This window comes from Agelaius phoeniceus, chromosome 2 (assembly GCF_051311805.1).
Source record: "Agelaius phoeniceus isolate bAgePho1 chromosome 2, bAgePho1.hap1, whole genome shotgun sequence".
Classification (NCBI taxonomy): Eukaryota; Metazoa; Chordata; class Aves; order Passeriformes; family Icteridae; genus Agelaius; species Agelaius phoeniceus.
In genome coordinates this window covers 48,528,048-48,672,226 of record NC_135266.1, presented here as the reverse complement: position 1 = coordinate 48,672,226, position 144,179 = coordinate 48,528,048, and the positions used below count along the sequence as shown (strand labels likewise).

At 38.3% G+C, this 144,179-nt stretch overlaps 1 protein-coding gene and 1 long non-coding RNA gene across 2 annotated transcripts; one reads left to right on the top strand and one right to left on the bottom strand.

Moving 5' to 3' along the window:
- Positions 1-11,981: 11,981 nt before the first annotated feature.
- On the bottom strand, positions 11,982-18,532 carry SPRY2 (sprouty RTK signaling antagonist 2). Its single transcript, XM_054655118.2, has 2 exons — positions 17,735-18,532; positions 11,982-13,757 (listed from the first exon to the last, which is right to left on the bottom strand). Exon 2 carries the CDS (start codon positions 13,704-13,706, stop codon positions 12,771-12,773), a length of 936 nt encoding a protein of 311 aa, XP_054511093.1. The 5' UTR covers positions 13,707-13,757; positions 17,735-18,532; the 3' UTR covers positions 11,982-12,770.
- Positions 18,533-25,836: 7,304 nt separating this feature from the next.
- On the top strand, positions 25,837-138,735 carry LOC143693460 (uncharacterized). Its single transcript, XR_013181155.1, has 3 exons — positions 25,837-25,919; positions 99,224-99,311; positions 138,623-138,735. It is a non-coding gene; the product is annotated as an uncharacterized LOC143693460 (long non-coding RNA).
- Positions 138,736-144,179: the final 5,444 nt, after the last annotated feature.

Here is a 144,179-nt window from a genome sequence, read left to right as displayed (position 1 = left end):
ATCTGTTGTTATAGTTCCTGTAAATTGGTAGGAGTTAAATCCAGGTTTTAACCTTGGTCAAGATTCCATTCTGTGCAGGGCAAACAGGAATCTGAAAGCAAAGATGGCTCTTTCACAATCACACTAAAAAGTAAGGGGAAAAAAAAGTAATTACCAAAAATATTTACGGTCCTGTGGTAAGACTGCTTGCTTACCAAAAGGATGTTTACTCGTCACATCATTTAGGATGCACAGTGATATATGCTCCCACTATTTCTTCCTCTCTGCCACCTGGAGGGGGAATCTCTGGAAATGCTATGCCTGTCTTTTCTGCTTCTAGACAAAAATTGAACAGATCCTGCTTGGGCAATGAAGTGGTAAGTACCTGTAAAAACTCCCTGCAGCTGGTCAGGAGGAGAAGAAATATTTAGATTTATAAAAGCAAGGTCTCTTGCATTTTGAGAGAAATGCAAGGTGGTTAGTAACATCTTTGAAGGTGTTAACCAGAAGCTCAGGTCTTATCTTCTCTAGAGAAAATTGGTTGGGCAATGGTACTTAGTTGCTCATGTTTTTTAAACAAACATTTTCTACTTATCAAATGTTAAAATCACAGTGCTAAGAGCATGACTGTAGCTTTTGACATGTATTGCTAGAGATGGTAAACATTTTCTTGGTAGCATGAATGACCAAACCACATGCACTGAAATTCCAGCAGCTGTAACCACATGAACATTTTATCTTGTGCTAATGATCATGTGTGAGCAAGCAGTAAAAAACATACACTTTTTTTTTCCTTACAAGTGTGGACACAAAGACAACAGCTTTTTTCACCTAAGATAAATGAATTGAGTTGACAGAATTAAATTATGGACTACTTCTTTCTTTTGACCTCTTAAGAAAGTGAAGAAAATGAAAACTTCAGAGGCATCACAAATATGAAGGAAGAACTAATTTCCCTCCATCAAAGAAGTCCACAAATTATTTTGAAATATTTTTAAAGCTGTGGGAATATGGTGACAATCTAAGCAGGGAAGGTCAGTAGCTTCTCTGACTGAAACAGCAAAAACTTGGTGGTGAACAGCAACCAAAGCCCATCAATTACCTAAAAGCCCTATATTCTATGGAAGCCAGGCTCTCAGTCAAGTCTCAGGAGCTATTTCTTGCCCTTTAGCTTTGGGTATGAGCTACAAACTCTTCTGGTTTTTAAACTGTGTTATATTCTTGTATATAATTTATTTTATATATTTATTTTATATAATTTATATTCTTGCTTTTAACTGCACTCTAGATTAGGCTTGTTTGCAAAATTATAAATGAAGTAAAAAGGAACTTGGATATTGATTGTTGCTTCTTCATCAAATCTCTAATGTAATTCAAATGTTTTACATAAAAAATTGGGAAGTTTGTGTATAGGCCAATGGCTTTACATGGGTCTCAGGTTCTCATTTTTCTGCAATGTAGTCCATGGTGGGTGAAGTAGCCCACCCACTGTTATACTTAATAATAACTTTCATAACTCCACATAAAACTACAGGTTTCACTCAAAAGCTGTAGGTAGCTTTCTAGCACAATTAACTCATTGGCTCTTACCAATCAGAGCTGATATTGCCCGAAATTACAGATCATTTCTGATTCTGAACTCACAGAAATGGCAGAATTATCCCCAAATAGCCCAGCCCAACAAACAAGCGAAGACACATCACACCAAAATGAAAGTTTCCATATCAGCAGGGCAGTCACAGTGGTTGTGTAGTTGTTAAGTCAGAGTCTGCAGAGACGCTGGCTCTCACGGATCACAGCTATGTGAGCCTGCCCACTAACCTCCTTCCAAGGGCCCAGGTTTTTCTGCCTCCTTATTTTTCATTTTGCATTTGTCAACATCCCACTATCCCTATCTAGGAGGTAGAGGAGCTCCCTTTTGTTTGATGTGAACTGAACGCCTGGGGGCACTGAAGGGGTTAAGTGGAGGAAATTCTTGTCAACTTCAATAGAGAATAAGGCATTTTAAAGGATTTTCTGTAAGAAGAACCCAGTATGTCTGACATCAGAGCAACAGCACATTACAGTGAAGGAGTAAAATTTCTACTTAAAGGGTTTTTTATATTTTCAGAGTGGAAAATATTCATATTGTGGTTTCACACTAAAAATAAATTCTTCCATTCACAGCCAGCAACAGGTAGCTGAGGTTAGATCAAACCACTAGCTTGCTAATGACTATGAATTGCAGTATCTATAGAAATGACCAGAATTCAAGGCAGTCTCTAAAATAACCCAGATGAATCATTCTTGAAAAATATTATTCACTCCATAATAAATAGACCCAGCATAAATGCCCACCACACAAAGCATGCTTTAAGTAATTTTTAAAAACTTAAAACACTGTTGCATGTAAATTAAGATGATCGGTTTTCTACCTTTTGCAGTTCTGCTTTTTCCACAACAAGTCTGGGAACACTGAAGTGATCCCAGATCCTATAAAGTTAAGTGACTGAATTGAAAGCATTTGTTCTGTGCAAGCATCTTGAATGTAATAAAAAAATAGCTCTTCAAGTATTATAAATAAGGAATCTGAACTGTCTTGAGTTATAGTGAAAACTATTGTTCAACAATGATGCAAAAAGAAACAAAAGCTGATAAAATCTTAAGATTATTATTCTACTGTACACCATGGGGTTTTTTTGGAAGTAAGTTATTGGCCAACACTCTGCTTGTGGAAATCAGCAGGCCATTGCTGTCAGTAGTGGTGCCAGGTTGACTTACCCAACTTGTGAATCTGGGCCCCAGTTAAAACCAAATTAAAAACTATTTTAAAATATTAAAATAGTTTAATATTTTAATATTAAACTATTTTAATATTTTAAAATAGTGTAATATTAAAATATTAATATTAAAAATATTAAAAACCAAAACTATTAAAAACCAAAACCTAAGAATCACAAACTTCCCACAATGCCAGCAACCACTGTCCTTCAATGCTGTTACATAGTTTTAGACAGGGTTATGTTTTCACATTTCATAACCAATGCTTTCTCATTAAGGCAAATGCGTGATCTATGATCATAGGACTGGCACACCCTAAGAGGCCTGAAGAAGACAAGGAGTGTTAGCAAAGAAAGACTAAAACAAACAGTGGATAAAAATCACTACAACCACGACAACTTACCGATCTTGCCAAGTAAGTAAATACCAGAACAGCACAAAACTTTAACTTCAACATTCTTTTGGTCTGTGGCATTTCCTTCTCCCAGTAAACCTCATTGTACCTCTCTGAAATTGTTACCAAGGATGACAGGTTGGTTGTTTTTTTTTCCTTGCCATGAATGCTGTATCCTAATTCCATATACTAACCAGGAAAAAAAAAAAAAAAGACCAAACCAAAACCAACAAAAAACCATTGAAGAAAACTATACCTTTCATGCCCTCAACATGAGATGTCTAAATCACACGTGGACAACAGGGATAATTAGGGCTTAAGTCCCTAAATTTAGAAATTTAGAAATGAATGTTCTTTGTATCTACTTATTTTCTATACTACTGTGGGACTGAATCTCTCAGTTAAGCCCCACCAACAGTAAACCCTTCAGTCATTATTTCATGGCCGCTGCTGTTCATGATTGGTTTCCATAGCACATCATATCTGTGCACTCATCCTTCTCTTTATCACTCATCCTGTGATATCTCCTCCCAAAGTAGTAGTTTTGCATATCTGTGCATCTGCACAAGAGCTGCCTATCAGCTGCTTCAGGAATTGATGAAGGCTTTGAAAGTTGCCATATTTGTATGCTTAGCAATAAGAAAACCTGTATTTTTACCACTCATTTGTCACTGAAAGTACAAAGTGGAAAAAAGCTGTTCTGTTTACTGGACCATCACGCCACACCTGGGAGATTCAATATACAGAGTACAGGGTAGGTGCACTCCACTCTGCAGATGCTCTCTCTCAGGGGTGGGAGAAAGGAGCACCTTTCATGGTATTGTTTAAAAACCATGGGAAAATGTTACAGCAAAAGCTGATACTCTGGAAGAGGAATATTGGTAACAGTGAAATATGGTAATTCCTCATTCCCCCTAAGAAAGATTTAATTGTGATGTGCATGTATCTATTTATCTATCTCTCTACATAGCTATATCTACAGGTGATATAATGCACAATGTAGATATGTAACTGTGACAATATTTTGCCCATCTTAATGGGCATCTCAGATGAAAGCAATGCTAGTACACAGACACTTCTGTCTGACAGCAGCTCACTGTACTTCACTTGAAGCATGTTTTCACTCATGTAACTTTAGGTAGGGTTTAGAGCTGCTTTAGTAACAGTCACAAAACACTGTGCAGATACTATTAGTATGAATGAGCCTATTCCAATTAACCAGACTGTCAGCTAAACCAAATAAATACTCTCCCTAGACTCTTTTGCAAGAGCTGAGCTAAACTGAATTAAAACTGTTGCAGTTTCAGTATACAAGAATTGTTTGATAACAGTAAGCTGAAATAAAGGGAGAAAGTCTACACACAAGCTTTTTTCTGCACAAGTCTGTCAACAAAAAGCCTAACAGGAGTTTACAGCACCCTTAATGGAATTATCCCTTAAAACAGAATCTCTCAGCAAAATATAAAAGATTGATGCCTAAAGGAAGCAACTACAAAAATCCTACAGCAGTGGTAGGAATAAATTATCTTAGTAGTAGAGTAAGTTAAGTAGGATCAGAACGAAGGTTAAAAATCCTAAACTAAGATAGCTACTCCTTCATTCAAAAGTGTGTGTCATGCAATTATAAACTTTTTTTATTCCCCTAGGCAGCTGGGATTTTCCCAGGATATCCATTCAAGTGTATGTTCAATCAGTACATATTCAGGAATTCACCTCTTGTCTATACAAAGTTTCAAGGAGGTCAAGGAGAATTTTGTCATTGCCTCCAGTGAGGCCAGGCATTTCACCCACCAATCTTGCAGCTGAAGTGAGGTCTTTGGATAAAAACTATGTGAAATGTAAACAGCAGAAATCTTGGACACATTTAATAAACTGAACAAGATATCTTTTCGTCTAATATTTTACTTAGCTTAATTTATCAACTTTTTTTTTTTTTTAAAGAAGTTGATATTGATTCCTTTTTCTAAAGCAGAGACCTTAAGGGGTGAATTGTGACATTTCTCTCCAACCACATCCCTCAGACTGCATGTATGCAGAAATACATTTTGCACACACTTGAAATATTTTAGTAAGATCTGTCCTCTCAGAGGCTAAGCTCAAGTGCAATACTTTACACCAGTTTTTCTCCATGAAAGTCTGCTCAATCACTCAGCAATTGCAAGGTTCCATAAGCCACCCATTCTGTAATCTGAGGGCTAAGTGAGCACAGGGCTGAAAGCAATAAAGAGAGAACACTTTCCATATCTTGGGAAAAGATGAAGTTGTAATGATTACCATGAAAGGAAACAATCTTTTGTGACTGTTTTCTTCAGAGATATATGTAATTTCCAAAAGCAAGAAACACCATCTCAATTCATTCTGAAAAATCAAGTGCTGTGACATACTAAATCATACCTTTTAGTGAAAGAAAATATCTGAAAAAGTCTGTTTTTATGACTTGTCAGTTCATACTTAAGAAACAATTAAAAGAAAAAAAAAAAAAGCATGCCATTCTCCCAAACAAACAAAAAAATTACTAGTTCAGGTTAGATACAAAATATCAATATATAATTTTATGTAACTACACTGGAGCAAGCTTTACAAAATTCTAAAAAGTTACCTTGACAATTGAGATTTAAAAAATTAAATAAATTGCTTGTGTGTGCAATTAAGTTTCTACTTGAGGATTAGATTGTGTCATCTGAACTCATGAGAATGTCTTTGTGAGTGAATTTCTCTTGAGATGACACTTGTGGGAGGGATCTCTTTCCTCCTGGATGGCAAATGAATCTGTCCAAGAATGTTCCTGGGCACTGTGTTCCAGCTGGCCCCAAAAGGACAGTGTCCATGCTGGGCAACTCCTTTAACCTCTAAAAGAAGGAGCTGCTGGCAAGCTGACTTTTGGGAATGGCTCCTGAAATGTGGTAGGGAATAGCTTGGGAGAGTACTTTTTGGCACATAACATAAATTAAAGTCTTAATGCTTCAGTAGCGTGAGCAATTGCAGCCCATTGTCCAGGAACATTTCCACCTACTGTCTGATTTAGAGTACAGAGGTGGCCAGAAACACTCCTGCACACTTTCAGACTTTGTACTGCAGTTGTGTGTGTGCAGGAGAGAATAGGTCAGGCACAGCCCTGATGGAAAGTTCACCTTTTATACCATAACCCATGCCTCCTTCCAACCACACTTATTTCAGAATAACATATACAGTCTTTTTTTCCCACTTGGGATGAAGGGATCTGAGGAGAGCCTTCATACCCAAGAACAGTATTGAGAGTAGTAGGCAGTGGACAGTTAAGATAACCTTCACATGTGGCTAGTTTGTTGGGTTTTTTTTAAGTAATGGTATTATGGGATCCTCATGCACTAGTTTTAAAGAATGAACACAATGCTTCTCCAAAAAAGAAAAGACACTGAGGCACAAAAACATATACATGATAAACAACTGCATAATCTCTATCTGCAGAGCAGCACAGGTAGAAGAGAGTAAATCTACTGGTGAAAGGTACGATGCATTCAATGAGTTCTGCAAGAAGGCAAGGATGCTCCTACTTCACTTTACTATTCAATGCAGCTGCACTTAAAGATTAAGTTCACAAAGTGAATTCTTGGTCCCTTAACTGCTGTACTTATATATTTCATACTGCCATATACTTTGGGGGAGTGACTGTCAGGGGGATGGGGAGAGAGGGAAGGGAATCACAAAACAGCAATCCTTCGAATAAGCACTCTGTCTTCAATAATTAAACAAAATTCATAAATAAAATGACCCAAAGCAAATAAAACTATTTCACAATTTCCTCCTCTTTGCAATGCTTTATGAAAAGGAAATGAGAGGGAAGAAAAACTGTTCACTTCGTGCATTTGACAGTTTGTGATAGACCAACTTTTATATGTGTCTTACAAGAAACAACACTTTAAGTAAATCAGTAATTAATGAAACTGCATTACAGAGGAAGCTGACAAAGGTTTGAGTTGATTTTGAGACCTAAAGCGGAACTGTGTCTAATTATAGTAACAGTTTTAGCATAACCAATTAGTGCATTTTACTTACAGTGCAACTAATTTCGAAACACAGCTTGCTATAGCCCTGATGTTTGCATTCATTTCTGTGGTAAGTTTGGTCATTTAAAGATTTTCCATTCTGGTGTGGTTTTTTGAAGCACACTTTGAGAGCATCAACACATTCTTTCATCATTAAACAGAAGAACAACAACACGATTTATGACTCATTCATATACACCACTTCTAGATCAAAATAAAGTGACGGTAAAAAAGAAAAAGTAAAAACTCCCCTTGCTCAAGGGGCTCTCTATATCTGTAAGTTGGTGATTCTTCCTAATACACCCTTGTGTACTGGCTCAGACTCTCCAAATGAAACTTGTGCAACTCCTAAATGGCACCAAGTGCTATCTCTTGTAACATATCTTAGGCGCACCAAGTGGTTTGGTAATTACACAGCACTCTTTCAGGAAAGCAGAGCTCCTCTGATTATACAGTTCCTTACCTTTTAGAAACAGATTATCTCCCTTGGCAAGACTATTTTAAAATGTAACTTAAACCCCCAAGTATTAAAATATCCATAAATAATCCTACATAATAGCAGACTACATTGTCAAAGCTTCTGATTATTCTTAACTTCTACTGAAATGGGAACCAACCCATTTTAGTCTAGCAATTTGAACATTTTAGCCCTAAGCTTCTGTAATCAGCATTCACATTGAAGTCAGAGAAAAAAAAAAAAACACTTCTTACACCACACATAAAGAGAAACTTGAGATATGTAGCACAGCCTCTGTTGCTTTCTCCCAAGGCTGAAAACACTGAACTCCCACTCTGTTTCAAACAAAATCATTGCTACTCCTGTCCAAAAGCAACTACATTGGCTCTCTACTGAACAATCCCTATGGCAGAGGAACAGCAGCAGTTCATGCTTTTATGGTAGTAACACCTCTTCCTCTTTAACCTGAAACACAGTGCCTGTGAGTTAAAACAAAGACACATAAAGCCTTCTTGAGTAATAAAATTCATACCAAAACAATGAAAATAAGATTTTTCTGAAATAGTGGATTCAGATGTCACGTGAATGGAAAAAAACCTTTTATATAACTGAAAATGCAGGAAAAATTACTTGCAGCAAGGTAATCAGTTTTTTGACCTTGTCCTAAACTTTCAGGTACAGAATACTAATGAGAATAGCATGTTTCATCCTCCTCTTTCCCCTTTTGTTCTAAGTGGCAATAATGTATTATGTATTATGATTAGGAAAGGTCAAGGAAAGAGATAGGGACCAGAAAGAATAAATGTGAAGAGAAATAACACATAGAGGTTTCCACAGATTGAAACATGAAATATTTTTGAATTGAAAAGTACTATACATATCTGCACTTTATATGCATGTGTTTTTTGAGTCAAACTGTCCTGACTTCAATGAGACATTATTTTTTATTTCTAAGATTCCAGTTTAAAATCAGATTGCATAAAGAGGAAAACACCCAAGTATTTTCATTGGTAAGGATTTGGTGCACTTTGTCACCTGCAATCCTACATCTGTTGTGCTGTCTACCTGCAATCCCAGTATGTAACTGATTTATTTAAGATGACCCAACAAGACAAATGCTGACATTTTCAGCAAGACATCTATTCAATACTAATCTTACAGACACTACTCAATCGAGCGTGCTCTCACATTCAGCCAATTTCTTTCTGGCACTCTGCTCCAGTGACTGATTGAGAAATTAGTCTCAGCAGATGAAATCATTATTACTTGCTGTACCTGCACCCATCTAGGAACATCTGAGACAAGACAGACTGTTCAAATCCATCTTTTCCAAACCTTAATTCCTAAAAATGTTCCACTGTAGAACAGAAATGCATTCTGCTCTCTTCCTGCCACCTGAGAACAAGACCTAAGATTTCACTCATTACAAAAATTAATTATTTTGCATTTTACCAAAAGTGAAAATGGTAATACAGGTAATATTGTATCTTTAAATGCTGGGAGTTTAGTGAGAAAGTGTAAAAAATCTATTATGTTAATCATCACAGCAACTTAACTACTTCACTTCTGCTCTTGGAGAATTTTTGGCTTATGAAGACTGATTTGGTAAATCTGTTGAATGTAAATACTCACCTGAATATGATCTCAAATCCTTTAGGAACACATTTTATTTCCATCCAAAGCACTTTTTATTCTCTACTTAAATCTGAGTCTCTTTTCCTTTTTTCCCCCTATTTTATACTGCTATGATCCCTATCTGAAAAAAGAAATTATAATCAAGTTTCAAACCAATAAAGAGCAAAGAAAAGAAGCCCGAGGATATTAATAGAGGAATTTCTAAATGTCTCTAAATTTGATGTATTTATTTGTAGCTTACATCATACAGAAAAATAATTTGAAAAAATGCTATTTGTTTCCATTGTTACTAGTGTCAACTCTCAGTTCAATCCTTCAAATCTCTATACCTTAAACAAACCTTAAGGCATCTGTAAGTTAACAGATCAAAACTCTGAAGCAGCAACACAACAAATGGAGCAATAATAAGGGTTTTGCTCTCTCTCACGACTTCCTAGCAGTCTAAAATTAAAGTCCTATATGATGTATATCAAACCTGACTTTCATGGTTATCCCCAAAACCTGTGTATGGAAAATTTTCCTTACTTGGACCTCCACTTTCCTATCTCAAAGGATAAAGTAGGCATGCCCTAATAACATTATCTCAATCCACTTGAAAAGCCCTCTTAATTCTTATTAAAACAATCTAATCTGCTTGAGGCAAGATTTTGGTTTTATTTAGAATACTAAACCTTATCTAATTAAGTGCAATATTAGGATGTTAACTAATATACACAAGCCAGCTTTTAAGAGTCCAGTGGGCACAAACATCAATCCATACTAACTGAAGCCTAGACCCCAGTGCCGTAGTTAGCCCAACAGACCACACTTCCCTACATCCCTGCTCCCAAGAGTCATACATCCTGCCCAGTTTCTGGTAATGGGCTTACCTGGGGTGGGTGGGACTCCCTATTTTATCCTCATAAGAACCAAGAATGGTCACAACCATTGCTCAGTGTTTAAACCAGCTTCAAATTTCACTGCCAACAAGAAGATGGTTTTTCTTTTCCCTTAGAACCTAACTAGGCAGACAGAGGAGTTACTATACTGCAAAAAGAAAACACATGCACAATTTTAGTATTGGACTTTAGCTTGTAGGACTTTTGAGTTGCACCCACTTTGACTGCTGTGCTGCTCAGCCATCCTAGTTTCCCAGTTTTACTTTCAGCTTTCTGTGGAGTTATCTTCAACTGAAACATAAATCACTGAAAAGACTGGGCTTGCCTTCAGTTTTATCAAGTTCATCAGTCCAGTGAAAACACTGTATTTACTGAAATCAGTGGGACTTGGGGCTTCCAAGACAGAGCCTAAAGATTCTCCTAATGTTTGTTTTAATCAGCAAGACTAGCCCACAACAGTTTAAGCATAAGCACATAACCTAATTCAAGAACTACATTCAGTGAATGGAAACACATGATGGTTATTAACCCCTTCAAGAACAAAATTGCTAAAAACCCCATAATTAAATAATAAAAATCTCTGTTTATCAGCCAAGCACAGTCTCATATATACAGTCCACTACTCAGTTACAGTATACTGATGTGCTTTAAATATGGACAAACTACTCATGTCAGGTAACATAAGCTACCCTCTTTCTAGCAAATTCCACTCAGAAAGCAAAATATATACTGTTCGTCTTTGTATACCAAAGTATCCAGCCAGCTGGTGCAGAAAGTAAACCAGCTTACATTTTTCACCAGAGAGGTAAGGAAAAAAAAAAAAAGAGTAAGAGAACAAGCACTTTTTAATTTCACTTGATGATTGATAACCAATATGCACAAACACACAGTGTAAGATTTCTGAGTCCTACAGACCTATGTAAAATCATCCAAACACCAGACCTGAGATGAAAATTAAGGGGCAAAAAGACAGAACATTTACTCAAAGCTCTGGTTTTCAACTTTTAGTGAGTTCTTATTTTATTAGTAATAACTTGTTTATCTTGGAGGGGCTTCAGAAAAGGCTGGGAGACTTTTTTTAAGCATCAGCTTAAAAATACTTACAACTATTCTTAAATGCCAGCTTAAGAAATGTATAAATAAAATTGAACATTAAGACCTCTAAACTTGGAGAGACATGCTCAGAACAGGAAATGATAGTTTGTTAATAAAGAAAGGTAAATCATTCTCTAGGCTTCCGGTGGGAAACTTGGCAGGGAAAGGATTTTGACCTCAGTGGAAGGTAACTGCCACAAATGACAAATCAAGCAACTTTCTTCTTACAAGTGAGGCAAATGTTTGACATAAGGCTGGACTGCATTCAGATCTATCATTCCCTGTGGCATACTCTACTAACTTTAACAAATAATCCTGCAAGCTTTTTTGCATTGACGGTATTAATTATATTTTTTTCCTCCTCTCTCTCATCACTGAGTAAAGCCGTGCAAGCCTAACATTTTTTGTGAATGATTACTTATTTCCTATTTGAAGCACAAAAGTTCATCACTTATAGAATAGGTCAAGCTTTCAGTGCCTATTAGTCCTAGTCTGGAATGAATTAATGCATTTTCCTATGTTCATTTTCCTTTTCTCTTGTAGGAACAGTATATGGGACATTTGTGGAAAGGAAGGGAGCAAAAAGCCTGCACTGTTTTCAGGTGAAGAAGTAAATAAGAACAAAAGAAGACACTTAAAAATCTCTTTTTGGTTTCACATTAGGCTCACTGTGACTATAGCACTGTGAAGTTTGCAATTATAAGTATCAATTCTCCCAACTCAGAACAGTAAATGGGAAAAAATGACAAGTAGCCCAGTTTAATTTCAAACGTTAATATATTTTCTATTTTATAGTGAACATATGCATCATTCACCCCTTATTTGCAGCAACTATGACGTCCTCATAAAAAGGGGTGACATTTGTAAGATGCCTCTTAAAATAAATATTTCTTTTTATAAAATAATAAAACTTCAAATAAATATTCTTTACACTAAACAATATGTTGAAAAAATTAGAAAATAAAGGCTGAATTTTACTGTAACTGTACAATATACATGAAGTCCAAAGGGAAATCAAAGTCTTGTAATAGAAGGTTTCCGTAAGACAAAATACAATCTAAAAACATACTGATTGATTCACATTCTTCCGAATGTACAACATATTAGTATAATATTTTGTGACTGTGCCATGTCTTATGACAGCACTTATTTTTCACAGTTGAAAATATTATTGTATATACAAAAATATAGCACATTATCTCTGGCAGAAAACAATGAAAAAAAAAGGAGTCATTTGCTAATTTACAAATTTTGCAAGTACTATTCACAAACAATAGAGTTGCCTAGGAGTGTCTGTGTTGCTTTAGCTTATGCAATATGTGGGTCACAATGTACTGCATCCCTTTTTTTTCCCCTGTATGCCACTAGCTGGATTCTAACAAGCGTATCAGTTAAGATGGGACACACACAGAAAAGCATTTCACTGCAAACAGCAAAGTACATCCCCAACCCTTCTACTACAGTGCCAAGACCATAGATGCTTAGTTGGTTGCATATGTACGTTAAAATAATAATCCTTGTTACTTTAGTATTTCTGGCTAGCGATGCTATGTTGGCTTTTCAAAGTTCCTGGGGGGTACGCTGGGAACTTTGCAGCAAACGGTGTTGGAGTGTTTGCAGCGGCACCCAGGCCGATTTACCCGGTCGTAACAGCCCTGGCACAACTTAAGGCAACCCTTGGCTGGTAGGTAACACCACAAGCAAGGCAGAAAGAGGGACACTACACCCATGGCAGACCACCTAGTGCAGCAATGTGACTGACTGCAGGAGCAGGGGTTGTCAGCACAGTTGTCCTCGTCATCATTAGAGCAGTGATAGAAGAGGCCCTTCACACAGCAAACACAAGTCCCGTAATCAACCACGTTCTGGGCTGAGCAAAGACACTGCTTGTCACAGATCCAACATGAGGGCAGGGTCCTTGGATAAGTGCACTCCTTACACTTACACTTTCCACAGTCCTCACACCTGTAGCTGTGTGCTCCCAAGTCTTCTTTGCTCAGTGGCTTCAGCTCACTCGGCTTGAGCTCAGACTTGGGCTGCATTCGGACTATCCCATCAGCAACTGGCCCCGAAGATGATCCCAGAAGTCTTTGTTCTGACGAATTACTGCTCGTACTTGTCCTCGTACTGCTCCGTGAGCCCGTGCTGACTGTGCTGATGGACCGCGACAGAGGCGCTCGAGGAGATGCATGTGTTTGCGTGTGCTGGATCCGGCTAAAATGACGATGCTCAGGCAACCCATGGGGCCTTTCATTTTTGGGTTGGGTTGTTACCCGAGGAGAAGCCTTGACCCCCGGCCGTGGAGCCACCGTAGGTCCCTCTGTGTATTCATTAGTGTTTCGGATGGCTCTGATCTGGTCCAAGGACAAGACGTGGACCTGCTGCATCAGGACATCCCGCAGGTCAGGCTCCCCGTGCGGCCTCCCGCTGTCACGCCGAGCCTGTAGTAAGGGCTGCGACCCACTGCCGTGCTGAGTCTCCATCAGTGCCCAGAAGCTTGCTCACTCCGCCAGGCTTAGAACACATCTGAAATCCTGGAGCAAAAAAGAGAGGATTCACTATTGAAACACATCTCATGCTCTCTCCAGCAGCTTTTCAAACCTGCAGGACCCCACAGCACCACAGACAATCAAGTAATGCATCAGCCATTAAAAAAAGGAGTCACGTCTGGGACAAGCACTGGCACCGGTCAGCTGAGTGACCAAATTCCCTTGGCCTGTTCTGCCTACTGCTGTGGAGAGCTTAAGGACCTTTAAGAATCCATAGGAGTCTTTCCTAGGACCATGCAACTTAACTTGTGGCTCTGGAAAGTCTAGGTATTACTCCTGCTGACTGAGGCTTCTCAGGCTATCTTCTGGTTAGACCATGGCCTTTAAAGTGATTACATTTCAGCCACTTGAAGTGACACTTCTTTTCACATCAGGCTACTGAAAACCTTATACTCAAAAAAAGCCAACAAACTATCCTGCAAGTATTTAGCAAGTGTAATGTGACCTGCTGATGACAGACATATAATTCTCCAATTTTGTTCAAAACTGGATAATATTTTGGTAGGCTAGTCTCTTTACACATTAAACTTTACATGATGTAAATAGGAAATTTTAGTTTAATACCAATGGTCCCAAGAAAAACACTAAATAGCAATAAAATGTTTGAGGTTAGACATTAAATGAGTTAGTGCTACCAAAAACTTCAACAGCACAAGTAAAAATACCTCTCTCCAGTATTTTAGTGTGTGTCATACTGGGGCACACCACTGTGATTGTCATTTTAAGGCTCAAAACTACAAAAGCAATGTTACCACAGTTGTTTGGTTGTTGTTTTTTTTTATGTGTAAAAAATTCCATAGACTACATTTCAAATTGTAAATATTATCAAGAGTGGCTTGTGGGATAGAGGCATGCATAACATAATCAAATAATGCCAGCATCCAAGACGTCTACTTGATTGTGAATATTACTTGAAAGGATCATTAACTACAAAGTAGAAATGCAGACTTTAGAATTTAAATGAAAAGCCAGTAAAAGACACAGAAGATGAGAACTTGTAAATAACTTCCACACTCAAATATGCACAAGTTTCAAGTACTGCCCTTTAAATTAGTTAATATTTGTTTTGCCTTCATCATATCTTAAAGTGGCTCCAAAATCCAATTACCTATACAAAAATCCAGAACAATATTCTACAATTAAAACCCAAGCAGGAACCAAACTTCTTACAAGGACCACACAATGTCTTCAATTATACCTAGAAAGAGCACCATAGTGTTACTCTGTACACATCAGTTACCAACAATAATACTGTACTGCAGAATAGTAAAATATAGCCAAACAGTTTAACAAAGAGTACCTCAAGACACAGTCTTTATTCTAACACCAATGCAAAACATTTAACCTTTTAACTCCTGGCTCCCCTCCTTCCAGTGTTTTTTTCTTAAAAAAATTAAAATAAATACATATAGACAAATCTCTAACTTTTAAGAATGACCACTTATTTTAAATATTGCTAAATCCTGGTTTTGGACACAGGATGTATGTTACAGTGCTCCTTTCCCCCCCCCGCCCATACTCCCCCCAAAAGTCTTGCAAGCTTGGCTTGAAGCGTTGCTTATCCTTTTTTTTCTTTCAAATTAAAACCTCTGCCATACCAAAAGTTTCAACCAACAGCCTAAGTAGATGTTCACCTCCTCTGAAACTATCTGGAGATAGGAAATAATAGAAAATAAAATGCTTTCCCCCGCTCTTCAGAGGAATTGGCAGCCCTGTGTCTCCTCCGCGTCCAGGTTTCCACCAGCCCCGGGCAGCCTGGAGGGTAGCCCGGATCAGCCCCTGCCTCTCCAGAAATGACAACCCACTGCAAAAGCAAAGCTGACCCTGACCTGAAGGCGCTTCAGACGACCCCAGGATCGGTGGCGGAGCCCCCCTCAGACGCCAAGGTGGGAGCTGGAAAAGCAGCCTCCGCTCTCCGCTTCCCTCCCCGCCTCCAGCTCCGTCTCGGGCGGGGGGCGCGCAGCAGGTGGGAGGCGACAGCCCCTCGCCCGCCGGAGAGTGCAGACAACCTGGAGATAACCAGGAGACATCCTCCGGGCCGGGAGGTGGGAGGGGGCAGCTTCAGCCGCCTTATCAGAAAGTCAAACCCATGTTTCCTTTTAACTCTTCCCCCCTGCCCTCCCCCAGGAGATGCTAAAGGAGCTTCCCCTCCCGGGAAGTGCCAGGCGCCCTGCAGACGGTTCAGACAACACCTCCGGGACAGCTGGGCAAAAGGCAGATTACCCCCTCTCGCCTTGCCCTAAACACCCATTCAACTTCACAAAGCCAGCCGCTGGAAAAGCTCCTCTTATTTTACGCATATTCTGCAAATTGCCTGACCTTCAGCCCGCCCCGCTCCGCCCCAGCCCGGAGGGACCCGGGAGGCATTTCCAGTGGGGCATCGGGCCGAGCCGGGTGCTCCCCGTTTTTTCTCCCCGTCATAGATCCGCTAACAGGACAGGATGCAAAGAACCAGCACACTTATTTGCAAACCTACATTTGCCTGAAAATCCTGACGGGAGGGCACACCTCTCCCTCCTCTGACCCAGTACTTCTCCCCTTTGCATCCGCCAAGAGCGAGAGAAGCAGATTTGCCTTTCTGTGTGTGCATGTGTGTGATAACACTATTCCCCACTTCTAAGAGCCAAAGTCCACTCTCACCGAGCTCAAGTGCCAGGATTGCTAACTTTTCTTTTCTTTCAAACTGGGCTTGGCAAAAGGGTGAGCGAGGGGGACGGGTTTCGCGCTCGGCACATTTGGGGAGGTTTAAAACTCGAGGGGCTTCTTGCCTGCTGTGGAAAAATCCCGTGTACAGCTGGCCGGGGAAGGGCGAAGCCTAAGGGAGAGAAGTCCTCTGCCCGTGAATTTCTGTTTGTGGCCGGAGCCTGTGCAAGGCACCCCCACCCCCATTCCCACCGCACACACACCAACCACCTCCTCTTCTTTCAAAGTGCTTTGAAACCCCCATTAAGGGCCGAGTGTGTGATCAGACTATGGATTAGGGCAAAAGGGACTTTACCATCGGGGTGGGGCAAAGTGACACACAAACAGCTTGCTGAAAACACCAGCAGCTTTTTTTTTCTTTTTTTCTTTTTTTCTTTTTTTTTTTTTCCTCTTTTTTTAATGGGGGAAGGGGGCTGTCACGAAGTAAACCCACAAAAGCAAAAAAAAAAAAAGTAAAAATTATGGCTTATCCTTCCCCTCCACACATGCTCTCTGCATAGAAGAACCTAGGGAAGGACTTTCCTCGTCTTACAGATCGAATTAATTTCATCACAGGAGAAGTATCTAAGCTTACACACACGCACGCACACACACGTATATATTTGTACCAGACGTGCACTCACTTCCGAATCGCACGGATCTCCTGACGCCACTAGAGACAGGCGTAAATCACGCACTGCAAGGCGGGTTGCTCCTTCTCCCCCAGGAGCGGGGCACCAACAGCCCCGGCGCTCGCCAGCCCCGCTGCGCCCTCCCTTCACCTCCCCCGGGGCTTGTCGGAAACCCACGCGTGCCCGGCGAGGCAGGAGCGCGCAGGACCTCCCGTGCCCGGCCCCCCGCAGCAGCAGCAGCAGCAGCAGCAGCACGGAGAACACGCCGGAGCTGTGGCTCCTAGGAGCGCACCCCCGGCCCGCTGGCAGCCCCCGCAGGCATTCCGGGGCGCCCGCGCAGCCCTCCGCCCCCCGCGCAGCCTTCCGCACCCCCGGGGCACCGCGGCGGGGCACGAACGCGGCGCAGCCCGCAAAGCCCGCGGAGGTCCCCCCACCCCTCCCCGGAGAGAAACCGCTCCGAAATCCCACCTCCAGCTCCTCTCTGAGAAAGGAAGGAGAAGGGAAGGGGGGGAGAGGGAGAACCTGTACGAATGGAAAAGGGATCGGCCTCAAACATTTCCACGAGTTTTCTTGGAGCAACCAAAGGAGGGAGGGGGGGGGAGGAGGTTACTGAAAAGCTTGTTTTGCAAAGAAGGAAAAGGCTCTCACCGTGATCGCGGCGCTGCACCAAACCCCTCTCTCTTGTATTTTCTTCTTCCTGCGGTTTGCAAATAAATCCAGCCCTAAAGCAAAAAAAAATTCTTTTCCAAACTCTGCTTTAGTCCAACTTGCAAATTAGAGTAAGAATGATCACCATGTAAAAAAAAAAAAAAAGTCCACAGCAAAGTTAGGTGCCTCTCCCCAGATCGATTATAAATTCGTGTGTGCGTGTATATACTATAATAATAATCAAAACACCTCTCCGGATCGGGGTGGGTTTTCTTTGCTACTAAAAATCACTCAGTCTTACACACACACTTTCCTTTTTTTTCCTCAATGAACAGGAGGCCGGATCGCCAACACCAAGTCACTTTTTTTTTTGTTGCTGTTGCAAATTGATCAAGAGGAAAGGGAAAAGCCAAAGAAAACAAAACAAAGTGGATCTAAAATAAAATCCCAGAGCTTTCTTCCACTGAGCTCCTCCAAGAAAGCAGCTTGTGCAATGTAGCCGTTCTGCTGAGAAGCTGCTTGCTGCAGGCTCCTCTCCCCTCTCTCCCTCTTAGCTTTCTCGCTCCCTCTGCGAGCGTGTGTGTTGCAGGCAGTTCTGTGGTTTGCAATCGGGGGGGTGTTTTGGGAGCGCAGCGGATTTGTGGTGGTGGTTGTTGTTGTGTGTTTGGAGGAGGTGGAGGAGGAGGAGGAGGAAGATTTGAGATCTGAGCTGTAGGGGCTCGGCGTTTTTCTGCTCGCTCGCTCTCTCCCTCTCTCTCTTTTTCTTTCCGGAGGAGGTAGGGTGATCTCTCTGCAAAAGCAGCAGTAAATGGCGTCATGTGGATCTGAGGAGGAACAGAGCAGTTGTTGTCCCAGAGGATATATCGCATCCGGTCCCAGCTCATTGGCTCTGCGGGGCTACATTCACTGGCGCTCCCAGCGCCCTGCCAGCACTCAGAGCTGCGGGAGGCATTCAAAAGGGCAGCGCTGCCGCCGCCGAGCCAGCCCGGCTGCCCCGGCCCCGGCCCCGGCCCCGGCCCGGGCCCGTCCGCGGCGCTCCCCGCGCTGTGCGGGGCGAGCGGCAGCCGCGCTCCCGGGGCCTGGCCGCAGCCTGTGCTCACGGGAGGCTGCTCCGTGCGCGGTCTCACGCCGCTCGGGGTTGCTTTTGTGCTCGTGTATTTACTCAGAGGCAGGCGGCGATAGGTTTGCAGGGAAACCGAGGGAAACTCGCTTCTCGCGGGGAGGAAGGCGCGCTCTCCCCGCCGCGGCGGGCGTTCGGGAGACCCGTGTCCGGGTGCTCCCCGTTGCCTCCCACCCGTTTTTCTTAACCGAGTGGAATAAAAGTTTACACTTTCTGCCTCTCCCCTCCCCCGCTTCGCCCTTTCCAGCCGCCGGTCGCCGGCAGCGCAGGGAGCAGGAAGGGTGATTACTTGGGGCATTGTCCCGCGGATTAATGCGATTAGGCGGCGCGGAGGGCGCCCCCGTGCCCGGGCGGGAGCGCGGAGCGGGGCGCGGAGCGGGCGGCAGCTCCCCGCGCCTCGGGCGCTGCCCGCGGGGTGCGCCGCGTCCCTGGCACCAGCAGGGACCCCTCGCCTGTGCTGAGGGGGGCTGGATGTGTGGGGGTTTTTCTTATAAGTTAAAAAAGCGCTGCAAACTCCCCCCCCCCCCCCCCCCAACTTTATTTTAGTCCGTTGCCATCCGTGCGGGGGACACGGTCTGCGAGCAGCTCGCGAACGTGACTGTTTGTCTTCTGGGCGTTTCCTGACACGGCCACAGCTCGGTCCCTTTGGTACGGGCTGGAAGCACTGGCGGGGCCACTGCGGCTGGTTGGACGCGGGCATCTTGCGCCGGCACGTATCTGTACGCGCAGCCCTGTCCCCAGGCAGGCGCGCACCGAGCACCAATGTTCCCGTGTCACGTGTGGCACTGCTTAAAATACACACCGTGTGTAAGGCAGGAATCGCTGCACTATTCACATGGACAGCCCGCGGTGCAAAGCCCCAGCCAGCCCTCTACTACTCGAGGCGATTTCGCAGGCACTTCCTCTCCTACACCTGCTGGTCACCGCTCTGTGGAGGGGGTGGTCATTCCCCATAAAAACGTGTAAATAACGAGGGCTGTGTCTCACATGGGCGGCCTTCGGGTTTTCGTGGTTTTATGCTCAAGTATCCGTTCTTCCACAGTAATATTCTGAACCTGCAAACTATTTTCCGTACTCGGGTGACAATAAGGTCAGGCGGAGTTAAACGGGGCTCGTTTCTTTCCTTTCAAGCGGCTTCCATCGCTCCCTAGCCCGCACAGAACTGCTGCTGCCCGGCCGTCCGTCCCCTCCCCACCCTGTTCGACCCGCGGCCCGCAGACGGAGCGCTCTCCCAGGCGGGGGCTGCCCCGGGGCTGGAGCCGCAGCCCGGTGTGGCTGGGTTACCGCCGGGGCTCGGGGAGCGGCGGCGGCGCGGCCGCTGTCCCCGGCAGAGGGAGCGCGGCGCCGGGGCGGGGGGCAGCGGGTCAGGGCGGCTCCGCGGGGGCACCAACCCCGGCGCCGGGCAGCGCCGGAGGGAGCCGCAGGCCTGCCCTGAGCCTCCCCGCGGGACGGGACACCAGCGGCCTGGCGTCTCCAGGAGGATGCGCCGGGCAGCGACATGAGCATCCTCGGAGATGTGCCCTGTGTGTAGGCTGCGCGCTCTGTGTCAGCAAGGCAATCCACGGTATTCCGCTGTGGGAGACAAATACGGGTTAAAATATCCGGGAAACAGTAAACACAATATTCCCCTCACTGCAGAAAGACAAAAATTTACTTCCTCCCACATAGCAAAGTCAAAAATAGGTTAAGAACTTTTTGTGCAAACCTATACACATGGGAAAGGTCTGTTAAATTATTTATCATCATTTATATTGAGTACATAAATAGTGTTTTAAGCTGGAAAGTTCATAACACCATTTTAAAATCCTTTGGTCAGTAGTGCAATCATCAATTCCCACACCAGTTTTCAACTACAGGTGTATACACTTAATACAGAGAGTAGTCTCAAAGGCAGAGATAAAAACAGTGAAGCTATTTTTATTTGCACTGCCAGTCATGCGTGCAAAATGGTGAAGCTTCAATGTGTTATAGCTCAAAAAAAAAAAAGAAAAAAACCAGCCAAAAATAAAGCCAGAAAAACCCCCAAGAATACAGCATCCTGGTACTGATGAGTTTGAAAGAGAAGATTTGTGTGCAAAGATTTGTGTGCTAACTGGCACAAAGGTAAACAATCAATAGTGCACAAATCTGCAAAAAATTAAGTGTGGTCTTTTGTGTGTGTGCTTGTGTTGTTCATGTTGGAGCTTCAATGCTGATTTCTCAGAGTTTTAATCTGATGGTACCTTGGAACCAGCTTTTGGAGGATTTAATGTATCACTCACATTTCTTGTCGTGGAGAATGGCTTAATGCATGTGATTATGTTTCCCCTAGTGGTTTGCTCTAACCACTGCATGATTTTGTTGTGGTTTTTGTTTTTTGGTTTGGTTTTTTTTGGAGGGGGGTTTTGTTGGTTTTTTTTTTGCTTTTAAGCCAAGTAGGCCTTATTTTTGAGACGAGGTTCTTGAGTTTATTCTCAGCAGAGAAATGTAACTGTTGTGTATATATATATATTTGTGTACATACCAACATACACGTGTATTTATGTGTATACGTGTTGTATGTTCATGATATATGTGAATAGTAGCAATTCCAGTGGCTTGAGGTGAAAAATGGGGAATATACATTTGAAAAGTGTATGACATGACAGACACCCATATGAAATAGCTGAAACTTTTCTGCTTCATCATTAAATTGTCCCACAGGTTTTTGCTTGATTCAATTTTTGGACCAGGACTAGAAAACAAGTGGTTTTCCCCTTTACTTTGAAAAGGGAGGGCAGCTCATTCATAAGGAATTCTTCCTGCAAGGGAATGAAAGTGCAGTACTTTGCTGACTTTGAGAACATTTCATGCATTATCTCATGAGTTAATGCAATGATATGGGAATATTGATTCTTCACATCCTAAAAGGACTAAGTTTGGCTGCACATTGCTTCTAATGCCCAGAAGTTCCATCAAAACTTAAACCTTTAATTGATTATCTTCCATGTTTGTGACTCTGAATAAGCTAAAGTACATAAAGGAATGACAGAGCTTTTTAAAAGTGTAAAGCTTTTTTTGTCTACTGATATTTCATTGAGGTTCTCAGGGCAGATAAGGCCATTTAGATAAATTGTAGAGAGAAACAGAGAAGTCAAACACACTGCACTGTAAACAGGTGGATGTACTTATAAAGAAAATTAGGTCCTTGACTCAGTACTGTTAGTTTTGCTTTTGCAATTTTTGTTGTAGTTTACCTGAAGGAAATCCTGGAATTCTCTTTCCCTGAGAAAAGGGGGGAAATGAACACTGAGTTCTAGGAACACAGTCTGGTGGGACAAGGATCAGCACTGTTACATGTGAAAGAACTGATACCTGCCACTCTGGTTGCACAAGCTCTGCAGCTGCTTGGAGATTTAGTCTCCTGCTTTTAGTGATGCTCAGATCTTCTCTGATTGAACTACTATTTTCAGATCTAGCTCATGATAGACACCTTTCTTAAAGATGATATAGGCCAGATCCTGTGTTACTTTATCCCATCTGGCGATTGCCCCAGTATATAGAGGGACAGTTGCCAGTATTTGTTGAATACCAAATATACTTATGTAAACTTAAAGAATAAACAAAGCTCTTTCCTGTACCTTCTGAAATTATACTGAAGTATACATACATTTAGTACTGGTAATATAATGTGGAGCTTTTGCATGTAAATTGTTCTAATAAAGCTAGTATGTTCTTTGATGTGTCATTCAATGTTATTTGGTTATATTTGTGTCCTTGATAAAATCAGCATTGTTTTTCTTTTTTTTTTAATTCAACTTTATAAACCTTTCTAGCTTATACAATGCATTTTATAATTTCTCAAATACCAAATTTTCTTGAGACCAAATTTTCATAAGTTGGACAATTTGGCCATGTATTGGGACTAAGTGAAGTTTATTTGCTAAGCTGGTATTGTAGCAGGCTTTTTATGGTGTATATGGTGTATTTGTTTTTGGTAGGGTATTCCTTCTAATATTTTTGATTTCTATGGTAGAAGTAATCATAAGAATGACAGCATAGACAGGCCTTGTCTGTTAGTGTTTGAAACTCTGCAAACACTCTGCAATTTTCTAGATTCATTCAGTTAGAGGCTTGATAACACTGGGCTTGACTCTACTAGAATTTTATGCAAAATCAACTGATTGTCTATTAAAATGTTAATAAGCACTGGTTTGGGAATTCCCAAAATATTTTATAGCAGGATGCAGACATTTATGTGTTGACCTGGGATTAAAGTGACTCAGAAGAAATGGAAGAGGTCAATGTTAGAAGTTATGGGAAATTTGAAAGGTGGTTTTATGAAGAGACTTATCACATCTCTGCTGTGGTTTGCAACAGTAGTTTTCAAATTTCTTCCGTCTGTAGACTTTTTCTGCACTTTAGAAGAGAAAAAAAACCATAAGGGAAGCATAGACTTTTTTAGAAAATTGTAAATTACGAGACCTCCCATTTAGAAGTGGTCCATAGGAATTCACAGATCACAGTTAGAAAACCACTGATATAGAGATACCCGAACTAGCTCTAAACTGCAATAAGTAGCAGAAAGGTAAATTAATATCTTGGGTACTGTGAGCAGTGAAGTTGGAAGAAGCTTGCTCTTCTCTGAAGTGCAAGGTAGCCTGGATGGACCTCCATGGTGTGATTGCCACTCTGCTCCCAGAACATAAGGTATTTTTCTGTATTGGAGGCTGGAGTTAAAAAAATACTCCTAGAGAAACTCCTAGAGATTAGCAACTGGTAACATAAATCTTGAGTGTTAGTCAAGGCATATGTACAAGTCAGACTTACAGATTTTGCTGGAAACAAAAGGAAGCAGATTGAGCAAATGTTTTTTTTTAAAAAGTGTAATGTTTATCCTTTTACTGAGATTATTTTTGTTTTCCTCAGTTGTGAAAGACTTGTGTTCATCTGAATACAAGCATACAAGTACATCCTGAAAGCAGAGGTGTTGTATGCAGGACAGAATAATTTCCTGGAGATTAATGAATTTTGCACAAAAAGGAAAATAAAACCTTCTGTTTCCCTATCACTTGTCTGAAAATCAGAACACAATCAAAATAAAATACTGTTTACATGGTTACATCAATTAGAAAAAATTAAAATTGCAAAATACCCTGATTCTGCTGTCAGATCTGTGCTTTTTTCCCCCTGATTATAAAAGCAGTATCAATGACAATAATTAAACTGCTAGATATTCTATCACAGTTGTCTCCACAGATTTCAAACTAATTTTCAGGAGATGTTACTGGCCATTTTAGAGGTGAGAAAAAATAAGGAAGAAAGAAAGAGGTAACTTATCTCAAAATAAAGGACTAGGACTCTCAGGTCCCAGTTCAGTCTCTGTGCTGTGTACATGCTGCTTCCCATGAAGGCCCAAGGTGTTAATTTCCTTCATGACCTCCAGTCTTTCTGCTCAAACAAAATTTCAGAATCTGTGTCTGATAGAATCAGAACACTTTAAAAAATTATGAACTGTTAGACAATTATCTTACTTTGAGAGGGAAGAGGACAAAGTGTTTGGTTATCTAAACAAGGTTGTCTCTGCAGGAGCATCCACTCCCACCCCTTGATTAAAGAGTTCCTCTAAACTTCCATCTCTGCATCTGATGTAGTTACTCCTATCTCATTTGTGGTTTTGTAATCATCTTTTCCTGTATTTTAAGCAAGTCTGTTACTTTCATAAGTCCCACAGATACAAAGGCAGAAATTAATAGAGAAGCTGAATCTTGGAGCTGTTCCTCCTAAATAAGCCCCTGACTCCTTCTGGAGCCTGAGTGAAAGTCTTATGTGCTCCAGGCCAGGGAGGGAATCCAGCTGTCCAGTGCAGCTCCTAGGATGGTGTTCTAATTAATGAAAGCTAAAGGAAGCATTGGAAATTGCATTACAAACTTAGACAATAAATCCACTGCATCTGACAGAACAAGCTTGCAAAATAAGCCCACTGGAAAACTTCCTTCATTCTTGAGGTTAAGTGTTTAAACCGTTTAACATATTTTAAGTTTTCTTATTGTTGCTTACTCACAACACAATTCAAATTGGCATAAATTATATCCAGTCTGATGGTTTACGTTGTGTCAAAGCAGTTGTGTTTTCGAAAGTATGTGCTGTTCAATTTCCATTTTCTTTCTTAGCTCCGTAGATTTGTTTTCTCCACAGGGACACAAATCATGGCTCTATAAAATCCATTTCAGCTAAGGAAATTTCTCTTAATGCCTTATTCAAAATCCCAATGTAGACAATAGAAATAAAGACAAAAACCTTTATTTAGTTGAATAGCTTTTGCATCAGGTAAAGTTTGACTTCTGTGAGGATCAATTATTTGCAGAGTTAGAGAATATATGTAAATGTATGTCAAAATTAGATGGTCATTATGTCAAATTATAAGTGCAGATGGTAGATGCTGGGCCCACAGCCCGGGCTAGTAGTTGTACTTTCAGGTTTGGTTGAAGCTGGAGCTTAAGCTGCAAAGGCAAAATCTTCATTCAGCCCAACTTCAAACCAAAGGATTTTTTCTGCGGTAAAAAGGACTAGGAGAGGGAAAGCGTTTTCTCTGTGGTGAGAGGAAGGCAGGAGGGAAGAGCCTTTTGCTGAGACCCTCTCGGATTTAGCATTGCAGAGGCTGGTTTTGAAGGCAAGTCAATGAAATAGAAACGGGAATTTCCTCCGCTCTCCTTCCTGCTTCTGTCTTTGCCTGTCTCACCTTTTGAGAACCTGATTTGTATTTGTATACATGCGTGTGATCCCGATTTCATTGTTTGCCTTTTCACACAAGCACTTTCACCTACATCCCCCTTCCCTCCCCTCCCTTCCTCTCATTTGGCAGCCAGTTGGGCTTCTTCCTGCCTTGAATACCGCATTCCCTGGTTATTCAAGCTCAGTCATTAGCACCCTGTCCCCCCACTGAAATTATGAATGAAAAGCCTTGTTGTTCTTTACAAATAACTCGGGCTTCCTCAGTCAGTCAAATTCAAATGGCAGTGACTGCCAGACAAAGCGCCTGTATGATGGACAGTCCTCTCAGCAAGCCATCAAGGCACACAGGAAGTTTTTAAAGGCACAATCTAGGTAGCGCAGCCTGGGCGTTCCCCCGCGGGCGCGGGATGGGGAGCGGGATGGGGACGGCGAGCGGGGATGGGGATGGGGAATGGGGATGAGGACAGGGATGGGGAGCGGGGACGGGGATGGGGAGCGGGGATGGGGATGGTGATGGGGAGCGGGGATGGAGAGCGGGGATGGGGATGGTGATGGGGAGCGGGGATGGGGACGGGGAAGGGGATGAGGCTGTGGGGCGGCCGCTGCCCTCCAGCGCCGGGGGCGGCGGCGGCAGCTCGGGGCTGGCCGTGCGGCACCTCCGGCACCCTGTCCCGGCGGGGGCGGCGGGCTCGGAGCGGCGGCAGAGCCCCCCGCCGCCCGCACATTGTTCGCCGGCCCCTTTCACAACGGGGGAAAAGGTAATTGACAGCCCCATTGTCCGCCCCGGCCCCCCGCGGCTTTAAAACACTCCGGGGCCCCAGTCACACGTTGTCAATGGGAGCTGTCGGAGGTGACGAGTGAAGAAGGGCTGCTCAGGAAACAGTTTGAGCCCTTCAAGTGGACAGGCCTCAGTGACTTCTCCGGCACTCCGGCTGCCACAGGCAGCCCCTTCAAAAATAACCTTAAAGCAATAAATCATACATGTTTCCTGCACTATACAAGGAACAGCTGGTTATTTTTCTGCACTTCCCCTCCCTTTCCCCCCCCCCCCCCCCTTCCCCCCGCCCTTTTTTTTAAAGCCTAAAAATTATTTAAGCACAGGAAATCAAGCATGTCAAAGTTTGGCAAAGCGGTTTGGTTGATTTAGCAATTACAACACTTCTTTCTCTATTAGCCAATCCTTGGGCTTTGACTTTTTATCTCCACGTTTCCACTGGTTTCTGCATCTGCTCCAGTGACTGGGGTAGCTCATCCCTTGTCTTCCACACAACAAGGGAAGTGATCTGCGTGGTTTGCAAGGAAAAGCTGTTCGCTCTGATTCTTCTCTTTCACAGGAACTCTGTGTCCTGGAGTTCAGAAAGATGTCGTGGACTTAGCCCATCGATTATATTTGGGGAATGAAAACCCCGAATTAATGATGTGTCTCATTGTAGGCAGGTCTGTACCTCTGTACTTTACTTAGTGCCCTTAACTGTCTGATACAGGCAGTATCGATGTGTTACCATGTGTAATGCTTCATATATGATGTGTGTGCATAATAATGTGTTGGATGCATTAAATTTTAAACACAACTACAGCTTTTTCTCCTAAGGCCTCTGCAACCTAAGGCTCTGTTGCTGCAGCTGGATACACACGGGCCAACATTTTGTTTGCACCAACCCCCTTTAGGAGCCCACCTGCCTGGATCTTATTTCAGCCTTGGAGCTGTCATTTCCTGCCATCACATGAGGTAGTTAGTGCATGCTAACTAACTACAATCCAGATCTGTTAGACTTAGTGTTGCCATTTAGCAATGCCCAATTCTGCCAATATATTCAGTGCTTGGAACTGATGCTACACTTAGGAAATAAAAAGCAGAGGTCAAATATTCTTTGCAATGTTCTGCAACGTCCGTGCATTGTGACTAAAATGTTGTATTCTAGCCAGAAATGCAACTCTTAAAAAAAAACTGACAGAAAAGCCAGAGGATGAAGTAGAAAATCAAACTTTTGTGAAGGTTTGGGGTTTCTGAAAATCAAGGCAAAAAAGGAAGAACTAACTAATGTGCAGCTGCATTAAATTCTCCTTACTCACAAAACAGAGGATATATGTTCTTATTTCTTTATCGTGACACCTATTAACAAGATACAAAGAATATCACTGTTGGCGTAAGAGTGGTCAGAGGGTATTCAATTGAAAAAAATGGTCATGAGAAAGGAGGTGTGTGGCGGCAGGTTTAAGTGTGTGATCTGCACAGTTCATGACATTAACCTATCAATTTAACACCATTGCACTGGTAGGTCAGGCCATGGGAAGAAGGATTTACTTTTTTTTTTTTTTTTGAGTATTATTACTGTCTTTCACTTGCACTATGATATGTCTGTGTGTGTGTTAATATAATTTCATCTCCTTGTGGGTGTAATTTCAGTTCATCTATCCACAGCACATCTCTGCTGTAGTTTAAAGGCTAGGGTAACATAGACTTGCTAAGTGCCTGAGACTAGTTTACAGGCAATTTTAGCCAAACCTTACAGCATGCTGTAAGACATAGCCCTCCTAACTATCTTTTGAAATCTTATGGGAGTAAAAGCTGTTCAAAACCTCAGACCAGATGCTTTGGTAGGATCCAGCCTTTAGCTTGCAAATTACTCCAGGCAAGGATCTCCTTCCTGTTTGGCAACTTCCTAGAACACTTTTGCAGCCGGATACATAAACTGCTTATTATGTTGAGGAGATACTCATCTGGGGTGATTTACCATTGCTCACTTTCATCCTCTGAGAATCCAGCACCATATGGAAGTCAGAGGTTATCCATGTCCTGCAAAGGGAACCCATGATGGAAAGTTTTTGCTGTAAAAACCTGTTTTCTTGCTTTTCTTTACTGTGACCAAGACTTACACATTCTCATATGTCACATTATACCAACTAACCTAAAGTCTGCTCACATAGTGAATATAGCAATATCTTGCTGTTAAAATGAATGACATTTTAGAACCTGCCACCTTGGGGGCTTTGAGGTGTGTCTCTTGTGCTGGGGAGCAGTATAAAAATGCCCAGTTAATAAATTTGCAATTGCCTTTGCCCAGAAGTGCAAAATGATTGCTTAGCCACCATTAGATCAGTGGAGAAAAAGAATCCCACAACCAAACAATAACTAGGATGAAAACCTCTGCTGTTCACTGACCTACATGTAAAAGAGCACTTGAAAGCCATTATAGCATATGTATGCTTATTGCCTAGCAGAGCTGAATCCTTCACTTCTCAATTCTTCTCATCTCTTTGGGAAGGCAGAAGAAAAAATCCAATGTTTTGGAACACTGCTGGCAGAGAAACTCAATGTCAGTACTTTCCTGACAGGCTTTTCCTACTCAGCTAAGCTCTTTTTTAATGGGGGATGGGAAGCAAGTATGACAAATATTTTTCTTCCAATGTCCAAACAGGTCTGTGAGCTAAGGCTGTGAATCCTGCCATATGAAAATGTGACATCAAGATGGCAGGAAAGCTGACATCATGTGCTGAAAGAGTAGTGACAGCAAGGCTGACAGAGAAGCTTAACTGGGCAGTCAAGTGTGAAGAAAGTTCAGCTGGACAGGTGTCTGTAGATTACAAGATGAGAGAAAAAAATGCCAAGAACTAGTAACTGTCAGAAGAGGGGATCCATTTAATTTATTTATATATTTATTTATATTTTTATTGTTTGCCTTATTGCCCTGGAGAACCATGCATTTTCTCTGGATTGCAGTGAAGAAACTGTTCTTGCTTTTACTTTGCCTTTGCCTCAGTCTTGCAGTCGCACTCCCTTAACACTTGTTGTGAAATCTAGGCTCTAATAAAGTCAAAGGGAGTTTTGCCATCAAGTTTAGTGTGGCCAGGATTTTACTCAGTTCATGAGTCTGGCAGTGTCAGCAATGTTGGAATTGCGGAGACCAAGGTTCAATTTGACAACAGGAAGGGAATTTTTCCCACATTTCCCCCCCACTCTCTTCCCACAAGAAAGATGTAAGCCATTGTTGAAAGACAGTTAATGGTCCTTAGTTAGATTGGTGTAAACAGTGTGAACTTGGAAGAAAAACACCCATTCTGCAAAGTATAGGCTAAATACAGCCTGCAAACTCAATTTGTCCAGCTTGTAAGCTACTCCCAGGAGTAGCAGCTTGGGAATGAATTACATAGCAAATTCATGGTTTCTGGGAAACATGGGGCTAGTTTGCATGCCAGCCCAATGGAGAATTCCATGAACATGCTAGTTTGGGCTATGTGAGTTGTAAGTGCTGGGGTAGAAAGCTCCCACTGGTTCTCAAAAGGAGGTATTTGCCCAGACAGCCAGAAAAATTGGGAACTACTGGGAATACTGATTTAGATCACAGTAAAATTTTCTTTTGAGATTCTTGTCAGTGCTTCCACCATTCAACCAGGAAGAAGTTGGGCTGCCAAATGAATTGAGGTTGAAACCTGTTTCTGAGCATATCTCTGGGTTCAGTAGGACATAAATGCAACAGATGAAGTTTTGACTCTTTTGAAGTCTATAGGAAAACTACCCTTGACTTTGATGAGGTCTGAATTTCATCTTTTTCCCATCACCTTCTTCTTCCCCCTTCATTTAATTCACCTCATAAAACAAAAACTGAGACCCATGTGTGTTTTTGTATAGCTGTCTAGATTCCTTTGAGCCATGCACTAGTGTACAGGCTCCATTTGTATGTACAAAAGCCAGCTATGCATATGCAATTGTAACTGTGCATGAGAAGATCCTCTACAACCTTAGGCTTCAACTTATGAAAATCTGATTCTGGAAGCTTTATGGTTCCAGACTCTTTTAGGGAGAGTCAGGGAGCCAAGGGATGTGTCTGTCTGCTACATTTTGCAATGAGATTTTTACTTGGGAAAAAAACCTGCAAGATGGTGAGTGCTGCTGTTTGCTTTAACAAGAGTCCCTTTGAAGGCATGGCAAAGTGGGATCCAATTTTGTGAGAATCCAATAATGAGAATCATGAGGAAAAGAAAAGGCCTTAATTGACTCTGTCCTTAAGTTTTCTGGAGTCCTTTGTGTGGATCTTCTAATGCATAGAAGGGCTTAACACACATTTTCCCTCTGTCTGGAGTCAGGGGGTGAGTAGGCCCCGCTGTTGTCAGCCGCGCAAGCAGCGCAGACATCACGTCTTTCATCCTCAGAAGCTCTGCAGCTGCTTGGCTTCAGACACGTGGAAGTTTTAGTGGAAGTTTTACCTGAGTAACGCCAGGGAGATAAGGCTCATTAGCTAATTGATTCCCACAACGCCCAGGTCACACCCCTTCCGTGGCTGGGCCCAGGAGTGTTGGGCACGCAGCTGTGCACAAACACGCCCTGTGCAGAGCAGCATCTCCCCCCCGTGCAGCGGCTGCTGGGCCTGAGCACGTGTTCTGCCCCTAAGTGGGGATGATTTGAAAACACGTTTTTGTTACACAATACAGCCACCGTGCCCTGGGAAGTTTTAGGTCTCATCTTGGTGAAATTCCCTACCTGTGTGTACCTTGGTGCTCCAGATGCTAGAAGTTAATTATCCTACAGCAATCTGACACCTGTGTTACCTCACAGCCGTATTTGTGATGCATAAAAAGGTGCTTTTAGCACAGACTGTGCGATCATTAAGTTTTAAAAACATTTTACTGGGGGGGGAAATTGGAACAAGAAGGGACAAAGCTCCCCTCGCAGGTTTGAAGCCCACAAAAAGCAATGCTCTATGCTCCCTCTGCTGGCACCGGGGCAGCCAGTCCTTCCTCTCCTAGATAGACACTATTTCAGCACGAAAAAACTTATACATTTAGTGGCGCTGCTTTTGTTAAGTGTCATAAATAATAAGCCATTTAAGGCTTTTTTTCCCCTCAGTCTGTTTTTCAGAAACAAGGGTTTGAGAAAGAAACAGAAAGCATAGCTAGGCTGCATGATTCTGCATTTATGCTTATGCCTAGCCTGAATACACTGCTTCTTGTTATATAAGCTACAGACAAATAGGGAAAAAGGCATACCTGGGGTATCACTGATAAACAACAGAGAAATAGCACTATATTATTCCTATTTTCAGGTTTTTTGTTTGTTTGTTTTTTCCCATGAGAATCATACCTAGGCTGAGTGTTGCTGTTCTATGACTTCTGTTTTTCATTCTAGCTGTTTTGGAGGTTCTTATGTTATTAATATAGGTAACCTATTAATTTAATTATTTAATGAATATTAAGTAAGTCTTTGATTTTTCTTTAACAAATGGTAATACACGGTAATATTTTACTTTAGTAAATGACCATTTGAACTGGTTTAGTGAGCTGCAATTTATCACAGGCAATTTATTTTTTTTAGCTATTGTGACTTTTAAAATCACTCATTTGTGAAATTATATTTATCAATTTTAACTGCCAAATTGCAGAGAAGAATTTTTTTCAAACTAGTTTTTTTATACAATGCTTTTTGATGATTTTGACAAAAATAATGCCAACACACTATTATTTTATTTATTACTTCTCTTACCTGGATATGCTTTTGTTTGCAGTGGAAATGTTGGTGTAAGTGAACAAGAACTATGTTTTTTTCTAACTGTAGCATGGGTTGGTGTAAGTGAACACGAACTATGTTTTTTTCTAACTGTAGCATGGAAACAGTGCAAAACCTTTGGTTGAACAACTCAACCACCACTGGTCAGGTACTCTTGAGGAAGATGTGCAAAGCTCCCCTTGAGGAGTGGATCAGAAGTGAGAGGAATGAGCAGACATTGGCTCTATAATGACACTTTTGTGCTGTCTTTACTGGAGAGAAGTGATGAAGATGCTGCCCATCAACTGCAGTCCATTGTTCCTATTTTCTGCCTCTTTTTAATCCACTTTGCTTCCTGCAAAGGAAGGATATAGCTGGGAGAAGAGCTGTATTGTCAGAGGGGAGATCTTTAACAGCTTTGCTTCAGAAGAAAAAAAAATACAGTAGGGGTTACTTTGGTGTAATATAGAGGCTTTGGTGTGGTGCAGATGGGGAAAGCACATCTTATGCAGACAGGCATGGCTGAAGCCAACCTCAAGATTGGCCAAGGTCAAAATATCAATGTGCACATACAGTACAGATCAAATAACTCTTGGAAAAATTTGGGACACTCTCAGCTTCAAACAATGTTCTCAGCCACAGTCCCAGAATACTATGGCTAATTTTGAAGGTTGTCTTACTCTTCTCTCTCCACAATCAATGACAATGGTTGACACTACGACCAAATAAATTTCTGGAAACAGAATCTTTATTTAGTACAGAGACATTTCAAAGAAAACACATTTGAAACCAATTAAAGAAATATATGCATATCTAGCTTTTCCCTGAGGCTTATCTATCCTTAGATCTGAAGGGCCTAACAAATTTCAGCACTCTCCACAATCGTATTCTCTCTTTCTCTTTCTTTTTCTCTTTCTCTTTCTCTTTCTCTTTCTCTTTCTCTTTCTCTTTCTCTTTCTCTTTCTCTTTCTCTTTCTCTTCCTCTTTCTCTTTCTCTATTTCCTAAACAGCTTCTGATAAGTAACTACAGCGTGATAAGGAATGTTTTTCCTGTTCCGCAGTGGGATGAGACATTTAAACTTATATTCACAATTCAAACAAAAATACCCCTCCCCCTTCTCAAAGATAATTGCTGAATAAATTAAGATTTTACACTCAAAAGATGTAGTAATTTATACCAAGCAAAATATTTTCAATAGGCAAGCACATAGTGCTGGGATTCTTCAAAATGCTGCTCCAGTAGCTCACAAATCAGCCCTGGTATTGCTCTGGCAGCTTCCCCATTGCTGTCTGCTCAGGGGATTAGCTATTACCTAGAAGGACTGAAGGGAAGAACTGCACATCAGTTAAGCAGAGGAAGACAAGGGAAGAGAACATGGGTGGAAGACCTTTTTTGAAGTTATGCAGTTAAAGAATAGTAAAATGAAGAAAAGTGCAGTCTGAACTAAGATTGAGGCTGGTAGAGTATATAACCTAAAGAAAAACCTCATAGTATGAGCTTCTATTTAATTTGGAGGATGCAGGCTGATGAAGAAATCAGAACTGGGGTCCTATAAAAGTTTGTCTGCATTTAAGCCAAATAATGGACCAAAAAACACAATTTCCTTCAGTAACCACAGGTGTAAAGCAATGTGATTGAGGGCCCTGTTCTGAATGCAAAATGCAAAGGGAAAAGCTTTGTGAGAGTTCTCTGTTGATAAAGCCTATTGCACAGTCTCAGAGAAGACTGTAGTTCAGCTCTGATGTGTTGAGCTGGGATGTGACAGCTGTTCACAGCAGTGGTTCGAGTTAAGTGAGGTGAGTGGGTGTTTGTGCTTCACTTTCCCATGTACTGGGAGACTGTTGTCTCTCTAGGCAAGAAGCAGCTGATGTTTATTTCTTTCACTTAAATGCAAGTAGATTTTATTTAAAGCTGAGAAAATTCCTTGTGAATAATTTGATCAGAAGTGTTACAATCCCACAAAATGTTTTCTGATAGGAAAAAGCTCCTTCCCCATTTCTGTCTAGCTTTAACAATATGACCCATGATTATATTTTCTCTCCCCTGTCCAGTTGTGGAGGGGAGTGATAGAGCTGCTTTGGTGGGTTCCTGGCATCCAGCCCATTGCATATGGTAACTTCATTTCAACGACTAAATTGCAAACATAACTCCCCAAATTATTATTCCCATAATTTTATTTAGCAGCCTGATCAGTTGTACAACTGCCACAGGTACCATTCTGCTGGATCAAATATCAGTCTGTCTCAAAGGTTTGTGCCAAATTTTGGAGGAAACATGATCATACACAGGTTTCAAAGTCAGATAGTATTACATCTCACAAAATTAGACCGAAACCAAAAAATTACTTTTGTACATGCACATTCAGAAGGCAAATCTTCCTCTTCTGGTAACTGGATTTTGGAGTCATTCTGCAGTTTGCTGTAGCTGCTCAAGCATAATCTCAAATAACATGTTTTGCATTCATTGAGCCCAAAGGATCACGAAAATGAATTTTATAGACAATACATTATTTTGTTATGATACTTAATTTAGCATTATTTTTGTGTGCTCATTAGTAGCACCGACTTAATGGAACAAAGCCATCCAACTGATTACCTAAGGGATATTATGGCCCATGAGCCAGTTCTAGTCCTCAGGACAACTACCACATCAGATAAGAATTATTTTCCTTGAGAAAACATCTGTGATATAACCCATCCCACAGTAGTCAGGAAGTTGGGTAGCATGAAGGTGAATCAGCATTAGGAATCTGAACAGCTCAAATAATATGCATTGGATGTGCACACTGGAAAAAATAATGGGTTTATCATGGGTAGAATGGATGAAGGATGACTCCAATCCTGCTGAAAATTATCCTGCTAGCTATATCTATGAGAACCCTTGTACAAACATTTACCCAAGTACTGGATTTACACAGTGGTATGCCCAAAACCGAGATTTAAATGCTTGCACAACTAAGAAGGAAGTCACTGCTGTGCTAAGGGAGATGGACTGTGACAGCACTTTTGCCTTTCCAAGAACAAGCCTAATATTAGTGATGATGGAGGAATCAGAGAAAGGCTAATGGGTTAAATGAATGTTTAGAATTCTGCATAGTGCAAAGAATTTTTCTATCTTCCTGTCTTTTTTCCATTTTTTCTCCAATTTCAATAGCATAAATAATCTCCCAGACACTTAACCTTACCTGTACCTACACTGGAAAGGTGGAATTTATCTTCAGAAACTTATGATTATTGTTAATGGAGAATATGATTAATGGACAGAAGCATGCCCTTTTAGAGTATTTTAAATGGCTGCTACAGGTTAAGATGAGAGACATCACGCAAGTGCTCTCCAGTAGCTATAAAAGAAACCAGGATGACTAATTTGGGAGTAGATATCTTTAAGTACTGTGATAGCTGCATCACAGAGCTCTCTTTATTAGTTCAGATGTAAATCTTTGTAATCCAGCTCCTATCTCTAAGTTTCTTTGTAGCCTTGGATTGGGAGAGCACAGGTGATAAACTGGAATTTCATATAAACACATTGGATTGCTGTATGTATGCAGCAATCCAATTCTGCATAAGACAGAAAAGACAAAAGGTTTTTCTTTAAGTTAGTTCCATACCAGGGATACATACTGGAGCAATTAATGTAATCTAGAATAATATTAGAGGGAATAATAATGCAACTGGGGTCATTAACCTCTTCTTTACACCTGCAGATGGAGAAACTGATTATTCCTTTGGATACTTTTGCTAGATTTAACCTCTGTTCTGCAGGGAGGTTTATCCTTCCTGTATGAGAAACAATATTGACTTGTGTCGCAGCGTGCTGGCTGCTGGATCAGCTGTCCCCAGTTAACAATGTATAATTGCATACTGCCTACATGAGAACATCCTGTCGCCTGGTCTCCAAGAATAACTTTACTGCAGAGCTCATTGTTCTGCAGGGTCACTGCCAGTGAAGTCATGTGCTGCAGACCTCCAAGAAGAGGAACAGTTACACTGGTCCAAAAATCCACATTTAAAATTAAAAAAAAAAAAAAAACAAACAAAAAGCAAAAACCACAACAACAACAAAACAAACAAAAGGAAAAAAAAGTTCCCCCTAACCTCTCCTTCCCTCTCAAACCCAACCAAAAATACCCATGCCAACAAAGCTCAGCAAAAGAGCCCCAGTGGTGAAAATTGCAAGGAGCAAAAATTAAGCTGCTAAAGTAAAGGAATTTTCTTTTCTTGACAACCTTAACACTCCCTTTATACTACAACTTGTAATCATATGATTACATGCATCTTTTTTTACTCTGGGGCCTCTGACACATTTAATATGCAGCATAGATTATATTCTTTGATTTTCTTCTTGCTTGACATTTCCTAGGAGTTATTTCACACTGCTGATTATGAATTGTTTGCAAATGGTGGCAGTTGTAGGTGTCACAGCTGTAGTGATTAAGGTCTTGCCTGACTGTAAAGAAATTCAGTATATATTTATGGGTGGGAAGACACTATCATTCATTTTTCTTTCCTGTCTTTTGGGAGGTCTTCCTTCTTACCCACAGTGCTGTAACACTGAGACAGTTACTGCCTTAAATATTCTTTTAGAGTTGTTGTAACTAGAAAAATAAGGAGCAAAGAAATAAAAGGGCACTTTCTGTGTATAAGAAAAGAAGTGTTCTATTTGTAATCGAAAGCACAGATATAAAATATAAAAGCTCAGAAATCTATTTTCTCATAATGGTAATTAATTTTAATTTTTCTCTATGTTTTTCATGGGCTCACATTGCTAATGAAATATATTATTGCCACAGTACTATTTTATAAACATAGGCACATAGAAATGGACTTTTATCCTTTTTCTGAGTCCATAGTGAAATGGTTAGGGTTGCTAGTCAATAGTGCTCATCATGAAGGTGTTACCTGAGTTGCAAGATGAATACTGTATGGTTTATATTATAAGTTATCTAGCAAAATAGTATTTTCCTTAAGAAATAGAGTTTTATAAAGCTTAGATTTTTTTAAACAGTTATAGTGCTGAGTAATGCAGTGTTCTAATAAGTTCATTTCAAATTGAGCAAAATGCATGAAATGAAAATTTGTGAATTTAGACTGGGTTTCCAAAAGTTGGATGTTACCAATTTTTCTGTCAGATCTGCTGGTAAATGGATTATGTTATCCTTTTCATTAGAAGAGAATGATTGCTGGGAAGAGAAAGCAGTTTGCTGTGGCATCAGAAAAAAGCATGGCGCGCACACACACACACACACGTGCATGCACACACACAACACAGCCTCAGTCAGCCTGAGACACATCTCCTGCACGTTTCTTCCTGCAGCTTCTACCCAGTAGGTTTGCTCCATTTTGGAGATAACAGGGCTCACCATGGTGACAGTGAGTTGGCAGCAATTATATCTTCCAGTAAAATTGCACCACGTTTTCATTTATATTGATGGCTCCCTTGTGTTCCTATGGTGGTGCCATTAAAGGTGTTAAATCATTTATTTTCTTCCTGCTATACAATACTTCTCAAAATGTATAGCAGGAAGAAAAACTCTTTCAGTAGTTCACATCACTGTGGCACATACAATCCAAAACTTCTGAGAGCAAGGATTGTTTTCCTATTTCATCCCCTCTGATTGAAGAGATTAGACAATGACAATACCTCCTAAGTATTTTATTTTCTTACTTTGCCAATATTAACTTTTTCTACCAATATTGCTATTTTTTCTGTTGTCATAACCAGTCAACATTAGGCATTTCTGGTAAGATATTTATTTCACTTAGATTTCAGAGGGTATTAAAACTCAGTATTTTATGTTTTCCTAATAGTGGACCTCACATTCATCTTTGTTAATATTGTCCTTAAAGAGGATATGCTATTTTTACCATTCACAAAAAACAGACCTAAAATATTGTCATATGAATTTTTGAATTTTCTATTTTGGAATCAACTTCATGTATCACATGCATGCATTAATTCATCCTTCTAGATTTTGTAATATTTAGAAAGGAAGGGTGACATTTGTCTCATATGACTTGAAGCATGCCCAAGTTAGATCTCTAAATCTAAATTAGGATGTTTTTTTATACCCCCAGGAGAAAAGTAGGTATCTCTGGATGTGATGTGTCTGATGTTATTCCAGAAGCTAACATTATTATGCAGAGTTTATGTCATGGTTTAACCCCAGCAGGAATTGAAGCCTCACAGAGCCTCTCACTCACACAGCATTCCAGTGGGATGGGGCACAGAGTTGGAAGGGTAAAAGGGAAAACTCATGTGCAGAGATAGGAAAAGCAAAAGTTTCACACACAAGCAAAGCAAAACAAAGAATTCATTCATCACTTCCCATGGGCAGGCAGGTGTTCAACCATCTCCAGGAAAACAGGGCTCCCTCGTGTGTAACAGTGGCTTGGTGTTGTGGTTTAACCCCAGCCAGAAACTGATTGCCTGCAGTGACAGGCAGCTGCTCTGTCACTCACCCACCATTGGGTAAGCAAGAGAATCAGAAGAGTAAAAGATAGAAAACTTGTTGATTGGGATAAAGACAGTTTAACAGGTAAAGCAAAAGCCATGCATGCAAGCAAAACAAAACAAGGAATTAATTCACTGTTTCCCATGGACAGGTTTTCAGTCTTCTCCAGGAGAACAGTGCCCCATCACACATAACAGTGACTTGGGAAGGCAAACACCATCACTCCAAACATCCCCCCTTCCTTCTTCTTACACTCTCACTTTTTATACTGAGCATGATTCCATATGGTCTGGAATATTCCTTTGGTCATTTGGGGTCACCTGTCCCAGTTGTGTCTCCTCCCAACCTCCCAGGCACCCCCAACTCCCTCACCAGTGTGGCAGTATGAAAAGCAGAAAAGGCCTTGACTCTGTGTAAGCCCTGCTCAGGAATAACAAAAACATCTCTATATTATCAGCCCTGTGTTCAGCACAGGTTCAAAGCATAGCCACAGACAGCCATTGTGGGGAAAATTAACTCTACTCCAGCCAAAACCAGCACACTTGGGAAGACAAAAGCCATCAGTCTGAACATTCTCCTTTTCTTTCTCCTTACCCTAGCTTTTTATGCTGAGCATGACAGCATATGCTATGGGATATCCCTGTGATCATTTGGGGTCAACTGTCTTGGCTCTGTCCCCTGGAAACTGCTTGTGCACCCCTAGACTACATGCTGGTGGAGCAGTGTCAGTAGCAGAACAGATCTTGAGTCTGTGTAAGTCCTGCTCAGCAATGATGAAAGCATGTATGTATTATTAACATTATTTACAGCACAAATCCAAATCACAGCCTTGTACCAGCTACTGTGGAAAAAACACCCCAAAAAAAACAACAAAAGGCAAACCTCCATGCCAGCTAAAATCAGGACAGGTAATTTCCTGTTTGTCTACTGTGAAAAACCTAGAGGGACTGGCTCAGAGATATTGGTGCCTTTATTGCCCAAGATAGAACCTGTAAACCACACCCGAAATTTCCTACATTCTATGCCAAAGATAGGTCTCTTGATTACTTGAATACTTCAAAAGTACATAAGGGGTCTCCACATAGTCCTTTTTGGGACCCGTTCCAAACAGTTGAGGATGAGTTTGGAGGAGTTGGCTCTATATTGCATGTAGTATTTCTTTTCATGCAAAAAAAATACACAGTTCAAGGTTGTATCTTCTTTTATTTTTCAACTTTAAATTTCATTTTCTTTCATTTTCCTTTCATTGGTAGAGTCTCTTTTGATCTTTGTACTTCTTTTTCCCCTTTGGTAGCTATATAAGTCCTTTTATTCTCCTTTTCCCTTTTTGGCCTATTCAGATTTAAGAGTCCTTGGATTCCTTTCCTACCACTCCTTCCTGTATATGTACTTTGAACTCTGAATAGCCCTTTTGAAGACACTGACCATTGCTTTGCCTTGTATCTCCTTCTCCTTTTTTTCCCCCCACAGACGAGTTTAATTTCTTTTGCAGTTTCCCCAGAAGTCCCAAATGTTTTTCTCTTTTTTTCATTTTCTTTTTAAACATAAGCATTTATTCATATCCCATATTCAATATTTTATGTTCCCTAAAATGTTTCTGAAAGTGGAGTTGATTCCCTTACACCATTTTTCTCACTGAATTAATTTCTTCCTGTATTGGGTTCAAGTGCTTTGATTTCATAGTTTCAATGCCCCACCTCCCAACAGCTGAAACTTTAACCCCACTCTTCATCTTTAATTTTTGGAATTCACTCTATTTGTTTGACAATTTTGCATCTGTATGCACTATCTAGAGACTTGATCAACTAAAATGCAATCAGAGGTTTGCACCTTCCCTGGCTCTGTTCCAGAGTACTAGCCTAAGGGGTATGCATGAAATTATTGCTGTAGGAGTTTTTTGGGTTTTGTTTTGTTTGGTTTGGTTTGGTTTTTTTTTTGGTTTTTTTTTTTGTTTGTTTTTCTTTTTGTTGTTGTATTTTTGTAATTTTTTGTATGCTTACCTGAGATTTTTACCATTTAATATTGTCACTCTCAAAATGATAAAATATGTGCTTTAAAAGCATTGTATAACATATTTTACACCTCGTGATTTTCTCTACTCTGCCTTTCCCATGCATACTGCATCCTGTCTTTTCAACACAAGGGAATTATCCCACTAAGTTTCAGTTAGACTTTCCAGATCGTAATCTCCTTTATTTAGTACAGCACCTTCCAGTTGTTGCTTGTTTCCCCACACATTTGAGGAGGCATTATATTCATGTTATCCTTCATCTTTTGCTTCAGAACAATTTTAGTTTCTCGCCTAATTTGTATGTTGGAAGTACAAGCCGGATTATCCAAATTAAGTGAAAGCTTTCCCTTTCCCTCCTTCTCCTGAAGGTTTGCAGCCTGCCTAACAGGCTCTGCCAGTTCTGAGCCCAAGAGGCTGGCAACCGGTCTGCATAAGGGGAGACAGTGAAATCCAAACGCTTGGCTGTGGCAGCAGGAGGCATTCCAGTGATCTGTGCACTCAAACCCCTCTAACCTACCCCATCGGATCTTTCCTTGGTTGGTGTCCAGCATTTTACTTTCTTCACCCGTGCTTCACACAGGGAAGTCTTCTGCAAGTTTCTTATCTGCACAGTTCCTCACTGTGCAGATAAGATTTTCTTTTCCTTACTGTCTGAAGAAACAGTTTCTTGTATTTTATATAAATATACTTTATTGGTGTCATTTGTTTCTTTAGGGAATATGATGATTAGAACTTCTGGAGCATTACTCAATAAATCTAGCAACACCTTTGTTATGACAGTCCTTTTCATCCTGGCTCTCTATCATATTTTGCTTATGTAATATTTTGAACTACTTTCCTTGTATGCAAATTAATCGGTTGGGACTGCTTATCCTTTCTGTCTTTCTGACAGGTCTCTTTCAGTGCTTGTGCTGCAGTCATACGTGGTTGGAACTCTTTCTTCATATTGAAAAAATAACACACCTGTTGTAGGTGTTAGCACTGTTTCCACACATATTTCCCATCTGCTTTTCCTGTGGGCTTTCTCAGGATTTTTGGCACAAAGCTTTGCTTTTCTCCTCTACTATATGTGGGGTCTTAATTGCTTCTTCTTTTTTTTTTTTTTTTTTTTTTCCCCTGGTAATTTCTTCTCTTGGTCTTTGTCCAGTCCCTGTTTCAGTCTGTCTTTCCCATTTGCACTTCATTTGGCTGTTCCCTTATCATTCATAGAATACATCTATTCCCCACTGGGTTTTACCATGGAAAGGTCATGGACATAGTTTTGAGCAGCTGTTTCTTCCTGTTCTTCAGGCTGGTTTGCAATGTCACAGCCTTTTGCAAATCTTTCTACATGAGCTGCACCCATCCTATAGCTGATTCCTGACACTGTCCAGTTTTCTGCCTTGGTTTGCCATGCCACCCTTTGCCTGAGGTGATCCTAGCTACATACATGCATATGGCTGAAAACATGAGAGGGGGAAAAGTGGGGGAAAACTATACCCGTGTTTTCCTGAGGATGCAGCACAGTGGGAGACTCATCTTCCTGCTGCAGCCGTCTGGGAGCCTGGTCACAGCTTTCTCTTAGCTTGGGCAGATTTTGCTGCCAAATGATGGGAGATTTGTTATAGCCATGGGTAATCAAAGAAAAGGAAAATATAAAGATCCTTTAGCTATGTGTGTATAATCCATACAGTCATCATAATACTTTGCTTTTGAATACTGTTTTCTGGACAGAAATCACGGTCTTGTGGAAGAGGTACAGCCATTTGATTTGAGGACAGACCACCCCATGCAATGTCATAGTTACAGAATCATAGGATGGCTGGAGTTGAAAGGAGCCTTTAAAGGTTATTTAGTCCAACCCCTCTGCAATGAGCATGGTTCCCCCATGCACCTGTGAAGAAACAGTATGTTTTCTTGGGTCAGTAATGAAAAAGTAAGGAAAAAGCCCCAGGCAATATTATTCCAGAGCCAGCAGGTTCCTTCTCTATATCATGCCCTGAGACATACCTCAACTGCTTTGTACCCCTGAAAGTGTTCAGGTGAGAGGGAAGAGCTGCTGCCTGCCTCCCTCTGGAACAGGTCCAGTCCTCTCTGCATTGACTGTCATCCTTCTTGTACTCTTCTTGTACCATTTATAAATTACCTTGCTTAGGTAATATTCTCCATATGGCCATACTACTGCCACATGTAGCAGAAAATGGTAAAAATATAAGGAACTTCTCCCAGGTTCAAGGCTAATTAGGCTTGAGCAAGCTTTATGGGAAGCAGTTTTGGGGTTCCTGGGGTAGCTCTTTACATAGGTGGGTTATGGGGCCTTCCATAGAAAGTGCATATAGGTCACAGAGGCTCTGAATTCTGCTTTTTGCCCTCCAGATTCTTTGATGTGAACTTGCTGGCATTGACCCCCTTCAGGCATGAATTCCTCACCAGAAGTCATGACATGGGTTAAAAGCACTTTGTTTAAGGGAGATCTGAGCCCATTTCCATGCAAAGCAAGTTCCCTAAGGAGACAAAGGTGTTTAGCCTTGTTCTTTGTATAGGGTGTTAATCAGAATATAATTTTCAAAAAACGCTATCTAATTTTGCTATCTTGTATTGTTGGCTTCTGTTGATACTCTGCTCTGTGGATGATATGCATTTTTATTTCATCATGTATTTTCCTCATCTTATGGAATGGCTATGTATATTTTACAGGCCTCTCTAAGATCAGGTTGCTGAGTAAGAGTTACTAAAAAGAATATAGCAAACATTGTAGAAGATATTTTTGTCATTTTGTCAAAATGAGCCACAATCAAACATATTTATATTAGGTCAAAAATAACATTAAAATTGGGGAGAGGGTAATTTTGCAGTCTGCTAGTAATTTTCCATTCTGAAGAAGCAGACTAAGTTTTGTTCAAAACAACTCAATCTCTACTCTCCTCACTAATGTCCATAGAGTGTTTGATATTGCATTTCATTATGTAAACTTTGCTTTAACGCTTCTCATTACTTCTGCTCAAGTAACCCAGAATAAATGTAGTGTCTGGCACAAGATGCTGTTCCTATGGCATTGTTTCAAAACTAGTGCCTTTGTGTTGCTCAAGATGGATCTCTCAGTGACATGGCAGAGCCTCCACTTTAAATCTTCAATTTAGGAAAGCTGTTCCATCTAACAAAAGCCCAACATCCTACATGAACTTCTAGATCCGTACCGCAGGGCATCAAGCCAGCAATGAAGGATTAAGACCTTGTTATGAAAAGGTCTTGAACTGGACAGGAACAAGAAAGTTTTGGTTTAGGGACTATATATGGAGAGCATTAGGAAAAGGTCTTTAGTCCTGTCTGTTTGCAATCTAAAATCATTGTGAAAATGCTTTCTTTACTTTGCTGGCATGGGCAATCAGAGAAGCAGGAGAGAAGGAAGGAAATGAGAGACTATCTAATTATGCTTCTATAAATGTCCTCCAATACCTTGCTAATGTGGCTGGTGGAACTTTTTCAAAACTGAAGTAGACAAATGTGGCGCTTGTCCAGCTGAAATGAGAAACTAACATGCACAAGGTTTGGCCAGAAGGCTCCAGGAGATCTTGACTTTAAGTGCATAGCCATCCTGCATCATTTGCTGCATCAACAGCAACCAACAGAAATGACAGCTGAAGCTGTCTATAACATAGCACTGTCCTCTAGGCTCTAGAATCTCAAAGAAATCCTTCATTAGACTCCATTGTATCTATATACTAGGGATGATATATTATAACCCCTTCCCACCATTAGCAATATTTGGGTAGATGGTACAAATTGCCATTGTGTACTAAATAAAGGAAGGGAGGGAAGTAGAGTTTTGGGTACTTTATTGTAGACACTGCTTAACTATTGGCTCAGTCCCAGGCTCTTGGAGGATCTCTCCAAACAACTGTTTCTGAGTCAATATGTGGCAGATTTCTGGGTCTAATTTGTTCCAGGGACTACCTCCAAAAACAGTCGCATTTTGTTTTTGTCTCTGGCCCTGTTTTATTTATCAGTATAGACATAGACACTGGGTTTGGGTTAGCATGTGATATTATGAGACTTATCATGACAATTCTGTTTCTCAGTGACTTCACCTCATCAAATGTCAGCTTCAAAATCTAGCCTGTCCAAATTTCCATCTGCCCTGTTATATTTCCTCCATCCGGCACATCCAAAGCTCCAAATGTCTGTGATCTTCTGTTTTATAGAAATAATAAATTCTGTTCTTGGTTTTTTGGATTTGTGGGGGTTTTAGTATTAGCTATACTTTGATTTTGTTTGTTTTTGTCATTGTTTGAAATTTTGATCTGAATTAAAAAAAAACCCCAACAGAGTTAAGTTCCTTTTCATACTTCTTGTTCATGTCTGTATGATTTTTTCACTAGCATGGCTTAGCCAGCACAAGTGTGTGCAGAAGAAAAAGTTTCAAATATATTTCAATACCTTGCCTTATACTAATTTCTATTAGAAACGTAAAATGCAACAATTAAGTTTTCAACTTAAGATGTAGGAATTTTACAGCATCCAGTTATTTTTAATCAAGCAAATTTGATTTAGAGGCAGATCATACATCTCAAAGTTTAAAATTATTTTATTTCCTTTTAAAGAAAGTTGAGAAACACATCTTTGATGGATGTAATTGTGCTTTGTGAACGTCGGGAAAGTGGCCTAGTAAGCTCTTGCAATCAGTGATCTTAAAATTATGCATTGGCATAAGAAAACTATGTATTATTGTGAGAAACATAAATATTGATATGGGGTCTATGTAATGGACAGGATAGTTTCCATAGTTCTTTTGGGAAAGGAAAAGTACACATGGTAGCATTACCTGTCCTCAGCAATTTCCTGTTTGTGTAGTCATTCATGGCACTGGGATATACAATGGAAAGCATTCACAGGTATTACCACCCTTACAATGTTTTAGGAAAATGTCTTTCTCCAGAATCTCAGAATTTCTTTGCTTGAAATTACACATATTTTCCTTCAGAGAGGGGGGAATGTTTATCCACTACAGAGGGGATAAGGCTACTCAGTCCATTCAAACCAGGCTTTGAGCAGCATCTGTTTATTTTTGGTATCCTATGGCTGTAGGACTTAACCTGTCTCTTACAGTCATACTTAGTCTAAGGTTCAGCTGCTTTTTTTTTGAAGTTTACCATTCTTTGTATTTTCTACTGACCTTTTCAAATGTTATGTTATCTAATGTGCATAGTTCCTTTTCATTTTTGTACTTAGATGGTAATCAAGAATTAATTTGTACCTGTGATAGCAGAAAAGGTTTTCTTACTGACACTTATGAGCACATGCTGGGCAGTAAATATTATGAGGAACATTTTTGAGCTGCAAGTGCTCTTCAGTAGCAAGCACACAGCAATCACAAATATATTCACCAACAATCCACCAAAGGTCTTTTGAACATCATGGCAAATCTCTTACTTTAGTGTAAATGGGAGGAGTGATCTATTCTTTTGTGCAAAAGAGTTACACTTTGGCCAAATTATATATTATTTTGGTTTTGAGTTTTTTATTTCAGAAAATATTTAGGGAATGTTGAGAAATAAACCCTTTTTGACAAAGGTGCTGCGCAGCAAATCATATCCTTCAGGATTTCACACTCAAGAATTTTTTTTTGTATCTGTATATTACTGAATTAATCATCTGTGTCAAACAATTACCTATCTAAGGAGAAGTATGTGGAAGGATGTGATAGGTTCAAAAGTATTTAATTAAAATATATAAGAATATCTCAAAATCATAGCTCTGGGATTAATAATTGATAGAAATTAATGTATTTCACACATTTATATTCATGGTACTTCCAACCCCAGAATCAGTGTTTCTGCAAGCCATCAACCTTATAAAGTAATGTAAAGGTTGCAATTCAGGTGATATCACTAGCTATCAATTGATCCAAAAGTCAGAACTTTTTTCTGCATAAAGTTTGTATTTTAAAAAGGGCTGGCATTGTGCAGTGTTGACAGCACAACATGGAAAGTCCTGCTGAGCTTGTCTATACCCGTTTTGCTATGGCTGAGCATAAAATTCTTTGCTATGCAACTAAATGAATATAAAAGAGAATATGAATACATGTAGCAGACAAATGAAGTGGTTTTGAAAGGACTTTCCTCTGATTGAAAGAAAAACAAAGCAAGATTGCCTAAGAATCCACAAGCTCGTTATATTTTTTCCTACCTTGGGTGGCTCCGAGGTTTGACTGGGTGCCAGTTAACAAATTAGCTCATTGATATGTTACTTCTGCATATGGAATAATTCTTGATAACTGTATGGTCTGTCCACACGTGTGAGACTATCTTTATTTCCATCATCCTTCTTTTTCATTTGGGGAAAGAGTTTTTGCTGTCAAAACAAAATCTACTGATGCAGATTTCACCCCCCCCAACTCCCTCACCCTCACCAAATAAGAACAAATGAAAAGGAAAGAGCTTGTCAGAAGTTATTTCATTTCAAACCACCTCTCATCAAAAAGAATAATAAATAAACCTGAAAACTGACTCTCAATCCTCTTAGGCCTGTTATGTTTCAGTTAGAGGAAAAGGACACAGTGTAATTTTCAGTGACAGGTAGGTAAAAAACTTTTCAGAAATTTTAAGAGCTAACCACAATGTATTAAAGTAAATGTATATATATTATTATAAGAATATGCTTATTTCATGGGCCTGGGTTCTCTTGGAGTATGGAGAACTAAATGCAAAGCTCCAAAATGCTACTGTTAGGATCAGGTAGTGATTTAGAATCAGGCGGTGATTGACACATATTTTGCACAAGATGACTTAGCAGGAACTTAGCTTCCTCCCCCTGCTTTTCAATTTTTAGCATCTACGAGTTTGCCAAATGGTGTGCACTGATGATGTCTACATTTGGCCCCCTTCTTGATCTCCTCCTTTCTCGAGTGTTCCCAGCTTCTCATGTGTTCAGCAGATTTCCAGCCCCCACCGCCGGCACCACACAGCCCCGTGCCTCCACACGGCCACCTGGCAGGGAGACAGGCTGTCTCCCATTTTCATCTCCTGCTCCTCCTCTCTCACCCAGATTGACCAGCAAAAGAGGCAGAGAAGGAGAGCGAAGGGGAAGTGGTGGCTGGCAACAGTTCCTATAGGAAGGTCAATTAAAGGCTGAGAGTTGGGAAAGAAGGGATTAAAGAGCTGACTGGGCTGTGATGGTGTGTAGGGAGGAGGGAGTTTGGGATGTCTTGGAGAAGTGCAAGAGAAGGGGGGGAAGTGAATTTGGCCCCAGGAAGACTGAGTGTGCAGTAGGGAGGATGAACCACAGGAATGGGGACTTTGGAAGCATAGTGAAGGCAAGATGATTGATGATAATAACTGATAATTTAAGGAGAAGGAGGCACAGGAATAGGAGAGCAGAATAAGACAAGATACTAGGATTTTTTATAACCTGTCATATGAGACAGCCCCTGCCATGCTAATCAAGAATTTTGATATAGTAATTCTTGTTTGAATGTCACGTAAGATATTGATAAGTATGTTTTCTGTAAATTATAAGTTAAGTATGTCAAATGGGAAGAGAAGGTACCTTGCAATGGAAAAACTCAAATAAGATGTACACTGCAATACACATTATAGTCTGTACAAACAGCATATTTCCATATGCTCTTTTTAAGAAAATTGCCCTTTCAAATCTTTTTCTCATGTAGATGTTGTCAGTTTTTGTACCATACTTTATCTTTAGCATGTACTTTCAGAAGAACAAACATTACTTCTTTCCAGCCAAACAAAGGATTGCCAAAATTGAAGAACTGAATGCTTTGTTGCAAGTCAATACATGTATCTATATATTTATGTATAAATATTTATATTTCAGGGAATTATAGGCTTCTGTGAGAGGGTTGTATAGAAGACTGATAAATCAGGCTTGTTTTAGCCTTTGAAACATGACTTTATTGGATTGGTATTTATAGACAAAGCACACATCAAATGATTAGTTCCTTTTTTGTTTATAATCATTATTATTACATATTCAGAGCAGTTATTCCTTAACAATCCTATCTCAAATTAACCCCTGATTGTCTGCACTAGTTCTTTGGCTCTGTCCCTAACTATGCAAACCTTTCCAAGATACATGTGCTATAGCAAGGATGACACTCTACCAATCTGGGTGCAAGTTAGTGCCAATAAAACCAGAGATCTCTCCTTATTTTGACACAGTAGACAGAGCATGGGTGACCTTGGAGAAACAACTGAACAAACAGTGAGTTTTTCTGGTTTGGCTGTACTGTGTTGGATTAAGAAACTGCCACCCCTAAGAGCTCATTTCTAGCCTCCCTATTGTATTTATTTGTCTAGAGAATTTGAGATTTATTGATCTAGAACAAAAAAAAAATTGCATGATGATTTAGTGTACTCACCAGAGGATGGGTGTGCTCACATCCTGTCTCTCTTTAAGGCTTGTTTATACAAAGAGTAAAAAAATGTATACTCACAGCAATAGCAATTTCCGCTTCTACATATTGGGGCTAGACTGCAGTTTATTCTCAGAAATAGTAATGGTTTTGTCATCCGGTTTAGTTTCACTTATCTTCCCATTTTTGGAAAATTAGGAAAAGATACTCATCAGCCTTGCTATTTTTGGTTTATTTATTGTTGTTTTGTCCTATAAGAACATTCTTTAATGCAGTCGTAGATGTTTTTTGAAGGGATTGCAAATTACTCAGAATTTATCGTCCAGTGTATCTGCATGAAAAAGCATTCTTACCTTCATTAACGAAGTCACAATGCAAGCTTGTGGTGTTAATGTACAAGGAAACGAAGCATTTCTTCTGACAATGAAAAAATACATTTTGGCCAAAAGATCTGTTCTGGGAATCCATACAAAATTATAGACATTCTGTGCAGGGTTTTTATAAATGAACAGTGAAGGTATTTTTTGCCATGACATTTGTGCAAATGGAACTGAACGAACCATGGAGACGCTTCATCCTCCACGTACGCTGTCTCAGAAGGGTGTCTTACTCTTCTCACTACAGCTCTGCATTGTCTCATCCCTCCAGGGACACAGCTGATACCAATCTCTCACCTTGTGCTGCAGTCAGACAGAAGCTTTATTAATAATGACAATGGCACATCCTTTGCAGCGTCTTCCTGCTTCACTTGGAGCCTTCTCAGATTTTATCTTCATTGTTTCATAATAGCTATAAATACAAAACTATTTACAATGAATTGTTTCCAAACAATTAATTACTGAACTATGAACTAAGTTTATATTGGCTTTGTTACTCCCAAACTCAACTCTGAGAGCTGAATCAGTTAGATAAATGCAATTCTTCATATTTAGGACATGAAATATATCTGATCTATCATCATGGAGTCATTTTCATGTGCAAAATATGAGATCCCATCTTGGACAAATGTGGCCCTGGATAATTTCAGGTTGGAATACAAGCACTAACTAGAAAAACCAAAATACTTGAATTTTTCTGTTGGTGATTCTATTTATAAATCTAAATCTATAATAACTAACATACATGCTACACCTTTTGTTGTTTGTAAGTCTCAAAGGAGTCTAGAAGTAGATAACACTAAACATGTCAGAAAATGGAGGTGCCAGAGATTAGTTTACATGCCCAAGTCACATTGCTCTTCAGAAATGGACTGTCAAAATTAGGTCTTTAACTGCTGAGACAGGAAATTTTGACTCTTTTGCTGTTTTCAGGTGATGCTGCTGGGGTTTTTTGGTCATAGGCCTCAACAAAAAGACTAAGTATCTTACTAACAGATATGAATGAATACCATTAGGTAAAAGATATGTTTAACTTAATAAGGTCTTCTCTTTAATTTTCACACAGAACTAGAAGCACAAGCTCTCTGAAGATTTGGAAAGTATCAAGTTTAATGTATTGATTTTTAAGTCTGTGTCCCAGAGTTTATAAATTTGACTAGCACTTAACTAACTATCAAAATTGTCACTGATATATTCCTTTCTGTAGCTCAGCTAGCAATTAGAAACCTTGTTCTGCGAAAATTCTGGACTGTACATACTCTGTAATTGTTCCTTTTTATACAAAAAAATGTGAGAAATGTGAGATCATGTGAGAATATTCTAGAAAATACGGTATTCTGCAAAACATGGTATACTACAAAGTAATAACTCAGGATTTTCAGATTAATTTGAACAGCAAAAGGGTTTACTGGAAAGGATATTTGTGTGTAAAATCATGTGCAAGGGGTGATAGTCCTAGTATTCTACCAAAGTGTGTTTTCATGTGACGCTCAGTCCATGTAAAAAAAGGGGCTTTTTCGTTATGTGACGTAATAGAGACTGAAGTGATGTTTCTTCTTCTGTCATGGTTGTGCTGCTGATCTACTTTGGTTACTCTGAGAGGCATTTTATTCACCATTAAAATGGGAATGCAAACATGGGGAGGAAAAAACTGAAGTTGGGTACTATAGCAGAGTCAGACTGGCACACAAAATGAAGCGTTGAGGCAATGGTGATCCCTGCCACTATGTGCAAGCCTAGAAGCCTTTCCTTGCTAGTCATCATGGGATTTTTTCCCTCCTTAATTCCTGTGTAGCACATTCATATAAACAGGAGGTTGAGGAGGAAGGAGATTCAGGAGATGGAGCCATCCCAGAGGAGCTATCAGGAGGACAAAAGAGATGATGGAATTCCCCAGAACTCCACCTCTCACTCTTTCCACAGACACGCAGTTTTCTGCTCTCTTTTCTTTTGGGAGGCAGGTTGCCAGGGGTAAGGCAATAGTAATTCTACTGCCACTGTGGATGCAAAGCATTGTGTTTCTGTGCCTCTTACAGAAGCTCTGAGTAACATTTTGTACTGTCTTCATGAAAGCCTGCCTGGTACCTTGGGATATATTTCTCAGTCTCAAAATCACTGGACCTTGCTAAAGCAAGCTTTCACCATGGGAAGGTAAAACTAACCTTCAGTCAAACACTGTGGTTCAATATTTGGTAGAGGATTTTAAGCAAAAGGTTTTTAGCAGGGTCCAGTGATTTTGAGACTGAGAAATATATCCCAAGGTACCAAGCAGCCTTTCCTGAAGACAGTACAAAATGTTACTCAGAGCTTCTGTAAGAGGCACAGAAAACCCTTCAGAAAACATCCTTTCTTTCAGCCTCAAACTTTTGGGATCATGAACCAGGGCATGTTAAAGAAGCTGCTAACCTCAAACTGCTGAGGGATAAAGTCAGGCAACTGTTAGAATATACACATGAGGAAATGATGTCATGCAGCACAGGAGATATATCCTAACCATGATTGTCTGCATCAGACCCTTCCCTTGAAAACATCAGCATCACCAGCACTTCTTTTAGTTCCCTGAGAAATATTATTGACTCCACAGTGTCAGCCAGAGAGAAACAGAAATCCAATTTCCTGTTCCAAGATGAGGAGCAGTGGTTCAAATGCATTAAGCTCTTGCCTAGATTGTATCTTGCCAAAAACTTAAGATTAATTATTTATTCTTCCTCATTAAGTGCAGAATATGTGCAGAACTTACAATTAATTGCTTTCAATTTCCATACCTGACCCTTCACAGCCATGCTTTCCTATCCCATTGAAACTCTGTTTGAATGAGCAAGGTAATTTCAAAGACAAACAATTTACATAGAAAGATTCTGGTGGATATAAATATTTAAATTAGAGTTGTCTCAACTGGATATAGAGGGGAGAACTGACATGAATATACCTGCAAAAAACAGTGAATAGAAACATAGGAAAGTAAAACTCTGTAGTTGTATATTCATTGTGTTCATAAAGTCAGTTCCTGGTTATAATCATTATATTTTGATTGTTTTTTTCTGGTTTGTGGGAATAAAGAGAAACTAGATTTTAACAATAGTGTTTGGAAAGAAAATGAGACATCTGCGGTCTCCTTGGGATCTGCGTAAAGCCAGTAGTGCATTTTCCATTAACTTGAATTTAATAGGATCTAAATTTGATTTAATTTAATTCTCAGTTTTCTTTAATGCATTTTATAATGTAGTTTAAAGAGGCTCCAAATTTAAGATGATAAAGCATTTCCAAATACAATGCAGCTAATATTCAAATAATACTTATCCCTAGAGGTATGTTACAGTGGTTGATAGAGATGTCAAAACAGCTCTCAAAGCTTGCTGGTATTTAGAATGGCTTGTTGATGTGGCTACTTGGCTATTCTGGAGCTGCAGCTAAACAGGTCTTTCACTGGCAAAGCTTATACTCATTTTCCAGACACAGGAAGTCATGCTAGAAGAAGATTTTTTTTTATTATGCATTATTAGTCAATAACCATTAAGCGTTTCTGATATTTGTTTTGTGTGACTCATGTGAACTTAGTGAAGTTCCTGTGTCACCTGCCACTCTGCAGCTTCAGTAACACAGGTATCTCTGGTCTGGACAATGGAGAGTAGAGTCCCACACCAGCTGTGCCAGGCACAGGCTGTCCCCAGAACAGGGAATTGTGTGATTTCGGGGCAGAGTGTTAAGGCTTTCTACAAATATCAGAGAATCCCAGAAGTCCATCTAGAAAAATGCTGCCTCTAACTGCATCCTCTTACCATTTTCCTACTTTAATTTTATTTTGTAATCATTCAGTGCAGGAAAAAAAAAAAAAAAAAGAAAAAAAAAGGAGATCTGTTTATTTTGCTGGGTATAATAAGGTTTCATAGAGATTTAGCTATTTAACTAATAAGGAATTAATAGCTATAGAAAGTTCACCTCAGTAACACAAGAAGTGCAAGACAATTTGAAAGAAAGAGTCTGAGTATGTGGGAGAGGAGCCTGAGTGCTGGTAGTTACATGGAAAGAGAGTCTGATGGAGTTTTGCCGTAGGCTGCAAAAGGAGAAATGTAGCTGCTGTGAGCTGCAATGTCTTTTCTGACTGAAATAGAGTACTCAGAAAAGTGTGCTGAATCTACTCATGTCACTGCTCATATGTGCTGCAATTGGTTGTGATGTCATAAAAATAGCAGGGAAGTGTGATCCATATCCCTGTCATTCTGCATACATACATTTTGCAATATGCTAAGAGGGGGAATGCAACTGGAACCTGGCATATTAAGATTGTTTCATTTTTTTGCTATTTCTGTATAGAGGGTATAAATTCGTAAAAAAAAAATGCCTGAAAAACCTGTTCTTAAGCTGTAATAATGTGGTAGTGGTAAAACTATTTTGCCTGCTCCTTTTAAAGGAATGCTTTGTTTTAGAATATCGTCAACTGAGGGCATGTTTCTAATGCAATTTTTTTATCCATTTATTTTTTGGGGGACTGCAACATATGTTTTTCCTCTTCCACTTTTTAATATTTTGGTCTCTGGTGAATACACATTCAAAAACTTCCTTCCTTTAGTTAGAGTCCACAAATGAAGAGCTTTTCTTTCTCTGATTGCCGATTAGCCTGCCAAGAAACAAACTCTAACTGGAGAACATCACTTTAATTTATTTATGGGATACAGATGACAAGGAAGTCTGTCCTCTTCTCAGGCTTTTTGGAAAGCTTTGGGCTGACCCAGCCCAACAGAGTTCATATGGCAAAGGCAAACTATGCCAGGAACCAAAGCCAATAGTCCCTGCAAACCTCTGAACCAAAACATTCCTTTAGTGCTTGAATTTCCCTATAATTTGTGTAGATTCCCTTTTTGTCAATGAGGCTTGCAGTGGGTAACTAGCTTAGTGCAATCAGACTAAACAACTGTGCTATTCATTCAGCAATTAGATGATAGCAGTAATGCATGCTTTATGGTTTCCGTTGTTCATTCTTTCCTTTCTTTTAAAGCCCTTGGAGACAAACCCTGAGATGTTTGGCAAAGAGGAGGCTCTTGCTGAAAGATATCTTTTCTTTTTTTCCCCTTTAGTGTTGTCAATAAGTTATATTCTCAGAAGCAGAACAGCAGATCTACATAGGAAGAAATGATCAGCTGGAGAAAAAGCAACTCTACAGTTATTTATATACATGAACGTTTGCTTTCATCTATTTCAATGCTGGAGAAGGAATTTTTTCTTAATCACCATCAGCATATGGCTTAATTTAGAATAAAATAAGTATATTTTGAATGCAAATATTTAAGTAGAAATAAAGTAAGGTATGTTTACTCTATAAATTACTTGGGAAGGGCGTAGTGCTAAAAGTGGAGAATTTTGCTTTTGTTGCAGAAGATAAATTCTCGTGAAAGGGTAGGTTTCAGTGCTTCAGCTTTCAGTTAGAAATTTAAGCTTTGGCCAAAATCAGCTGTGATTTTTACTCTTTCCTTGCTGCGCATAACTTCTCTGTGTTTGAAAAAAAAGGGACATATATTGTGATTAACTCAATTGTTAGTGATCCTATTAACTAAGGGGCAAAGTTTACCTTTGTGTGTAGTAAAAAAAGAAAATTTTAACCATTTCAGTATAAATATTATACTGTTTAGAAAATGTTTTCTTCATATAGTTGGAAAGTAAATGGTTGCTTAACTACTACCTTTGCAATTTCTTATTCTGGCGATTCTTCCTTTGCTTTACATCAACTTCTGTGTGACCTCAGAGAGATGAAATAAATTCCCTTTACTGTAGTTTCCTTATTTAAGGGCTAATCCAAACCCCACCAAACTCAATGTGGGCACTGAGAGATTAAGTACTGGCAGATTTAGCTGTTGTAGCTTAAAACATTACAGCACCCCGATGTCTTTGCTATCTCTTTTCAGAGGATTACTTCTCCAACAGGAGGCAAGGAAGGATAGGATATGAGCCATGTGTCAGTTGCTATGGTTTGCTGTACAGAATACTAGATTAAATTGCAATGAAGGTATGTGGTCCTTAATAAACTGAGCTGTGAATGTGACAGTGGAGGCACAGATTCATATCTTGTTCTGTTCTTCTGCAATATTGGTGATGACCTAAGACAGATGACCAAGTCAAAAACATAGGGTTTTTGACTTGGTCATCTCCTCTAGTGATAAACATGAAAGATATCTGCCAGAATTCTGAAAATCCTACCTGCACACCTCAGGAATGTTAGAAAATGCTGATTTCTTTAAACTGCTTGAACATCCTGATAAAAGGCAATGAATAACAATAAAGAATCATTGTACATCTCAAGGGAAAATGGTTACATTTAATTTTGAAATGCTGAAAGGAAAAGATATGGAAAAAAGGAATCTCCAGCTGACTCCAAGTACATTGGATTTCTATTCAGACCACTTCATTTGGTTTCCAAATATGCTGTTGTGAAACACCTTTCAGCATAAGGATAGTCAGTTTTCTCACAATGACAATCAGTCATGACAGTATGAATGTTTTTGGGGGCTTGAAATGGAAATAGAGAAAGATAGAGTAATGAGAAGCTAAAGGGCAGCTGGCATTCCAGCATGGTTTGTTTAACCACTGAGTTGAAATACCTTCTTAATGTTGGGACACTCCTCGGAAGCTGCTCTAGTGCCTCTCTAATCACCCACTTGAGTTCAGTGAGCTCAAGGTCACTCCACCTTTTTTAGATATTTAGCTGAAGTGCTCATGATTAGAATCTTGTTGCTCTGGGTTTCCTGTCTTGTCAGTAGTAAAGGACAGATGTTCAGAATTAACTGGCTTTCTCTCCATGGTGAGTGTTTGAAGAAGGAGAAAGAAGTGACAAGACAAGAGGAAATGGCCTCAAGCTGTGTCAGGGGAAGTTTAGACTGGACATTAGAAAAAGTTTCTTCAGTGAAAGGTGGTTAGGCATTTGAACAGCATACTCAGGAAAGTGGTGGAAGTGTTTAAAACACGTGTGGCTGTGGCATTTGGTAACATAGCTTAGAGGTGAACATGGTGGTGCTGGTTTATGGTGAGATTTGATGGTCTTAGAGAGCTTTTCCATCTTTAATACTTCTATGCAGTATGGGGAACTGGGCTGTGGGTTGCCTTTTCTTTACTGACACCTTAAAACAGCCTTATTGTTACAACAGACAAATTTGAGCACTGTCTTGCCAAAGGCAGAATAGTTCAGAGTTTTTGTTTTCAAGTCCAAAGCTGCAAATTCTTCATATTACTTTTACTTTAGTTGAACCAAATGTAGTGTGATAGTGGTAAGAGTAGCAGGGCATAATGTGAATGGTACCAAATCACAGAGGGCTAACAGTATAGGATCAATACAATATTGGTTCAGATGTTACCAAAACAAGAGAGAAATTTAACTCCCACTCAACAGAAAATCAATAGAACTAATGACATCTGCATGCTAATCATTAAGGCCTGCCCTGCAGTAGTGGATGAAAATTAAAAATTTCAGAAAACTGTTACTAGTGACTAGATCATGTACCCTACTTAACCTGAGAGAAAAGAGCAGTTCCAGAACAGAAACAAGTATACAAGTTGTCCCACATGATGACTGTATTTGTTCAGTAAGTACAGTCCTTTAAACACAGGAAAACACAAATCGAACAGCTGTTTCTGTGGGTTGAGGCTAAGGGAAAAAAAGAATAAATTTATACAAAATTATCTTATGGGAGAAAAAATAAATGCAAAATGCACACACAAAAAATCCCCAGTAATATGAAAAAGACACTATTTATTTTACAATAGAAACATTCTTACTGGTAAGAGTATGGCATTGGTTGAGTTCTGGCTGTAGTGAAGTTTTGGAAATAAATGTGTGGTTTTACAGGATATAGGCTATCATGCTGTCTTTGAGCTTGGTGTTTTTCACTTCTGGGACATAAACAGTTACCAGTAATACATCATGAATAAATTTACTTTATTTGTACTGCTTAAAGTACAAATTTGTAGTATGTCATTATTTGAAGTTTGGTGTAAGTCTCAATTGAAACATTAAACTTCTTATGAACTGGAAATCTTGGAAATCCTTCAGAGGAAGGCTTTTATTTATGATATTGTAGTCAGTGTTTCCATTATTTCCCCCTGTTTTCAGGAATTTATAACTTAGTTGTAAAAAAATCATTCTGGACTGAAATTTGGCATATGGGATTGAACTCAAAGAATGATGTTTTTGCTCATTTTGAAAGTAAGTCTGATCACACATAAACTGGAAGACATAGAAATGATTAAATGTATTCTTTAGGGGTTGTTTTGCTTTATTATTATGTTGCATTGCATTGTACATTTTCTACAATTAATCCTGTATTAATAACTTTATATTTCATTCCACATTCCTGTTTCTTAGATAAAGAATAGAGTGATTACAGCTGTGTTTACCACTGAAATGTAGTATGGTTGAGTGTTTCTGTAGCCACTAGAAAAAAAGTGGTAACCCCTCCTGAGTAGCATAGCTCACTGGTTTGTTGCATAGATGAAATCTAAGCAGATGAAACGCCAATAGAATGACAACATTTGCCAGCTAGACATTGCCAAAAGCCAAACAGCCAACAATAAATAAATATGTAAATAAATAATTCCCCAAATGAGAAAAGGAAAAAAAAAACAACCCCAAACCTAAAACAAAGCTCTAGATGGTACTGAATAGCTTAAAGGTAGCATAGCTAAGGCATTCTAGTTTCTGTAGTCAGGTATGGGATAGGGTGAAATTTTTCATTATTTTCACGATCTCCAGTTGTGTTCCTAGCTCAGAAAATGGCAACCTTTTCACATTCCTGTTACTTTCCCATTGTAACACCACAGTAATGATGATCAAGGAATAAAAAGGCTAGTTTTTGAGATTAGATGGTGTTCGAATCTGTGCAGAGAAAATTCATGTGGCCAGAGCTTAATTAAAGTTGAAGCTGGCCAGTATTGTGGGGGACAATAAAAACAGCTTTTTAAAAGAATGTTAATAGCAAAAGACAGTCCAGAGATTACATTGGCCAGTTTCTTGACGAGGATGGTCACCTCACAAAGAGTAACATAGATGAGGATACAGACCTATTAGAGATCATTGAGAGAAGAGCCTTTAGGATGGTGAAGGAGAAGCTGTATGAAGAGCGGCTGAGGTCACTTGGTTTGTTCAGCCTGGAGAAAGAGGGGGCTGTGTGGGGGAATCTCATGGTGGTCAGGGGAGGCACCTATCCCTTCTTCCTGGTGACCAGTGATAGGACCCATGGGAAGGGCACAAAACTGTGTCAGGGGAGGTTTAGGCTGGATATCAGGAAAATGTTCTTCACCCTGAGAGTTGCTGAGCTCTGGAACAGGCTCCTCAGGAAAGTGGTCACAGCATCAAACCTGACAGTGTGCAAGAAGTGTTTGAACAATACTTTCAAAAACATGATTCTTGGGGCTGTCCAATGCAGGTCCAGGAGTTGGACTTGATCCTTGTGGGTCCCTTCCAATTCTGGATGTTCTGTGATTCTGTGACTGTTCAGTATTAATAACTTGGGGTAAAATATCTGAATTGATAACTAGATATGTTCAATATCTATCAAAATAATGAGAAAAAGCTGAAATAGAATTGCAGAAAATCAACACCTAATTTAGATACAAGTCTATGGATAAAGGTATATAAGAGAACAGAAATGTGCACAGAAAGAAACAGGGAAGAAGAATGAGAACAGTAGTATGTGGACTAAGTTAGGGAGGATGTGGTTAAACTGTCAGAGAGAAAGGAGTAAAGTTAAGAATTTGAGGAGGGATCAGTTAAGGAAATTAAACCTGTAGTGTTGAAAAGGGAAAAAATGTATTTACCTCAAAAATGTATACCTCAAGAAGTATAAGAAATATCATGCTTGAGAGTGGTTTTATTTAATCTTTTAATTTGTGCTTTGTTGATAAAGTGAGTCCGATAAAAAATGAGCCATTGGCAACACAGTTAAATGATACAGGCAGAGCTGACAGACTGACAAACCTGAAGGAAAAGGATTCTAATAATTCCTGTTATAATCTGCAAGATGTCTTCCCGAGAGGGAAGGCAGGATGTGCCAATTAATCTCAGCAATGTGATCCAGTACTGGAAAAGGCATATGACACATAAAATATATCAGAGATACAGACTCAGATGGGGTTTTGGTGGGGCCTCCTTCACATTACTTACAGTTTTGACCATCCATATGTTTAGAAATGTGTTAAGCTGAAACAAGGAGGCAGGAAAGACAAGATAGCTGGGGAAATGCAGTTTCTGAAAGGAAACTGAATAGACATGGTATTTAACTTACTGAAATGAAGACTGGGATGAGGATTTCATTACTGTCTCTAAATGTCTTAAAGGCTTATTGTCAAAAAGTCAAAAAGTTATGATGAGGGCCAATGTTCATATGAAAACTAGATGTATGTAAAATAACAAGAAATATGTGCAAATCAGAGGAAAGTTTTTAACTGCTAGAATACTGAAGCTCCAGAACTGAATAAACAAACAACATTCTTTAAATGCAACTTCATAAGTTCATGAAGGGTATCCTATGATATGGATGTCTGCAACAGCAGGAAAACGAACCTAATGAACCACAAGGTCCTTTTTCTCTTTGGTAAATGGCCTGATTTTTAAAAGTTCTTATTGTTTGAAACTTTTATTGTGTTGTTTTTCTTGATAATATTAATAATTTTCCTTTGAAAGTCTTAGCAGCCAGGACCTGGTGACTGGAAATATTTAGTAAGTTATACATTTAGTCTATTATGAAGAATCTATTTTAGGGCTATGGCAAAGTAAAATTTCAAACATTTATATTATTACCATGATATATCTGTTTAATTTAATGCTGTGGTTGTTAGCCTGCTTATCTTGCTAGTGCAAGCCATGGAAAGCAAGTGAACAACAAGCTGACTTTTGCATATCATCTAAACAACACTTATGTATTTATTTTCTCAACCTCCATGACTTTCCTTTTACTCTGCCAACTGCCAGCATGTATTTTCCCCCTGAGATGATCAGTGGGGAGCCTTAGCTCGCACCAAATTTTAAATAGATACACATATGTTTCTATTATTTTATTCTAGGTTTGGTGTGGCTTTCATGAATCACAATGTGTATAGCTTTGTACTTACATATTTGAATGACTGATCTTGGCTGGTAGCTGTATTAAGTGTAGCATTAATTTTTTTTTTTTGAGTATTGCTGAAATCTTCAAAAGGTTGTGTATTTTGTCTATTATCCTTATGGTATATGGTGAGACTTCATGATAACAGCTCAGGATGAGAATAAAGTTATGTAGGTTCACTGTGGCTTAAAGGAATAGGGGAAACAAAGAAGAAGAGAAGCTCAGTAGAGAGTGACTGAATTCTCTGTTTTATTGCTTATTACATTTCTGTTGGTGGGATTTGCAGTCTGGCAAGCTACCACCAAATTAATGAAGTTCATGGACTGGAATTTCACCCAGAGTGATAGTTATTTGTATTGACATGTATCATTTCCTCTATGCCCTCTGGCATTTTTTTCTGTACCTGTGCTTTCAGGAACACAGTATATATTTTTTCACCAGGTCTGTGAGATCCAATCTACTAAAAAAAACCATTGGTATTCATCCCCTAATATTAGCTTTGATCTGCCAAACATACTTCATATCAGTGGGCAAAAAGAGGAGTGTGGGCTGAACGTTTTCCACACTGATTTAATATGCCATAAAAGCCTGCACAGGCCACTCCTCAGTTCCTGCATAGGCCTGCCTACACTGCAATGAAGTTCTGACAGCTTCTGCCTGGATTTAATACAAGAGCAGCTAAGCAGGTGTTGATATCCTTAGCAATAATTTAAGGTCACAATTTACAAAACCTGGGACAGTATGTCACCTGCAATTTGCTGTCAAGGGCTGAAAGGATACTTTGTCCTTGCACAATACCTGTTGATATGTGCCTTGATTTCCTCTGTTCCTAGCAAAAATAGAGCCTCAGTTTTGTCTGTTAAAATGTACATTTAGGATTGCCCTTGTTTTTACTTCTTATTTTCATAAGCCTTTCTCATATTAATCCAACTCCTTTAGTCAAAACAGGACCATAATATTGAATCTGTAAAACAGTAATTATTTTTACTTGGTACATTCTGACAGTGTGACCATTGTACTCATCTGTCTTCTTTTTGTTTGATTTTATTTTTTGACAGTGGACTCATTTTGAGAAGCACTGAGTAAAAGAGCTTGCTGATTTGTGCCCTAGACAAAGTGACACAGAGTTGCTCACATTCATGCCACTGAAGACCACTCTGAAGTAGATATTTCTTAGGATTAGTGGTCCAAAATGGAGACTGTGAGTGAGCTAACTCTTAATCTGCATGAGCAATCAGCAGTTCAGTACTTGAGTCATTCCCTGGCCCTTTTTCATTCAGCAGTACAGTTATAGCTTTAGGCAACGTCTATATTAGTAAATAATGTGAACCAAGGCCCATCCTCTGGTTCTGGGTGTGTGCATGGCACAATTTGTGCCCATGTAACCAAATATTCTTTTACCTCTGTGGAGGTTGCCTTCATATATAGCAACAACTGAGAGCAATCTGTGGCTTGTGCTAGCCCTAAACTGGGAATGGTCTGCAAGACTTGCATTGAGACCAAAACTCTCAGGGAATGTAATTAGTAACGATTAAGTAGATTGGTTGTGTGATGGTACTTTAGTTTATGTCCTGTCTCTTTGAATTTTACTGTCACACTGATGCAGTAGCCATCAGTCCATCTGCAGGCTGGACCTGGATTTCCTTCAGAAGAAAACACTCCTGAGCACCTACAGCTCTTTTTATCCCATTTCTTTCTATCTCCTTCTGAGTTTGGTGCGGTTTGCCATGCCTGTATGCCACTTTCTTTTCTGCTTTTGGCATCTAGTCCAAGATTCCCTTTGTTCCAGGCCTGTCTCTATACTTAATCTCCATCACTCACCTCTTCTGTTCTCCATGTTCAGAATGAGTCTTTCAGCTCTCCTGCTAAGTCCTTCCCTTCAGCAAGTTTCTTTCCCTGCTCTTATTGTATTCTGTTTCCATTTCCTTTTTTTTTCCCCTCACCCTATTCCTCCCAATTTTGCCACATTTCTCCTGTAGTTCTCTTTACCTTGCTTTTTGCATGGATTCCATCCCCATATCGCCTTCTTTCCACACCTCCACATCCCCTCCCAGGTTCCATGGCAGGTCTGTTTTCCTCACCCAGTGGCTTGCCAGTGTGTACCTGGGTGTCCACACACAGCCCCAGCTGCTCCTGCTTTCCATGTCCAAGTTACCAGCACCAAAATTTTTTCAGTGCCCCTTCCTGTATCCACATCTTGCATGGATGGAAGAAACAGTCACCAGGGAGACTCAAGCTGTCCCCTGTAGTTCTAGTTTTCTTCCCTCAGTTCTAGTTTTCTTCCCTCAGGAAAGTCCATTTGGATGAGCAGAAAGTATAAAGAGGAGCTGTGCCACATCCAGTGAGGACCCCCTCCATTATGGTCATGGAACATAATGCCTGAATTTAAGCTCTGCTTTACCTAGCCTAGAGTGCTTCATAAGTCTTTCTGTAATGTTTCCTGTTGGCTACATTTAGTCACAGAAAGTGTGAATTAGAAACAAGTAAAGGCACTTCAGCAGAGATTAGAGTCCAAGACACTGAGCCTACAATTCCCTGCTGAATATGTTAAAAAAGTTGACTCTTAAAAATTTTAAATGCAAAAGTTTCTATGCAGACATACATCACAGACAGAAAGTCAGCTTCCCCCTCTCCATTTTCTTGTCACCCCAAACTTCAAACTTTTACTTTCCGCATAAAAACCACTTGGACTTCTCCAGGAAAAGGTTGCCAGTATTTTTTCAACATTAGTAAAGAACAAATTTTCTTTAACCTCATTCTCAGAAACAGCTGTACCATTTTGGATGAAACTTCCTGAAATATTTCTGCCTCAGGCAGACACCTGGCATGGAAAATTTCAGCCCAAACATTTAAGGTTTGGCAAAGCGATATGCAGCTGAAAAACAGGCTTTATAATGAGAAGTGTTGGGAAACTTTAATAAGAAGCAAAATTACCAGCCTCACCCCAGTACCAATCCTAACTGATGTTCCAAGCTCTATGATAAAATACTTAGTTTAAATGAATAAGTCCTTTCATATCAAAGGACCAAAAATAACTAGGAACATAGTCTTCTTCCAGATATAACAAGCATTTCCAACTTATGGCTTAGTGACATAAAGAGAATGAAGTAGACTAATAACAAAGCATAAAATGTAATCTTGAATTTGTGTCTTTTGGAGAGAAGACTTAAGTGTATGATGTGCACTGACAAAGTATGTATTACCTTTGTTGCTTAGAACTTATGTGTTTGAGTCATTCAAAAGTCAGAAGGGTTATTTACTCCAAAGTTTTAGCTGGAAAACCACTTAGACACTAAGATGGCAAATGTAAGTTCTGAACACAATAACATAATTTATTAATCTTTCAGCAAGTCACCCAAAATGTTTAACAACTGCTTTTTCATTTAATTTCCCCTTCCAGTACAAGAAGAACTTAATTTCCTATTTCATTTGTTCTCCTCTCTAAAATATTGCCCTGTCATGGTAGTCATGTTGTTCTTTAACCAAAATAAGTTGATAAATATGAAGACGTAATAAAATTTGTTCTTCTATGCAAAAACACAGTGAAATAGCTCTATAGTTTTCATATCTGTAAAAACAAATTTCATTGCACTTTTAATAGAAATAAATTTAAACAGTATGTATTTATTTATTAAAAGAGAATTTAAGCAAAAAATATAAATAAAGAAAAAGGAAATTGAGTTTAAGGTAATACTGATACTTCATAGCCAGTCTGCATTTATAGATATTTGGGGGCATGCTTGGAGTGTCTGAATTCTGTTCAACATACAACTTTGGCAGATTTCAGGCACCTACCTCCTATTTCTCTCTCACAAACAGTATGTAAGCTTTAGAGATTCTTAGAAATGTAATAACACCTGGTCCTGTGCAGGGCCAGGAACTGGACTTCAATGATCATTGTGGATCCCTTCCACCTCAGATGTTCTATTCTATTCTATTCTATTCTATTCTATTCTATTCTATTCTATTCTATTCTATTCTATTCTATTCTATTCTTCTTTGTCCTAGAGAAAGAAACTGTCCCTGAGTGTGACCTTCACCTGGGAGAGAAAACTGGGTGCCCAACTGTGTAATTCATATTCCATTTATGCTTCACTGAAGTCAAGAGGCTTCATCTCTTAGATACACTTAAACCTTCCTCATTCATCAGCCCTGAGTTCAGTTCAGACAATGGGAGATGAAAACTAAGAAGTAGCTTAGTCTGTATCCTGTAAAGAAGAAAGGAGAGTTTGCTCCTTCAGTGTGACAGTGTTCACAGGGGTTTTTGGATTGGGGAAGAGACGAGGATCTGACTCCATGTTTCAGAAGACTTGATTTATTATTTTATGATATATATTACATTAAAACTATACTAAAAGAATAGAAGAAAAGATTTCATCAGAAGGCTAGCTAAGAATACAATAGCAAAGAATGATAACAAAGGTTTGTGGCTCGGGCTCTGTGTCCGAGGCAGCTGGGCTGTGATTGGCCATTAATTACAAACATCCAACATGGACCTATCACAGATGCACCTGTTGCATTCCACAGCAGCAGATAATCAATGTTTACATTTTGTTCCTGAGGCCTCTCAGCTTCTCAGCAGGAAAAATCCTAAGGAAAGAATTTTTCATAAAAGTTGTCTGCGACACTTCAGTCAGTACTGTCCTGTGTCCTGGCTTATGGCTTGTCCTACTGGATCAAATGTACAAACTGCATGGGAAACAGGGTTCTGATTTTCCTCTTTCTCTGGGACTACTCTTACCAGCAGCTTCAGGATGAAAGTGGGAAACCTAAGGTTTTCCTCTTTCATTAGAACTGTGTGTAATAGTAGTAGAGGGAAAGTGGTCAGACAAATTAATTAGAAGCCGAAGCTCCATATCTAAAATAAGGGTCCTAAAATCTCATTTTATTTTGCTCTATACTTCATGTGGTAGAAGACTATAGAAGCTGAAAACATGAATTGAACTGCCTCTGTGATGTGATGCCTCAGAACCTGCTTTTATCAGTGGAAAGAATATCATCTAGATCTTTCTGTGCAAACAGCCCCTTTAGGTAACATAAATGGACGGTGTTCGTGCCATCTACATCCACTTAATGCTGACAGTGCTTAATTTCATTTCTGTCAAAAGCTCATTAGATTTGCAGCATGAAGCTATAACTAGTCGTAAGAGATGCTGAATCACACATCTAACATCTGCAAATTGTGGGCTTTTCCTTTGCTAATAATACCTTTAAGGCATAGTGACCAATAGAACTATTTTAAAGTGCATTTATCCTTTAAACACGTACCTTTAGGGGAAAATAAATGTACTTATATTAACTCTTTTTCACTGAGTCAACTTATAGCACCTATCTTAAGATACTACATTACAAAACACAATGAAACAACCCCATACAGGATTAAGAAGAAAGTACTGGGAGCATTACACCCTGAGGGAGTCAGGGGAATGCAGGGAACAAAGAGACTCCACATTCTGAAAAGACTGGCTGATGGGAAGGATCACCTGATTGAGAACCATGTCACTGCAGAGAAAAAGGACAAGTCCATGGAATCAGCAAATGGATGTGTCCTGTCCCTTTACAGTGGGGAGGAGAAACTCTCTCTGAGGACTGAGCCGTAATTGAAACACAGTTGTGTACCACATGTAGCCTCATGTATCACATGGTAGTAACACAGGAACTTGTTTTAGGAGTTTCTGTTGGGATAGGTGTTAGTCAGCAGGAGAGACACCTTCCCCACTGCTAGGACGCAGTAGTGCTCAGCATCCTCAGGAGGCACCAGGTCAGAGAACTAATGACTAACTTGGATGTTTGTACAGATCTTTTACAGCTTCCATGGTACATGTGAAGTTCAGACAGCACAGACTGAGTGCCCTGCAATCCCACAGACTGGGTAAAAGTGTAAAACAGTTGTTTCTAATGGCATGACTGCAACATGCCGTTCAGCAAATGTGACTTGGGGCCTCATTACTGTGTCTCCACTTCTGACATTTATAGTTAAATGATGTTGTTGATTCCGGCAAGAGACGTTACAATTTCTCTAATTAAAGGAGGGGGAAAGAAAACAACCCAAAACAATCTTCTTGTTCCTTCCCAGATTGTTTCCATTTACTGCAAATAAGCATGAGTTCCTGCCTGGAAGCACTATCTGCAAACTGCAGTCAGATGTAAAAGAAGCCTAATCAAGCTTGGGAACCAGGCCTTAATTAGACTGCTTGGAAAACAGAGCAGAAGAGCAAATGAAAATTATTAACCATCACTCATGATTCCTGTTTCTAATTTTAAAGAGGAAATCATGCATTAATCAAACTCTAGCCCTAAGCTCAGAGACGCATTTTAGAAGTATCCTGAAACAACAAGAGGAAATCTTTTCAGTGTTTAGAGAAAGCAACTCCTGATCAACTAGTATGTGTAGCACAATATATTTTGACATGAAATAAGCTATGTTTCAGTATGCCTAGATATTGTTGGATCCAAGAAAAACAAAATCAGTACCAACTGAAGTGAAGGCACATGACAACAATTGGGGTTAAGCCTGGGTTTTGTTAAAGTGAAACAGAAATGAAGTGTATGCTGTTTTCATGGATAAAGAAAAGATATGGAAGGGTAAGAGTAAAAGGAACAGTGTAGTAACATCACTGCTATTGTGTGCTTTGATCATAGTAAAGAAACTCATTCACATAAGCAATATTTACTACAAATTATTTCTTATAAAAAAAAAACAAGCATGAGCATAACCTCTACATATTACCCAGAGTTCACTTGAGATCATGTAATAGGATTTATCAGAACTTACCTCATAGTTTCTGTTATATTTGGACTATAAAGATAATTTTCTATTTTTTTGGCAAACTCATATGAGTTTTCTGGCTGTAATTCAGAAATTAGACTTTTCTGGTGGAGTCAGATTGAAGTCTTCAACTTTTGTGGAAATGTCCAGAATGAGGAGAGAAAATGGACTCTAAAACTATATTAAAAATTGCACCCATTCTTGTTGGAAACATCACATTACAACAAATGCTCACTTTTTTCAAAGACAAATATCCAAGCTTCTTTCTTTGAATTACAAACAATGCTTTCTAGAACACATCAATTTTCCCCCCAGCTGTCCAAGCATTTGCCAAGCATTGCCTATTCAGATTTCTAAAGAAGTGGTTTCATGAAATGGCATACCTAGAAGTGTTGATGGCATGGATGTTTGTGTTGCTATTGTGACTCACAGACCACAGTTACTGTTCTGTGAACAGATTAAAAATATGAATGACAAATGAGAAAAGTACTGGGATTTTTTTTGTCTATCATGCTGTATATGTCATGCCTTGATAGGAATAAGCAATAGAGTTCAGTGATCAAAGTTGGTGATTTGATAGAGCATTGTGATCTGGAGGAATGGGCACGGATGAGGGTTATTAAGTACGGCATTTTAGTGATAGTTTTGGCATGATTTCTTCTAAAATCTTGATGTGCAACCTCCACAGCTCAGCCCTAAGAAGAAAACGTTTTGAATGAACTGAAGGTTCCATACTCCAATTTGGTGGCATCTCCCTGCATGACATAATATAGATCAGAGCATTTTAGTTTTAATTAAAAAAATTAAATTAGCTTTGTTTAGTTGCTTTGGCTGAAGCTTCCACTTTTTTTTTTTTTTTTTGGGACTTCTAAGCTGCAGCCAATTTGGGTGATGCCCTGGCTGCAAGGATTCAGTTGAAATGCTTTTACTAAATTAAATATGACAGGATTTCAACTCTTTATTTCAGTGGATGACTAAGGACAAGATAGAGCGTGTCTAGTCTAAAAATTGGTGCAGGTGCCTTGGAGGTGAAAGATGAAGGTTTAAATCCTCTTAGTCTGAACAAGGAGTTAGACACACATTTCCCATCTGTGATGTGAGTGCTGTAAATGCCACAGCCACTGCTGTGCAAAACTACAAGTGATAGGAGTATAATGTTTTGTAACAAAGTAGGTGAGACTTCTACCTCGTGCTAGAATGAAAGTTGCCTCTACATGTATTAATTTGCAGCCCTTTAGTTTAGGCTGTGGTCAGAAGCAGAGCTCAGGTGGTAGGTAGGAAGGACATTTGTAATTCAGAACAGCACTTTTCTCAGTTTTAGCTTCCTGGAGGGTTTTCATTGCTGTGCCTGGGAAGAATTAATGACTTTGTGGACAATGGAGAAAATACTTTAACACAACTCTGAATAATTATATTATCTTTTTAATACATGTAGCTCTTTCATTTGTCATCTTTGTCCCTCTGGTTTTGAATTTAATCAATACAGTATAGCCTTTTTTTCTAAACAGTACCACGATAGAAGAGTCTGCTGATATCTGCCTTGTTTTCATAGTTATGGGAATGTGTCCTGCCAAGTTTTCTTTTCACGTTAATACGCTATTCTGGGGACTACCATGTGTTATTTTGTAGTAATTATTTTTCCCTACTTTCTTATCCTATATCTGCAGTTATCCATCAGAACCATACAGCTATCAACACTCACAACCCAGAAGTGGAAATGAGCCTGTCACTGTTCGTTCCGTATTTATGTACCAATGTGACAGCCTATAGAAATAAAAATTTGATTTGATTTTCAGTGTGTTCCAGCATTACATACTTATGTGCCATGACCAGTGCCTCATATCTGCTAACTCCTCTTTTTTTCCCTTTTTTTTATCTTGGCATTCATTTTCAATCTTTACACGTTTGCAGTTATTATTGTAACTACATGTTTTTGGGTAGCAATTGAAAAGTTCTAGGTGCTTTCCAAACATTTAAAAAAAAAAAAGCTCAGTTTCTTGGCTATTGTAATCATGTCCTTGCAGGTCTATCTCAATGCACCCTCTATGTGAAATATGCCCACAAGTACGTGGCTTGTTTGATTTATAGCTGCTTGTGTTTTTCCAAGTGACTTGACTGTTGAAGAACTCCAATGACTGCTCTGTTTGTGTACTTTAGCTGAAGCTGGCTCAAGCACTTAGGACTCTGCACACTGGAACAACTTATTCATGAGGTTTGGTTTTGCTTTACGTTCATCTGTTGTTGGTTCCCTTTGCTCCACTCTTTTATTTTTTTGGCCTGCATTTGGTAATTCTGAACACTGTGCCTGTTTTGTTGTTCTAGCCTTTTGGTAGTTTCACCTTGTAGGTTTTCAGTGACTAAATAATGGTGTCACTTCAAAACAAACCAGAATGATATTTGTATGCTTCACTCACTCTTCTGGATTTTCCTTATTGTTCTCATTTGATGTCATTGTTGTGTTATGATGGAGGCTTCGCTGCAACTGTATTCATTAAAATAATTAAAAAAAAAAGGCAGTGATGCCAGACCAAGCACAGTCTTTTTTCCTAAAAGGAGCTAATCTGGAGCTCTGAGAGAACTGCACAAACTGTCTCTGAAATAGACATAAATATGTATTCTACAAATAATTCCTAGTTTCTCACACAAAGTAAGAGCTTATTGCTTCTCCTTCTGGTTGCTTTACCAGACTTTTCCATATTTTGAGCTTTATAAGGCCGCATTCACTCTTTTCTCTTGCATCTTTGGTTCAGGCTGAAATCCTAACCTACTAATTACCCAGATTGTCCTTTGATTAGAATTTGCTCTTGCTCCTACCAAGACTGCGAGCACGGCTTTGCTTTGCAATGAAGTGGAATGTGGGGATGGTATACCTGTAGGCTGCAGCCTTGCAGGGGCTGTAGCATGTCTTCTGGACTGGGGAGTGGAAAGGGCTCTTTGCTAATCATGCTGCAACTGTTTACAGCAGACACTTGAACAGCAATCAAGCATGGGACATGACTGCTGAAACCATATAAGAAGAGCTTTGGAATGTGACTGTTAAATTTTTCTTAATGGAAAAGAACTAAATGTATTTTGAAGCAGAGAAATGTATATATTTGTAGGTGAGAAGTATTCAAGGAGACTCTGTTAATACCGAAGGGACTTATAATAGAATCAAGCATTTTGTTGTATTTGGGGACTTTAGGACAGGGAAGAGACAATCCTCAAACTTGTGTCCTTATTATCTTACAGATTGAAAAGCTGTTTATCAAGCTGGAACTGCTCACTGAGGCTTTGTCTAAATGTTAAGTCAAAGACAGCTGTGGATTGGTCTAGTCAGTGTAGATGCTCAGGGCTAGTTCTCTTGGGAGAAGATATATCATGTAGAAATCTGCTTTGGGTAGTCCAAAACAGATGTAGGAGCAAGGCTATAATGAATTGAGGAGGACAACAATGGGCCCAGTGTTTGAGGCTGATTTCTGGCCTGGCTTTATTTACCAGTAGAGACAAAGCCTTAGGAGTCTGGCTGCATTCCTCACATCTCAAGCTGGACTTAGTTTTGTCATATGGAAGACAGGTTCCAAGAAGCTAATCTATGTTGAGTGCACACAAGGTTCAGCCATTTTTACAAATTCATTAGCAACATTGTTCACCTGAGATGTTCACAGTTTAGTTTTGCTTTACTGCTCTATGGCAGAATTCCTCCCTGACCTAGGAGAAAGTAGTTTCTGTGAAAATATTTTGCCCACCAGTAAAATGAAAACTGCAGTACTTCTATATCAGTGTTATGAGGTGCTGCCATGCTTTGGGTACAGAGATTTTACACATTCTTTAGGTATGTGGATGCAGAGACTCCCACAGCAGGGAGATTTCCAGAGCTGATTCAGAGTACCTCTGCAGTTTACAGGCAGGTCTACTTTCAAGTTCAGAGCCAAATTTGTTCTTAGAAACAAGATTTAGGCAATAAGGAGATGACCTCACTGAAAGACATGAAGAGGTACATCATGTACAAACCCTTCTCTTTATTTCAGAATGAAGGAAACATTTGTGGTGTTCAAATACACTCCTTTTCCTACTTACCTGCCAGGGATATATTGCCATCTTACTTTGTTTTTAAATTTCACTTATAAATCATTATAAAACAAGACAGAACCAGCAGATAGCACAAAGTGTAATAAAATCCTTCAGAACCTGATTAAAAAATGAAAGGAAGAATTTATGGCAAAGAAAGCTGGAAACTCCATTTCAACATTTACACACAAGGAAAGGAATGATATTTGTTTTTCTCTCCACTCTTACCATAGATTCTGCTTTTTCCTATGTCTATAAAGAGTGCTTAACATTGATGTAACTTGAGTTGATGAAGGTTTTAGCAAACCAATAAACAGAAGTGCCTAAAGATTGCCTTGCATATGGCAACCTGCATTCCTGGTGTTGACTGCTCTGCTGCAGGGGGCTGCGGCTCCTCTCTCAGTGTTGGTATTGACAGGCCCGTTAGGCAGGCTGCCTTTGATCTAGCTTTTATGTTCCTTTACCATAACACAAGCTGACTTTATTGGACCAATTAAAATTGCAGTCTTCCCTTCTTATCTCCATAGGGTAGACCAGGGATGGAGCAAACTGAAGTTAAGCATTTTCATTTATATTGGGTTGATGAATTCTTGTTTGATGTCTTAAACTTGAGTTTATAAAGTGCAATTTGCTTTGACCCTGCTTGTCATTTATGTAGTAAATATTTTAAGACCAAGGATTAAAAAAGTATTAGTTGGAGATATGTCATGTTACTTAAAGCTCTTTTTCCAACATTGATTACAAATGTACTTTAATTGGTCAAATGTCAATAAAATTATATCATTTGTTTAAAATTGCTTATATTATTTTGCTAATATGGAGTTCTGCAAAATATGACATTTAGAGAAGACCAAAGAGAAAATAAGATCAGAGGTGATTTCATAAATGTCTTTAAGATATAAAAGTCATGATGTTGACATCCTTCCTGTGCCAGAATTAAATGGCTTCAGAATGTGCAATCAGCTATGTCAGATTAATTATCTAGTGGTGGTTAATATTATTTTTATGTTGTTTTTTCACAATATCATCTCACACTGTGGCTGCTGTTCCACCAAGCAGAGGCTAGTGCTGATTCAAATGAAGTATCCAAACTGATTCCCATTTTGGCAGGCAGCAAAATTTCAGATGGATTTTAGCTGCTCATGCCACAGCACTTCTTATCTTCTTGAGAATGAGCACCAGTCCTGATGAAATTTTCACTGACCCTGGTGAAAGCAGTCTTGGTTTCTAATTACAGGCTTAAAGTACAAATATAATAATCTATCTTGGTTAACTGATGTTGTGCAAAATGAGTGTATCCTTTTATTATTGCTCCCATATTGTTAAAGTTTCATGTGCAGAGAAGGAAATGGCCCCATCAAGGGTGTTTAACACAAAAGAGCTGTTTGTTAAATATGGTGTTATAGCTGCCCTGAGACAGTTGGTTTTGATGCCTTACAGGAAACATTTCTTAATACGAATGTCCATCATCAGTCTGCATGTGTAAAAGCCTAAATATTACCACTCTCTTGCCTGTCTCTAAGCATTTCTCAAGGACTTGCTAGTCATTGCATTTACATTGCAGTTACAATTATAAAGTACTAGTAAATTATGTAGCAACAGAATTTTCCTAGGCACTGGAATTCAGCTTTTCTCTTCAGCTGCATTCCCTCTCATGGTTTTGGCAGAGCAGTTTTCAATCTCCCAGTCATTTACCAGGCTTAAGAATAGGTATTCATACAGATGAGGAACCATTTCCAATTTTCAGCCCGGCTGTGGCCATGATGTTTCAGAAAGGGGGAGAATGTAACAGACTTGGACAGTTCCACATCAGTGGATGTCAGGGCTAGAGAACATTTTGGCACACAGTCAATTATTGGTGTGAGCTGATGATAATCCTGTCCTGTCTTTCAGGACTCTGCTCTAGACTTGTGTCATGATGATGGTTTCAGTTTTAGGATGCAGTGTGTTTATAGAAATAGAAAATACATTGGAGGAGGCATTTTAATATAGACTTGCTGAGATGTTACTCTATTTTAAAGGATTGATTTATATAACAGGAGGTCTCAAGAAACTTGATAAGTTAATTCTGGTGATTTTTTGTTGCATTATCATTCTGAAATTCTTAAAGGAAACAAAGATGCCAAGAAGTAAGATTTTTTCACTACCCTCAGCCTATTTATGAAAACAAGAGGGTGGGGATTTTTGGAGAGGGGGTGGTAGTTTGATGTTGGATTTCTTTCCTCCATGAGGAAATCTAAAGGAACTACTCTGAAAATTTGGTCCCTAAGTATGTGTTATATTTATAACATTACAAAAATCATAAATTACCTACTTTATTTTCTGCAACAGCAGAAAATTGACTGGGGACAATATTTGAAAAAAATATAATGGAAGTTTTATTAATTCTAGATTCAGAACCTTTTGCACTTTTCAAATTTTCTGTGAAATCATAGCCCTGTCTCCTTTAATACAGCCCATTTACTAATCATTGTATTAGTATTATTATACTCCATAGTATTATCTATCCTCCCTTGTTTTTTTATAAAAGGGTGATTTTGTTTTTGCTAAATTGACTAGGAAATACCAAGGAAGGAAAATTTTTAAAACTTTTTAATTGTTGCAAAAAGGCAGCCTAATGAAGGTCAAAAACTGTTCCCTTGTAATTTTTTTCTTTTAATTAGCAAAGACCAGTGGCAACTGGTATACTAATTCCTATTTCTCTTCTATAGAAGAATAAGATATTTTCCTTACAGCTACTTTTCAGATAAGCTAAACTTGTGTGAAATTTGCAGAAAGGCAAAATAGAGTAGCCCTAAAAGACAAAGGTTACCTAATGTTTACTTGATAGACATAATATAGGCCCATATGTTTTAGTTCATTTTCCTTCATAAAAATACTTCAAGACACATAACAGATTGGTAGGCAATGACCAATTTCCTTGACCACTTTTAGAAAAACTCAAGATTTGGTCAATAAATTATCCCACCATGAGTGATTCCCAGAACTCTGGTTACATCCAATTTGGTTTATATTCCAACAATAAAGTAAAAGACTAACAGAGACTCAAGGCATAGTTTTCAGTTGGAATGTAGTAATGTGTAACTAACACCACCACTTAGCTCATCTACAAAGTTTTCTGCTACAGTATTAATGACCTATGTAGCAAAGAGTCATTTGTAAGCTGTTTTCATGTGCATTTTATATTGTGTCCAGTATTGTCTGGAAGTAGGATGAAAGGATCACTCTATAGTTTGGTAGAATAGCAAAGATAAGATTAATCATCTCTAATAGCACTGCTGTTTAGATAACAAGAACTTCTTCTTACAAGGTTGTGAAACACTTGTAGCATTCAGCAACTGGAAAATATCTTCAGATGCTTCCACACTATTTATATTCTTGTTGTAGGAAAAGAACTTAATTTTCTTTGTCACTGGAAACTTTCTGGAGAGTTTAAGGCAACCTTGATATCATTGCCTCTTTTAGGGAGATCAAGATGTTAGAGAATTGGTCTGCAAGTCATAAATATTATGCCTTTCTATGTTCAATGTTTTTTAATAGTCAAGAGTTTGATGAGAAATTTAAAAAGAATAAACCAGTTGGGCTCATGAAACATAAGGACGTGCAAATTCTGAAATGAAAAACTAGCATCTTTTTATATGCCTAGGTATAGTTTTTAATGAGTTTCATACATAGGGAATAAGAAGGCATCAGGATAGCAGTGGTACATCAACGTACACCACAACCATATTTATTCTATTAGGTTCACAAAACAAAATTTTTTTCTTCCTGTATTGAAAACCTGAAGTGAAGCTCCACAATTAGTTCACAGTTGCTTGTACAAAGTTAGTAAATGCCTAATAAGCAAACTGTGCTATCTTCATTTTTGCTCTTCTATAAATTTTCTGCCGATGCAACTTAAAATTCCTTCCTCTTAATTTTTAGTTTTAACATAAAGATTGAAATTATTCCCCAATCTGACACCCAAACTTTCACTGACAGCCAGCTGTTCCTTAAGAGTTAGGAGCCAGAGGGAACACCCCAGACCCATGGAGCAGCAAGGTGAGCAGGACAGACTCAGAGTGGCCAGCTCCAACAAAGTCCAGATCATGAAGGAGCATCTCTGAGATGAGACAGATCTGAGGTCAAGGAGAAAGGCTGGATTTTTTTCCATAAGTTCACCAGTCATGGTCACTGTCATCATCACAATTAGTGCTGCATTTCTTAGAGATAATGTCAGTGCTTCATTAGTTAGAAAGACCAGACCCTGCACCCGTTCCTCTAAATCTATGAGATTAATTAAAAATATAGAGAGAATCTGTGGAAAGCAGGCATTATTCTGCCCATTTTCAGAACTGTGAAGTGGAAGTATGATCATGTGAATTGTCTGTTGCTGTCCTTGGAGTCAGAGGTTTGTGAGACAATGTTCATATTTTCTCTGTAATTACCTTCCCTAGAGTAGAAACCTTGCCACCCTCACAGTAAAGAATTTCTTCCTAATATCTAATCTAATCCTATCCTCTCTCAGTTTAAAGAAATTACCTCCTAATCTATTGCTATTCACTCCCTCTATAGTCCCTCACCAGCTTTCTCATAGGCTCCTTTCAGCTACTGGAAGGCTACAATGAGATTCCCATGAAGTCTTCTCTTCTTCAGCCTGAAAACTCCAACTCTCTCAGCCTGTCTTCACAAGAGAGGTGCTTGCACCCTCTGGACATCTTTCTCTTCCTATTTTGGACTCACTCCAACAGGTCCATGGTCTTATGCCAGAGGACCCAGGGTTGGATGCAGTATTCCAGGTGACATCTCACAAGACTGGAACAGCGGGGCAAAATCACCTTCCTTGGCCTGTTGGCCATGCCTCTTTACATGCAGCTCAAGATAAGTTTGCTTTCTGGGCAAAAAATGCACATGGCCAGCTCATGACAAACTTCTTGTTCCCAAGTCTTTCTTATCCCCAGGGCTGTTCTCAGTCCATTCTCTGCCCAGCCTGTACTTGTGCTTGGGTTGCCCCACCCCATGTGCAAGACCCTGCGCTTCTCTTTGAACTTCATGAGATTTGCGTGAGCCCATCACTCAATGCCACCAAGGTCCTTCTGGGTGGTGTCCCTTCCCTCCAGCGTGAGGATGACACTGCACAGCTTGCTGTCACTTGCAGCCTTGCTGAGGGTCCACTCAATACCACTGTGCCTGTCACCAACAAAGGTGCCTAAAGAAGTGTGCTGTGCACGTCCCATATAGATGGAAAGGAGAGGAGAGAAAAAAGACATCTACTTGGTCAATCCATAAGGCAAAATGCATTGAAAATTAAGTGCTAGATACACTACGTCCATTCTGGAAGAAAATAGCAGCTTATTTAATCCTTGAACATTCTATGAAGTCATAGTTTGTCAAAGCCATATAAAGCCTTTTATAAAGTTTTTTAATCTATTTCTACATCTACCTGGCCTATTTCTATACCCACTTAAACCTATCTCATATAGTATGAAGTTTGCATCCATCTTTGATAATACATAAGCTTTGGATTTGGTAAGAATTGAATCAGATAGAAAAGGGGACCCTTTAAAATGCGAACACAATTAATTTAGGACACTTGAACATAATTAAATGCTTTATTCTATATATGCTTTGAAGTTATTAAATGTTTTTATTCTGCAATGAACTCAAAAAATACTCATATAGCACTAATGTTAAGGCTTGCAATCATATATTTTAACTTCAGAAAAGAATCTTTCTAGAAATTATTTCACTGGTATTTCTCAAAATTGTTAGCTTATCTTTTAACAATGGCATAATATTGGCTTATTAGAAGGGAAGAGGCTTTCAAAGAAACATTCTTCACTTGCTCTCCTGGTTTAAAAGCACTAAATGTTTTCTTTTCAGTTTAATGTAAGACAGCAGATGTATTAGGCATTTAATTGGGCCCTTAATTCTAATTCTTGGGCAGCTACAAAATGTTTTTAAAGTCAGTCTATTCTATCAGAATTTTGTTTGTTTTGGTGCTAGGTAAGTAAGTGTCCTCAGCACAGCTTTATGTAATTAAAGGCTGTGAGGCAAGCACTTTGCATGTCGACCAAATTTGCAACAGACTTCAAGGAAGTGAGGAGACATTATGCAAAAGAATTTCATAAAACTCAACTGACTTCAACTGAAATCAATGGGAGGCTTTCCTTTGACTTCAATGGGGGTTGAAACAGATGAAGAAGGGGCACTTTATAAGGAGACAAAACTAGTTAATTTAGGATTTTTGTACATAATTAAAGTACTCTATGAATCACATATATGAATGCCAACTTGTTGTACCATGTATTTTGTGATTAACAATGGTTGGAGAGTATCCAAATGAAAATTCTGGCTACTTCTGGCTATCTGGCTTCAATGCAATGAAACACAATGTGCCAGATTCTTACAATGCCATGTGTATGCCAAGGATGATCTTTCTACATAATATACAGTTATTTTACATAGGATGAGTTTGGAAAGGTGGGATTCATTAAAGAGCATCTACAATCATTTAGAGTGTATGCACTCATTTAGAGTGTATACTAATATACACATTTATCATACAATGGTGTCAGTGTAATATGTTCAGCAAAAAAAAAACCTGACACTGATTGTAAGGACCTGTGAACATAACTTCATGCATTGCCTAAACTTGCACAATAGCCTCTTCCATAGCCAGAATACTTGAAGACACACTGAGCAGAGCCATACTTCCCTCTGCCCCGCAAATATTCAGAAACAGATGTGCAAACACATGTAATGTTGTGTAGTCCTATGCAATTCACTAAAACAGCCATATTTTTACTCAGTGCTTTAGTCAAAAGTATTTGCGTTTTCCATGTGTATGGTTATATAATACTCCACTGTATCACTGTGGCAGTGAAAAACTTGTAAAATATATATTTCAGGTATTTTATTTTAAGTGTCCACCAAAGATATTGTTTCTAGGCTGTGGCTGGCTTAGCCATACTATCACTGTTTCTACCTCCTGTCTCATGTTAAATGCAAAGCCTTACTCTTCAATAAAAGTGTCTCACAGCCTTGTCTCTCTAAATTTCTCTATCTCTCTTAGTGTCTGAACATAGATCGTTTTTCTCCCATTGGCTGCAACACTAAAACTTTCCCTGTGTTAGGTACAATTGCAAGGAAACAATATTTTTCATCTATATTTTTCACCTGCTGCTCCTGGTAGTTGAAAGTGCTCTCTTTAATCACTTGCAAAGCCTCAGTCATCTTTCTTCAAATTTTTATTTAAAACTTTCTTTTTCTGTTTACTTAAAAAAAAAATAAAGAACACAAACAAGCTTCTGGAAGAATATGGCTGCCTGGATGCAAAGGCTTTGTTATGGAAATACACACAAAAAAAGAGCTACTTTTTATTTTCTGGGCAGCTTAAAGCTTATTGGGTTAATTTTCACACTGAAGTTTGAGGTTCATACTTTTTACTTCCTTCTTGGGCATAGCAGACCAACCTTAATGGCAAGTGTCAGTCAACAAATGTTAATTTTAGAAGAAAAGAGACCTCATAAATGGAAAACTATATTAGAGAAAATGTATTTGAATAACTGTATAGAGGCTTTGCCCCAGAGGTCCCAGTTGCCCTTGATGGGCTGCAGCTGTGATGTCCTTAATTGGGCTGCAGTTGTAACCAATGAAGATGACTGGGATAAAAGGGGGAGGGTTTAGCCAGTTAGGGAGAGCCTTGGAGGAGCCTGGCCTGAGATAGAACAGCGTGCAGAAGAAAGAGTCAGTGAAGATCTGCAGCCATGAGAATATGCCAAAGAGGTATGGACTTTAGAAATCTATAGAAATCTAATAACAACAATATGGGACTCTAGAAATAATAGAAGAACAACAGAAAACAAAGTACAGATTTATTCTGATAGATTTGATGGGTTATCTTCAGAAGTTGCATTTTGGTCTCAGCTGGTCATATTCCTTCTATTGCTAATCTCAGTGATCACATTTGCTATTGTGGAGATATAATTATTTATAATAGCTGATGAAATAAGAACTAATGTTACTTATCTTTTTATTGTGATAAAATGAACCATTTATTCAGTGCTTAAAAACATTCAGAAAAGAACAAAACCCTTAAGAATTTTATTTTTAAGCTAAATTCAGAATGGTATCAGAATTTAATACCCTACCTTCAATCTAACAAGGGATGGTTTTGCAGCTACCTCAATGTTTGCAGGGTTGTGTGACTCATGAGCAAATTGCTTTCATGGTTGGGTTGCATTTACATAAGTCAGTGTGTGAATTTTACATGCAGATCAACAAGATGGGACAGATTTAGGTGTGGGCATATTTATATAAGGGATTTGAATATGGCCATGGAAGAGCGGAAAGCAGAATATATGCGCTGGTACATTTGATACTTCAGGCAGAAATTGCTAACAATCATACTGATGAAACTTTAAAGAGACTAAATTCATACAAGACATTAAATAGGATTTTGTCAGAGAGTTTGTGGTAGAAGTTGAAAGCCAGTGACATCCCAAATCCTTAACTAAATATGGACTGATGCCATGTGTTAATCCTTCACTTACAGCAAATGATGTGGACCTCATCCCAAAAATGGCAACCAGCCATATTAGCCTCTCCAGTGAAGAACAAAATGCCCCTGAGCTCTAGAGTGTAAAGGGAAACTACATGAATACAGTTCAAATGGAAATAAAACTCTGCACATTTTGCGGTGTCTCCTACAAATGCAACATGTGTGCAACACGGCATATTGATGTAACTCACAGGAGGGAGGTGGCTCTTAATTCCACACCATTGCTTAAGAGGTGAGGGGTGGACACAGAACTTTGGTTACTAAGAAAATATTGCTTAAAGGATAGGAAGGTGATGAAGTATCCAAGCGAATAGAATTTGGAAAGAAAAGAAATTGAGTGTGTCAAGCAGGACTTTCCCATGGTGAGCCTGCGCTGGTTGTGAGCAATGCCTGCGTAGGCCTTCAGGTGTTATTCCAGAACTCGCAGAATAATCTTCTTCATTACTCTGCCAAGCACTGAGTGGACACTGGCAGGTCACCCCATTTGTCCTTATTGAAGACTGGGACATTTGCCAGCTTTTAATCACCTGGGACCACTTTGATCCCTTACATTCTTGAAAAACCCATTGGGAGAAGTTTCACAATGACATCTGCAAGATCTTTGAGTAACCTGGGATGAATCTTACCTGGCCCCATAGACTTACAGGGAACCAGCTGGAGCAGCAAATCCAACCTGAGTTTGGGCCTTGGTTGGGAGTTTCTCATTCTTGTAGTCAATTTTGTCCACCTCAGGGCTTGGGAGGTTCCCAAAGCCCATCATCAGTGTTGAAGACCAAGGTAAGGAAAGCATCAAACATTGCTGCCTCGACTTTGTCCCTGTTTGAGAGGTGATCATGCTCATCATGTAACAGGCCAATTTTATTTCCTGACTGCATTTTGTTATCAATGTACTTTCAATTTGCTATTTTGATTGTCTTCCACAGCCCAAACTGATCAGTCTCCTCAAAATTGCAGCAACATGAGACCAAGAAAACTTTCTGGATCAGAGTCCAGTACCTTTTTCATATAAGCCCTACAACATATAGCAACTTCTCATTGGGTTAATGTATCCCTTATAGTCCAAATGTTCCTGCTGATAAGCATGCTGTACAGTATATTCAGGCTTTCTTTACTTTAATTTAAAATTAGTATTTCTCAATCAACACACTAACATATAGGTGAGGAAAATACTTCTTTAGTAGAATAATGACATGATAATAAACTTCAGTCAGAGGAAGTCTGAAATAAAGCTCAGTGCCTATTCTATCTGCACTATCTGCATTCTCTCGAAATCATTGCATGTTTGAACCAGAATTGCTTGCAAGGGGAAATTGCTCTTGCCTGGACTTCTGAAAATGAAAGAGAATAGCAATTGTTTTAAAAGGAGTGTTAAGGAAGTCTTGTATAAAAATCACCAGAAACATGTGCAAGTGTATTTCTCCGTCCGTGTGTATGCCCACACATGTGACAGGAAGAGAGAGGGCAGAAAAAGAGAAGGGAAAGAGAATGCGATCTTCAAAAAGGGCATGAGCCAACATCTGAATCATCTGAATGCTGAGAGAGGAAGTAATGAATTTGGAAAGCTGAGGTTTTTTTGTTGGTTTTTTTTTTTTAGCTTTGTTAGCTGGAAGAATGCTGATGTAGCTGTCTATGGGACTCTGCATGTGAATATCAGAATCTGCAATGGCATTTTAGACTGGTCTTAATGGATAGCTGAGTTTTACAATATCCATTAATAGTTTATGATATTCAGAAGTAGACTAGAAGAAGAAAGCCTTGTTAATGTACTACCTTGAAAAGAGGTACTGGTTTGCAATGTACTAGTTTGAAAAGAGATACAAACAATAGAAATACCACTAAATTGATTTATTGCATTTGAGTAGAATCTGGACAGCATAGTCTAGCCCTGTTGAGGATTGGGTTTCTGGTTGGTAAATGTGTTTTGTTCTGACTCTTAAAGTACCAGGATAGTCCTCCTTCCTCTTTTTCCACATTGCAGCAATCATATAAGACATGGATTTGCCATTATTTGTAAACCATGAAGGAGCTTTAGCTTAGGGCAGAAGTCTGGTGCGTTGAAATTTTAGACAGACTTAAAGCAAGTGTGTTAGTGTAATAAAACATTTCTCATGAACTTGTGAACCTGTAGCTCTTATAGATTTGTCTCTCATGGTTTACTGTATAAATGGTATGTATACTTTCCTTACTAAGTATCTGTCAAAATGATGCATATCTTTCACATAAAATATATCTCCAGATGCATCCAAATATAAGATATGTCCAAGAAGGCAAGGAACATGCTAAAAGGAGAAAATGTATAGGCCTTGCTTTAAATAGCATTTCTGAGTGCCATCTATCCCTCTTTTTAATGAAAGAAAACTGTGTGTTTTAGTCAAAAGCCTCTGTCATCAATGAGATTTATGTAAATTCGCAAGCGTTTAAGCAGCAAGTTTTTCTGGTCACGGATCAGATTGCCACAAAGCCACTGTGACATACTGTCATGGAGTTTTCAGTGTGACTGTGATCATTTTTGATAGTAGAAAAACTATTTCAGAAAGCTAAAAAAATTCAAATAAATGATGACTTCTCTTTAATGCAGTTTTCAAACTTTATCTTAGGTTTCCAAATGACATGAACACTACTGTACAGTAATGAGAGAAAATAAATTTTTAATGAACTCTTTAAAAAAATGTTGTAAAAGACTTCAGCAAAATGCTGAATCAGTTTTTAAGTATCATCAAAATAGACAGGATCTAAACATGAACTTAAGTGGTTTGCTAAGGGTACAGCTTCTGATTTGGGCTATTACCCATTGTGTTGTTCTTAAATAATAATATTGTGACATTGTTTAAACTTATTATCCTGAAAAAAGAACCTATGTTTTTGATAGGAGAAGGAACTTCTGTTAAGGGAGTATTAGTTTTTTTAGTTTTTTAAATTTTCTTCCATGGGGTTAATATTATCTTGATAGATTATGACATTCTAACAGATTGAAAAAAAATCTTAACAATTCCTTAAAAAGATTTTAAGAAAACAATAATTTTCATCTTAAGGTCCAAAACCTTAAAAGTAGCAGTCTTAGTCAAAGATAGCTTGGTTTTATAGGAAGGACATGACAACAGTGACCATGTGTTTCTAAAGCCGTTTTAGAATGCCCTAAAGACATTTTGAATTGCCTCAAACACATTGCACAAAACAAAAACTTGGTGGAGAAAGATTTCTATTGTCATTTTTGTAGAATGCTGTGCCTAACTCATTCTTGAGTAATGTGACCATCTGAATCTCATTCTGTCTTTTGCTTCAATATTTGCTCCTTCCAAATGTAATATCCTTTGGTCCCTGTTTCTGACCTGTCTCCTTCCTATGTCCCACTTCAGGAGACAAATGTCATTGTCCAAGCCAGCAGTTTTGGTGACATATCCTTATCTCACAGGACAGGCTGTGTGTGCATGTGCAGCCTGAGCACAATAAGCCTGAAGCATCTTTGGGATGCTCAAATGCCCCAGAAGCCATGTGCCTAGAATGTGTTGGACTTGAGGATGTGCCAGTCAGCCTTGTATGAGAAGGGCAAAATTCTTCCAGATGTTAAGTGTCTTGCTCTGTGCTGCTACTCCCATTGGATGATCAGTAATCTGGAAATATGGAAAAATTACTGAATACTATGTTTTTGCCTGGAAGAAGAAAATGTGTCTTGCTACAGACATAGGATGCTATGTCTTCATGTGAGGAGAACATAGAGTGGGCAAGGGCTTCCTACACCAACTTCTTACCACTCTTTTTGATTCAATCCCATGCCATTAGGAATTTCTGTCCTTAGAGTGAGAAAAGGATGATGATGAGAGAGAAAGGAGAGTATTTTGATTTTATATGTCACTGTTTTGTTTTTGTTTTTACAAAACGAGTATATGGCTGCTACTAGTACGTAGGTATCAATATTTTCTTTCACTATCCAGTGATTTGAAAAAAATATTTCCACAGAAACATGTCTTGCTTATTGTGACAGTTTCCCCTGTTTTGCCAGGTAGACAACATGTGTCATTCCTGAAGGATGCATAAATTTCTTACAGCTGTTTTTCAGTTGTAACTCTTTATTTGCATGCTCACTGAAATATACTGTCTCGCTATGTACTTACAAACAAAGCATGTGGGAATTGCTAAGTCCTACCTTTTAACAGCACAATTTGATAAGCAAATAAAATTATCTTTATACTTTAAAATGTGCTAAATCAGTTAATATAGTGTTTCTTTGTACCATGTATAAGAGTGATAACGTGAATAATTCCCCCCCTACATTTGCTATTTGTTTGATCAACTCTTGTTTTATATAGGCAATATTTCAGAAAAAAGAAAAAGAGAAGAATAAAAGAAAAACCAAAAAAAAAGAAGAAAAAAATAAGAAAACCAAAAAGGAAAAAAGAGAAAAATAGTTCCTCCATTCCTCCTCTCTACCAGTATGTCATAAGTGGTCTAAAGAGAAGAATGATCCTCTTGCAGGACTAATTTAAGTAGGAGTTGAGCCAGAGTCACTGTTCCTCCTCGTTCTCAAGTTTCTGATAGTTTATTCCCCCTTCACTAGGTGACAGAAGAATTGGATGCCACCTGCCTTAGGTACTTTCACTGTTGTTATCTCTGTAGTCATAGACTGTTGTATTTACACATGCTTAAGGGCACACCTTTCAAAGCTGTCTAATCTTTTCCTACAGTGCATGGCTGAATTTCTTCCTGACCATATCTGCAGTTTAAAATTACAGGAGCAGTTCAGAGTAGGTATATCTACCTATACATTATTTTAGGCACATCTTATATTTTAAAGGACTATTGATAAATCCCAAACTAATTAAATGCCATGTCAGCTTCCCCTAATACTATGTGAGATGAGTAAGGAGGAAACCAGAGATAATTTCTAGCTTGTGGTAGAGAAATATTAAGAGGTTCAGCACACTGCTCACTGCCACGATAACTGTCTCAGCTATCACTTGCTGTTTTAGTCTGTTATCTGTCAGATAAATATTAACACTCTCTGCTGCAGGAATGGAGTGCTCTGAACAGAATGCTGAGTGCTCAGACTCTGTCATGGCACTTCTTCAGGCAGAAGGTGGAGGGACAAGATGCCAGGCATCATCTTGCAGTATGAGCTTCTATTCCTGTGGGTGCAGTACTTACCTGTTCAACAGATCTAACATCCTACAGTGCAAAATCCTGCAGCAGTGGCTGCAGAACTACTTTACTGGTGTGTCTTGGGCTTAAGAGCAATAAGAATCCTCAAGGACTTATTTCTTTAATATTTAGGAGTGTGTAGCTGACTTTCACCTGGGGAATACTTAGAAAGGGGGAAAGTATCCAGCTGTCTACATCTAGACAATGGTTCAGCTCTGAGGCACAGTAGATGACAAAGAAATATCCTAGGGCTGAGATTCAGCTGCAGGTGGTAGTCAGTTAATTGTGTCCAGATGTTGAACAAAATATCCAACTTCAGTTACAATCAGTACACATATTGAGAATTTGTCAGTGGAGTCTCAAGCACTGTACAGCTGATCAGTGCTGTATATGCTGTATGTGCTTATTTGAAACCTGATTCTGAGTCCTTCTCAGATTTCTTTGCAAATACCAACTGGGTATAATATAAACTGGTTGTTTAACACAGGCAAAGTGATGTTTGGGATGTCATAGAATATCAGAGATATTGTTGTCAGATTTACAGATAAGGGCCTTCATGTATGAGCATTTCTGAGTTCCATCAGCCTGGATGTTTGACATGAGATAGTCTATGTCATTGTTAGTGCTGCAGACTGATACTTCTATTCATGTTTATTTTTAATGTAAAAGGATGTGTGAGAATACTGGCTGAGAGGTGGGCAGCAGCTCCAGCAGAGACGCCAGGGATGATGGCTGCAAAGAGCTCTGCATGCCATAACCAGCTGCAGAACTGGGTCTGTGAATACTTGGTGCAGCTTCTTCTGGAAAAGGACTGCTGTACTTAGAAGCAGATCTTGCTTTTCTAAAATTTTTGGCATTAATAGCTTTGTTACACATAATCCAGGTCTTAATACTAAATGACTGCATGTACATGCAATAATAGTCATTATTATTTGGTGATAAAATCCTGGCAGCTGGAAAGGACAATTCTGTTTCTAAACAGACAAAAGTGCATGTATTCTCTGTAGTGCCTGTAGTGTAGGTAACGTGTAGTTATGCATGTGTTGATCCAAGAATATTGGCAGGTTTGGAGGTAATGACAATGTATTTTATTAAACTGGCCTTGTTTGTTAAATAGAAAAATAACCTTTCCAGAGGTAGAAGTTGCTACAGGAATGTAAGAATTTCTATTTGCCCTAATCTTTTAAGATCACAAGAAAAGCAAGGCTCAGAGATAGCCCATCCACTGAAGGCCTCAGTTCTAAACAATACCAAGGGACATTCCCGATATTCACAAGTCAACTGAATGTAGTTTGGACCTCAGAGTTTTCTCCTTTTAGTGAACCAGAGTCAGAAAACTGGTTGGTTGAAACCAAAGAGCGAGATGTGCTGCAGTACACACAGGAAGTTGTCTTTATTCTGTGTGTGTGTGTGTTAGTGCTTGTCCTGAATGACTGCAAGGATTGTGTCTTGTTCTTTCAAAGACAAGTCATTCATTAGGATGCTTTACCTTTACTAAAAGACATGTTTTCAACTTTGGCATGGCCGCTGGCCAGAAAAGCAATTTCCTCTTTTTTTTTTTTTCCTTCAGAAAAAAGAGGTTGTAAACCATCAGCCTGTATCAGGAAGAAGGATTTCAGTTTTAAAGGTGAAATAACATTTGCTCCTTTTACATGATAAATGAAAGAAATAGGATACACTAATGAAAGAGAGACGACATAGCAATTAAAAATACCAGGAGAGGGTGGTACACAAGTCTATCCTTATGTTATCTTAAAGTAAATTAGCATGAGAGGTTAAAGAAGCCAGACTTCTTTTACTACATAAATTACTCAGCTTTCAGTACAGATTTTACAAGAGCATATATTACTTACCTGAACAACTGATAGTGTGGTATTTATCACATGCTGTCTCCATTTGTAAGGTCATAAATTCCCTTGCTGTGGTTGCCTGTAACTTGTTTTAGTGCTAAGTGTAGCAGTAAAGTGCTGGAAGAAAATCTATGGATTCAGCTTATAATACCTGGCTCTGTTTTATCCTATCTTGAAGGAAGTGAGAGATAAGGCTGAGGTTGCCTAAAATGAGCAGATATAGGAATAATTGCTACTTAGTGTCTTAACTGTCATTTATACATTGATTCCTGGCATTTTAATGGATGAAGGAAGAAACCTTGGTTTAATGTAGGAAGAAAAAGCTATTTCAGCTAGGTATCTCCCCTGAAAACACTTGTCCCTTGAAAGTTAAACATATAAATCAATAGAAATATAGAATTTAAAATGGTAAATGTACATATATTAAGATACATTGTATTTATGGCAAATAATTTATATTAAAGTAAATAATAACAATAATTTAAAAATTGCTGTACTGTTTTTATATGTATCCTGGTGAAGGTAAAATGCTGATTTGACAGTCTGTTAATTTCAAGCAAGAATGAGGCTTTTAAGTTGTAAACTCTTTAAGGTAGAAACTTACCTTTGCTTTCCTATATGTGAAACTGGCCTCGGTGTCTGCTTATACAGCAAAATATGTTATAACTCTTTCCTGTAGATCTTAATCTGTTTCTTATCTATGTGTTTTTTGTTTTTTTGAGTTTGTCTCACAATTTATGTTATATTAATTCTTACTGCTTTATGGTCTTGTTTGTTATACTGGCTTACTTTTGTGAGATAATTATGCTATCTCAAAACCAGTGGAATATGCCATTTACTGCAGACCTAGAGCATACTTTTGACTGTGGGGACTTCAAGTCCAACAAAATTATGTTTTGTTTACAGATATCTTAGTTGGTCTTCTAAGGCATCATGAGATGTCTGGAAATAATTTGCTATGGGTACCTTAACAAGGCAGAATCGGATTGAGGTATTATTGGAAAGCAAGCTGGACTGCTCTGTGATTTGCATTTCCCTAACAGGTATGACATCTGCTTGATGGCTCCTGGAGCACGGTTAATAATGCTGCTGGCAGGGTTTGCTCTTTTCTGCATTTTGCAGATGTTACATCCAGTGGTGCTCAGTTTTATGCCTCTCCTGAGGCATTCATTAAAAATCTGTGGTGTTGTATATTATGTGCTACAGGACGGAGATGAAGATGACTTTCTCAGGTCTTTCTCAGCACTGTGACATCTGTTCTTTGTGACAGCAGGCGTATCACTTAGGAGGTCTTTGAGACTGCATATATCCTGTTGAACAGAAAAAGAGATTATTCCACTGATAGTCATGTACTACTGCTAAAATGTATTCAAATTTAAAAGAAGGTTTTCTGTTTAATTATGATACATATTTACTAAACAAACTATAATACAGAGCAGAACTAATCCTGTATCTCAGAAATTGAGGGTAGGGCAAACTATTTCCTCAGAGCTGCAGAAGAAGTGTCAAAATCAAGATTCAAAAGCAGAAGTGTTTTGAATGAGATTTATGAAACTGCTAGTTTCTACAAAACCTACATATTAATAATTTATTGGCTCAATTCAGACACCAGAACTCACATATCTGGTGGCATTTGGGATGAAATAAGGTACATGGGAAATGCTCACATGCCTAGGAGGTATCACACAGGACCAGGGGGGTACCCAAACCCTTCTGATGCAGGACCTGAAGGCAGCATGATATTCCAAGATATATTAGAATATGTAGTTATGCTCAGGCAGCTGAATCAGGTGTTTACTCTTTCTTTCTACTCTTTGATTTTATTTAGATTTAGGTAGAAGATTACTCAGTTTATTTGCTGGCAGAAGACAGCAAAACAATTTCAGTCACATGAGTAATTGCCAAGGTATCTGTAGTCCTGAAATTTTTTTAATTTATTTGGAGTCCCAGGAAGAAAACCCAAGAACCTGTTACCAGGACTTCATAATCTACATCAGTGAGCAGCTGCCTGAGAGCCCAGATGAGCTGTGGATGGGCCCTGGTCCTCTGATTATGTAGCCTCCTCTTCTCTCCCTCATGAAATGCATGCTTCTCATTTTTTTCGTGGTCACTGTCTTGATTTAGGAAGGGTATTCTCCAATTTAGTGCTCCCAATAAAAATCAGACGCCACTCCTCCTCCCCCTCCTTCCTGCTGGAGGCAAAAAAGACAAAGATCATGGAATTTATTTGAAATGCAGTGAGATAGGAAAATGAATAACAGCAATAATATTACTAATAAAAAGTATAAGAAAAAGAATTATTCACACAGAAAAGCTCTGTGATAATAGACAATACCAGACAGCTCCCTAATCACATTTTCTTGAGCAAGCAGAGCCCCTGCTCCCTGGAAGATACTCCCCTTCCCCTGCCCCTGGCAATGAGGTGAGGTGGTACAGAAACCTCCATGTCCCAGCCATGCCCCTTTCTGGCTACTGCAAAAATTGACCCTCTCCTGGCTGGAATCAGGGCAGTCACACAGGGGCAGGGAAAGTAGGATTTGATGTGCACTTGACTACTGTAACCAGTATGAAGCTGGGATTTGGTTTCTATAAACATCTCAGGCTATCATCAGAATATCCTGCCTGGATGTTGAGACAGAGATACAGCTAAATTAGCTGCAGAAATCACCCTTTACATGGCTTGTGACAATCTTTGAGCTAAGCCAATGCTATTTTTACTTGCTGTGTTTTCCACCATGTCTTCAAAAGCTGAGGAAGGTACTAGGGACCTACTTTAAAAGAAAGAAAGGGTAAAGATTTTGAAATTTCTAGGATATTGAAATTACATCTTTGTAATACCCATGTTGTGAGTCTACAGTGAAGAAGGCTGCTGTTTTCAGCTTTACAACATAAGGTAAAAACATAACACAAGACTACCCACACTGGGTCAAATTAAGGATTTATCCTGCTGTTAGTTTTGAGAGACATTAGACACCTTGGCAAGAACATGACAAGCAACCAAATGAATGTACTCTGCATTATATTACCTGTCTAAAGCAATCTAGGGTGTCCCAGATGAATGTCATTTATAATATGAAATAATACTTCCAAAGGAAAACCACTTGGAGGTGGACAGAGGTGTTGTCTTTGTTTTTGAATAGCTCTTGATGGATTCCTTGCCATGTCTCTTTTCCCAGTTGCTTTTTGAATCATGTGAGAAGGAGATATTTGAAAAATCACTTCCTCTTTGTTCTGAACTTGAATTTTGCATTCCTCATGTCTCTCTGAAGTGCTCTTCAGAGTACTTATAGCACTATTATTGAAAGAAATTTCAGACTAATCATTAAACAAGTAGTTAGCCTAAACTCATTTGACATAGGGAACTAAAAAGTCTCTGTGTAGAAGTAGCAGTTGTCTTACTGAGCCTGAGCTCTAGATAGCAACAGAGAGGTGAAAGGTTCTTTATACTGTTCTTACTGCCAGTCTCCTGCATGACAGGATGCAGGATTTAAATGTTCAGCAAAGTGATTTCCACTGATGTGACAGAACTCTTTATGGTGAAAGCCCAGCTGGAGAGTTGCACCTTTTACAGAAGTCTAACACTGTGTTATTATTAGCATCCTGAAAGTAATTTGTGACAATAAGGAAAGAAATAGGGCCATCAATCAGGCTGCTACTACCTGTTTCAACCAGAACACATTCAAACAACAGACTGCAAACCCAGATCTTTCAGTTTTCCAGTTTAAGAAACCTTGCTGATGTGTAGTTTCAGGAGGAGGAACTCTTGCAAGATGCTTGTAGTAGTCCATATTTAATTCAGTGTAAATTCATAAAATAAATTTCCAGGATAATTGGCTGTGTCTTCAGTCCATGTGCACACATGCTGTATTTTTTTCCATAAAAATATATTTTTTTCCCACAAAGAAGATTTATGGCTTAAAAGTAAGTGCAAACAGAAAGGAATATTAATAGTAATAAGCTTGTGCCAGATTTTATGACCAGCTCCAGTAAAAAAGGAGTTCAGCCTCTTTGAATAATGGGGTCTGTTTTATCCTCCTCACTGTTTCATAGATCCTGATGGGAAACTCACGAACTAGGTAGATAAAATGCATTTGATTCTTTCATTAAAAATGGAATACATTTGATGGTAGTACTATTTCAAAAGAGTAATGTTTAAAAAAGCTAATACCTAGATAAACCTCAGGTTAAATAGTTCTCTATTTTTATTTTGGAACCTGTATGTTAGCCTTCTCAGCTGATTCTTGAATCTCCTTGTTTAGGAATTTCAACCAAGCAAGTTTCTAAGTATATTTTGCCAATGATGCCAATTGGACCCAACAGAAGAAAAAATGGCATAGTTACAAGTCTTCTAAAATGTGCTTTTATTCTGTATGAATGAAGTAAGGCCTAATATCTATAATTAAATTAACAGATCCAGCTGAAAACTTCTCTATTGACACATTAAGTGAAATTTCCTCTTTCCACAGATGTTTTTCTTCTAGAAAAGTGAATATCAAAATACACTAAATATATTAATGTATTGTTTTGACTTCTGAGAGAAAAGAATTGCTCCAGCCCATTTTTCTTTTTTTTTCCTTTTTCTGTTTTTATTTTTTTTTAGGCTCTTCATTTTATCATATTTATAAAAAGCAGTGAGGATAACCAGCAATATAAAGCTGTTTCTAGGAAGAAGGAAGGGCTTGGTATTCCCTGAAGGGAGGACCTGTATTCCAGGGAATGGGATGCCTTCTTGAGCCCACCAAAGAACACAGGTGTCTCCTGCTTCAGGGAGACCCTCAGGGCAGAAGATCCCACTGGATTTTCCGGTCTTTGTTCAAACAGACCCTGTAGGTACCTCCAGCTCTGCCCACTCTATGAATATGCATCATTTCAAAGGCCACCTTAAATAATGCTCCAGCCTTTCAAGCTTGCCCCCAGGGAGGATGCATTTCCAAGAGAGTGATTTTGTGCCACTAGTGGTCAGACTTCCATAGGAGAGCAGCACCTGGCATTTTGCAGTTCTTAATCTGCTTTTCTACTCAAGTGCTAAATGGTTAGGTCCCTAAAGAATCTGAACCTGAAAGCAGCAAGTGATTTATTCAGGAAATTTAAATTGAGATGTAAGAAAAAAAAATTTAAAAAAAATTACTTTTAGTGAAGAACATCAGAAGTGTGGCATTTTCAAAACTCTTTGTAAGGAAAGATACAGGAGAGAAATCTTCAGTGTTTCCCTCTTCAACCTTCAGTGTATCATGAGTATTTTTTTCCTTGCTGTATTGAGAACCTTCCTTTCTGCTGTATTGGGGATTAGTCACATCATTTTACATTCCTGCTTTCTACATTTATTTTACCAATTTGACTGGAGTATGACAGATCTTATCATGCTTGGCAGGATTTGTTTTGATGATGAATGGCTCTGCAAGTCTTTGCTTGCAAAGCATGACAGTCCACGTGCATACTCTGAACTCTCACTCCATTTATTAGTTTAGTTGTACATGTTTTCATAGAATTCTGTGTATTTTAATTAAGATGTAGATATCTAAAAGCATATTGGGGGGAGGTCTGAAAAACAGTGCTCAATGCTCTGAAATTACATTGAATTTTGAAGTGATAGCAGATATAAATGTTTAAAAAATCATTTTCTAAGCAAGAACTTATTTGTGAAAATAAACAGTACTATTGTAGACACAAGTCTTAAATTATGTTCATTTGAAAATTTTAGAGTTGTTTTCATTTGGCCACTTTCATGATCTTCTATTAGTAATTTATAAATAGTCATGAGAAAAGATTGTGCAAGTTAGAATATCTGGGAAATGTTTATTCTTTTATGTATACCTAGGCAACGGAAATAGTTTTACTTAAACAAAATAATTCACTATTTGTTATTTTATGTTTTAGAAATCTGTCATCTTCTCAGGGAACAGATAACATATTACATGATGTAGGCAGCTTAAAGACACAAAGCAAATGTTTTGTAAATGCATAATCTAAAGTTTATAAATTATTTATGTATACAACATGATGTTTAGAGTCCTTCCTCATATTTTAGTGACTGCACCACCATCCCATTGCCTTTAATGGAATTTCTTACAGATCTAAGCACTTGCCAGCATGAACTGTCAATTCCAAGCAGCCCTTCATAATGGGAAGAGGAGTCATAAAATACAATTTTCCTATTGACTACAAATTAAACTTGAACTGTTGCATAAACAACTGATTTTTGTTGGCTTATTCAACATTATATTTGTGTGGCTAATAAGCTCTTTTGATCTTGGATTTTGAGAAAATATAGACTGAAATGGAAAACACTTGAATACCAGAAAAAGGTGGTGTAGCTTCTTTATTCACTGTTTTGATCTTAGTTTGTTACAGGGATCAGTCTGAAATGAAAACTGGCTCCCCATCAAACTCCTATAAAAACCTTTTAAAGTAACATTCTCACTGTCAGAACTTGAAAGATATATTTTTAATCTATCTGGGTAATTTTTAAAACATGTTTTGCAAAAACTGAAACAAGTGAATCAGTATCAAGCGAAAGTTGTTCTGTGCTTATGAGTCCAGGTATTCACTGATGATTCATATAATTACATATTGATTTGGTATAGTTATCTATGTCACAGATCAGCATAGATAAAAACATTGCTGGTTCCTCAAACAGCTTCCAATAATGTGTGAGAAGAGCAGTCACATTATCATGTGGGGTTTGAGTAACCTGGGGAGAGAGCGTGGAGATCTCATGAAGTCACCAGTGCATTGCTCCAGGAACACCTGGCCAGGTTGGAAGGAGCTTTGACCAACCTGGTCTAGTGAAAAGTGTCCCTGCCATGGCAGAAGAATCTTGTATAAAGATTCTTCCCTTTCAAATAAACTGATTCTATGACTTTGTGATTTCCTGGAAGTTACAGAAATAAAATAGCACAAAGGGTAGGACTGACTGAAGTTACTTAATGAGATTTAACATTAAGTAACTTCAGTCAGTCCTACTCTTTGTGCTCTTTGGATGGAAAATAGTGAATTAATCACTCAACTAGGAACAAATATTTTCTTAACATAACTAATAAGAATTGGATTAATATTTTATATTTAGCCAAATAATGACCCAGTGATGAAAATACATGGCTTTTTTGAAAGCTATTTTCCTGAACTCGAAAGGAACTGCTGACATAATGAAGGAAAAAGTTCCTATTAATGGGTTGTTTTGAAGAGACCAACAGATAAAATATAATATCTGCTGCACTGCAGACTGCAATTAAGAATAAAAGCACTGAATAAAGAAAGCTAAAGCCATAAAATTTCTGAAAAATTACATACTTCATTTGTATCAGGAAATGACAGGAATTATTTAAATTCTTAGAAATAATCCTAGCTAAGATATAGATTTTGTGGGAGACAAAAATTATCTTAGCTATTCAGAAAAGGCAAAGATATTTAAAAAGTAGCCATTTGGAGTCATAGAATATAATCAGATATATTCAGCAAAAAAACTTCTGTATTTGAAGAAGGAGAATTCATTCATATCTTGCAATCTTAATGAAGTACATTGTGTTTCATCAGTAGCTGTAACAGACATTAAATGACAAAATAAAGAGTGACAGAATCTTGGATCCAGTAGATGCTATGACTTGTAACCAGCAGTATTAAAGGCATTGGCAGATGAGGTTTTTGAGACCTTCATCTTGATTTCAAACAAGGCATACAAAATGGGGGACTTTCCAGGATGCTGAAACAAAGCTAATGTTGTTCTAATATTTTATGAGAAATATTTTATGAGAAGTGTTTTATGAGAAGCATTTTATAAGAAAGTTTATGACCCACGTATCTTCATACTAATTCTGAGTAAGAGGCTCACAAATGAAGCATCCACAAAATAATTAAACGTAATTAAATCTAGTCAATGTACTTCAGGAATATTGATAATTTTTCAATAAATATATAGACCTGATTTTCAGGCTGACTATTATAGCAGAAATTTATGCTTGTACTGTATTTGACTTTATTTCATATGACATCTGAAAAATTGCAATCTATAAAATTTAGGAGAGACAGTCTTTCTCGTATCCTTACTTCAAGCAGGACCTTGAAAAATTAGGAAAAAATTGAGAGGTTTCAAAAGGGACCTGCAAATCTCTTTTCACAGTTTTCATGAAAACATATTGTCTATTTCCACAAAATCCAAGTCTTTTCTTTACAAAAATTAAGACATTTTTCTTATATTCACTCTACTCCATGCAGTCTCACTGTAGCTGTTTGTGGCTACATGCACTTAGTGTTGTTTTTCTTTCATTCAAGCAGAGTTAGCTTAAATTGTGAGGGAAGGTGATTTCTAAAATTTGCTAGGCAGGCATGTACTAAAATTCACACATGAAGAGGCCACTGTCTTAGTTCATGAAAAGGACAAATGGAAGAAATAAAAATCTATACATTCATCCCATCCATTCCCATGTGCCAGTGTGAACAATAAGAAGTGGGCAGATCTATAGCATCTTGGAAATTTGGGGACCACACCTGGTTTTGAGTTGCAGCTTTTCTGCCATCCATGATGCCCACACACTGGTCTCATTTACAGTCTAGTCTGCAGAAAGTCATCTGGCTCTCTGACTGTCTCAGGACATGTCAGGATTTGTGGGGCTGGAGAAAGGCTGATGGGAGCAAGGTTTAGGATACATGCAGCTGACCCAAGCCTTATGGTTGTGCAAATTTAATCTTGAGCTCAGTATATCCATCAGTATAGCCATCAAAACAAGTTCTTTGCCTTATTTAGCAGTGGGCAAATGTTAGGTCTTTCATATTCATTCTTCACTATTCCAGATTTTATATTCTTCTTCTTTTCTTCTGACTGAACTGAGAAGTTGAAATCCCTTTCAACTAACAGCTGCTCTCTTTAGCCTAGCTGGCTCTCTTACAATAGGGATATTTGGGGAAAACTGGTAAGTTTGTGGGGCTGGCAGCCTTGAACTGATGTGAACTGGGTCTGCAAAGATGGAACTCAGTTTCTGTGCAGAGCTGAAGGTTTATCTCTATCCACATCTCTCTCAGGGATGAATCCTTTGCTTTGGAAAGACAAGCAAAGCAGGTGGGACTTCAGCAAACTCTATGTCCTCCTGGGATTCTCATGGGGGGATACAATTGAACTGACAATAAGAAGGCAAAAGATGCTTTTTCAGAATGCTGATTATTACACAATAAATAAGTCCAGGGGAGCCCAGGGGAAGAGCTGCATTTAATCATGTCAGCACAAGGGGCTGTATGGTCGTGCAACATATACTACAAAAGTTGGCTGGCCTTTCTTTGCACCTTCAGCTTCAGCCTCCCATCCAGTTCCCCCCCCGCCTCACTCTTCTGTTATCCAGCAGAATCTGGAAAGAAATCATTAAACTGCATAGCTGTTCCAATAGCAGCTGCTTGCAAGGCAGCCTTGGGAGTCCATGTCAATTCCTGCTCTGTGCAGGGCTGCTCAGGGCTCTCAGGCGTGCTCCTGGCAGCTCCCCACGCTCACAGCTCCAGCACCAAGTTGTGTGCAGGCTCTGAAAATGAGTGGAAAGAAGTAGTGAAAGTGGAAACAGGGGGACAGCATGGCTTGTTGTATTAATTACCTGTGTGAGGGAGAGCTAGAGCTTTAGATTTTATGGGGCTTCTCCCTCATTTTCTTTTAGTTGTATTTCTGTTTGGCATTTTGGATTTGCCTGATTTTTCTCTCTTTATCCCTTTCCATCTCCTTTTCCATATTTTCCACTGTGCTTTTATGCACCTTCACCTCTTTTTATATTCTTCCTCACTTCCCCCCCCATCCTTCTATCTTTTAAAATAATTCAATTTCCTTTTGATTTTAGAAATATTTATTCTGTTTCTTTCAATTTCCTCACATATTTCTTTCCTTTCTCTTTTTTTTTTTCCCTGCTATTCTGCCTAAACTGCTTCTCTTCCTTCCTTCTCTGCCTGATTTACTCTACTCTACACTGCCCCTTTTTCCCTCCCTTCCTCCCTCCCAAATTCCCTCTCCATTATTCCCTGTCTCTGGTTGCAGGTGCTGCAGCTGTGGCATTCGGCAATCGGAGACACTCCAGGAGAGGTGGAGTGGGGTGGAGGGTGGTGGTGCTGGGGAGGGGCTGTGCCACATGGATTCCCCCCACCCTGCCAGCGAGAGCAGGAGGGTTCTGCATGTGCAGGTCTTGGGACAATGGTTCCTGTCAACAGGATGGGGGAGTTTTATTTAAACGTGAGAATGTCCCATGAAAATTGAGACATCTGGCACCCTTACATTCCACGTCTGACTTCAGCTTCATCTGCTGCCGTTATGAGTGTCATAAACACGGGTAATTTCATGAGCCATAGGAGTCAGAGTGCACAATAGATTGCATTGCAGATGGTATGCCTGCCCTTAAAAGGACTGGGTCTTGCAGAGTTGCAGAGATTGCAGCTTGGCATATCCTGGAAAGGGAAACATGAACTCAGGAATGAAGGATTCCATCAGTGTCATCACACTCAAAATATTAAAAATATTGCAGTCATAATTTGAAACCAGAAAGGAAAGAGATGAAAATATGCAAGTTAAAAAGGAATTATGCACCAGTAATATAGGAGCTATCATTCAGTACTGGTCTTAAGCACAAAATTGCAGGTATCACATTTATGTGCCTAAATTAGTAATTTCCCAATGATCCATCTAGAATTAGTGAAGACATCTTGAGGAGATCATTCAGAGCACCTAGGCTGATACTCTGCTCTTGCTAGGACCATCAAAGGGTGTCTCTCTCTTCTAGTCTGGGCTGGATTTGCTTCTCACCTCACCATGATTCAAGTTAGTCTTCCTCTTTCCTGCTATTTCATTGCCTCAGAATTCTGCATAGCTTCCTGGAATATTTTTTTCCACAAAAATAGGCAAACAGATATTTTGCTGTCTGCATTTGCTCTTCTGGTCCTGCCCTTTATTTTGAGACCACTGAGGCCATTCCCTCTGTGATGTAGAGTGGGTTGGTTTGCAGGTACTAGTCAAATTTTTGGCCCCAGTTATTTTTTGATTTGTAGCCACACTGCCACTGTGATAACCAGCAGAGGGAGTGCAAGCTAGATCTCTCAGTGCCCATGGCTGTTGGTGCCCCTGCAAGGAAATGGCTATAATGTAAATAGCAGAATGTGCTCATTTAAACAGGAGAGATAACATGATAGAGATGAGTTGTCAGATGCATGAGACTAGTTGATGAGGGGAATGTTTTCTCTAAGCATTAAGAGGATCATATGCACAATGTCAGATGAAAAATAAACTGGCAAGAATTTAATTAATATCATCTGCTTAATCCAGATTATTTTTGTTGTTGATTTAAATCAGATTTTTGTGCAGAAGTTTATGTAAACAATGCCCCTGTGGCTTTCAAGAGTCTGTACTTCAAATTTTGCCTCCTAAGATACAGCTTAGGGCAAAGGGGTGGTGATGAGAGAGACTGCAAAGGAAAACAACTTTCTTTCTTTGGGAACTGCATTCCTTTTCACAAAGATTTCCCATCTTCTGAATGGGATACAGTTAGCTGCTTCCCAGGAAGTCATCTCCTTTTGTTCAGGCACATGCTAGATGTTCCAAATATAAGATGACGAAAAGACCTGCAGACATCTCGCGTGATCCTTAACTATAGAAACGTTTCTAGTATACATGGCCTTAAATGCATTTAGATGTATTTAATAGCCTCAGCAACACTTCCTCTGAGCTGAGTACTGAGTCCCTGTCAGATGGCTCTAGTCATGGCAAGAACTCAGTACATTATGTACCAGGAGCTAAACTTTGCCTTGGGGCTTGCAATACCTGCTTTTTTAACCCCTTTACTGGGCTATTAACTAAAACATAAACTTGTCCCCTTTGATCAGTATATCTAGCATTTCCTTTAGAACATTTCATTTAGAAGATTGCTATGGGTCCATTGAGAACCCACTATGGGATGGAAAAACTGAAACCTGGAGGCAATAGAGCTTTAATAAATCTAATGAAAAATTATTTTGATAGTGAAATAATGTATTTTTGGTACCACAGATAGGGAAAGTCATTCACTGGGACCATATGGTGGTTGATCAAAATCCTGGAAGCACACATGTATTTGAGACACTTCCTAGGGATCAGAGAGAGCTTGGGTTTCCCTTAGAAGTACAGAGATCTTCTTCAGACATGGGCACATATTTTTTACCAGATTTCCATGACCATGACATGCAAACAAAATCTTTTATTTATTTCAAAGGAAGATAACTGTATCAAGCTTTTCCTTTGGTTTATCCTGCTCTTGTTAGTGTCTGATGCCTTTCTACAGAATGATCTGGGAGGAGATCATTCAAGCTGCGTCAGGGGAAATATAGGTTGGATATTAGGAAGAAGTTTTTAACAGAAAGAGTGATAAAATATTGGAATGGCCTGCCTGGGGAGGTGGTGGGGTCACCATCCCTGGATATGCTCAAAAAAGGCTGGATATGGCACTTGAAACCATGGTTTAGGTAAGGTATTTAGGGCATGGGTTGGACTTGATGATCTAGAAGGTCTCTTCCAAACTAGTGATTCTGTGATTTTTTTTTTTTTTTTAAATCATTACTCCGCAATATTCTTCTGTTCCAACAGATTTGGTGGTGAGACAGTGTCTCTAGTTTCATGGGATTTGTGCAATGGAATAGTGGAGTGAAGAAGCTGATGAAACTGCTCACAAAAGGTGAGACTCCATCTGCCCCACACAAACAGGCCCAGTGCAAACATAGACTGTGAAATATTATTTAGTCAGTGCTTTTCTATCTGCAGTATGCTGAGAACTGGCTGATTACCCTGTGCTATCTCTCTTTCCTGCTTTATGCTGCTAAATTGCATTAGTCATACTTTCCTAATACTTATTTCCACATAAGTAACTACTGTATGGGTACAGGGGGCTTCACTGGATGGAAAATATCTGTTTGAGTCTGTGGTACTCACTGTATTGTTTTTCCTTTCCAGAGGGGACTTAGAAAAAATGATGTCCATAACACAAATTAAATTATTATTCCATTTTACCTTTAACATGTTAATTTTAAATTAACTGCCATATAACACTCTCTCCATCTTTTTTTGATCTCCCCATATAAACTTAAATTTTGTAAATGGGGAGGATGGCAGAAACAGAAACTTTATCTTACTGATGTTATAAGTACAAGAAAACCAAGATTAGTGACAGTCTTATAGAAAATTCTAAACTAAATTCATACCTGTGTAAAAAAGTATCATGTTTTGGAAAAGAGATCAAGACATTAAAGGTTCACTCTCCTGTTCTGTAGCAAGGGCTCCAGCACACAGCATAGAACTTGACAGAATGTGTGTTTCATACCCTTATAAGTATTCTATCTGTCAATATTCAATATTATCCTGATTATGCAATATCTCCATTGCAAGAAGAAAGGAAGAAAGGAATCCCTTTTAGCATGTGCTATTCCATAACTCTAAAAAGCACTTTGTGGAAGAAATTTTTAAATATTGCCAGTGAAGAAAATATGCCCATTAATTTTTTTCCACGCAACATTAAAATGGAAATAGCTTCTGAGAATGTACAATCAGATGGTTCAACCACATATAATTTATATTCTTCCCTACCAAAGGATTAAAAGTATTCTATGATGTCACATTTTGTGAATTCCTGTTTCCTTGTTTAGCTGAAGTCCCTCTTAAACTATCAGCTGCTTATACGTGATATGTGACTAGGAAGTAAATATGAAAGCCAACAGTCTTAAATTAATAAAGGAAGCAAAATTTACATGACTTATTGAACGATTGTGCAATATTTTTATTTGTTACCTCAAAATCTCTCCTTTAAAGTGCCTGAAAGTAGCAGGTCCATTGCTTTTGCTTTCACAGTATTTATACTTTGATAAGAAAATGTCCTTAATTATTTTTGAGAAGTGGACTGCTTATGTTTGCTTCTTAAAAAAGTTAAAAATTGCAAAACCAGCACACAAGATTATGAGAAGGGAAGGGGAAGGGAAGGGCCAATGAAAAGGGAAAGATTAAATATTTATGCAATAGCCAAATGTTCTGTCCTGTCTTGTTGAGTCTTGAGACACCAAGTTTTTCTTGCCAGCCTTAATATATACTATTAGTCAAACTCCTCTGAAACTTTTGAAAATATATTTTTCAAACCATTTTGAGCAAAAGCTCAAAACCAGATATATTTTTTTGTTTCAAACACTTAATTGTTTAATCAAACATTAGAATGAGCTCACTAAGACAGATGTGAATGTGATACTGCAAAGTCTGTCATGAAAAATCCATTAAAAATTTAAGAAATCTGAAAGTAAATCTTTTTCATTTGGGGTAGACTATTAGTGCCCTGATTTCAGATGCTAATATCCTGAACTGATGCTGAAAGCCTGTGATAATTATTACTTTACAAGCACCTAGTTACCTGACTGCATAATTAAAATTTATGTTGAAATACATAAGGAAATAATATTTTTTTCAAGCATATCTTATTACCAACCAGGAGAAATAGAATAAGGGTCTTTTATCTGTGTTTTGAAAAACAAATTTATGAATACAGACATGCTAGGTTACCTGATATTTGTACCTGATATTTGATGTAACCATTGAGCAATGCCAATTTCCTGTAGGAAGTTTCTTCTGATACAATAATTATTAGAAGGCATGGTTCAAAATTTAGGCCAGGAAGTAAATTCTAAAACAGTAGAATTATTTATCTTGAATGAATGATATCACCAAAACCCTTTAGAATTTCAGCCAAATGCAACTGAAGGAATAGGATGTTTTTGTCTTCCTGCTTCCCCTATAGCAATGAAAATACAGACTTAGACTGCTGAGAGAACAGGTGTCTAATGCAGAGTTCAGCACCTTTTTCTGTGTTTTGCTCTGCTTTCAGCAATCTGTTGCAAGAGAGTGATCTAACAAGTAGGCTACAGACTCAGACTGCTTTTGGCTAATCCCCTTCTTACTCAGTTATCTTTTCACTGCTGTCTGCAGAGATATAGGACTTCATTTGAGCAGGTGGATCACATCTCTCCTGACTCCTGCATGGCTTTGTGTGTAGAGTGCATAGAGAATCAAGTTTCTACAGGCTGACAAGTGATTTGAGTCTAGACACTTGACTTCCTAGGCAACTGTTTTAATAAATAAATTATTCTAAAACTGTAGGAAAATTATTATAAATCCTGTCTAGATTTTATAACCAGTAAAATTCTTTGCACAAGTGTTTCATCTTAACATGGAAAGAAAGGTGTCCTTTCTTTGGTAAGGACCTACCTCGTTTGTAAATTCAGAGTTGAGTAGGTACTCAACTGTTTGGATCAGCAAAAGCATATCCTCTTTAGGTATGTGCAATAACAGGATACTTGGGTTTTGGAATAAGTGCTTCTTGGGATCTTGGCCAAGGATTTTTGGAGAGTGCTCTGGGACTTAAATGCCTGAATCCCACTGAAATTGTGCTTTATGGGTTACTGTGAAGTACTGGATTGTACCTTTAAACACTTGTGATGTGGAAAACTTCATATGCTTGAGAAGACAAAGACTGTATCTTTGCTTCAGGAATAACTTGAAGCCTGGAGAGCTTCAAGAACCTCTGAGAAGCTTTTCATTTTGCCCTTTCATTGAAAAATCTAAATTCAGGCCAGCTATGCACACCCTGTATGCTTATGGAAGTGAGCATATTTCAAAGAAGGCAGCTGTCAGTCATTTCTTCGTCATGTTGCCTGGATGATATTGTCACTAAAACACAGGAAGGGAGTCATACTAACGACAACTCTCTATATATTTAAAGTTTGATTTGTGGATTTGTTTTTAGGGTCTTGGTTTTTAGGGTCTTTGTTTGTTTTAGGGTTTGTTTGCTCTGTTTATCTGTTGTTGTTTTGTCTGAAGTTCTGACTATAACCCGGCTTTCTCTCTGCTTGAGCAGGTAACCAGTATGCTAAAGCAACTGCTATTTCACTACAGTGTGAACACAGAAAAGAGACTACCTGTAAGTCATTACTTCCTAGGACATATTCTTGGGCCTGACACTCTCCAAAAGGGGGAATGAGGTAGATTTGCAATACCTAAGCCCAAAACTATGAACCTGAGAATTCCTCAATTCCATACTCCTGACTTCTACACGTCTTTCTGTGTAGTTTTTCTTTTTGAAGTATCTTAGAGGCCTCACAGTCATGATTTTTCCCATTCTGTATGCAGTATACTGAGAGAGAAGGAAATCTGGAGCAGATAAAAAAATCAGCTCCGTGAAAGTTTATCATGGGGTAGCATGATAAGAAACAGAAAAGTGTTTGTTTTGTTTTCTGTATAGTAACTATATGGGATTTTGTTATGCCTACTGTAAAACCACAATGATTTACGAGAAGAAGCATTTTAACTACACAAGGACAAGCTAAATGTTTCCCTCTGTGGGATAACACAACACTTTCTCAGCTGGCTGAGTCTGCAGGGCCATCTACATTTATCACTCTCATAAAGTCCCCTGAATAAGTAAAAGCTCCTCTCACCCCTTCTTGCCTGTGGCTTTTAAACAGGAAGGAAGTATCATTTTCTTCTGCCCTAGCACAAAGAGAGCTCTGAGCATCTAATTACAGTTTCTGTGAGCAAATGGAACCAGAAAAGTATTTCTCTGTAGCTAAAATGCCCAAGCAGAGCTTGCACTCTCTCAGTTTTCCCAGACTAAGGTTAAAAATCTGCTCTCTAAATTATTCCATTGCTTTACAGAGGAAGTATTAATTACATTACTGCAAATGTAGATTGGGGTGGGATGTAATTACAGGGTCGGCTTTGTGTCTGTTGTCCAACAGAATTAGGCAGGAAGTGTTTGCAATGCCAGCAGTTTCAGGTGTTTTGCAACCTATTATATTTGCTGGTTCTCACCAGGTCTCACAGATGGATCAGGTGACTTTGTGCTGCCCGATTGTCTGGAAAATCCACAAAGCTGCTATTACTACAGGTTCATGGCTTTTACAAGGCTGATGGGTTTAGATTTTTAGAGGATGAAAAGGAAAATGTAAAAATCCATTCTTCTCCATTAAGCCCTTGCCAAATTTTGCTTTCTTCCTTTAATCAAAGACTTATTTTTCTATTTGTTTTAATTTCCTAGTTCTAATCATCTTTTTTTCAGTCCATTTTTTTCTGCTTCTCTGAAAATATCTTTTTTGTTATGGGGAGAGAATGGCTGTGTGTGCTTCTGTGAGAGAAGAAAGCCATCAGTCTCTGTAGCAGGAAAAACAGTGGGCACTGGGTTGCCATGACTGAGTAACCATACTGGGACATGCATTTGACTTCCAGTTTATGCACAGCATGGAATTGTTTTTTGGGTCTTTCAGGAAGACACCTCTATTTTTTGGGCCTTGGTGGATGGTAGGAAGAAAACCAAATTCCTGCACTCTTAAGCTGCTGGTACTGAAGGCATAATTTCAGCCTGAGCTGAATGAACATTTTCCAGAAAAAGGCCTGATCATGTCTCAGGAGTGATAGAGACAATCATCTGCAGACACCTTTGGTAAAGATTCCTTGTGTAGGAGGGAGAGAGTTAGTTTGTATGGAGACAGGCTGTTCTCTCCCAGTTGAGCTGGGTGCAAATGGATGGTCTGGGGCATAGTTAACTTGATCAATGAGTTTGGATATATTCACCTTGAGCTCTCAGCAAGTGGCTGTCTGTCTTTAAGCATGCTTCATCAAGAATTTGGGATGACTATTCATAAGGGAAATAGATTTTTAAGTGGCGATTCTCTACTATTTGACCAGTATTTTCTACTTCATAAAACTTGTTTGTACTGTCTGGTGTGCATGAACAATATGCTCTGGTCTGTAGAAGTCTAAATGAAACAATCTTATCCACTGAGAGTAGATAGAGGGGGAAAGACAGTAAGATCTCTTGGTAGATCTTCTTTTAGATCAAACTGTGTGGCTAAAGATACCACCATTGCCCTCATCCATGTGTTTCTGCTGTTGTATTCTGTCCAATGAGCCACTTCCACTGAACATGTAATTTTGTCTGACTGGGAACAGTCAGACTGAGTTTGCCTGCCTGTTGTGGAAAAGCAGGACAGGGGGGAAATGGCAAGAAGCAGCAGCACAGGCTGGGACTTGTAACCAGGCCAACCAACACATTTATAGATGAAAAAGGAAATAGCAATCACAGTAAAGACACTGCAGCTGTATGTTTTTCTGGCACTATTACTAGTTCTTTGATTTAGGGGGACAAGTTCTAAAAAGAAATATTCTGGTATTGTGGTTTTATCCAGTTCTGTAAAACCTTAAGGTCAAGATCAAGGCTCATAAAACATTAATTAGCTTGATTCTTAGTACAAACATAAGAACGTTGTGGAATGCTCCAGGTCCACCCTTTTCTCTGTGGCATTTATCTTTAATAATATAAACATTCAGAATATACCAACATCAATTTGTCATGGCTAAGTCTTTGCATAGAGTTTTCAGTTGTCTATGTTAGCAAAGATGGAAGACATATATTAAGTTTCTTTCAGTCCTTGAACTTATATAAATATGAAAGGTAGATGCCAAAGCAACATGTGCCTTCAAAATTCCTAAAATAGATAGGATAGCTATTACGTATGCACAGCCCCCATGAATGCCAGCATTTAAGATGTATATTCATGCATATACTGTGGCTGGTGTAGTGAAGTGTGGAAAATATTTATATTCATTCTTGAAGAAATGACCTTAATAATTCATTTTGGACTCCACCTCTCCTGAATTACAGTTGCCTCACTTGTGGAGTATTTTCCATATCTTGGAAAGACCCTAATAAATTCTAATACTTTCCTAAGTGTGGAAATAATTAGTAGTTTATGATGTCACAGATTTGCAAACTTTTTTTCATAGTTGTTGTTGCAAGAAGCACATATTTCCTTTCTGTTCCCTCATGCTTAGCCGTGCTTTAAATTTCTTTCAGTGATAATTAGGGCTTTTTCAGAAAGATGCAGCATTTGTTTCAGATGTGCTTGGAACTACCTAGAAAACTTGTATGGAAAAGGAATACCTCCATGAGATATCAGTGATAAGAAGCACAAATAGTTTGGTTTTAAGGACTGATATATATTGTATTTTAAGGAATTATTCTAAAGGTGACTTCTCTCATTTACCTGGCAAGGCTCACGTTTGATACAAACTAGTAGAGCCAATGGCAAACCACCATACTAAGGTTTTAAAGACATTATTAAAGCATGCTTTTATTCCCAAACAGCTTTGCTTCTTACTGGAACAAGTTAAAAATATCTAACTGTTATTAAAATGTGAGGATTTCACCCAAAGTCTGAGGATTCTAGGGTGAGGATTGCACCCAAAATTAAGACTGAACAATGTTGAACTTCACTTGGAATGACATTCAGAAGAATGAAGCAGTTTTAGATGGTTTTGGTTCAAGTACAGGTTGGATCTGAACAATTCAGCCTCTCTCTGGCAGTGATTCCAATGTAAGTGCACACAAGTGCAAGTGAAAACTTACTAAGAAAGCTTAGGGCAGAGTGGGAAAAAGATTAGGAACAAGTGTCATGAAATAAAGGACCTCACCAAAAGAGTAGAGATTGCCATTTTTTTTCAGTTAGCATCACATATATTGACCAAGGCAGAATACAATCTGCTGTTCATATCCAGTCAGATGCTCATATTTTTTCACATTTGGAACTTACTAAAAGACAACTGCTGATGAGGGGGCTTCAACACACAGTATGTTATCCTTTTAGCATTCCAGAAAGTGGTTATTTAGTAAAAGAACTTGCTAGCTGCTTTGCACACTTCTTTTGCACATGAATTAATCTTTCAAGTGCTTAAATACTTCCTAAAATTTAAAGAAATGTAAGCTTATAAAAAAGTTTTGAGAATGCTAGAAGTCATATACATATATACTATACTTTAAATCTTCTGTATATTTGTCTCCTTTTTGATACATTCTCCTGGTCTAGGAATTTTTAGATTTGTATTTGTATTTCTCTTCTTGCATTTGATCTTTTACTCATCCTCTTCCCTTTCTCTCCTCAGCTGTCAGTCTTGTTTCTTTTTATTTTTTTTCTCTCTTTTTTGGGGCATGGGAAGGGATTGTTTGTTTGTTAGTGCATTTTGTTTGGTTTTGTGGTTTTTTTTCCCCCAAAGAAGAGGAAGTACCAGCTTTTTAGATAGGAGTCTCAACAGACAGAGGTAACAGCCATTCTAAAATTGTCCACGTGGTTCAAAAATGGAACAGCATTGGATTAAAAAATTAAGTAAGCAAATAGAAACATTAGGAAAACGTGAGAGGATACATGTAACATGCAGGCTACTAAACAAAGACCATCTTGTGCAGAGTGTAAAGAAAACATAATGACTACAACCTGCCCTAGGGTTTGAAAACAATTTACTGCGAAGTCTTTTACAGTGGCTAGCTTCGGAGCCATTTCTAATTAGGTAGCAGGTAATTCAAGATCTGTTTAAGTACGTTCAATAAATTTCCTTCAGCGTTTCAGTGTTATAAATCTGTCATGATGATTTTTTGGATCTTCAGGAATTAACAGATCCTAATCTCAGAGCTAAACACAGTCATATTTCATGACAGCATGTTGCAAAATACATATACTTCCATAAGAAAAGTCCCAAGCTAAAGTTGACCTGAGAGATGGAACAAAGTAAAATATTTTGGGAGTGATTCACTCCTTGCAATTAGAATACTGTCTTTGTGTTTTAATAGCAAAATACAAAAAATGCCAAAAACTTTTGATTTTAAATATTCTTTTTGATTTTACACAAGGAAAGTGTAAATTGTCTAAAAGTATCTAACTGTATTCCCCCTTTTCATTTCTAGACTTCAGTCTGCTGCAGTGGCAAATACCTACAAAATTATTTGGTCTGTCTCCATCTCAAAGCAAATTAAGGAAAAATGCATCCCATATGTTATGCATGCCTTTCTAAATAAGATAGGGCTAGATATGAATAGAGCATCAAAACACCACAGTCCTACTCATTTCCCAGGGTGGGGGAAAGAGAGATCTTGGGCAACGCAGGTAGTGCAATGTGTTTTTGAGAGTTATTGTCATCCTGTGGGGACCCAGCTCAAGTCTGGCAGGACTTTTGTTCTCAGTGTCCAAAACCAGGAAAACATGTACTGAGTTAACCCTGGAAGCAATGAATTTTTGTTCATGTACCATGTCACCATAGCAGGGTATTTTTCTGAAAAACAAATGCACTGACCACAGGTAATGTGTCAATTGTACTTCTGGCCTATTGCAGTGAAAGTCTTCTGTGCCCCAAATGTGTGTACAATGGAGGCAGCTGAGTGTGGAATGGAAGCCGTTTGAAACATGGAAGATGAAGAAACTTGTAAATAGGGCAGGCAGACTGAAAGTAAGGCTATGGAAGACAAAAGAAGATGGAAACAGCAAATTATTTAGCCAAAGAGTACTTCCAGGTTGGGAGAGAGGGGAATTTACAGCGGTGGAAAAGACAAAAAGAATAATTGAAAACAATATGTAGACAGAGCTGTGCAGAGCCTTAAAGGACAATGAATTTGTGACACAAATTAAATATAGAAGAGAGAGTGAAACGTTAAGTCCTGTTAACACTGACTTGTCGGTAATGCTTGCACTTTTGACTTTTTTCTTTTAAACACAGTTGGAGCATTGTAAATGTGACAGTGCTACCTCCTCTTAGGTCTGTGTCTACTATCAATGCATCAATGAGTCCTGAGTTGTCAAGTGCCCATGAGATTTATATTTTTAGTTCCATCTTTCATTGGTGACTAATGCTTGTCAGTTAATCCTACTGAATTAAGTAGTAAAAAAAAAAAAAAAAATCAACAATTGTCCATAAAAAGGAAATACACCTTTTGAGAACAGCATCTAGAGAATTGTGCTTTGCAAAATAGATTGCATGTGGACAGACAGCAATGTGCTTTTCAGACACTTTTTCATCTTTTTTTCTGTGTCTCTTATCCCAAGAGTGGAGTACACGCTGTGTGTTTCTCCTATGGGTAAACTCAAAAAATTCCTCTCAAAACTGCTTCTAGAGCCCCAAAGAACATTCCTATTGTCTCTAGAAAAAGCAGAAGTGTCTATAGTGATGCGAATACAAATGCAGAACATCCCAAGCTGGATTTAAAAAAAAAAAAAACATTCTGAGAGTAACATAAGGAGATTACAAAGAAAGAAAAAAGAACAGCGAGTGCCTAAACAGATGGCAGTTGTTTCACTCGTACCTTCCAGGGTTATATCGTCAGACACATGTGAATAGGAGCCCCTGTGCTGCTGCTTTCAAGACTTGATCTGATGCTGTTTGTCCTTATAAACTTAGGTGGTGATTTTGGCCTCCCTGAAGAGAAAATTCTTCTTTTTGTATTTTATTACTGTGAGCAATTGTGCACTATGCTTTGTTTCTCTGAATATTCTTCCCCTCTATGAGTTCTTCAAGCCCATCACACTGTCTCAGTTCCCACTTCTTCCATCTAATTTTGTCCCTAATCTCTTCATCACCTGTCTCAGATGAAGGGATGATGATGATGCACATATCATGTTCCCCATCTCAAGCCTGGGAGCAGTGTGACAGGGTGTCCACCATTTTCTTGGATTGCAGCATACTGAAGATAGTTTCCCAAAATGAGACTCCAATCTCGATTCAATTGCCTTCACATGAAGTTCCAGTACAATTTGAACAATCCTATGATATTTGGCTTGGCCTTCAGCTATTCTATGGAAGTCCCAGAGTAGCTATAAGTGTAAGTCCCACCCATACTGTACCATGCCTATGAGCTTCATTTCCAAATCTAACATACGTGAGAATGATTCAAATGGTACTGAGAACTGAAGTGTGCCTGAGCCAAGTCCTTAGCCTAGCATCTGGTGTGTAGTTAAGGAATATTTGTGCCAGATAGTTTCCACTTTTTTAGCTTTTCTTGGGCCTAACTGGTAGTGTATGGTAGAAGACACTTGTGGTTTGTTCACTAACCTGGTAAAGGGTAGGCTAGTGCCTCCTCTATAACCTTTGTCCAAAAATTCCATTAAGTGAGAAAATGTCTGGGGGGAGGCACTATAAATTCAGGATTCCTGAAGTGTTGCAGAGCTATAAGAACTACATTGCAAAGTCACCTGGAAAGGAAGAAACATGGTCTGATATTCTTGAAACAAAGAAGCTAAATCTCACTTTTTGAGTGAAAGGTTTCATCACTTCAGTTTTACAATGATCATTATACTCCTAGGCATCTTTTACTAAAAATTATGAGGCCCTAGTAGCTCTTTCAAGGAATGCTTTCAGATGCTTATGCTCACAAATTAATTTTGTAAATAATTTGAATAAAACCTGCAATGGAGATTTGCCTTAGTTTTGGAGAATAGATGTACTATTTAGAATAATTCTTTGAGTTTCACATTCCCATTGTCTGATTTCATACAGCTCCTTGATTGAAACACAGAATTTCCTGTTATAACACTTGAATGTCTCAAGGGAAACTTTAATGGCTTCTGAATTCTGTTCTGAAATTGTCCACCAGAATGACAAATGCAGAACCTGAAAAGTACATTTAGAGGATATATTTGTCTCTGGACCCTTCATAATTGCACTTGGCATGCATCACAAGCAGAATCTCAATAACTGAATCAGAGTGATAATGGGAAAAATTACCGACAAAAAATTTTACTGAAACAATCTAATTGAGAAAATTGTTTTGAAGCATTTGGAGAAGGATGTATCTACAACAATATTAAAATTGTTAATGTTAGAGATAAAATTTATAAATAAGTAGTCTTCAGAAGCCCTTTAAAATATAATTGAAGATGAGAATAATAAACTGTACAAGTTTAAACATTTTATTTATGATAGCTGAGCTTGAAAGTGGTTCACTTAACTTTTACTACAGATTGCACTGTAAGTTTGAATCCATATCTCCTTATCACTGCCTGAATGACTACAATAGTCATTTGCCAAAGCATGGCTCTAATAATCTGATAGTGAATGATGTCACCTCATGGAATAGTCTCTTGACAAAATTAAGATCTCTTGGGGTCATTTTCTAATCTCATAGAAACCTTTGATTTTGAAGTGCTCTACCTGCAGCTAGAGTAGGTCGAAATGGCACTTGGGTCATGATCAAAACCTCAGAGGAAAGGGAATTAAGAGATGCTCTGCAAGGTCTCTCACTCTGGACACATGAGATTAGCTTCAGAGGCACAGCACACCATGCTTGCACCTTAGTGTAGGCTTCATCCCAGACAATAAGTGAATACCAAGGGTACAGTGAGGTATTTAAGACGCAAACCTAAAACATTAGACAATGACAAAATATGAGTTTGAGGGGGCATTCTCAAAATGTGAAGAAAAACTGTCTAGATTGTTATTGCCAGCTCCATTTGGAGGGAGAAAGACTGTCCCAATGAAAATTAAGTAGAAATTGAAATGTTTTAATAGCACCATTGTCAGGAGGGAACTTACTGGGTCATAGAGACTGATCTCAGTAGGTAACGCATCCTAAACAAAAACCTAAACTAATTTATGCTAAATGTGACCTGTGTACATCATTAAATTCAAGTTCAATTAAATTAAATCTATTTAGGAACAAGTTTTGATTAAACTGAGTCACTCTCACTCTCAAAATTGCTTCAGGACCTATATGAGCCAAAGTTGACCTTGAACCCTTGGTTAAAGTTCAGAGATTCTTTGGCTTAGATATGGTTAGAGATCTATTTCTAATTCCAAAATTACTTTATCTGTGACCATATTTACTGCCTCACTGTTTCAGAGTACTCTTTTCTCTTTTGTTTCTTCTCTAACTATATTTTATCCTTTATTTATATATGGAGAACAACCCTACCCCCTCTCAGTTTTTATTTTTCTAGATTAAACAAAGATTGCTCATTTTAGTTTCTGTTCATACGATTTCATCTTCCTTCCTGGTCTTTTTTCCCCCCCCAGATCTCCACCCTTGTCTGCATCTGTTCTTATTTAAATTCCTCTTTATTGTACACAGTTTTTCATAATTCTTTTTACTACATTCCCCTCTATATCTCATTACAAGGAAAAAGTCCATCATGAAATCCTAAGAATAGGTGTAGATTTTGTTGTTTGTGCAAGTCAACCTTTTAATCTGAAAATTGCCAACCAGCCCTAAACTCTGGCACTCTCTGTATTAATTAAACAAGACTACTGGAACAAAAATAACCAACCAACTAACTCAAAAAACCCAAAACCAAAACAACACATACTTTTCATTAAAGACTGTAAGCACTAGTGTCAGGCAAAAAAAAAATCTGATTGTGCTTCTTGCAAGCAAAAAAGATGTTTTCCCAAGAGCATTTTGAAAATCCAAGTGGATAGGCAGAGTAAGAATGTTATACTCCCACTTGAAGCTGTTTCAAACCTGAAGGGATGATCAGCCCTAGTCATACTTCGCTAAATAACAAGTTCCCTGTTATCATATTATTGCTGTGAGTCCATATTGTCGTCTCCTTAATGTTAAAGTTTCATACCTCTTTGGTGTTTCTCATGGGCATCTCCTCCAAGCACTGATGCTTTCTTCTTCACAAAGTAGCCAACTCCCTCTAGTAACCTCCTTAACCAGCCATCCCACTCTTTTATAGCACTCTTCTCATTGGTTACAGCTGTGGCCTGTTAAAGTCAGGCCGATTCCTAATCTTTGATAATTGGCCCAGCTGCTACTCCTTAGGGGTAAGATGACTTACTACACTATCTTTATTTTCTTATATTCTATCCCGCTACAGTTCCCTGTGGTGAAAATGGCCTTATCTATGTCTGATATTTCCTGTGTGCAGTAGAGGATTTCAATCTCCTGTTCTATATTCAGGCCTATCTAGAATCAGAGGATAGAGGAACAAGATGAAATTATTAAACAGATTACAATAATTTAGGGCTATAAAGTCATAGATGAGAGTCAAGGTTAAAAATGTACTGTTTAAAAGGTTAATGCTTCCCTTTTAGCATATGGTCAAAAGTGTATTAAAATTTAAAGGCATTGTTCTTATCTTTGTCACACTATCCTAATTATACCTTGTAATAAAATATTCATATATGTTTAAATATTGTTGGATGCCTTCTCAGGTATACTAAATTCCCATGAGGAACGGTTTGTGGATCAAAGGTTTTACACTTTCAAGGTCAACGCTTCTACACATCTGTGTGTTGGACACATCTTGATAAATACATATGAGAGACTATCTGATGCCATTATCTGTGATACTATGTGACTGAATTAGGTGGGCCAGGCTTTTCACTTCAGCTTTGTGTTGAAGGGGAAGATCAAATGCTGGCATAAATGAATGCAATTTTACTTGGTTGTGCTCTCTTATGTTAGTTGTTAGTTTTGCTCTATGTATTTATTGGCCAGTATGGTTCTCTACCTCCCTTAATGCAAACTCTCATGTTCTTTCCTTTACGCTCCCAACCACTTTTAAAGGCCAAAACCTTACAAATCTTTCATTCATGGCCCAGCAGGAGTTTTGATTTATGATAAAATAAATCAAAGTGCTCTCATCAGGAGGGTAGAAACTTATGATAAAATGATTCCTCCAGCCCCACTGACGCAGGGCCAAATACAGTATTTTTCAAATTTTAAATTGCATGTAGTACTTGTTAAAACTGACCATCTCATTTTTCAAATTTTACCTAACTGTTTTTGCAGTTGTCTGCAGTAATAATTATCAACCAAGACTATTTAATATTCTCAACTTTAGAAATATTTAAGTTGAATTGATAGATTTTTTTAATGCTGTAGAATCTTTTACCAAAAAAAGTTAATAGAAATTCTGTTCCTTTCTTAGTGAAAAAAATTAAGACTTCCAGATATGAATTGCAAAAAAAAAAAAGGTGAACCTTTCACATTGTAGAGTAACATGGAGTTAGTTTGACATAGACAAACCAACATAAAGAAGCCAATGTGAACCTCCTACCTCCTCCAGAAAAGACTGACTGCATTTTCTCTCTGCTTCAAATTCATGGATGGTGAGATTGGCTAGGCAAGCCAACTAAATATGCAATTTACTACTGAGATTCCTAGCTTAGACCTTCAAAAAATATTAATGATGTCACAAAGTATCCCATTCTCAGGATACAGAGGGAGCTGTGACTTTGTAATGCAGTGATTCTCTGTCATCAGGGCTTGTCCATAATTGGTCCCCAAGCATATTAAATTGCTCCTCTGAACTTGTGCATGGTAAGAGTGCAATACTGTAGGGGAATTATCTAGTTTTTAATGAACATGCCAGGCTAGACTTCATAATTCTTTTCCCATCCTCTTTGTAATGTGCATATGTGAATGAGAGATCATGAGAAATATTATTATAGTATTGGAGCAAATGGGTTTAGGTCCCTATAGCAGACTATAAAGTGTGTTTGCACAGGAAGACCTGCCAAAGAGGTCAGCTGCCAGTGTTTCAGTATTTTCTAAGAAAAAAAAGTAAAAATATCTTGGCTCAGCATGGTGAAACTGAAATGCATTGGCCTAGTGAAATGTGCGACTAGAGAAATTGTACCAGGACTGTGTAACAGAGAGCAGGAGACAATCACACAAATTAACTTCATTTCTACACACTTCTGTTGGACCTTTTTCTGTCATTAAACACTGAGGCAAATAAGAGCAGTTTTTTACCAATTATTTGGACAATACTGTATTTTGAGTTACACTAGAGGTATGTGATGTTTGCATCTCTTTGGGTCAGTGTATCTCCTTAAATCCTCTTTGGTAACATACACATAAATTTAGATTGGATATCTTGCTCAAATCCAACCTCTCTTTACATTTTGTAAGGATAGACTGGCCACTTCAGGCAGTTGTTTATCCTGAGCACTATAGGTGCCTATCTTGAGGTAGTAAGAGCCTCTCTTTTGAAGGACTCCTCTTTTGAAAGCACCTATTTTTCAGCAGGGATCAGGGCCCACACAGCTAATTTCAGCCAGTGGCTGAGTTTTCCTGACCAAAAGAGAGGGAAGGTGCCTTGGGTGTAAACATAGACTGAGCCTTTAGCAAAATCACAAATATCATGAGTTGGTCATAAGTGCTGAGTGTTGGAAAGCCCATTTACAGTCTTGAACATTAGAGTGAACTATGAACACCACAAACAATTAGGTGTAAACTCAGCAGCTTGTACAGGCTCACTCATCTCTCTGTGAATAAGTGGTCCCAATATATTAAAGAGGAAGATATAGTGGAACTGGGAAGCACTCATTTCTTGACACATTGTTAGCATGAAATGAAAAATCTAGGTGCACAGGAGGGAATGCTTCAGGGACTGACTTATAGCCCCATACTAGTCTCTTGTAAATTTGTCTCCTTGCATGAGCTACCATGAAGATAATGATTCAGCATGGGCCAGACTAACTGGTCCTCCTTTGTTTTGAGAAAGTCATCTTCAGAAAGATACCAGTCACAGCTTTCATGCATCAAGGATATAAATGATGGTTCCATCTGGAAAATCAAAGCCAATATATCGTTTTAGTAAGAGATCATAGAATGAAATATAAGGAACCCCTAATTTTTTTAGCTTTTTTCCCTGGAGTGTTAAGGATTGAATTTAATGATCCATAGCTGTAGGACATGCTTGAGGCTGACAAGGTCAGAACTAATTTTACATGTGGTACACAGATTTGAAATGACTCTCCTTAACCATGGAATGAATGATCTATTCAACTTCTCTCAGCAGCAAGGCTCAACGAGTAGTAGCAGATTTTCCTGCTGTTCAGGTATAATTACAGAATCACACAGGTGGCATTCAGTCTTTCTCTAATTTAGTAAAACAAAAATTCTTCATGTTTCCCCAAAGCTGAATGTTTTCTTTCTTTATAATTCTTCTTGGAAACAAAGCAAAACAAAGGCAAAGCAAAACTAAGTATTTTCTTTGTTTGTGGAGAATGCCTTACATTTTGTTCTGTTTTGCCCACGGTAAAACTTTTATGCAGGAAACAAAAACCCAAAACCCAACTTACCAAGACAAACTTGTTGTGTTTGTTGTAAGCTATTTATATGCATATGAACATCTGGTCCTTGCTGAGGTTTTGCCCATGTATGACTTTAAAAGATGCCCAAACTCCTGTCTTTTATTCTTAAATGCACGTTCAAAATATTCGTTTCATAACATACTTATCCTTTGATTCACTAGAGCCACATCAGAGATGCCAAGATTTTTAGGAAAAAACAAATCACATTCTATTTCCTTTTTTCTACTTTTATGACAGAATTCATTTTTAAAAGTTTAGCCTGTCTCAATACATTTGCAAATAGGGGACTTGCTCTTAAAACTGCACATCAACTATCTACATTCTTTTCTTTCTACAATGTGGGTAAGAATTGTTTATGCCAAAAATTTGAGAGCTATGAGTTTATTGAACAAAAAGTTTAATTGTTCTGAGTACATTCAGTGCTTGAGGTAAGTATAAGATGACTAACTTATTTTTCTAAATCAATCATTTGTTGTGAAATAGAAAAAGAGAGAATTTCTCATTTCACCTGGAAATATACTGGCCTTTTTCCCTGAGGCAAGAGCAATTTTGTACAGACAGGAATTTTTCTCAATGAAAACATCTTAGAAATGTGCACAGAGTATGATAGTTATATATTGTTCATTTAATTCCTTTCACTTCTTTGTGTAACTACTGTATAAATTCTGTGTGCATAATCTATCTAAACACATGCATAGGTTTCTTTGCTCTTGAATTTGTTCTGTCCTCAGTTTCAGTTCTATTAATGGTTTTCCTCCAAATCTTTGAGTAGATTTTTAGAAGTGTAAGTCATAAGTAAGTTGTCCCTGACATACTCTGGCCATACCTGAAGGACAATGTAGTCCCTAGAAAATTGATGAACTTGTAAGGTTTGCATAATGTCCTGTGGAGATATTTGCTCAGATCCTCAAAGGTATATATCAGTGTTAATTCCATTTTTTAGCTGAGCTAATAACCATATCTCTCAACAGCACTAATTAAGGCAGGTTCAGTATCATGTTGATGCACCATACTTTCTTCCAGTAACAAAATTAGATAAATGGGTGGTAATTCGTAGATTTTCAAGCCACATTCCATTGCTATTAGTCAAAGCCTACTAAATTGCAATCTAGATAAATCTATATCTTATAACAATAAGAAAGAGATGCTACTAAACAAAGAATTTCACATTTTCAGAGCTGGATAGCTCAACAAATTTGGGCAAGTCAACCTGCAATTGGAACCATGTAGTAAAACCCTGATCTTGTTATGTGCTACAGCAGAACTGGGTAGGCAGTGAACATGAAATGAGATGGCATTAACTTTTATAATTCTATTCTAAAGCTAAATTTTATAAGATTTCTCCAAGAACATATGAAATTAAAGCTAAAAAAGCAAGACCAGAATAAAAACGGAAGATCTGGGGTGGGTTTTTTTGCCTAACTGATCCAAAGAACAAAATGTAGGGAGTTATTGTAGAGAGCTGCAGCCAATGAGTATTTTTTAAAGAGCTCTGACAATAATTTGCAAAGCACAACTGAGGGAGAAAACCTCAGCCAAATTAATTCCAAGTTGCTTTCTGCTTTCTCTTTTATAGAGATAATTAGAGATCTCTTTACAGAGTAGATCAAAGGCTGTTCAAACTTTGACTGACTGGTTAGGGTTTCTGGGAGGCTGTTTTGCCCTTCTGGAGCAAAGTGTGTGTGATGGCCACCCCTCTGACGCCCCTGTGACCAGGGATGCACGCAGCAGCACAGGGTGTCACCACAAAAGGGCCATTCAGTTCTTTACAAGGAAAGTAGAAGCTGCTCAGAAAACATTGCTTTTGGCCAAAACATTTAAAGTTAGGCTGGCCTATGAAGATATCTCCCTTAAGAAGGAACATCTATCTTCCTATTTGAGAATTTAGACAAATAATGTGTTGCGAGAGTAGTGCAAACAGGGCCTTAGCCTAGGGTATATAAATGTACTAACCACACATAACTGAAACAGATAGTTCTTCCTTCCTCTGTGTAATGAAAAGTTGAGGGTCTGCCAAAAAAAAAGTTGAATTGCCAGAAATTCTGTCAATGTGAAGGCATCTTTCCGCCTGTAAATCAACTACACATTTAAATTACTTCCTTTCATAATCTATTAAAATGGTTTTGGCACAGTTATTCTTTGTGCAATGTTTATTGCATAATTTCATTTCATTCTTGGTCAACAGTTTTTACTATTAAGTCTCAAATGCTGTTGAAGGGGAGTATGCATCTTACTCTGTTTTATTTCTGAGTTACAAAAATGATCTAAGTAAGTGTAAATATGTTTTTAAAGTGGAATATTTAATCCACTAGATTTGTCAGCTATTAGGACATGGTTGGAACAAGACTGTTTTAATGCAAAATGAACTACTTTCTAAATTATATCTTGATAGTAAGGGTGTGCATGAGATTCACTCATCATTATTTCAAACTATATGAACCTGCAGTTCATCAGGAAATGGTGACTTTTAGTCCAAAACTGCTGAAACATCAATTCTGAATTCATAAAATATTCTAGAAGCGATCAAAATCATTACGACTTCTGTTGCTAGGCTAATGACAGGCCATATGAATAGAATGGAAGTTATAAAATATTGTAGGACTGTTAAATTCAGCATTTGGAAGGAATAAACTGTTTGCAAAACCCATAAAATGTTTTTGGAAAAATATCTATTGCACATTACATGAAGTTAGAGCCAGCCAAAAACCACTAAATCTTTAAGAGTCCAGGTTATTTTTCTGTATATTTTAAAGGGCATTGTAAACAAGAATTGCCTCTTCCTCCACACCTTCCTCCACAACTTTACATTTAAGATGTAAAATAATGCAAAAATGGCTTGATACATTTTCAATAATGCTTATAATACATTTCACGCAACAATCCCTGAAAAATAAGGAAATTCCCAAAATGGAAAAAAAAATGAAGCTTGCTGAGCTCTCAGGCCCTGAAAAATTTTTGAATCCATCTTCAGCAAACTTGTACAGGTACGTAAATTAAAAGTTCAACATACCCTTCTGAAAATGTAGAAACTATTGACTACTATTGCAATTCAATATTTTCCAGTTTTTGGGAGTTACCAATGGCCACTACTTTTCAGCCTGGTGATATCCAGCCTTTACTGGTGAAAGGGGTGGTTTGTTCCCAGATGCAATACTTTTCTCCTAGTTAAAATGGGCCATAATTAACAGATAAGAAAAATTGTTTATATGTTTAAGTTCTGTTCACTGGCCTGATTACAGCTATCTTGAATTTTGGTGGAGGAACTGAAGTAAATTAACAGATTGTCACTATTGAGGGATGTTACAAGTGTCCATTGTTTGCAGCAGCTCCAGCCTGCGTCTCCTTTGTCCCTCTCTGCTGAAGACTAATTTGGATATGTGGGGCTCTGCTCAGGCTAAAGGTTTCAGCTGCTGCCTTCCTATTGGAAAATTCAATCAGTAGAGCAACTGAGCAATATCCCAGAGACACACAGAGACATGGGCACTCACTCACTCACAGACAGCCATGTCCTATTCTCCCTTCAGGCTGGCAGAGGCAGAAGGCCACTGGTGCAGCGTACAGCACTCCCTCCGTTCAAGAGCATGTGCACGTTCAGATTCCCCCAGCACCAATAAGGCACTTCTGCCTGCCTGAAACTCACTGTCTGGCCCAGCTTGGACATTAATTTTCATATTCATATCTATCTAAGCATCAGAAGAGTTTATAATTTTCCATCTTAAAATAATTTTTATATGTATTTAACAAAGCAATGTGGCATATAGACAGAACACTGTCCCTTGTATAAGGGCACTCAGTGAGTGCCAGTATGTTCTAATATATATTATCTCAGAGTGGCTTTCATCTTCAGGAGGCCAAGATGTGATTTCCTTTGATTTCCTATGATTTCCTTTCCAAAGGTGTGATCTTTGAATATCAGAAGGAAAATCAGAAGAAAAATCATTATTTGTAAGAGCCCACAGTAGGAAACATGCCAGAGCTCAAGTTTGGAGAATACTCTTGGGAACATTCTTGGGGATGGTCCTTTGCAGGGCCAGGAGTTGGAGTTGATGGTCCTTGTGAGTCCCTTCCAACTCAGCTGATGCTGTGATTCTGTGATTCTGTGATTCTGTGAAACAGGAAATATTCCCCAGAAGATGTCCATGACAGAAGACACACAGGAGCATGACAGGACATGCCCATGAGGCCAAGGGACCTGAATGCTTACACAGGTACACCCAGCTGGGTGCCCTGATCAAGTCTGTGGCAATGGCTTCTGCAGGTATTTGCTTGTTGAAGTGGGACAGAAGAAGATGAGCAGCGAAACAACTCATTATCACAGCTTTAGCAGCCAAAAGGGCTGTCAAGCATTAGGACAAGCTGTCCGGGGAAATGGTTGAGTCACCATTCCTAATGCTATTTAAAAGATATGTACCTGTGACACTTCAGGATAATATTTAGTGGTGGTGCACTATTAAGTGCTGGGTTAATGACTGAACTCCATTATCTTAGAGGTCTATTCCAACAGAAAATATTCTGTGAATCTATGTAACCATTCCTGAAAAGACAAAATAACAAACAGCCATTTTTAATATCGGAAAGATAATTCATATAAGAACAAATATTTTCTGTTTGAGGACCACAAAGTAAAATTTCATAAAAGATCTTCTGTTTACTTGATTAGAGTAAATTTAAATCACTCTGTAGAGTATAAAATGACAACAAATGCCACATTTATATTTTAGTCAGTCCTGACTCACTGATGCCTGGTTTCCAAATTCTGACATTTGGGGTCTAAGATGATTTTAGTTAAGGACATGCAGTAGTGCAAAAACTGATGTTAATATACTTACAGTCATATAGCAAAGCATACTTTGGACTTATTGGTTTCCAAATACACAATTTCCCTTGGCTGCAAGCTCAGCTTGTCCCTGCTGTGAGCAACTTCAAAAGCAAAAAACTGTGCTTGTGGCTGGACTTACAATCCAAGTTGCCACTTTTGGTTCACACATGGGCATTTACTATCCTTGGAGTCTCATTCTAAATTAACTAGCATTAAAAAAGGAAAAAAAATCAGATTATAAGGGGAAATATTAATGAGTTTCCTTCTGTAACTGGCTAGATTTCTCTCTGGGGCTTGGTATGACTAACATGTGCTGGCTGAAAATGGGTTTAAGCTGCAAGAGTTTTATAAAGTATTTTTCAAATTAAACCTGTTAATTTCAGGAGGGATAAATCCAAAGGTTTGGTTTAGCCCACTAGAGATATACAAGTACCATAGTTCCTTCATACACAACTGGTTTCCAACCAGGTTCTTTGTTTTTTCTGGCCAATAGAACTGTGGCTTGTATCGTACTGTGACACTGTGGGTACCATAAGAAATTTGATGCTGAAAATTTGTGAAATTTTCCATACAGATCTGATGTAAAGTGTAACATGTGGAAGAACATTTATTTATTTACTTATTTATATGTGGGGAAATTGGTCATATCAGAAATCTTACAGCAAGAGTTAGCTTTGTACAGACACATAATAGAATAAAATAATGAGGCATGAATGCCTAATCCAAGTCAGTTCAAAACTTGAATGACCATTATGAATTGATTTCTTAATTTTTGGGCCCTACCTTAGTCTGTAGAATATTTATGCTTAATAATTCCAAATAACAAAAATTACTGAAGAAAATTGTAAGATAATTGTTAAAACACCAGAAAAAAAATTGTAATTTTTGTTAATAAAGTTACTGTTTGATTTGCTGAAATTGTGTTTTTCAAGAGGTGCCTGAATCAAAGGCAAAATACAGATGTTCCAATTTGTTTAATGACTTAAGTAATGCAGAATGATATTTTTAAACTCAATTCCTTGAAATCAAACACAATACATCAATCTATTACAATGCTTATTAGTTTACTGAAAACTAATATGCACTTCTAAGGCTTCCAAAAATATTTGCCTTTGAGAGTATTTGATGCATTAATGCTTTAGAAAAGGTGAGGCATCTGTCTCACAAATTATCTCTAAGTGAAGACTGAAACGCTCAATGTGTTCAGCAAGCCATGAGTAGTTTATGTAATGATCTAATAAACTTTTTTCCTACCTTGATAAAATTATAACAGAAAAAGCTTCCCTGCTGACATTAACAGATGTTACTGTAGATAGTTTTCTTAAAGGCAGACTGGAGGCAATCATCGAGTAAAGGTCCATCTACCACAAGCAAAGATTTACTTTGCCCATCAAAGGTTGAAAAAGGATATTGCTGTAAACGAGTTTCATTTAAAAGTCTCCATTATTCTCAACATGTTGAAACTTTCCTTCATCCTGGTTATCCTCTGTCTTTAACTAAAAAAATTCCTTTTTATATTATTCCTAGAGAACTCCAGCCCAGAAATTCAGTGATGTAGTCTTTTATGCTTCTCTATATACTCATATGTCTGTCATAATTTTCATCCCGGAGTCTAACCAGAATAAGCACCTTGAAAACTGTTGGTTAAAACATTTGAAATCTGAATTGATCCATGCTATGCATTTTTATCTACCTCTAATATTGGCTTCAGGAACAAAACAAACAAAAAAATGAACCAATATAATCTGCTTATTTAGCAGACACTGGAAAATAATTAATGAGTGTACAATAACTCATTTGGCAGATTCTTTGACCAATGACTGGAACTAATTTGTTCAGTGTTGGAGTTACTCAGCAAGAGTTCTCTTCTGTAGGTTTCAAGGTATAGAAAAGGAGTGTTGACCTTGCCTCAAAATTAATTGTAGACATCAGAGCAGAAATGTGTGAGTAAACTTATTTCTTACTCAGGGGAACTGGAAAGACACTGGTGTGAGGCCTGAGGACATTGCAGGCAATGTTCTTGTAATTTGCAAAGAAGGTCTTCAAAATTTCTTTTGATTGTATATGGTATATATTTGGTTGAACATGGTACTTTTTGAAAGTGTCAAGCTGAAATTCTTGGTTTCTAATTCATAAAAATGAGATTTATAGTTGAACAGGAAAGTACTTGCTTCACCTTTATGTCTAAAATAGGCTGGCTGCTGACAAATGTAGATGTTTGGGAAAACTGTTTTCTATAACAGTTTAAATCTGGATGCTACTTAGTCAGAGAATATAACTCAAACATGGCCGTCTTGTAACAGTAAATGGCAGTAAAAAAGAAAGCCTGATATTTCCAACAAACCCTGAACTCATTTTCATGGGAGCAGGAAAGGTTTTAAGAGCATGAACAATCTTTCTTTGTTGGAAATTGTATGAGCAGTTGACAAGGAGTAGAATTTTGTCAGCCATTCCTCTAGGGCAGTGAGAAAGACTAAGAAGAGAGATTCTATGGGTTATTTGGTCTTTGGTTTAGACTGTGTAGTGTGGTGTTTTGCATTTTGTTTGTTTGTTTGCTTTGGTTTTTGATGTTGTTTGCTTTGTTTTTAAAAATATAATTTATTTATATTTTTCTATTTTTCAATGTGTCAAATCAACATTGTCTTCTGTTTATTCCTGACAACATCTTAAAGTCTTTCTAGAGGCTTGGTAATTCCAGAACTCAGTAATACAATTTTTTTTAATGACTAACTAGCCCAGGAAGTATTAATAAAGCCTAATGTAAACAACTACATCCGATCAGTGGAAAAATGTAGAAGTCTTTAGTCAATGGAGAAAAATATTTATGGAAGTGATTAATCTCACCCTAAAATGCACAGCTATTGATAAGATGAGTAATACAAAAAATGCACTTTTTCTCTATTGTGTCTTTATAGAATATAGTGAGAAGTGTTCAGAATATAGAGTGAAGAGATCTAAGTGAGACAAGAATCCAAGCCTTCATATCTCATACCTTAGCTTATATTAGATTATATTAGTTTATACACATTACAGGTATGGATAAATAAAAGCTGTAGGATAGATTATAACACAGTTAAATGTATTATCACTGTGATAATCTTGTTTTCATATAAAATATATTATAAATTATTGAAAACATTATAAGAAAATTAAAAAATGAAGGCAAATTAAAATTACCTAAAGACAGGATTAAGTTGCCTAAATATATGTGTCTGGTGCCATTTAAGATGTCTTGGGGTAAAAATTATGAACAGGTTTTATGTTTCTTGACAATTTAAGCAAACAAATTTTACTCTGAATGCCTGTGTTCACACAATGGGATTCTGCTCTAGAGATGAGGTTCAGCTTGCAAATTGAAACATTTCATTATGCCTCAACTCACTTTACCCAATGGAGATATGGTCAATAGGACATGACATAAAATAGTCAATGGAATCTGAACAACAGTACATCTTCATAAATTTGGAACTTAAATTCAGCAAGCTAAATAGCTTTCTAGATTTCACTGAATTTACTCACTAGGTCTACTGCATATGAACAACCTGATTGAGAAATTTGTCTTTTCCTGCCTCATTTGAATGCCTTGGATAAGATGGATTTTCTCAAATCTCTTTAAACACCCACATCCCAAAAACTGAATTGAGCTTCTAAATTTCTCTGAGCTGAATCCCATTGGAAAGTGTTATGGATACCCAAATGATCAAATATACAATTTTTAAACAACAACAACAACAGAATTAATGTAATAAAAATATATTTTAAATAGAAGAAATCTACTGCTTTTTTCCCCCATGTGTTGTTTTCATATGTCTCCAACTGTGCTTGTTTTAGCTAGGGTAGATTTAACTTTCTTCACTGTACCTGCTCTGGGGCTATGTTTTGGATTTGTGCTGAACACAGGGCTGATAACGTAGAGATGGTATTTTATTACTGAGAAGAACTTACACAGAGCCAAGGCTTTTCCTATTGCCACTCTGGTTAAGAAATTGGGAGTGCCTGGGACATTGGGAGTAGACACAGTTGGGACAAGTGACCCAAATTGACCAAAGAGATATTACAGACCATATGACACCGTGCTCAGTATATGAAAGGCAGGGAGGGGAGAAGGAGGAAGGGGAAGATATTTGGAGTGATGGTGTTTGTCTTCCCAAGTCACCAGTACACATGACAAGATCTTTGTCTCCTGGAGATGGCTGAACACCTGCCTGCCCATGGGAAGCAGTGAATAAATTCCTTGTTTTGCTCTCCTGGTGTGCGAGGCTTTTCCTTTCCTTATTAAACTATCGTTATCCCAACCCACAAGTTCTCTAGCTTTTACCCTTCCAATTTTTTCCCTGATCATGCTGGTGGGGGAATGAGAAAGTGACTGTGTGGTAATTGGTTGTTGGTTGGGGATTAAACCATGACGCTAACTAATATTAAAAAGAAATCCTAAATTTTAGGTATTTCATCTCTTTAAATCCACCAAGAATAGAAATAGTTACTGGTATCAATGACAGTTTGACTTTGTATCTGAATATTAAGTGAAGGTCATGTATATGTTCATAAGTGAACATTAGTGACAAAAAAAAAATGGATTTTGGCACCTACAGTATTGGTATCTAAAATGACATATTATAAAGGAACATATTATGCATATATATATATGCAAATTAAGTCAAGCTTGAATTTTGCAGTGCAACAGTACATAGATATGCAGACAACCTAAACAGCAAGTAATTGGAAGCATTATGAATAGTTTTTGAGGTTAAAAGAGACACCTTTTTTTTGCCATATACTTTTCATATTCTCTTATGATTTTGTGTGTATGTATATATATAGAGAGAGAGAGCAATGAAGGTGTAAAACCATATATGTGTTCATATGTGTTCATCTGCTTTGACAGGCACATTAAAATGTCACTCTTCTTACAAAATAAAACTAATGCCACTGCTCATATAACTCCTTTTCCTTTTAAATTTGTCCTACCATGTGTGTGTTGCATGTTTGAAAGAGGAACACAAGGTACAGAAGTAATAATGCTGTTGTGTTTTAAGGAAAATTATTCTATTTGGATACCACTTAGTCCTGAGAAAATAATAATATTCCTTTAGGACAGTGGACATTAAGAAACTCCAAGTCCTTTATTAATAATTTCATTTCTTTTTTCCTAAAATGTTTCTCTTCCTCTCAAGATGTTTAGAAATTTGCTTAATCCCAAAGGCTATCTCCAAAAGTGTTGAGCTCTCATAAGATTCCATATTTGAATTGCTGAAGAAAAATATGAGTCTGCATACAGAAGGCAGTTCTTTTCATCTCTTCAGCTTGATTGCTCTGTCACTCATCCTGAGCATCTTGATTTCAATGTAAGACGTGAAAAGAAGTGTACAATATAGGAATGAGTGTCCATATTTTTAACAAATTGAAAGCTAAAAATGTAGATGTAGCATATGCAGCAGAAATTAATGAAGGCTTTCAAATGGAAAAGAACAGAAAGAAAGAATAGGGAAAGAACAGGGTCCTACACTGGCTGGTAAGTAGACAGACATCTGTAGCAATTCAAGTATGTCTAGTTTAAAGTACTAAGACACAATCCTTAGTGTTTGCGCAGTTACAAAACTCTTATAACACAGATAGTTATACCTCTTAAATTTAAAGGGACTTGAATCTGAAGGTTGTCTCTTACTGTCTCTTACTGATCACTCTAATTGTGCTTCCTGCATGGAATTGGTCCTAAATGCATAGAGGTATTCTGATCGTTGCTTTTTTTGGTTTATTCTTTTTAGTATGCTTACTAATATTACATCAAACTTTTAACGCCTATAATCAGATGTCTATAATCTAAATACTAATTGAATGTATAAATACAGAAACTCTTTTATTTAGCAAGGGATACTTAATGACTGGCTTAAGCATTGATAACTCTTTATGAGGATTGTAGCACTTACAGAGTTATTTTTATTTCTTAGCATTTCCTAATCCATTTCTCCAGTGTAGCAGGTTGCATCAAATATTTAAGTCCTGATTTTGACTCAGTTTAAATTAGAAAAAATGAATAAACAATTATAGGGGATGGGAAAGGCATAGCATGAAAAGACATAAAAATAAAAAGCGGAAACCTTTCCAAAAAGACTATAAAGTTGCTGACAAGCAGAATATGAAATGTGGATTAAATTGATCAGACTGCTTGTTCTTTAGTGACCTCTGAAAAAATTAAATGCCAGCAAAGTCAGGAATTGAATAGTTCTTTGCCCTTGTCTACCATCCAAATGGATGCTCTTATTGATTCTGCTTAGATCTTTTTGTTTAATGTTCCAATTATCTCCCTTTGCAGCTGCATAAGAAAGATATACACTATTTCTACAGTTCTAAATACATCCAGCCAAGGGAATAATTCCTGGCTCCAAAGTGGTGCAGATTGCATCCACATACCCTGTTTAAAGCTAGATATCCACAGAACAGATATGCCATGGCCAAAACACACAGCACTTGGGCCAACAGCCTCTTTGGGCTGCCACAGGGCACTAGAACACTTTGATAGATGGTGGGCTGGTGTTTTTTTTGTTTTTTTTTTTTTTTTGGTTTGGTTTGGTTTGGTTTTGGTTTTGGTTTAATGTTTTTTGCTGTTGTTGTTGCTGCTGTTGTTTGTTTTGGGTTTGCTTGTTTCTGTTTTGTTTTGTCAGGGAAGAGAGAGGTGGGGACATTGATTTTAGTTTATACTATCTCATATAATGTGGCAGCTTTGCTGGCACTTGAGACAGGTATAAATTATAAGATGAAAATGAAACTAGATGTTTCATGCTCAGGAATATTTCATTTGAATGTCTGGAGACATCTGAGAGTAAAATACATGTAGGAGAGCCTTTCAGAACAGGGCAATAGAACAAATGAACCTGGTTTAAGGTTGTGTATCTTGCCTTTTATATATAAATTCCTGAAGAGATATGTTACAACAGCACATGAAAGGAGCTTCATTTTTCTAGCCTCACACCTGAAACTTAATAGATATAGCAATCAACCAATTATTTAATTTATTATAATTTATGATTTCTGGTGGCCAAGGCTCTGTGTTGTGCCGGAGAAGAGGGGGCTAGATGACTGTTTTAAGTCATTTCTATCATAGTATCGTCAAAAGCTTCTGACTTCAATTTATTCCACATAACTAAACCAATCTTTAGCTGATTCTTCTGTTTATTTTGTCAGCACATTTAGGTTTAAAAAAGAAGTTTCTTCCTTTAATTCAGTAGTTTATTTTGTTGAGATGTATTTTATCTGTTCCAATTTTAGGCCACTAAAAGTTCAGTGCATATGCTTAAACAATTTAGATTAGGCTCACATTGTAGACAGAAATGAATGTGTTCAAAGGGTAGATCATTTGACCTAGTTAGTTACTCACATGAAGAAGTCTGTCTAGATGTGCAATTTTACTGATATTGATTACTGTGCTCAGCATTAGATATTTTAGATCCCTAAAGACAGTATGGCAAGACATTAGAGCTTTATCTATTTCTTTATTAATTTGTTTGTTTTGCTGTGTTACGTCTTAAAACCAGGTTGCTTACATTCTTCAGAAGAGATATATGAATAATCTAACATTTTAAAAGAGAACATATAAACTTATTATTTATAAAAGGATTACATTATATATATATGGGTTTGGTTTTGGTTTTTATTTGTTTGTTTGGTTTTTTTTTTGCTTTTGCTCCTTTTGGATGGTTTTTGAGCCTCCTGACCCTTAGAGACATTCTTTTTACCTCTCCTTTTTCCCTTAAACAGTTTTAGCTAGGTTCAGAAACAATCAAGTTGGCTTTCTCCACCATAATGCTTTGGAGGCAATTTCCTCTTCATTTTAAATTTGTCACTGGGGAAACCTTTTTCTTTCTCGCAGCCAAACAGATGGTTTATGTTTTATATTTTTTATTTTTTCAATGTTTCCCCTAAGAAGGTCAAGATCATCTTTGGAAAAGTGGAGTTCTGAAATTTCTTCCACTATCTAAAAATAAAAGCATATAAATTTTTAAAGTCCTACAGGTTGTTTCTTTTTCTTCTCAAATGTAACTACTCATAGATTACTTTGGCCCTTGTCATTGTAATACCTGAAATTCTACAAGCCACTAATGAGATTATTCTCTGACCTTCCATGTGAAAATTCTTGGAGAGCCTTGAAAGGAAAGAGTAGATTTTGGACTGATTAAGATTAAACCTTATCTTGAATTCAGGGAAGAAAGGTAGATAAAAAGACTTTCTCCAAATTTCACTGAAGGTTTAGTCATATGAGCCAATAATAATAACCTAACAATTTATAGCAGTACACAGAAATATGAATGTGTACAGCTGTCCCATTTCACTTGCAGTACATGTTGATTTACTCCTAAAGTGAAATACTTGATGCCCATACAAAATTTCAATATTTTGCATTTAAGATAAACATGCAGGAATATGCATGTGTACTGACAGCTACATGTCTACCAATGTTCTGTAATTTTTTGCTCTTCAAAAGTGAATTTTAGCATCTCATCCGTCTTTTCTCTATCTATTGAAGAGCAATATTAGTATTAGATCTCGTTATTAGTCTACAAGATAGAACAATGGGAAATAACATTAAATTGTTCCAGGAGAGGTTTAGACTGGATGTTATGAAAAATTTCTTCGCTGAAAGGGTTGTCAAACATTGAAACCAGCTGCCAGGGGAAGTGGTTGAGTTTCCATCCCTAGAGGTGCCATGAGTAAATGTGGCACCTCTAGGGACTTGGTTTAGTGGTGGACTTGGCATTGCTGGACTCTACGGTCTTATAGGTCCATACCAACCTAAATGATTCTGTGATTCTACAATTCCATTCATCTGGTTAGTTACAGAGCATTTTAGGAATTTGTGTCTTGTCATCAGATGCAATCCAGTCACTGCTCCAAGCAAGACTAGAGATTCACAGGAGTATCAGCCTTCGCTTAGGAGCTTCAAACTTGTGCTGCCTGGATTAAGAACTAGATTGTTCTTACTGAATGTTCCTTCCTACTGAAGGTTTCTGTTCCTGAAGTTCCTGAGCTATTTTTACATTCAGTCACTGAAATGTCTTTCTTGAAAATCTGCTGAAATGCACTATTCTTTAGGGTATAGGTCTGACTTGGTAAATGCATAAAAGAGCTTTGCTTCTGGATTTGTAATTACATGAGCCGGAATCCAGTGCTGGAGATTATTTGCTCACTGACCCCAGTGTATTAAGCTCTTTCAATGTTGTTTCCTCCTCAATTATGGCATTTTCCATTTTCATGTTCTTATTTCCATTAGCCCCTTGACTTCGCCTCCATGAACTACATCATTTGCAGTTACAGAAATCTGCGTCAAAGGTTTTTTTTGGCAGTATCTAAATTAACTGTAATCTTTGCCCCTATACTTGCTGAATTACCACACCACTTCCTCCTTCTTTGTTCTCTTTTTTATTTTTGTGGCTAAAAATCTTTTTACTGTTTGTTTTAATTTCCTCTGCAAGGTCCAGCTCAGCTTGATAGTTGGCAAGTCTTACTTTTCTCCTACATATTCTGACCTTCAAGACATATCTTTCTATTTAGTCAATCTGTTCTTGCTGTTCCACATAAACTCCCTACTTACTCCAGTAAATGGTTTTTTTTTGCACTGATGTGATCAAGGTCAAAAATGGGTAAATGGATATCTATTTTCAGCAATATAGCATTGGCCCACATCTCAACAGCTGCAGAGAAACATCACACAGAAGACTTTATTCATTCCTTGGTTACTAAATGATTCTCAGCATGAATGAATAGTTATCTAGCTAGGTCTTGTATCTTTTCCTCTCAAACATTTTCTCTCTACTTGTAGTACAAGTATTGGCTTTCAATCTGTGACTTAAAGTAGCTCTGAGATTCTTTTTCAGAAAAGCTTTTAAACTTTACAAATCCACTCAACTGTCACTGATTTCCTTATTTTTTCAAGAATTTTCTTATTAAAATAGAAATTGTTAAAAAATGTGTTTGCTTTTATTTTTCTTTGTAGTATAACTTTACCATAATCTGTTAATCATCACTTAATTCGGGATATTTTTTATTTTTCCAGTTGTTTATGGGTTTTTTCTATGTCCTGGTCATGAAGATATCACTGTTTTTCATGGTTCTGTTGTGTAAAAATACTGGCTTCACACAATTTTTGTTGGACTATCATCTTCAATCAATATGTATGGTATAGCAACATTGTATTAATCTTGATACTATATATATATATATATATATCTCTGATTATAAGTAAGAAATTTTTTCAAATATGACCCTGGTTTTTCAGAATAAATTAAGAAACCCCTTTCTAGAGTTTCTTAGCACCTTTCTGAAGTATTTCTACTTTATGTTGTCAAGATTTCCTCTTCCCTCCATATTTGTATTATTAAGAGAAAAAAATAAAAACTTTCCATGTTGTTCACTTCTCTAATAAATCTTTAACAAGAAGTTTGACTTGATAACCTCTCCGAGAATTTATTCACACATTCCTTACCTTGTCCCATGAGCATGATTTTCATAATTTCTATCTTTGAAAAAAATCTACCTTTGAAGAAGCTACCTCCAAATATAGATAATTCATAACAAGTACACAACACTCACTGGTCCTGCAGGTCCTGCTGTCCTTCCTACTCATCCCTTTCTTAGAATGGAGAAACCCTTGGAATCCTTGCTCTTCCAGCAACCCATGTGCACTGATTTCTTCTGCAAAGATTTAAAATCAATTAATCTAGAATCCAGGTCATATTCCATTTGTGATCTTGCATTTTATGGATTCTTGAGCATTCACTTTCCAGAAATTTATTTGTGTAAGATATGAATTATTTCTTTCCAGCTCTTACAGATCTGTTGATTACTTAAGAAGCAGAAGGGCATGAAAAAATATCACCCTAAACCCCAAAACAATAGCATTTTTATTCCTTCCTTTTCCTGCCTTCTCCTTTCAAATTCAGAATCATCTTCTCTGAGCTAATTAAAATCAAGAAATGATGCTACAAAAACTTTAGTAAACTAAGAATTTAAGCTCTGCAGCAGAACATAACCTTTCAGGAGCCTCTCAAAGTCCTATTCTTATTCAAAGTGGGTCTTTTTTTTATCATAAAAATGTGAAAAAGAAGAGGAAATAAACTCCATACCTAATTTAATAAATTACATGTGAAATAGCCTTCACTCAGCAGAACTGCTGTGACACAGACATTATTTGGTGATTTATCTAATGGCTTGAAAATCCCACTAAAAAGAGCTCATATCAAAGATGATGAAAGAAAATGTTCAAAATTTCAGCTTTAAAGTGACCCTTGTTGGTTGTCTCTTTCCTAATCAGAGGATTAGTATGATGCAAATAGATAAATTTTTTAGCATGACGCAAATAGATAAATTTTTTCAGTGAATGAACTGTCTGCAAACTCATTTATGGAACCCTTTAGCAAATTTCAAGAAAAAGTGATTTATATTTAAAGATACATTACTTAAAAAAATTATTCTTTAATTCCATTTCTTCTGTTGTTTTTAGTTCTACAAATGACATCTGGTATGGTTTTGTATATCCACATTTTAAAATGGAAATTCTTTGACTACTTTGCATCACTTCTTTGCAGCAATGAATTCTCTGCAGCTCTTCCTGTGGGCAGAGGGCATGAGTAGATAGTTTCCACTCAGCCTTGCTGTGAGTACTTAGTTACCCATTAGGGATGGGTAGAGCAGGTCAAGTGCACTGTGAACCACACTGATCTCTAGTAAAAACTGCATATAGGAACTGTACAGAAAACCTTGCTTTCCTGTCTACTGTCAGGACGTGGGATAAGTTGCTGAGATTTTTCATCATCCTTTTTTTTTTCATTCCAGTAGAACCCCTGGGTTATTTTACTGTGTCACATAAGAACATAACATTCTGGCCTTGGGCTAGCCCTAGTTTTATGCCTGAAAGGATTTTATACACACACACACACACATGCATCTGCTCTGATACTTGCTCACATAAAGACTTACAGTAAAATTATTGAATTATTGCTATGATTAAATGTTTAGGAAAACTACTACTATGCTGCAAAATTTTTTTAAATAACTCCTGTGCATGTGCAAGTGGCATCAACATAGAAATAATGGAAGAAAAAAGTCTTGAGGAATGAGAGGACAGAACTGATATATATATATATATATATATATATGCGCACAAGCTGATGGAGAGATGGAGAAGCGTGAAATTGAAGACATCAGAAATTATTTTGGAAATTTCTAAAATTTAAATTGATATCTTCCTATCTTGGTAGTTTTTAATTTGAATGGACTATCTATAAATGCATTATTTAACATGAAAAAGCAAGTAGAAAACAACAGCCAAGTAAATTTTAATGCATTGGTACATCCTTGCAAATAATCTATTATCTTTGAAATCTACATCTGTCCACAAGGATTTGGTGAAAACACTTTATTAAACCATGGTTAAGGTTATGTTATTCAAAAGTTAGAAGTATGCTTTGCATGAAAACTGTTCAATGATCCTTTATGCTCATATTGCCAAGAACCACTCAAAATGGTCTTTTTTTGCAAATAACTCACAGTTAGCCACATCAGAATTGGCAGGATTAAGCTAAATTGTCTTTTGATATCTAATGTGTTATGCTTCCAAAGTAATTCACTGGCAGAGACAAATAGTTAAAGTCCAGGAAATTCACATGCATTCCCAGTGGCAGCAAATCTTTAGGGCAGTGAGCATGGGAAATAAAGAATTCTTATTTGTGTTTCTTCCAATTTCTTGCCATGTTTCCTCATCCCAGCCAGAATTGCACTGCTCAAGATTCCACAGTGGCCAGTGAAAGGATGAATGGAATTTAGTTCTCTTTTGTGAGCTGTGTGAGGAAAGAGAAAGGACACAGTAAAGCTTTTATTGACCCAACTCCAAATCCAGTGTGTCTAACTAGGAAATTGTTCATTCAGATGGAAGCCAAAAAAGTGTCTATGCCTCAATGTGGCTGAGACAGCAAAATCAATTCAGAAAACAAGAGATCTGTTTAGTAAGGATTCAAAGGAAGAAAGTGTACCTAAATCAATAAATAAGATACACAATAAGGCATTTATATGGCATAATATTTTATTAAAGTGTCAAGAAATAAAAAATCCATCAGCTTCTACAAACACTGGCTTTTAACAGGCCAAAAGGCTGAAGTGATTTTTAAAATTAAAAAAAACTACCTTAAAGGTCCAAAAGACTTATGAATTTTCTGACTGCTTTCCATGTAGAAATTATTTTTCCATGATTTCTGCCTTGCTTACATTGTAAAGAACACTTAAAAAGCCACAAAATCTCAAAATGTTAAACTTTCATATTATCCTTCTAATCATGACCCTGGGATTTTTGCTGCCGGCAGCCATAGAGCTCAAGAGCAAAGCACAAGAGTAATGATGAACTCTATAATATTTGGCTGCAAACTGGTCTTTTCAAATCAAGGCTGTACCTGAATATGTTTCCAGTTCAAACTTTTTCTCATAAAACATGAGTATTCTTTAACATGGAGACTTAGATTGCTCTGTGTACATTTCATTTATTCAACAGTTTATCTATCCTTTCCCCTGAGTAATAAAGCAGACATAGGGTGAAACTATATTTTTTTAAAGTATCTGAGTTAAGGGGATGGGATCCAAGTACTAAAGAGGTATAAAGTCTCCCATTTTTCATGCTTGGTATTATCTGGTTGTTGAGAATTGTAATGCAACTATTTTCACATTTTTCAATACTAATTTGTGTAGCAGAGCATGAATTTAGCATACTTAGCCCTCATTTAGCATGTAATTGCAAAATACTTTATCAGTAACATGTAAGACATGATGCATGTGTTCAGAGAGAAGCATGAAATAGCCCTTGTCCATTAAAAAAAGGAAAGGGTGGAACAATGAACTTTGTTTCATTTTTTTTCCCTTACAGCAGGGTCAACATCCTTATCTTCTCATATGCCTTCTTATCTGTGCTCCTGCACTTGTCCTCATCTGTGGCAGAGATGATATTTGGAATTTCCACATCTTCCCACACAGTTATTTGTTCCCAGAACTCCACCTTTTCCTCCACTCTTTCTTTCCAATTTTATAATCATAAATTACCTCTGATTTCTCTGATGCTGCCTTGTGGAGGTGGTGGACTTTTTGATTCATATTGGACCGAACACTAAGTTATTTTGAAATCAAGAAGAGGAGACTGTGGAAAACAGGAAAAGTTAATGAAACACATGGCAGTAGTTCTAACACTCTATTCAAAATACCTAGTGTGACAGAGTTGCAGCAGTGACCACAGAGCAGATCATTTTGAGAGTCATCATACAACACATACAGCACCACCAGGTGACCAGGCCTGGCCAGCAGGGGTTAGGAAAGGCAGATCTTGCTTGACAAACCTAATCTACTTTTCTGACCAGATGACCTGCCTAGTGGATGTGGGAAAGGCTGTGGATGTTGTCTCTGTGGATTTCAGTTGGGACTTTGGCACTGTCTCCCCCATCCCACCCCTGGAAAAGCTGGCAGCCCATGGCTGGGACAGGAGCACTCTGTGCTGGGTTAGGAACTGACTGGATGGCCGGGCCCAGAGGGTGGTGGTGAATGGTGCTGCATCCAGCTGGGGCCTGTCACCAGTGGGGTTCCCTAAAGGTCAGCATAGGGAAATTGAATGCACCCTCAGTAAGTTTCCAGACAACACCAAGTCGTGTGGGAGTGTTGGTCTGCTAGAGGATTGGAAGGCTCTGCAGAGGAATCTGCACAAGCTGGATGCATGAGTCAAGGTTAATGGTACAAAGTTCAATAAGGTGAAGTGCCGGGGCCTGCACTGGGGCAGCAAAAGCCTCAGCACTGCCACAGGCTTAGGGAAGAGTGTCTGGAAAACTGCCTGTCAGAAAAGGACCTGGGGGTGGTTGACAGTGGCTGAATATGAGCTAGCGTGTGCCCAGGTGGCCAAGAAGGCCAACAGCACACTGGCCTGTGTCAGCAACAGTGTGGCCAGCAGTACCAGGGAAGTGATTGCCCCTCTGTACTCAGCACTAGAGAGGCTACACTTTGAGTACTTTCTCCAGTTTCTGGTCACTCAGTTCAGGAAAGCTGCTGGAGTGAGTCCAGAGAAGAGTGACAAAGCTGGTAAAGGGTCTGGAGCACAAGTCTCATGAGGAGAGGCTGAGGGAGCTGGGGATGTTTGGCCTGGAGAAAAGGAGGCTCAAGGGGGACCTGGTCACTTTCTACAACCACCTGAAAGAAGGGTGTCACAAGAAGCTTCTTCTTTCAGGCTGCTAGTGACAGGACAATAGGAAATGGCTTCAAGCTGTGCTAGGAAAATTCAGGCTGAGCCTCACAAAGAATTTCTTCATTGGGTCATAAAGCTTTGGAAAATACTGCTCAGGAAAGTGGTGGAGTCACCATCTCTGGAAGTGTTCAAGAAATGAGAATATGTGGCACTTAGTGTTATAGCTGGCATGGTTGCCATAATCTTGGAGATCTTTTCCAACCTTTATGAGTCTACGATTCTATGATAGAGATCTTAGTTCTGAGAAGGTATTAATCCTGGATGATTCATTCACATATTTTTTCTACTTCCAGCATTATCCTTTAATTTAAATAAACTTATTTTCTCACGGATATTTATTCCCCAATGGATTTATACAGGTTAATAATACCTCTTTTACCAACTTTTGTTCTGATAGACCAAAGAAACCTGTAATATTGTTATCTAGTCTTGGACAAAAGGCTTCCCTCATCATGCCATCTGTCCTTTAAACTTCTGATTTGAAATCCTCTTCTTTTAGACAGGTGAATGAAACTTTACACAGCACTGTCCTTCCAGGCTCTTGGCATTTATGCTTCTCTGTCTTTACAGGAAATTGTTTATTAATACAGCCCACAAGCACATCTACTTCATCTGCAGGAAATGCACAACAGTAATACACAGACACAAGCTCAGTTACCTGCTGGTCAGAAATCTGATTTCTGCTGAGTTTACATATCAGCAATAATTATTGTCCCAGTGGACTTCTCTACTCATTTTTGAAATGCATCAGTCCCTGGGAGGAAAACTGTTCTAAACAGAACAATAGCCCTATACAATTCTTTTGAATAAGAAACAACATTATCCAGTGAAACTTAGAGTGTTTAGCAGGAAGCACAGAGCAATAAAAGCGAACAAGTGTTTTTGTAGTTTCATTGCAATGACTTAAATCAAACCTAGCCATGAAGTTGCAATTCTGCAATGCATTGCCTAAAAAAATTCCAACTCAAATGCATATTTATCCAGATATGCTAGGCAGGCCCTCAGTTTTTCTGTAACTAAAAATGAAGATAGAGAGTATCTAAGCTTCTCTCTAAGATACTAAGAAATACAATATGATAAAAAATATGAAGGATTTGAATGGGAAGGGAAGGGAAGGGAAGGGAAGGGAAGGGAAGGGAAGGGAAGGGAAGGGAAGGGAAGGGAAGGGAAGGAGCTTATGAGAAAAAAATATGTGCTTATAACATATTTCACAGTAGTTTCTGAAATAACTGATATCCTCATAGCTGTTGATTTCCTAATTATATGATTCAAACTTTCATTCCATTCAGTAATTTCACCTTCAGTACTTACATGTTTTACCAACCTTGTGTCATCACTATTCTGTCACTATATTTTTTCACAATAATACATTAGATATATGCTCAAACCTCCCACTTTCTCTTAATAGAAAAGGATTTTCAAATGCCTCATGGTTTGCATGACAGGGGGAACTCTGTGCCTCCTATGTCTCTCCCATGATCATTTACAATTCTTTCCTCTTTTTCTGGCCTGTGTTTTTTGCTCTACACTCCTCTAGATTTTGCATCTTAGAGTTTGAGAGAGATGAAAGCAAAAGCTCTGTTAGAAGAATACATATTTGTAAAAAATGTGGCATATTTTGCATAAAGACAAGTGTTTGTAATTCAGATTATGGTAAGAGGTGTAAAACTTTGTACACCAGAGAATGGTGTTGACATCTAGTATCACAGTTGGTGTCACAGTGTATAACACTTCTTAGTCCCCCAGGCAAGCTTAAATTTACCTAACTGCCTATAAATATAATCCATGATCTTATTTTAGGTTTTTCTAGGTCCTCCATTCCTATCAAAATGTGCCTTTTCTCTTAGGCACATATAGTAGAAAAAATTGGTGAATAAAATGAAATGTTATAGTGAAACAAACTTTCTTGTCCATCTAGAGACACTTTCTTCACCATTTTCACAGTGGGTGTTGGATAGCTGTGGGTTAATATACAAGCTGCCCTGTCTGTATTTTTTGTAAGCTATGCCACTGTGACCTCTACTGTCTGACATCCTCCATTTCTGATTTTCCAGCTGCATAGAGATATTTTGGTTGTCTTTTATTTGTGTCATACATCTAGATGGATGAGAGCATTAGAGACTAAAGAACAGATCTCAAATCCTGTACATCACATAGGCCACTCCCTTGATTGTCATCACTTACTCTATTGCAAGGCACGTATATCTATTTAATTCTTCTGAATATGCTTTCAGATTAATTTCTCCCCTTTCCTGCTGGTTCCTTTCAATTGGTCATTTAAGGAGCTGGTTTATGCTGCTGTTTCTCTCAGCCATCACTGGTTTTTTTCTGACCCATGTGACTGACAGAAAGCAAAGTTTTGTAATCATATATACCAAAGGTGGATCATAAAAAAAAAAAGGCTGAAATGTAATCTTATTATGTAAACTTGCTCAAGCACTACCTTCTTCCAATAATAATAATGATGGGATTCATGTTATATAAGCAAGGAAAATAATTTTTTAAACTTCATCAGACTTCATCTTTACAATGCATTAACTATATTAGATTTTAATAAAAACTTTGCTATTAAATAAAGAACTAAGATGTTTGGATACTAACTTATGTTTTTTTCATTATGTGAAATGTCATCAATTACAATTTTGGTGTTAGTTTTCATGTTTGGGGTTTTTTTTGTTCCTTTCATTTTTTTTTTAATTAAGGGGGGCTTTTAAAATACCTCTGCTAAGGGAAATAAACAAGATCTTTGTGAATTCCTGGCATAATGATATGAGCTTAAGCTGTCCTGAATGACTATTTTGGAATGCCTGAATTCAGTTGAACACTATCTTTACAGAGAGTTTGGTATAATTATTTAATTAATGGAAATGAAGTATTGCAGCACTGAAGGGTTTGAATAGGTGTTCAAGAACACTGTGGGTTAGCCCCATGGCTTGGCTGCAGCTCAGGGTAATTCACATATTTGAATAATAAAATGGTGAATTTTCATTGCTTGTCTCTCTTTTCCTTTTTTCAGCTTTGTAACATGATGGAAGCAAAGAAATCTCTCTTCTACCAAACAGTAAGAACCTAGGTTGCTGGGACAACATGTCAACTGCAAAAACCCCTTAAAATAAAGGTGGCTCATTTCCAAGTAAACTTTTTTTGGCATTTGGGTTTTTCCATGTTTTCATAGAAAAGACGTTGGCAAAAATGGCTTGTGGGAGGTTTTATAATCAATAAACCTGTTGTTTGTAGAGGGATTATGAATCAGAAATTAATGCTAAGCAGGTGAGAAATGCACACCAGCATTTCTCAATTTTAAAAATATGAAAATCTCTAGAAGTACATAGAAGTGTTAAAGGCCCTATTTAGAAAGCATCTACTTAGCTAAGAATTGGTTGCTAGGATTTACAAAGATTGTCACAAAGTTGTTTTCAAATCTGCTTCACTGAAATGCTAACTGGGTGAAAAACATGTTCTTAATGTTAAATGGACTGCATAGGATTAAGCTGCACACTTTCCATTAAATCAAATGAGACCTTGTAGTTAAATTTGAGTTCAGTCCTTTGAAAACACTCATTGTGCATCATGAGTACAGCAATGTTTCAGGAACAGAAGAAGAAAAAAACCCCGGTTTTTAGTAACAAAGGTGTGACTCAGCAAAACAAAACACAAAAAGCCCCCCAAAACCTCCCCCCCCCAAAAAAAAACCCCCCAAAATACCCTTCCCAAAACAAACAAAAAAAAACCCCACCCCAAATTCCCAGAAACCATCCAATCCCAGTAACTCTGTAGTACCTCAAAATCTGTGATCCTCCTCTTGCATAAGAAAAACAAAGTATATTAACAGTAATGATACTATGCTAACTGGTGCTTGAAGAAAATAAACCCATTATGTTGAGGTGTTGACCAACTTTCATTTCTTCATATTAAAATTAATTTACTAGAGATGTTGTGAAGTTGTTAGAGATGTAGATCTTTCTTGGATTGCAACACAACACAATGCCAGTGATTTTTTTGGGTCTGATAAAGATCCAAAGACTGTATTTTGGGATGCATCCTATCTAATTTAAATGCCTATCACTTTGTTCAGTGTTGGAAAGCAGAAGGAAATGCCAGGAGAATATGTTCACTTGAGAGCTGTTTGCTGAGTGAATTTCATCCAGATCTCCACATGCTATGTGGAAAAGGGCACTAGGGGTTTGCCTTTTAGCTTAAAATTCAGGGTTAGAGCATTAGCCAGAAGAGCTTGAGCTGGGATTAAAGACAACTAAGCATCAAGCAAGGCGGGAATCCTCTTTGTGGTCACATACACACCCCAACAGTTAGAGTAATCAAGGTCATCCATGGAGGAAAAAAGGAAAAAAAAAAACCAAACTCTGTCAAAAAGTCAGTCTTCTTCCCCTTTCGAGACAGAGATCATTTAATCTGCATGAGAAGGCCCCACCACTGTGTGCCTGTAAAGAGAAACAGATTAGGCTAAACAGAGGTGATAGTTTGTGCAATAAACTGGAGTATGTTTCCTGTGAGATTGTACTGATCGGGATATGTGATTCTGTTGCTCGCAAACATCACAAGTTCCAGCTTCATTGATTGCTGTGCAGCATGGAGGCTCTGATGTCCTGGACACACCAAGGGAATATGCCACTGCCATATAATGGCAACACACTGGGATCCTTAACTCTGATACGAGATATGCAAGTGTTTAAGTCTGCAAAGATACATGCCAAGGAAGTAGGAACAACTGGATGTGCAAACACAGGAGTTCAGCTGAAGTGCATGTTGGACCCCTGCCTGTGTGTTATGAGGTCCCATCCACAGGGAACCATCGTATGGAAAAGATTTTTACTTGTGACTGCTCAGCAAATTTCAACAGACAAGTACTCCATGCTAACATTTCTAGACCCAGTTCCAAGTGGAAGAAATTCTTCACATTGTCTGGGGGTTTAAATTTGATAGCCTGTTTCTTGAGCAGTCTCCAGTGGGTTTTTTTTGTATTGGACATGTGCTCACTGATTCATTTCTAAAATTGTGCAATTCACAGAAATGTCTGTTTTGTTAGTCCTGCTGGGACTTGATTTTGAACAGTTCAGCAGTTCAGATGGGTATAGATCCGGCCACTAGGAAAAAGAATGGGAATTCAAGTGCTCAGTGGTCTAACCAGGGATATCTTGAATAACAGGACATACTATTGCTAGGCTTAAAAAAATAGAAATATATTTATATGTTTAAGGTCATATCCACCACAGAATGTAGTAGTTTTGAGACCCTCAAATTAATTCATACTCAGGCATAAATACAGTCAGGGTGCTTTCAAACCAACATTCTTATTGAGAGCCAGAAGAGATGTCACTGCAGTGTGTCTTTCCTTAATTTCCACTGTTAGCCTATGTGGAGTTAGAGCATCGCAAAAAAACTTATGGAACACAAAGGAATACTGTGAATAATTCAGAAAGTAAACTGGAACTCCTAGTCTGCCTGCTTGTGCTTTCAACATAAATCCATTTTACAGAACTGGATTTAAAAATTAAACCTATTTTGCATGATGATCTTCATATCTTTTTTGTGAAACAGCCTAGCACCTTTTCCATAAAACTGCACTGGCTTTTTTTTGGGAGGGGGATAAACATAATTTTATCTAATCATATTGTTAATTAATTTACTACTGCTTGTCTTCCTAGAAACATTAGTGGATATCAAGAGTCTAGGTACAAGTTCCAGGGCAATTAAAAACTCATGAATATTAATGTGGGATTATAATTTGTGAGCGAGTGGAATTCCTAGTGATGCCAGAAGCTCAGGACGCTGCAGACCTTTTTATAGAGTTTTGTAAAAGGGAAGCTATGAGAAAATAAATGCTTCTCTGACTTTGAGACATCTCCCTTTCCATATAGGGCTTTTGTATGAGAATGAAAAACTTTAACTATCCAGCTGGAGTCTTACTGCCATGAGATTGGTGCCATTGGTTTGATGAGGTGAATGTTGCTGAGCATAGAGGCCTGTGGCAGAAGAGCAAATGGTCCTTCAACCCTTGTGATTTATGAGTTAATGACGACATGTAACTGGATTTTTGATTCTGTTCAGAAACTCCATCAAGCTAAGGAGGAAAGAGCCAATTCAGAACCACTGGCTGAGCTAAGTATATTAGAGAGGCAGAATGGACATTGAAATAACTTCTCTCAAAATACTACCCAGAACTAAACCCTATCAGGAGAGTAACACTTTAAAAAGCTGTCATGAAGAAGCAGTCATCTTAGGCATTGTACTAAAATCATACTTCCTAACATCTTGGCATCATTTATTTATCAGATGAAACTTACTTTTAAAATCTGCTTCATATTTGGGAAAAATCTCACCAGGACTACAGTCCTCTTAAGGAATTTTAATTACCAGATCAGCTAGGATTTCCTGCTAGAAGGAGTGGTTGGACACACACACACACATCCATCATGCCTCAGTTTCATTGTGAGGTGAGATTTGGGCATTTTTCTTTATCTGTTATGGAATCACGGAATCACAGAACAGATAAAGTTGGAAGGGACCACTTGAGGTTATCTGGTCCAACTCCCTGCTCATGCAAGGTCCCCAAGATTGTGTCCAAATGACTATTGATTATCTCCAGAGATATTAGAAATATAATAAGTACAAGACAATTTGATAAAACTGTATTTCAGTATGTTCCCTGAAAAGAGGACAAGAACCAGAAAAAAACCCTGAAACTCATAAGCCAGTAAACGGAGACACATTTAGACACTGAATTGTTAATTTGGCTTAATAATTTTCATGCAGTCTCATCCATATTGGTTTTGGGAGTAAACAGTCCAAGGCAAGGATGGGAGAGAGGACCCTGGTGTTGCATTTTGAATAATTAGGCATCTTTTTCCATGGGCTGTGGTATTTTAGCAGCATTGACATTCTTTTCAGGGATTGGAAGCAGAGAAGAGGGACTGGTTGGTCTGTGTACATCCATGAAGGATGAAAGATGACACTGGTTCTACAATAGCACATGAGTGCTTGTGTAGTATTCTACATGATGGTGTAGGCCTACAGGTACTGTTGTGATATTGCTAAATCTCTTATCTCTGGTGCAGCTCCTATAAGAGCTGTGGGAAACAGATTTATCAAGGTTTATCAGACCAATATGGGAAATTCAGACACAAATCTTAGCACACTTAGTATATAAGCAAAAATATTTTTGCTGGATTAAATGTGAATCTGTCAGCAGTTTCACAGTTCTATGAAGTCCTTTATGTTTGGGGATTTTTTTAAGGTTTATAGAACTATTTTTAATCCAAGTGTTGTCACTAAAAATGTTCATTCTTTTTAATGTCAGATGCAGTTATTTCATTTTGTTTTCCTATTTTACCCTTTAACCAGGACCAAAATTAGGTGAAGTAACTAAAAGATGAAGTAGCTAATTAGATGAAGCAGCTTTCTAACTTTTTTCCCTCTGATTTATTTTTTTGCTAATATCTCAGGAATTTCTTTTTGAATTATTTCAATACGCTGTCTGCTTTTAAAGCCACTGACAAAATTGCTAGTTTAAAACATTTGGGTACCATTTTATTTCAGTAGACCTGAATCTGTATTAAACAAATGAGGATGAAAGAGAAACAAAATTGCTTTTGTCATAGGTGGAAATGAATATACTGAAAGTTAGATAGCTCTTTAGCTTCCATGGTCATTCTGAGAACTGGCTGCATGGCATATTTCAAGAATTGTTTCTAAGTTGTATAGTGAGTCCTATCTTTTAGGTAAAATTCTCTGTCAGTTGAGCTCAGCATCACAAGAGAAGTGTTGATGTACATTTTAGCTTTTCATCAGTGAAAAGATGCTTATTTGTTTCTGCCCTTTAGAACATGTTATCACAGTGCTATCGCAGCACTGGCACTGGATATAGGTAACTGTAGGATTTGGGAGCAATTAAAATTCCAAGTTATACTGTTACATAGTGACAGAAACAAAACCCAGAAACATAATGCACCCACAGTGTGATGTTGTAACTGAAAACCAGAAAGCATCAAAACCTCTATTCCACTTCTGGGCCTTCTAGGGTATAATACTTACAACATTATCTGTGCCATAGTATCATGCTGGCTGTTACACTGAGGAATAGTTTCCCCTGGGCTAGGTTGGAAAATATGCATATGAAGAGACGGAAGCTGCTAAGATGTCATGTTGGTGAACTATGGACTAAAAAGGAAGAAACGTTTCACATGGTTTCAAAGGAAGAAAACCTGTATAAGAGAGCTGGAAACGTTGGTAGGAGCACACAGACAGCACAGCAGATCAGTATCAACAAAGTTTAGTATGCTCAGAGAAAAACAGTGGCTAGGCTATGAAAATTTAACATCTAGTTTGCAAATTGGATGGGAAATATAATTTTCTCTTATTACTCTAGGCTAATGGGTACCAAATGAATAAGTTGTCTAAAATGCATTCTCCTAATACAGATTTTTATTTAATCATACTTTTGAAACATCCTGTGAGCAATCTGCAATCAGTTCTTATACATAACTGTCAATATATCTGCAGTTACTGAAAAATCTCTTGTGTTCAGTACACAAAATAGGAAACAAGGGCAAATGAAA

Bases quoted from the DNA above. Each gene is read 5' to 3' on its own strand.
- SPRY2 (XM_054655118.2), bottom strand. From the start codon at position 13,706: ATGGAGACTCAGCACGGCAGTGGGTCGCAGCCCTTACTACAGGCTCGG.